The sequence below is a fragment of the Schistocerca nitens genome, chromosome 10 (assembly GCF_023898315.1).
Source record: "Schistocerca nitens isolate TAMUIC-IGC-003100 chromosome 10, iqSchNite1.1, whole genome shotgun sequence".
Lineage (NCBI taxonomy): Eukaryota > Metazoa > Arthropoda > Insecta > Orthoptera > Acrididae > Schistocerca > Schistocerca nitens.
In genome coordinates, this window is record NC_064623.1 from 165547328 (window position 1) to 165669223 (window position 121896).

Genomic DNA, 121896 nt, shown 5'->3' on the forward strand with positions numbered 1-121896 from the left:
GAACGAAGGGTAGAGCCACGGGTCCTAACACATCTGAAATGTAACGTCCATTGTTCAAAGTGCCGTCAGTGTGAACAAGAGGTGGCCGAGACGTGTAACCAATGGCACCCCATACCATCACCTCGGTGATACACGCTTCCAATGTACGTTCACCGCGATGTCGCCAAATACGGATACGACCATCATGATGCTGTAAACAGAATCTGGATTCATGCGAAAAAATGACGTTTTGCCATTCGCGCACCCAGGTTTGTCGTTGAGTACACCATCGCAGGCGCTCCTGTCTGTGATGCAGCGTCAAGGGTAACCGCAGCCATGGTCTCTGAGCTGATAGTCCATGCTGCTGCAAACGTCGCCGAACTGTTCGTGCAGATGGTTGTTGTCTTGCAAACGTCCCCATCTGTTGACTCAGGGATCTAGACGTGGCTGCACGATCCGTTACAGCCATGCGGATAAGATGCCTGTCATCTCGACTGCTAGTGATACGAGGCCGTTGGGATCGAGCACAGCGTTCCGTATTACCCTCCTGAATCCACCGACTCCATATTCTGCTAACAGTCATTGGATCTCAACCAACGCGAGCAGCAATGTCGCGATACGATAAACCGCAATCGCGATGGGCTACAATCCGACCTTTATCAAAGTCGGATTCGTAATGGTACTCATTTGTTCTCCTTACACGAGGCATCACAGCAACGTTTCACCAGGCAGTGCCGGTCAACTGCTGTTTGTGTACGAGAAATCGGTTGGAAACTTTTCTCATGTCAGCACGTTGTAGGTGTCGCTACCGGCGTCAACCTTGTGTGAATGCTCTGAAAAGCTAACCATTTGTATATCACAGCAACTTCTCCCTGTCGGTTAAATTTCGCTTCTGTAGCACGTCATCTTCGTGGTGTAGCAATTTTAATGGCCAGTGGTGTACAGTTACGAACAACTTACATTGGAAAGAACACATAGAAAATGTTGTGGAGAAGGCAAACCAGATACTGCGTTTTATTGGCAATACACTTATAACATGTAACAGATCTACTAAAGAGACTGCCTACACTATGCTTGTCCGTACTCTTTTAGAACACTGCTGTGCGGTGTGGGATCCTTAGCAGATGAGATTAATGGAGTACATCGATGAAGTTCAAAGGACAGCACGTATTGTACTATCATGAAGTAGGAGAGAGAGAGTGTGTAAAGGGACACCCTCCTCTAGTATTACTTTTCCTCAACAGTAGTTGTCGATACAAGTATTAATTTCGAATTTTGGACATGTCAATATTATCTCGGCTGCTTATCTTAAAACTGTCATATAATTTCACATACAATGTGTGACATTCCAAGCTAAAATATATGAAAAGGAATTACTTTATAGAATATTTTGGTTTCGATGTTATAATCGATAAGTACTAGTTCTGAATGTACAGTTAAAATTATTTTTGTAGAAACATTTACCTTTGAAATTACGAATTATTTGCACACCTAATATTTCTATTATTAATTACGCCATCTACTACTATTCACTATGTTCATTTATCGATTCATTTATGAAATAATAATCGATATTAATGAAAATTCATTTGTCAAGAAAACTGTAAACCCTTTGGAATATAATTATTACCGCAGAGTGAGGTAGATAAGATAAGCATGTCTCTGATGTGGTCGGACGCATTTTTGTATTTTGAACGAACAATGTAATTTCGGCTTTGTTAGTACGAAAATTCAAAAGACTCTATAATATACTGAAATGTGACAAGATATATTGGCGTAACAACAAAAATTGTGCAACAGCAGTCTTCAAATTTATTTAGGTCAGTTCGACCATGAGGACCTAAAATGCGAGAATTTCAGCTTCAAGAATCAGACCGCTAGACTAGAAGAACTGGAGTTAAGTCTACACGAAAAGCTACTGTAAGTAAACTAGAAAGTTTATTGTAATTTCCCCTCCTCTCAAACTTCTCGTAAAAGACTTTGCTTTTTGTGGGAAATAGTTGTAATTAGGAAGGAAGGAGGAGTTTACAAGTGTCACTGAAGTGATACAGGATTTGGGGTGGACATCATTAAAACAGAGGCGTTTTTCGTTGCGGCGGAATCTTCTCACGAAATTTCAATCACCAACTGTCTCCTCCGCATGCGAAAATATTTTGTTGACGCCGACCTACATAGGGAGAAACGATCATCATAACCAAATAAGGGAAATCAGAGCTCGCACGGAAAGATAAAGGTATTTGTTTTTTAGAGGTCGTAATAATAGAGAATTATTGTAAAGGTGGTTCGATGAACCCCCTGCCAGGCACTTAAGTGTGATTTGCAGAGTTTCCGTGTGGATGTAGAAGTAGATGTTGCACGAAGAACGGCGGTTTGTAGAGCCCTTCGTGGCCAGCGTTCGATCTGCCGTGACACAAGAGTGTAGCGCCACGTACAACTGTTATCCGGAGTGAATCTGAAACACCTAAGCCATAAAAAAATTGAAAATATTTTGAAACACAGTTTTCGGAAATGTCAGCGGTCACAAGATGCTATGAAAAATTATATAAGAACGGTCTAGATGGCATAAAATATTTCGTTTTAAAAAACGGTAACCTGCTCCGATCGCTGGTCATCTTCAGACTGTAAGATACCCTGTAAATAGAGTAACATGGACGTTATTAGAGGAAACATGAAGATAAACACAACAGCAAAAAGCTATATAACTACAATATAAGTGAAAGAAGAGATACCCTTTGCTGACAATAAATGTTTCGAATAAGAGGCAATTCGTATCGGCAGCTAAGCTGTTGCAATTATAGTTCTTACAAAGGTAGGGTGACCAGACGTCCGGGTTAATCCGGACATGACCCCCTTTTCAGCTCTTTGTCCGGGGTCCGGGCGGATTTTTACAGTGTCTGGCTTTTTCGCAAAGTTGAGCGTAATGCAGTTAAATTTACAATTCGTCCCATTCTATTGCTCTTTTCTTAAATTATTTAAATATTGCCACAGCCTTCGTGATACACACGCACGAAGGCGGTGTTAGAATGTGGCACCAGGATCGTCGATGTTATCGTTGATCGACCTATAAGCGAATGCAAATATCGATTATTTATATCTTCGTTTCGTATCTTCGCTTTGTATTGGGTTGGCTGCCTGTAGTGCATGTATGATTTGTGAGTGTAATATTTGGCTATACCTTAACGAAAGTGTACATTTTCTGATGTCCTTTCCTGCAAATATCCAGCTTTCAAGAAAGGGAGAAATGAATTTGAAGCGGAATGTAAGATATGTGGAGCTGGAACGTACGTATCATTGGCCAATAAAGGTAAGAAATAACTCAACAGATTAACTGTCATGGTTTTGTTTCATTGTTTCATAGTCATTCAATTTATTCGGAAGGTTAAAGTGCAGTTTACATGTCGTCAGCTGCTGCTTGAATTGTAGATGTTGGTAGCGGTGCGTCGAATGACGGGAGGTGAATGGTCTTACGTTTTTCGCTTTGAAAACAATTCCGTGTTGTTGACATAACGAAACAATTGACGCCACACTGTCACCACAATCATTGTTTTTAATTTTTTATTATATTGCTCAGTTAACCACCACCTGCCATCAGTAACAATTAACTAATAGTTTTACCGGTAATTCCCGGCAGTCACGTGACTTGTCCAAATGTGACGAGTGGTACCCTCACCTGCAGTTGACCTATTTGATTGTCCTCTTTTTTCTTCCTTTTTCCTCCTTTTTGAAGCTGTTTGTCCTCCTTTTTACACAATTGCATCTGGTCACCCTATACAAAGGTGGCTAGCAAATGAAAATAAATCAGGGCAGTGTTTGATGTTCCATTACACACGACTTCCATCAAATAGTGACTTTATTTTATTGAAATGAAACGTTTCTTACACATACATCATTTTGCAGCAATTCCTGCAGCACTGTTCTTACGATAATTTTTGAATAATATGTAGCTTAGCAACAATGAAACTTCCGTATTTACACCCCATAGCCGTCACAGTGAAGTGCAGTGTCATTTGAATGACGAAAACAAGGATTTTCCTTACACCACGCACACCTGGCGAAAGAAATATTAATGCTTTCGGGCACGTAACAGTAATTACTAGTATTTTTTTTTTTAGACAGAATTGCTGTTGCAACAGCTTATTGTTCAGCATACCGGGCATAGTTAAAGCAGCGCGTAAATTGAGCTGCTGCAAACCGATAAAGCACGAGCGGCTGAAAATTGGGAATATTGTTCTCCTGATTAATCTCAAATAATACGGAGCTGTCGGAAATTATATTATGCGACAATTTCCCTAAAAATGCTTTCCACAGTCGGAACACTTCTTTATGGTGAGTCACTTTGGTTGTTCCTGGTTGAAACTGAACTATACCTACAGTTTTCTTGTCATCCTCCTGAAAGAGAGAGGTACGTCAATTAATTTCTGCAACTGGTTAGAAACCATTTCGAATGAAATGTTAATTATTCTTTCCTGTTTTTCCAGGTTTTGTTATGTCGATTATACGATTTTTTCCACTAAAAATTCCTTGTTTTATTTTTGGTCCTAATGCGCCTTGACGTCCCTGAAGACAGATATAAAGCTGCAGAAACAGTGATCCACCCGTACAGGGCCATTACAAATGATTGAAGCGATTTCATAAATTCATTGTAGCTCCATTCATTGACATATGGTCACGACACACAACAGATACGTAGAAAAACTCATAAAGTTCAGGTTTCTGCCGCCAGAGCGCTCGAGAGCGCAGTGAGACAAAATGACGACAGGAGCCGAGAAAGCGTATGTCGTGCTTGAAATGCACTCACATCAGTCAGTCATAACAGTGCAACGACACTTCAGGACGAAGTTCAACAAAGATCCACCAACTGCTAACTCCATTCGGCGATGGTATGCGCAGTTTAAAGCTTCTGGATGCCTCTGTAAGGGGAAATCAACGGGTCGGCCTGCAGTGAGCGAAGAAACGGTTGAACGCGTGCGGGCAAGTATCACGCGTAGCCGGCGGAAGTCGACGAATAAAGCAAGCAGGGAGCTAAACGTGCCACAGCCGACGGTTTGGAAAATCTTACGGAAAAGGCTAAAGCAGAAGCCTTACCGTTTACAATTGCTACAAGCCCTGACACCCGATGACAAAGTCAAACGTTTTGAATTTTCGGCGCGGTTGCAACAGCTCATGGAAGAGGATGCGTTCAGTGCGAAACTTGTTTTCAGTGATGAAGCAACATTTTTTCTTAATGGTGAAGTGAACAGACACAATGTGCGAGTCTGGGCGGTAGAGAATCCTCACGCATACGTGCAGCAAATTCGCAATTCACCAAAAGTTAACGTGTTTTGTGCAATCTCACGGTTTAAAGTTTACGGCCCCTTTTTCTGCGAAAAAAACGTTATAGGACACGTGTATCTGGACATGCTGGAAAATTGGCTCAGGCCACAACTGGAGACCGATAGCGCCGACTTCATCGTTCAACAGGATGGTGCTGCACCACACTTCCATCATGATGTTCAGCATTTCTTAAACAGGGGATTGGAAAACCGATGGATCGGTCGTGGTGGAGATCATGATCAGCAATTCATGTCATGGCCTCCACGCTCTCCCGACTTAACCCCATGCGGTTTCTTTCTGCGGGGTTATGTGAAAGATTCAGTGTTTAAACCTCCTCTACCAAGAAACGTGCCAGAACTGCGAGCTCGCATCAACGATGCTTTCGAACTCATTGATGGGGACATGCTGCGCCGAGTGTGGGAGGAACTTGATTATCGGCTTGATGTCTGCCGAATCACTAAAGGGGCACATATCGAACATTTGTGAATGCCTAAAAAAACTTTTTGAGTTCTTGTATGTGTGTCCAAAGCATTGTGAAAATATCTCAAATAATAAAGTTATTGTAGAGCTGTGAAATCGCTTCGATCATTTGTAATAACCCTGTACTTATCACTGGCATTGTTGTATAAGAACGCGTCATAGCATTAAATGATCGCACAAAACTGTCTTCTTTCGCCGTGAAATGATAAAGTGCAGTTTGTTCGCAGTTCTTTCACGAAACCTGACTTTTTTTTGTTTTTTTTGTTTTTTTTTCTTTCTTTTTTTGGGCCTCCTGCCTCCCCTATAGCCCTACTACCTCCCTACCTTTTCCTCTCCAAAAATGCCGCCATCCTCTAGTGTCAACGCAGCACGTAAAGCAGGGTGCTGTGAGTAGCAAGCCTTATTGCCATAAGACGAAAATAAAAACAGAGGCACACTCTGCTATGCCTCAGAGAGCGATGACACACTACTCAGAAATACACCTCACTCTGCAGGTGTGAAGCAAGTGATGGTTTTGAAACGAAAAGAAGTAAAGAAATAAAGACATAAATGAAGGCAAAGTAAAAACAGGGACGGCAGCACACACAAATGAAAAACGGAACTAGCGAGATAATCCCATCGCCCATAGAATTAACGAAATAATAATCTTCTAAGATATATTACGTGTTTCCCATTTTACCAAGAATGTCTCATTTAAAGGTCATTCAATTCCCATGTAACCTATTTTCAAATCATTATAGCACAGAATAGTCTACTCCAGTGATGCCCAGAAGGCCAATGTCAAATTTAGGGTATAGGAAGTCGAGGGTAGGTTGAGAGTCGCAGTGACATAGCTCCAGGGGTGACCCAGGCAATACCTGGACGAGGTGCCTTAGTCAACCCGGAACACCTTTTGGTATCCATGAACCATGGCAACCTTCAAAAACCGAGCAAAGGTATTGGTATATGTCCGGTCAGATTCCATCAGGCGATGCTGGCTCCACAGGTAGTCCATGAAGGTGACAGCATCGGTGAGGGAAAGGTCATAGATCGTGAAAATGGTGTGGCCCAAGAGCCACACCATTGAGTTACGTCGTGTTCGGGGGTTGGACTGAATATCAGGGGTAAGGAACCAGTCGATGGACACATTGTCCGGTGTCGTCCCACCAATCAGCGCTAAGAGCACACGGGCAAGGTCCCACACTTCCGCGACGTGAGGGCAGAGGAAGGTTAGGTTAGATTAGGTTAGGTTAGGTTAGGTTAGGTTAGGTTAGGTTAGGTTAGGTTTGACTGATCAGCGCTAGACACAGCAGATCTGAGGGTAACACGAAGCGTGTCTTCACGTCAGCTACAAATTAATGGCAGCTCCTCGACAGTTTTAATTGTTGTAAAGTTCGTTCAAAATCAGATGTTCAAATGTGTGTGAGTTCCTAAGAGACCAAACTGCTGAGGGCATTGGTCCCTAGACTTACACACTACTTAAACTAAGAACAACACACACACCCATGCCCGAGGGAGGACTCGAACCTCCGGCGGGAGGGTCCGCGCAATCCGTGACATGGCGCCTCAAACCGCACGGCCACTCCGCGCGGCTAAACTTCGTTCTTTTGCGACTTCCTGTACCGTACGATCTCTTGAATCTGCTTAACCAGGTCGAAGAATACTTGAAATCAGCAGTGCTCATCTCGGCTGTGGTTTATAAGGCCCCGTCTTGTAGAGCACCATCGCTAACGGTGCTTTGCCCCTCACAAGCAGCCCTACACGGTTCATATCTCAAGAAAACTCCTCTAACGCACTGTTGTTCATGTTATTTGGTAAAGCTTAGGTGTTGGTTATTAATTTGGGGAGGGGAGGGAGAGGTTCCAGGAATTTGTGGCCACCCTGTACAGTACCGGGTGATCAAAAAGTCGGTATAAATTTGAAAACTGAATAAATCACGGAATAATGTAGATAGAGAGGTACAAATGCTTGGAATGACATGGGGTTTTATTAGAACCAAAAAAATACAAAAGTTCAAAAAATGTCCAATAGATGGCGCTTCATCTGGTCAGAATAGCAACAATTCGCATACCAAAGTAAGACAAAGCAAAGGTGATGTTCTTTACAGGAAATGCTCAATATGTCCACCATTATTCCTCAACAATAGCTGTAGTCGAGGAATAATGTGAACAGCACTGTAAAGCATGTCCGGAGCTATGGTGAGGCATTGGCGTCGTATGTTATCTTTCAGCGTCCCTAGAGATGTCGGTCGATCACGATACACTTGCGACTTCAGGTAACCCCAAAGCCAATAATCGCACGGACTGAGGTCTGGGGACCTGGGAGGCCAAGCATGACGAAACTGGCGGCTGAGCACACCATCATCACCAAACGACGCGCTCAAGAGATCTTTCACGCGTCTAGCAATTTTTTTCATTCTAATAAAACCCCATGCCATTCCAAGCATGTGTGTCAATTTTTGCCTCTCTATCTACATTATTCCGTGGTTTATTAAGTTTTCAAATTTATGCTGACTTTTTGATCACCCGATATGTCTTTCGGATAGCTTTCCTTTCACATTTTCGTTTCAATTTGGCGTTTATTTATCATTAGAGGCGTTCAATAACTGGCGCAACTGTTCATTAAGTAACGGAACTCATTTTTTTCTGAAAGCTTGTTGGTTTAAATCAGGATTCCAATACATCATAATATTCCGCACTCTTTTGGCTAGCAAAACCATATTTGTCAATGTAATCTCTGCTCAATGCGACGGCCCTGCTTCGCTGTACTGGGAGGACCGTTATGTCAGTATGGTACCATTCCACTGGCCGATGTGGAAGCCAACGTCTTGCTGTATCAATAACCTACCCATCTTCCACGTACTGCTTCCCGGGGAGTGCATCATTCATTGGGCCAAACAGATGCAAGTCGGAAGGTGGGAGATCCGGGCTGTAGAGTGGATGAGGAAGAACGGTCCAATGAAGTTTTGTGGCCCTTCTTGGGTGTACTACTTGCGTGAGGCCTTACTTCGTCATGGAGAAGGAGAAGTTCGTTTGCATTTTTGTGGATTCGATCACGCTGAAGTCGAATTTCTGCAAATTTTGTGGTAAGTTCCTATGGGACCAAACTGCTGAGGTCATCGGTCCCTAGGCTAACACACTACTTAATCTAACTTAAACTAACTTATGCTAAGGACAACACACACACCCATTCCCGAGGGAGGACTCGAACCTCCGCCGGGACCAGCCGCACAGTCCATGACTGTAGCGCCTAAGACCGCTCGGCTAATCCTGCGCGGCCGGCCTTCCGTGAACCATTCTGCACATACCCGCTGCACTGCCGAAACACTTCGTTCCACAGAAGCAGCAATTTCCCGCATGGATGTATCACATTCTATCATGCCAATAATGCGCCCTCTTTCAAACTAACTGATTTCACAGTACCGTTCGCGCACCCTGCACGTCTGCTCAAGTCACACTGATCCATTTCCTACGGTTTACAGTGACAACGAGAACCGCAGGCATATCTTATCGGTAGGTGGCGTTGCGCCGCGATGTCGATGTTAACCTTGAACACGCACGCCTACCTCAATTTGCAGTAGTATTTTGGAGCATATACTGTACTCCGACATTATGAATCACCTTGAAGAAAATGATTTATTGATACATAACAAACACGCCAAAGGTGGCAGGGGTAAAATACAGAGAGCGAAAGGCTATTTACAATTTGTACAGAAACCAGATGGCAGTTATAAGAATCGAGGGGCACGAAAGGGAAGCAACGGGTGGGAAGGGAGTGAGACAAGGTTGTAGCCTCTCCCCGATGTTATTCAATCTGTATATTGAGCAAGCAGTTAAGGAAACAAAAGAAAAATTCGGAGTAGGTATTAAAATCCATGGAGAAGAAATAAAAACTTTGAGGTTCGCCGATGACATTGTAATTCTGTCATAGACAGCAAAGGTCTTGGAAGAGCAGTTGAACGGAATGGACAGTGTCTTGAAAGGAGGATATAAGATGAACATCAACAAAGGCAAAACGAGGATAATGCAGTGTAGTCGAATTAATTAGGGTGATGCTGAGGGAATTAGATTAGGAAAAGAGGCACTTAAAGTAGTAAAGGAGTTTTGCTATTTGGGGAGCAAAATAACCGATGATGGTCGAAGTAGAGAGGATGTAAAATGTAGACTGGCAATGGCAAGGAAAGCATTTCTGAAGAAGAAAAATTTGTTAACATCGAGTATAGATTTAAGTGTCAGCAAGTCGTTTCTGAAAGTATTTGTATGGAGTGTAGACATGTATGGAAGTGAAACATGGGCGATAAATAGTTTGGACAAGAAGAGAATAGAAGCTTTCGAAATGTGGTGCTACAGAAGAATGCTGAAGATTAGATGGGTAGATCACATAACTAATGAAGAGGTATTGAATAGAATTGGGGAGAGGAAGAGTTTGTGGCACAACTGCACAACTTGAAAAGAAGAAGGGATCGGTTGGTAGGACATGTTCTGAGGCATCAACGAATCACAAATTTAGCACTTTAGGGCAGCGTGGAGGATAAAAATCGTAAAGGGAGACCAAGAGATGAATACACTAACCAGATTCAGAAGGATGTAGGCTGCAGTAGGTACTGGGAGACCAAGAACCTTGCACAGGATAGAGTAGCATGGAGAGCTGCATCAAACCAGTCTCAGGACTGAAGACCACAAGCCGGCCGAAGTGGCCGTGCGGTTAAAGGCGCTGCAGTCTGGAACCGGAAGACCGGTACGGTCGCAGGTTCGAATCCTGTCTCGGGCATGGATGTTTGTGATGTACTTAGGTTAGTTAGGTTTAACTAGTTCTAAGTTCTAGGGGACTAATGACCTCAGAAGTTGAGTCCCATAGTGCTCAGAACCATTTGAACCATTTGAAGGCCACAACAATAACAACAACCAACACGGATCAGAAAATATCGTTCTTGTGCAACGCAGCTAGCTCTTTTACTCCCACGAAGTAGTGAGTGCTGTCGAGATGGGATCTCAGATCGAGTCCATATTTCTAGATTTCCAGAAGGCTTTTGATACCGTTCCTCACAATCGACCATTAATCAAATTGCGTGCATATGGAGTATCGTCTCAGTTGTGTGACTGGATTCGTGATTTCCTCTCAGAGAGGTCACAGTTCGTAGTTGTAGAAGGTAAATCATCGATTAGAACGGAAGCGACATCTGGCATTCCGCAAGGTACTGTCAAAGGTCCTCTGCTGTTCCTGATTTACATACATGATCTAGGTGATAACCTGAGCAGCCCACTTAGATTGTTTGCAGGTGACGCTGTAGTTTACCGTCTAGTAAAACCATCAGACGATCAATTCCAATTACAAAATGATCTAGAGAGAATTTCTGTATGGTAAGAAAAGTGCGAGGTCATCCACATGGGTACTAAAAAAAAATCCGATAAATTTTGGGTGTACGATAAATCGCACAAATCTAAGAGCTGCCAGTTCGACTAAATACCTAGTAATTACAATTACGATCAACTTAAATAGGAAAGACCACATAGATAATATTGTGGGGAAGGCGAAACAAAGACTGCCCTTTGTTGGCGCAACACTTGGAAGATGCGACAAACCGTCTAAAGAGACAGCCTACATTCCACTTGTCCGTCCTCTGCTGGAATATTGCTGCGCAGAGTGGGATCCTTACCAGGTAGCACATCGAAAAAGTGCAAAGAAGGGCAGCCCGTTTCGTGTTATCGCGCATAATGGGTGAGAGTGTCACTGGTATGATACGCGAGTTGGGGTTGCAGTCACTGAAATATAGGCGGTCTTCTTTGCGGCGAGATCTATTTACGAAATTTCAGTCACTATCTTTCTCTTCTGAATACGAAAATATTTTGTTGACACCCACCTAAGTAGTGAGAAATGATCATCATAATAAAATAAGATAAATCAGAGCTCGAACGGAAAGATTCAGGTGTTCCCTTTTCCCACGCGCCATTCGAGAGTGGAATGGTAGAGAAGTAGTACGAAAATAGTTCGATGAACCCTCTGCCAGGCACTTAAGAGTGAATTTTAGAGTAACCATTTAGATTTAGATGTTGATGTAGGTCAAATGTTAATCGTTGGCTCTGAGCACTATGCGACTTAACTTCTGAGGTCATTAGTCGCCTAGAACTTAGAACTAATTAAACCTAACTAACCTAAGGACATCACACACATCCATGCCCGAGGCAGGATTCGAACCTGCGACCGTAGCGGTCACGCGGGTCCAGACTGAAGCGCCTTTAACCGCACGGCCACACCGGCCGGCAAATGTTAATCATTTCTTCAGTACATTACTAATGTACATGCCCTGTGAGTATGAATGTCCTATCTCTAGTCACTCAAGGTGCTCTGTTTCTTCTGCACATGAATGTATAAATAAATAGACATTATTACTAGTCCATGGAGAACTTTCGGAAATGCTTACAGGCGGCTCTCTGTTTACGTAGCAGTGTGCAGCTACGCTTTGAACAGACCAACATACCCAGTTTTCACACACAGTCTGTAGAATAGTATTATCATCTGTCAGTGTTCATACATTTTCCCGACCATTTGTTAAATGAAATGTCATTTTAAGACCCCCTGCCACTCAGCTTCAAAGAATCGGACATCTACAAAAATTGCTGTCGCCAAATCGCATTGAAGGGAGCTCTACAAACTTGGCAACAAATGGATGATTCAAATGGCTCTGAGCACTATGGGACTTAACATCAGAGGTCATCAGTCCCCTAGAACTTAGAACTACTTAAACCTAACTAACATAAGGACATCACACACATCCATGCACGAGGCAGGAATCGAACCTGCGACCGTAGCAGTCGCGCGGTTCCTGACTGAAGCGCCTAGAACCGCTCGGCCACCGCGGCCGGCACAAATGGATGAAAACATGGAAAAGTTTCACAGTAGAGGCCTATAAAAGAGCAGCGGCGCTGGCACATATTAGACTCTTGTGTCAGTTGTACGCACTGCCCGCAGTAATCAGCCCAGTGAAGATACCTGTCTCAACCTTACACGATCTCAAGCCATATGTTCTCAGCAGGATGACAGCCCGACAAATCGTGCAGTTTCCGAAATGCTCGTGCTAAGTCACCGGGCCATCACATCTGCCCTTGATCAAACTGAGATGGATCATGCGCCTTCCCCGTTCTACACACGGGCAGCATGCTCAGTGATACTATACGCATCGTGCATGTGTCTGACTAGCAGTCATTCCTCGCCAGGAGACGCTGCTATCGCCTGGACGGGTTTATATCAATAGTAGGACGGTGGTCGTAATGCTCTGGCTGTTCAGTGTATAAGCACTGCTTACCTTTGACATCTTCCCCCACTCGTATAACTACATCATGGTATCTGCACAAGCTGTAGATAACCATTAGTTGTCTGTATACACAACTGGCCATTAAAATTGCTACACCACGAAGATGACGTGTTACAGACGCGAAATTTAACCGAAAGGAAGAAGATGCTGTGATATGCAAATGATTAGCTTTTCGGAGCATTCACACAAGGTTGGCGCCGGTGGCGACACCTACAACGTGCTGACATGAGGAAAGTTTCCAACCGATTTCTCATACACAAACAGCAGTTGACCGGCGTTGCAGGTGAAACGCTGTTGTGATGCCTCGTGTAAGGAGGAGCAATGCGTACCATCACGTTTCCGACTTTGATAAAGGTCGGATTGTAGCCTATCGTGTTTGCGATTTATCGTATCGCGACATTGCTGCTCGCGTTGGTCGAGATCCAATGACTGTTAGAGAATATGGAATCGGTGGGTTCAGGAGGGTAATATGGAACGCCGTGCTCGATCCCAACGGCCTCGTATCACTAGCAGTCGAGATGACAGGCATCTTAACCGCATGGCTGTAACGGATCGTGCAGCCACGTCTCGATCCCTGAATCAACAGATGGGGACGTTTGCACGAACAGTTCGACGACGTTTGCAGCAGCATGGACTATCAGCTCGGAGACCATGGCTGCGGTTACCCTTGACGCTGCATCACAGACAGGAGCGTCTTCGATGGTGTACTCAACGACGAACCTGGGTGCACGAATGGGAAAACGTCATTTTTTCGGATGAATCCAGGTTCTGTTTACAGCATCATGATGGTCGCATCCGTGTTTGGCGACATCGCGGTGGACGCACATTGCAAGCGTGTATTCGTCATCGCCATACTGGCGTATCACCTGGCGTGACGGTATGGGGTGCCATTGGTTACACGTCTCGGTCACCTCTTGTTCGCAATGACGGAACTTTGAACAGTGGACGTTACATTTCAGATGTGTTACGACCCGTGGCTCTACATTTGATCCCTGGGAAACCCTACATTTCAGCAGGATAATGCACGACCGCATGTTGCAGGTCCTGTACGGGCCTTTCTGCATACAGAAAATGTTCGACTGCTGGCCTGGCCAGCACATTCTCCACATGTCTCACCAATTGAAAACGTCTGGTCAATGGTGGACGAGCAACTGGATCGTCACAATAAGCCAGTCACTGCTCTCGATGAACTGTGTTATCGTGCCGAAGCTGCATGGGCAGCTGTACTTGTACACGCCATCCAAGCTCTGTTTGACTCAATGCCCAGGCGTATGAAGGCCGTTATTACGGCCAGAGGTGGTTGTTCTGGGTACTGATTTCTCAGGATCTATGCACCCAAATTGCGTGAAAATGTGATCACATGTCAGTTCTAGTATAATATTTTTGTCCAACGAATACTCATTTATCATCTGCATTTCTTCTTGGTGTAGCAATTTTAATGGCCAGTAGTGTATTATCTCAGCTTGAGAGGTTCCATTCCCTCCTTTGCATGTCGCCTCTAATTTTCATCAATTTTATTAATGTTCTATGTCATTGCCCGCTGGTACCAGACCAAGTAAGGTTACTGTAATGACAGTATTTGTACTAGGGCTCAAAAAATACTTTTCACTTGATTCCTATGCATGTTGGGTTACTTCCCTGTGTGGCCTGTGCGAGGCGAGCTTCGGAGGACGCGGCACACTGGATTTCCAGTTGGGGGCTGCACTTCCCCGAATCCTGAGGGGTTCGTACAATGGGCTTAAGCGCCTGGCTGAACGACTGACGTCGGTCGAGTTTCGCCTATTGTATGCAGGGCGAAATGACCTGCGAGACGTCTGAGTGTCGCCGCAGTTTATGTGTTTACCGTTCCGGCGCGTCCGGAACGAAGACTCCTGGCACCGACTGACTGCATTGTCCTCTTGATTCTGAGAATACTTGTGGACCGTGCCCTGCTGGGTGGGACTGGCTGGCGCTGGATGGCCGGTGGTCTAGGCATGTTTTCGTAGCTGGTCAAATGGCTAGTTGAGTGCCCTCAGCCGAATAGCAGAGGCATGATTGGTCAACTTAAACTGAGGGTAGTTGACGTCATAATGCCCTGCTCGAAATTGGAGGGAACAGACGCTGTTGGCGCGAATGATGTTCTGAGACAGTGTGGGGAAATTTTGGAATCAGCACTGAATAGTGATTCGCAGTTTTCAAGGAGAGTAGGGAGTTGAGCAATGTTGGGTTCACTCTTGCGTTGCCCGGACAGTAGGATTCGGGATCTGATCTTCGTCAGAGTCGGACGGTCTTGCGACTTAGTCGCACTTTTTTCGGCAGAGAATTCTCGGACAGCGTTCGATGCCAGAGGTTGAAACAGAGTTGCTGCACACGAGAAGTTGGCGCCTACATCATCAGAAAGCAGCCTACCGACTACCTGCTACAGATTTCAGGATTGGTAAAGTACAGGGTGATTCAAAAAGAATACCACAAATTTAAAAATGTGTATTTAATGAAAGAAACATAATATAACCTTCTGTTATACATCATTACAAAGAGTATTTAAAAAGTTTTTTTTTCACTCAAAAACAAGATCAGAGATGTTCAATATGGCCCCCTCCAGACACACGAGCAATATCAACCCGATACTCCAACTCGTTCCACACTCTCTGTAGCATATCAGGCGTAACAGTTTGGATAGCTGCTGCTATTTCTCGTTTCAAATTATCAATGGTGGCTGGGAGAGGTGGCCGAAACACCATATCCTTAACATACCCCCATAAGAAAAAATCGCAGGGGGTAAGATCAGGGCTTCTTAGAGGCCAGTGATGAAGTGCTCTGTCATGGGCTGCCTGGCGGCCGATCCATCGCCTCGGGTAGTTGACGTTCAGGTTTCATTACTAACCTTTTTCGTAGGACTCTCCATACAGTTGATTGTGGAATTTGGAGCTCTCTGCTAGCTCTGCGAGTCGATTTTCCTGGGCTGCGAACAAATGCTTGCTGGATGCGTGCTACATTTTCATCACTCGTTCTCGGCCGTCCAGAACCTTTCCCTTTGCACAAACACCCATTCTCTGTAAACTGTTTATACCAACGTTTAATACACCACCTATCAGGAGGTTTAACACCATACTTCGTTCGAAATGCACGCTGAACAACTGTCGTCGATTCACTTCTGCCGTACTCAATAACACAAAAAGCTTTCTGTTGAGCGGTCGCCATCTTAGCATCAACTGACGCTGACGCCTAGTCAACAGCGCCTCAAGCGAACAAATGTACAACTAAATGAAACTTTATAGCTCCCTTAATTCGCCGACAGATAGTGCTTAGCTCTGTCTTTTGTCGTTGCAGAGTTTTAAATTCCTAAAGTTGTGGTATTCTTTTTGAATCACCCTGTATTTTGCGGCTCCGGCATTGTAGGACCTATCAGTTTTATGCTGAAGACCTCAGCAGCACGCGCGCTCGCTTTGCCACAAGTCCACTTTGTTTGTTTCTCCATGTGAGCTCTCACTACTAATCGCGATACTGCAATACAGTTGAGAGAGTAATATTTGATTGATTAGGACCTCCAGTCATTATCGTCAAGCTATTGCATTACAGAGAGTAGGAGCCCTTGGTCTCGAGCCAACTCTTATTCGCATAATAGTTCAGAATACCCCATCCATTAGCCTACTGTTTGCGTCGATAATTATGTGACTTTATGTTCTGATGTGTAATAAATCTCATTGTAATATTTAAGCTGCATATCATTGCGTAGATATATGCATAATGCCGTTTCCTGTTGTTTATTATGATAAAGTTCTTTTTTTTATCAGAGTAGATTACGATTTTTATTAAATTATTGTGAGTGCGCTCCTTATTTTACCAACTAACAGGGTCCACCATCATTTCCTTTCGTTACCGTTGTGCGTATAATTAATTAGGTGGTAGATGTGGAGGGGGTCAAGTGCATGTCTCGTTCTCATGCAAAATTCGTCAGAATTAAAGAGGTCCAAACGCTTCTCCACCCCGGCACCTTCAGAATTTCAGAGAGAGTATTCCGCAAAAGCTTTCTTTAACAATACAAATCCTGTAACAGTAGGTTCGCCTTTCTCTGATCTGTCCTCTAAGTCGCAGGCTCAGTTTTGCCTCGCGTGTTCCTACATTTCTCCGGAACCCAAACTGATCCTACCTCATTCTTCTGTGAAAAATTTGTGTGTTTTACAGCCATGACTCATTAAATAGGTAGTTCGGCAATATTCACATGTGTCAACACCTGATTTCGTAGGACTAGAATTATTACATTATTCTTGAAATCTGGAGTATTTCGCCTATCTCATATACCTTGTGCAAGCACTGGAAGACTTTTATCATGGCTAACAATTCCAAAAAAACTGTGTGAGGGTCGTCTACCCCAGGGCCCTTGGTTCGGTTTAGACTTTCAGTGTTCTATTTTATTCCTCACGCAGTATCACATATCCTCCATCTTTTCTTCATCTACCTCCTCATCCTTTTCTATAATACTGTTCTCATGTTCATTTGCCTTACATCTAGCTATTTGCATCAGTTGTCTGATGTCCATCCCCGGTAGCTGAGTGGTCAGTGCGACAGCACGTCAATCCTAAGGGCCTGGGTTCGATTCCCGACTGGGTGGGAGATTTTCTCCGCTCAGGGACTGGATTTTGTCTTAATCATCATTTCATACCCCTCGTCGCGCAAGTCGCCGAAGTGGCTTCAAATCGAAAGACCTGGCGAACGCTCTACCCGACTGGAGCCCTAGCCACACTGCATTTTTAGTTGACAGATTATATCTGTGACACACTGATATTCTAATTACAGAATTTTATTTCTGAGTTTCATTCACCCTGCTTCTACAACTTTTTCATTTGAAGCACAAATGTATGTGAGGAACTGTGCAAGTAATTTATACGGATCAAAGACGCATTGCGACTGCGAGAGAGAGAGAGAGAGAGAGAGAGAGAGAGAGAGAGAGAGAGAGAGAGAGAGAGAATCTCTCACTACTGATAGAAAAAACAGTGGAAATAATATAAACATTACGTGTACTATGAATTTACTTCTGGTTCAAATGGCTCTGAGCACTATGGGACTTAACATCTGAGGTCATCAGTCCCCTAGAACTTAGAACTACTTAAACCTAACTAACCTAAGAACGTCACACACATCTATGCGCAAGACAGGATTTGAACCTGCGACCGTAGCGATCGTGCGGTTCCAAACTGAAGCGCCTAGAACCAATCGGCCACACAGGCCGGCGAATTTACTTCTGATTTAGCAGTTGCGGACGATATGATCGTAGCGGAACTGTGCATAGAGGCATTGTTGGAAGCTGTCATTTTGAATAGAAAATGTAATTTTATTAGTTATGATACCATTTCATCTCATACAAGAGGATTATGTATCCTGAAATGTAGCTATGATGGTTATTTACGGAAAAATATAACTTCAGGAATGAAAAAGGTACGTTTAATTCTTTTGATATTTTAACTTCTTCCTTGTCTGTGGTTCGAAACATTATTTCGTGCGTCGTAACTCGTAGGGAATTTTGTATCCTGGGAAATCAATAAAGCCTGCACAACGGTTGTTTATGCTCTGTTTTGAGAGAGTCATTTGTAGCCTTTATCGAAATTAATGCACAACTTGGGCATTGATTCCCACGCTACAGAGTGTGTACGCCATAGAACCCAAGACGGCTTCCCAAGGGCGTATGAGCGTTCCTCTGACTATTTTAAGAATTTTCAGCGTGGACGATCGCCGGAATTCTGCAGAGCCGTAGAAATATTATTCCAGGTTCTGACTTCGACATCGAGAGACAGACAGAGTATGATTACGAGCTGTAACTGCCTAATCATTTTATTTTATAGACTTTGAAACATCCCCTTAGAAAAATTAATGAATTACAGTGCTGGTAAACCTCTTACATTATTTGATTTTCAAACAGCTGGGCAGAACTGAACGTACTCAGACATTTCGCTCTTTACTTATCCTGATCAACACTAACCTGACACACAATATTTTTAGCGCAACGCAATCTGACTTCCAATAATTCCGACAGAAGAATGACCGTGACTAACAATAACCTATACCTTTCACGAATCACATACCTCACAAAAATCTTCGTTACTCGAACTACTGCAATACAGCGAGCGCCAATACTGCCAGCTAAATAAAAGATTCTTAAATACTGAAGGCACTAACTACTGACAGGCATATTTAGCAAATGAAAGATTTTGATAGAGAACAAAAAATGTATTTCCCTTAATAGTGTTCAAAAGTCATAAAACATATTTATCAGTTTATGACATCCAGTCATACAGATTTACTGTCTCTGATGGACACACGTCCAGATCATCCGCTCCCAAAACTCCGCCATCTCTCTCCCCACATCCAGCACTGCTGGCGGCTCACCTCCAACTGCGCAACGCTACGCGCTGTTCACATCCAACTGCCCAACACTACAATAGCCAATATTCCAACAATGCCAACCAGCCACAGACTGCACACAGCACAGCCAGTGATTTTCATACAGAGCGCTACGTGACGTTACCAACATAAAAACCTAAACAGCCTACTTACAACTTGAGAATTCAAACAGGAATTCAATTTATGCCTGAGATTGTGATAGATTCAAATGGTTCAAATGGCTCTGAGCACTATGCGACTTAACATCTGACGTCATCAGTCTCCGAGAACTTAGAACTACTTAAACCTAACTAATCTAAGGACATCGCACACATCCATTCCCGAGGCAGGATTCGAACCTGCGACCGTAACAGCAGCGCGGTTACGGACGGAAGCGCCTAGAACCGCTCGGCTACACCAGCGGGCACAGTGTGGGAGATATTTGTGGTAAAATACTGGGGGGGGGGGGGGCACTTCTCACGCCCAAAAGTTTCCATTCAAGTAACTGTATGTTACTCAATCATAATAATGTAACTTCAATTTAATGCGCGAAGAAGTTAAAGCACAATATTACACTTTGTACTGTGTAGCACCGTCAAATTTTTGGTAATTTAATGGCAGTAGTTCTCACATTTGTTGCACAGATGTTGATTATTACCTATTGGCTACTGAATATCATTGCCATGGTTTGTGGAAGGGTCGAATCCAACGTCGACCTTCTCTCGAGTCTTCCGTAATTCCTCGATGCCAGTCGCCCTACTTTCGCGTAACGCAACCGTCAGGTTTCGGCTCATTCAAGACGTTTGTGGCCGTAGGTCGCGTCTCGTGAGACGCGGATAGCATCAGGAAACAGCACTGGCCCTCCGGCGTCCGGACATACCTGTTCTGACGAAACTCTGCGGCTCCTTTTACAAACTGGACCGGTTGGTCAAGTGCCCCATTAGCCCGCAGAATGTTATGTCAAGCAGTTATCTGTAGTTCCCAGATTATGCAGGAGTGATGCTTATGTTTCAGGAAAAGACGGTGATGGTAGTTTGAGAAGGAGTGGCTAACCTTTTGTGCAACAGAGCATTGAAAGGCCAAAATCGAAACAAGGCACTGAGAGTAGACAATATTCCGTTAAAACTACTGTGCCTTGGGAGAGCCAGCCATGACAAAACTCTTCCATCTGGTGAGTAAGATGTATGAGACAGGCGAAATACTCTGAGACGGCAAGAAGTATATAATAATTCCAATTCCAAAGTCAGCACGTACTGAACTATCAGTTTCGTAAGTCCCGCTGCAAAATACTCACACGAATTCTATACAGACGGATGGAAACGCTGGTAGAAGCCGACCACGGGGGAAGTTAATTTTGTATTCTGTAGAATAGTAGGAACACGTGGGGCAATACTGACCCTACGACTTATCTCAGAAAAAAGGTTAAGGAAAGACAAGCCTACGTTTCTAACATTTGTAGACTTAGACACATTTTTTGACAAAGCTAACTGGAATATGTTGTTATGGTCTTCAGTCCTGAGACTGGTTTGATGCAGCTCTCCATGCTACTCTATCCCGTGCAAGCTTCTTCATCTCCCAGTATCTACCGCAACCTACATCTTTCTGAATTTGCTTCGTGTATTCATCTCTTGGTCTCCCTCTACCATTTTTACCCTCCACCCTGCCCTCCAATACTAAATTCGTGATCCCTTGATGCCTCAGAATATGTCCTACCAACCGATCCCTTCTTCTGGTCAAGTTGTGCCACAAACTCCTCTTCTCCCCAATCCTATTCAATACTTCCTCATTAGTTATGTGATCTACCCATCTAATCTTCAGCATTTTCTGTAGCACCACATTTCAAAAGCTTCTATTCTCTTCTTGTCCAAACTATTTATTGTCCATGTTTCACTTCCATCCATGGCTACACTCCATACAAATACTTTCAGAAACGACTTCCTGACTCTTAAATCTATACTCGATGTTAACAAATTTCTCTTCTTCAGAAACGCTTTCCTTGCCATTGCCAGTCTACATTTTATATCCTCTCTACTTCGACCATCATCAGTTATTTTGCTCCCCAAATGGCAAAACTCCTTTACTACTTTATGTGTCTCATTTCCTAATCTAATTCCCTCAGCATCACCCCACTTAATTCGACTACATTCCATTATCCTCGTTTTGCTTTTGTTGAATACTGTCTTTCAAATTCTGAAGGTGGGAGGGGTAAAATACAGGGAGCGTAAGGCTATTTCTGTAGAAACCATGTGGCCGTTATAAGAGACGAGTGGCACGAAAGTGAAGCAGTGGCTGAGAAGGGAATGCGACAGGGTGAAACACCCCATTTGAAAAATTATGAATGACTGTGCTGGTAAACATCTACGTTATTTGATTTTCAAACAGCTCACCAAAACTGAACGTACTCAGACATTTCTCTCTTTACTTATTCTGATCATAACTAAACAGGCACACAATATTTTTAGCGCAACGCAATCTGACCTTCAATAATCTCTACAAAAGAATGGCCCTGACTAACAATAACCTATACCTTTCATGAATCATTTACCTCACAAAAATCTTCGTTACTCGATCTACTGCAATACAGCGAGCGCCAATACTGCCAGCTAAATAAAAGATTCTAACTACTGAAGGCACTAACTGCTGATGGGTATAGTTAGCAAATTAAAGATTTTGATAGAGAACAAGCAATATATTTACCTTAACAATGTTATTAAACTGATAGTTCAGCACGTGCTGACTTTGGAATTGGAATTATTATATTCTTCTCGCCGTCTCAGTGTATTTCTCCTGTCTCATACATCTTACTCACCAGATGGAAGAGTTTTGTCACGGCTGGCTCTCTCAAGGCTATCGGTAGTTCTAACGGAATATGTCTATCAATTCATGACATCCATCTTTACAAATTTCCTTTTTCTGGTAGACACACGTCCAGATCGTCCGTTCTCAAAACTCTGACATCTCTCTCCCCACATCCGCCACCGCTGGCAGCTCACCTCCAACTGCCCAACGCTACGCGCTGTTCACATCCAACTGCCCAACATTACACAAGCGAATATTCCAACAATGAGTCTAACCAGCCACAGACTGCACACAGCGCAGTCAGTGATTTTCATACAGAGCGCTACATGGCGTTACCAATATAAAACCCTGAACAGAGTACTTACAAGGGTGGTAGCCTATCCCCAATGTTATTCAATCTGTACATTGCACAAGCAGTAAAAGAAACAAAAGAAAAATTTGGAGTAGGAAATAAAATCCAGGGAGAAGAAATAAAAAAACTTGAGGTTTCCCGATAAGATTCTGTCATAGATAGCGAAGGACTTGGATGTGCAGTTGACAGAATGGACAGCATCTTGAAAGGAGGATATAAGATGAACATCAACAAAACGAGGATAATGAATGCAGTCGAATCAAATCAGGTCATGCTGAGGAAACCGCATTAGCAAATGAGACGCTTAAAGTAGTAGAGTTTTGCTATTTGGGCAGCAAAAGAACAGACGATGGTCGAAGTAGAGAGGATATAAATGGAAATGCCGTGTGGCTAGGGCCTCCCGTGAGAAAGACCGTTCGATTTGACGCCACTGCGGCGACTTGCGTATCGATGGGGATGAAATGATGATGATTAGGACAACACAACACCCAGTCCCCGAGCGGAGAAAATCTCCCACCCAGCCGGGAATCGAAACCGGGCCGTTAGGTATGACACTCCGTCGTGCTGACTACTCAGCTACCAGGGGCGGACAGTAGAGAGGATATAAAATGTAGACTGGCGATGGCAAGGAAAGTGTTTCTGCAGAAGAGAAATTTGCTAATATTGAATGTAGATTTAAGTTTTTATTTTTATTTATTTATTTATTGTTCCGTGGGACCAAATTAAGGAGAAGTCTCCATGGTCATGGAACGAGTCAATACATGAAATTATAACACGATAGTAGAAACAGATAAAATGAAATATAAGACACGTATTCAGGCGACAATTCGTAAGTTCAAATAAAGAAAATCAACAATGTAACACTGGAATTTGCTTAATTTTTCAGCTCTTCCAGGAGCTCCTCGACAGAATAGAAGGAGTGAGCCATGAGGAAACTCTTCAGTTTAGACTTAAAAGCGTTTGGGCTAGTGCTAAGATTTTCGAGTTCTTGTGGTAGCTTATTGAAAATGGATGCAGGAGAATAGTGCATTCCTTTCTGCACAAGAGTCAAGGAAGTGCATTCCACATGCAGATTTGATTTCCGCCTAGTATTAACTGAGTGAAAGCTGCTAACTCTTGAGAATAAGCTAATATTCCTAACAACAAACGACATTAAAGAAAATGTATACTGTGAGGGCAATGCCAGAATTCCCAGACTATTGAACAGGGGTCGACAACAGGTTCTCGAACTTACACCACATACAGCTCGAACAGCCCGTTTTTTAGCCAAAAATACCCTTTTTGAATCAGAAGAATTACCTCAAAAAATAATACCATATGACATAAGCGCATGAAAATATGCGAAGTAGACTACTTTTCGTGTTGAACTGTCACTTATCTCACTATCTATCCGAACGCCTAGGAACTTGAACTGTTCCGTCTCCCTTATAATATGCCCATTCTGTCTGATCAAAATATCAGTTATTGTTCAATTGTGAGTTAGAAACTGTAAAAACTGAGTCTTACTGTGATTTAGCATCAAATTATTTTACACAAGCCACGAACTTATTTCATGAAGTACATTATTTGATAATGTTTCAATATTACACACAAGATACTTCACTACCAAGCTGGTGTCATCAGCGGTATCTGGAAGTCTTTTCGGAAAGTATTTTCGTGTACTGTAGCCATGTATGGAAGTGAAGCATGGACGATAAACAGTTTAGACAAGAAGAGAATAGAAGCTTTCGAAGTGTGATGCTACAGAAGAATGCTGAAAATTAGATGGGCAGGTCACATAACTAATGAGGAGGTGCTGAATACAATTGGGAAGAAGAGGAATTTGTGGCACAACTTGACTGTAAGAAGGAATCGATTGATAGGACATGTTCTGAGGTATCATCGAGGAATCACCAATTTAGTACTGGAGGGAAGCGTGGAGGGTAAAAATGGTAGAGGGAGACCAAGAGATGAGTACACTAAGCAGATTCAGAGAGGTGTAGGTTGCGGTAGTTACGACGAGATGAAGAAGCTTGCACAGGATAGAGTAGCTTGGAGAGCTGCATCAAACCAGTCTTCGGGCTGAAGACCACATTATAACAAACATGTACAACTAACTACAGGGTGAACCAGATCCCCACTGACAAGCTTTCTGAAGTATTTCGGCATAAGGGACTCGTGGTCCCGAATAGTCACTTTGGCGGGAAAATATTGGGTCGGTTTATATGTCCTACATTTTGTTATGGTGTTCAGTTCCTTAGGCGATTCTGTTTTTTATCCCATCAGTGGTGGCAAAAGGACGTCCTTCCATGGTTCTATTCAGCCTCGGGAATAGAAGGAATTCGTTCTGCAGCCAGGTATTCATAGGGAGCCGCATAATATCTGGGGCGACCTGGCAGTGAACAGAAGCACGGTGAGCCACTGGACGAGGCGTCTGACATCGTCGCAAGAAGGTCGTGTAAACGTATCCGACGTTCCGTGTGCTTGGACGGCCGCACACAGCTGTGACTCCTGGAACGTGCGGACACTCTCAGTCGAGGTGATCGGCGGTTCATAATCAACCACCCCGCCGGTGAAATGGATTTCTCTGTTGGTAGTGCTGACATATTCCGTCTCCCTTACTCCACCTCTCACTTTTTTTACCACTGGAGTTAATTTTGTTCGGCTTGTGGTTTTATTTACTTAGATATGATTATATATGTGTAGCAGCAAGTAAGTTGGTACATGGTAACTAGTAACTTTGCTTTACGATATTAAAGTTTGGATTTGCAATGTTCAGACTGATATAAAACTGAAACTGAGAGCTGATGGCAGTGCACAATAATGTTTGTAACAAGCTGCTAAGGTTTTCATTCAATGTTATTACAATGTCTTTACTTAGTAATTCTTTCTTCATAAAAGCAAGTAACTTTGAGTAATGTTGAATAAATATTTCACTTTGGCTGTATGAGTCACACGAGCACACATATGTTAATTTCAGACATGGAGTGGGAGAGGGAATAAACACTTTTATCATAAGTGTGGCACACTGTGGATCAAATTATTGCTTTTCCACATCTGCTCTGGATAATCATGTAGGGAACATTCACTTGCTACTGTAACATAATCAAGAAGGAAAGAAAACTCTATCTGAACTCACTACCTTGCATCGTATTCAGAAAAGTCAGTAATGAAATTCAAATGATCGTTATAGCACTGAATGTTGTTTACGTTATGCAGTGGATTTTTGAATACTGTTAATTAGAATAGGCGCGCGGCTAGCCCGCGTTCTCTTAATCTCAGGGAAAAAATGTAAAATATTGCTTTAGTTTCACAGAGCAGTCCTTGCCACAAAATGTGAAAATGATAAAGTCATAACACTTATTTTTGCGGCCGCATAGAACATGTCGCACAGCACCTTCCAAATCAAACTGAGAAATCCACTGAATAATATGATATAGTCTGCTGGCACTGCTGGAAACTGTAAGAAAATGTTAAATATTATTATGTTACCTCGCTTGACCGGCGAGGCCACTGCGATGCCTGAAATAAATATTTTTTAAATGTGCCGCGTCTGCGGCTGTTGCCCTCGCAGATTGGTACAGCGGCTTCCGCTAAATTAAATGCTGAAAATGTCTAAATTATTTACGGGACGAATGGCTGGCAACTTTACAAATTATTTTAGAAACATATTTGCTCAAACTCTATATATTCAAACAAAAATGCATTAATTTTACACACCTTTTTACAACAACTCGCCTAATGGCGGATCTCAAGCTTCATGAACAAAAGACTCAAACAAAAGACTCACGGCTAGCATATACATTTGCTCAACACGCAGGTGTTACGCGCAACGAAAGCCAAAGAGAACAGAGCGATTATTACAATGCTTTTTACGATTTATACATGTACTGAATTGTCCTTTTTATCTGAGGCACCGGTCATAATCACTAATTCATTTAACAAGATAATAATATGTCATGGATTAAAAGTTAAAAAACGCACAAAACGTCAAATAATTATGAATGCTCTACATACACACATAATACATTCGTGAAATGTTTACACAGTCTCGCTTTATTGTTTCACTTGGTCATGTTTATTCGTGTTTAAATTATTTCTCTTTCGCCATGTGAGTGGCACTATATCGATACATGTTAACTGGTCTTACACACACGGAAAAAATTCTCTCACACGCTTTTTATGACGATTGGCCAGGTGGTGGTGGTTAGTGTTTAACGTCCCGTTGACAACGAGGTCATTAGAGACGGAGCGCAAGCTCGGGTTAGGGAAAGATTGGAAAGGAAATCGGCCGTGCCCTTTCAAAGGAACCATCCCGGCATTTGCCTGAAACGATTTAGGGAAATCACGGAAAACCTAAATCAGGATGGCCGGAGACGGGATTGAACCGTCGTCCTCCCGAATGCGAGTCGACTGGCCAGGAGACGCTACACACACTAGCCCATCGTTTGGGGTACTCAAAAGTGTTCGCTCGCTGCGTACCTCGCCACCTAACAGCAGACCGTAAAGAACAACAAAGGACTATGTGCGGAGCGGATTGAGTGTTACGAGGCTGATCGTGGCAATTTTTTGTCGAACATCGTCACGTGCGATGAAATGTGGGTTGTCTCTCACGTCGTCCAGTAGAGTAGGACCACGTGGGCATTAAGACCCTGCCACTAAGGTGACGTAAGACCGCCGCTCTGAACGATTATTATGTTGAAGAATAGAGTTTTGTAGCGATAACAGTGGGGAATAATATGGTCCTGAATAAAACTAACCTACTTCCGGCAAATATTGTGTTGCGTTACTTACTGAACACCCCTCGTACAAGATCCCGCAATAAAAAAAAAACACACATTTGACGTAGCCGGTGTGCGAGTTGTAGTGAGGATACTGATGTGGAGTGCGTTTTGTTTGAAAGCAGTGTACGTGCCATTTTCAGTGTGTGCCATGCCGTGGCTTGGTTTTTTTTTTTTTTTTTTTTTTTTTTTTTTTGTGGGTTTAGGGCGCACAAATACATTGGTCATTATCGCCCAGACTAAGTTATGAATGCACTGCGAGGCACAAGGTTAAAACAGCAACTAAAAAGGACAACACTATAAAAGGCACATTAACAGGTAAGGGATTAGAGCAGGGCTTCCCAACCTTTTCAGCTGGCGGACCCCTTCTTCAGTCGAAAATCCATGGCGGACCCCCTCGTCAGTCAAGAGCACAGTAACTTTAAATTTCAGAGTGAAACCCATGGGAACTGAAAACTTCTTAATGCACGTGCCATGTTCCCAATTCGTCTAGCATGCAAGAAACAATATCATTAACACACAGCTTTTTGAGATTTTCTGCGATGGTATGAGCTTTGCCTGTTTTTGCCACTCGATAACTAACCAAGGAAGAAGCTTTTAATGAATTTTCATTAATTGTTTTTGCATGAGTTTTCATGCAATGCTGAGAAGCAGCTAGTTCAGCACTCTTCCTTTTGAAAAAATCGATGTCTTTAGCCTGGAAATCCGGGTGAGTACCTTCAAAATGACGGTGCAATTTAACTGGAACCATTGAACTGTTCGAAAGGACTCGCGCACAAATTACACACTGAGCTTTACCCTTCTTTGTCTCCATAAAGCCCATTTCTAAATAGCTTTCGTTGTACTTACGCTTCTTGGTTATTCCACTTCCACACGATATTGAAACCAATGGAGTACTTGCAGCGTTTTCACAAAATAAATCCGACAAAGCTCGCTCCACGCATGCGTAGAAGGTTTCAGCACAAACGATCCCCATATTGTTGCGAAACAGTCGATCAGAGAAGCCGCATTCTAACGGCACTAAACTGTGTATTCGTTCTCGCTAAGGAACCGCAAAGGCTGCTTGGGAATAAGACCTGAAGTAAAAGTACACATGTTTTTCACACGAAAAAACAAAAATAATGATGAAGTTCATTTTCACATTTTTATTCAATAATTTTACTCATTATTTTACACAATTTGGTGAAAGGTGGCCGCGGACCTCCTAGAAAGAGCCGGAGGACCCCTAAGGGGTCCGCGGACCACACGTTGGGAAGCCCTGGATTAGAGAAAACAGGATAATCAAATGTCCTGAGACAGGTTTGTCAAGTGGATAAAACGAAGAATGCGAGCAGCTGCTCCTGGGTCATCCGCTAAAATGTCATCCAGAGTACATGGCAGGCCAAGATCAACGCGCAGTGTATTAAAATTCGGACAGGACGTACCGTCAGCAATTGCCAACATGGGCAGAACGGCGCCGGCGCAGCCGTCAGCAGATGGCGGTGGCTGAACCGGCAGTGTCCAATCCGTAACCGGGCCAAAACGACCTCCTCCCGCCGAGAAGGGCGTGAAGAGGTCGTCCAAGCCATGGGGAGAGGTTTCGAGGCCCGACCAGTCGGCATGCCACAGCGATAAAATGCGCTGACAAATGACCGTGCTAAAATCAGATGAAGGCACACAACAAGAAGCTGTCCGAGGCTGGAGGACCGCAGCCTTGGCCGCGCCATCTGCAGCTTCGTTCCCAGGGATACCGACACGGCCAGGAACCCACATAAAGGTAACCGGAGAAACGTCGTCCGCCAGCTGCTGAATAGAGCGTTGGATCCGGTGCACGAAAGGGTGAACCGGATACGGATCACTGAGGCTTTGGATGGCGCTCAGGGAATCAGAGCAGATGACATAAGCAGAATGTCGGATGTAAAGAACAGCCTGATAGAGGGCAAATAGCTCAGCTGTGAAGACCGAACAATGGTCATGGAGCCGGTATTTGAAACTGTGTGCCCCGACAATAAAAGATCACCCGACACCGTCATTGGTCTTAGAGCCATCTGTATAAATGAAGATCGTATTAATGAACTTCGAACGAAGTTCGACAAACCGGGAGCGGTATACCGAAGCTGGGATAACCTCCTTCGGGAGCGAGCTGAGGTCAAGGTGAACGCGAACCTGAGCCTGGAGCCAAGGTGGCGTTTGGCTCTCGCCCACTCTAAAGGTTGCAGGGAGTGAAAAACCAAGGTGCTGAAGGAGGCGACGAAAGCGAACTCCAGGGGGTAGCGGGGCAGATACATACAACCCGTACTGACGGTCGAGACAGTCGTCAAAAATTTATTCGTTACGGTGTTTCTGTGAGCGTTTCGGAAACGATTCGAACTTGACCGACATGATAATGTCCCGGATAGAAAAACTATTCAACTGTGGTGTCAAACTTTAGAAAGACAGATTCAGCATTGAAAAGAAAACATACTGGCCGTCCTCGGACTGCAACAACGCCAGAAAATGTGGCACGTGTGAGAGTGTCTGTGCAACAATCACCTATGGGTTCAGCGTTTAAACATGCAGCTGCCCTGGGACTATCTGATAGGAGTGTAAGAAGAATTCTTCATAGACAACTTCATATGAAACTGGCAGAGCAGCGTGTGAGGAAATTCTTCAAAACATTTCACCTGGCGCTTTATTTCTTCGCGTGAGGCCCATTTCCACTAATCAGGAGCTCTAAACAATCAGAATTTCCGCTGCTGGGGTTCAGAAAAACCTCGTGAAATTCATAGAGACTAGAGATGGGCAAATTGAAACACGTAACTGTTTCGAAACGAATGAAACAGTACACTGTAATGTTTCGATACGCTGTTTCGAAACAGTGAAACAGTTCGTGTTTTGTAATCTAATAAACCTGCACATTTTATCATCTTGAATGTCTACTGTATAAGTATGTCCATATAAACACAAATGAGGTGCGAGAGCGCTGATCATATCGCAGAAAGTATAAAACTTTGTGATATTCGCTATTTTTGACTTCATTAAAACAGCAAATACGAGTAGTTAATACTTTCAGCCAGAAGGCAAATACTTGTTTATAAATAATGATTAATGTATAATGAGGCGTCGCATGGCGACGGTGGAATTTTCTAAATAATATAATTCGTCGTCTTTGGGCGGCAATATAAACAGAAAAATACGGATAGATATGCGATCCTTCACTATTTTGTTCGCTGGAGAACAAATGAAGCCTTGAGCGCTAAAGACTTGTACTGTTTTCTCTCAAGTAAGACGGACACAGATTTGTGGCGGTCTGATCTAATTTTTTTACTAAATAAATAAAAACAGTTTCGTCTGAGTGAAGTGTAAGCAGAGCTGTTATAACTTATAGTGACGACGCACGGGTGACTCAAAAGGACAATGGCTATATAAAAGAGCGCTCAATGAACATGATACGGACATAAAAATCTACCGTCATTGCAGTACTAAGCTTAAGGTACGATATATGTTTTAGTTATAATAAATATTTGTTCTGGGAATACTGAAACATTTAGCAGTGCTCATTCCTATTATCCCCTCAGTATTATTTTCATTTTAATTATGCATTTTGCTAATATTACAGACACCAAGATCAGCAGTCCAATGTGCGTGTTACATTGATAAAAATAAAACTGTTTTATCGTCTTCTTGCATCAGCTTTAATATTGAATTTCCCTTTTGTGTGATGTTACAGTTGTTTTTACGCCCTTAAGAACTTTCTGGTCCCTTAGGAAATTGTTTTGTCATAACAATAACTTCACAACCGGGTATGATCGTATCTACCATCATGAAGTAATTAGAAAGACGATAACGCAATTTCTTAATCAATAGCACGCTAGTTGTGACTGCCTCAAGCCACGCGAAACTGCAAGTAAAAACTGTTCACATCTCATAATGCAATATTTATGACAATGGTCAACCCATGATTCTTACGCCAATTGTGATTGATAAAACAGTAAGCTAAATCTCAATTTCCAACTTTCCATTGAATAACAACATCACTTTTATTTTGTAACATCACAACTTTCACTTAGGCGTCTTGGCAGTTTCGTATTTCCTGCAGCAAATGCGCTGCTTTCGTGTCGTGTGACTTACATACTTTTCAATTGGCTGAGGACAGCCATAGCTGAAGACAGAAGAACCACCACGAACGGAACTGGAGGTGGGAGCAAACTGCAGAAACAACGGATATGCTACTGGGATTCCCACATTCCGTTAGTATGGGTAATATACCCAGCCTGCTAATTTCCATGCACACAAAGGAAATCATTGTGGATAATAGGCACAGTGACTGTAGACTCACAAATAATGCCAAATAATTCGAATAAATAACAAAATATAACAGAAAAATTTTTTGTCTTTCAAGGTGTTTCGAACCGTTACTATAAATTCACCATGCTTCCCAGCCCTTCCCGCTCACCATTACACTATCAGTGATATGTCAAATAGATTGCTTGCAATTATACCTACATCAAATTTATGTATATGTCTAATAATTGTCACTCTACGCCTTTTTTATTCAAAAAGTTGTAGGCTTGCTTGCGTTTCTTAATATGATTACTGTACATATACAGAGAAGCGTATGTTATAAAAAAAAGTGTAATTTAACTGAATGATTTCCACGTATTTATTATTTTGAATGTTTTATTGTTTGGTTAGTGTTTATAAAGAAGATGTTACTCCATTTCGGAATAGGACAGTCAGCTAGAAACGAAGCTTAATTTTCGGATATCTTAAGCTTCATGCTATTGCTTGTCAAAAAGATTTCGACACTCTTGAAAGTGTTTCACGAAGTGGTACGCTGTGTTTCAGTACCTGTGCCGAGCCCGAATCTCGTCCGACACAGAGCGGAATGAAACGTCACTGTTTTGATACAATTAGTCCGTTCCAAGCACAGGTGGACTGAAACAGCCTTATTTTGAAACAACGATACAGTTTCTGTGTCTGGCTCGAGATCGAATCTGGTCCGGTTATCCGAGACAGGGGCGGAATGAAACACCACTGTTTCGAAACAGTGAACCACAGCCGTTCCGAAACACTAAAACAGTTCCACGTATCGATACACTGTATCGAAACGTGAAAACAGTGGCCAAGTCTAATAGCGACCACTACACAGCCCTCGTGTGACAGTTTGCTGTGCCATTGCTGAACGTTTTGTGTGGGGACCGTATTTTTTCGAAGAACTTGGCCACACGGTAACGGTTAATTCAAACGGTCAAGTGCGTCAAGTGCTAGAGATCTTCCTCCAACCCAAGCTACACCAGTGTATTGCAGATCATGAAGATCAATAAGTGTGGTTCCAGCAAGACCCCACACCTCTCGGCGTTCTATGGAAATGTTGCGCGAGTTGGTTCCTGGTCATCTTGTCTCTCTCTTCGAGGAGACATCGCATGGCCCTCAAGGTCGCCTGATTTATCGTCTTGTGATTTTTTTTCTTTGGGACACTTAAAGGCTCTAGTGTACAAACATCGACCCACAACACTGCAAGCACTTAAAGAAGCCATTATCGAAGAAGTAGCAGCCATTCTAGGACACGATGATGTGTTGTTGTTGTTGTTGTGGTCTTCAGTCCTGAGACTGGTTTGATGCAGCTCTCCATGCTACTCTGTCCTGTGCAAGCTTCTTCATCTCCCAGTACCTACTGCAACTCTCCACGCTGCCCTCCAATGCTAAATTTGTGATCCCTTGATGCCTCAAAACATGTCCTACCAACCGATCCCTTCTTCTAGTCAAGTTGTGCCACAAACCTCTCTTCTCCCCAATCCTATTCAATACCTCCTCATTAGTTACGTGATCTACCCACCTTATCTTCAGCATTCTTCTGTAGCACCACATTTCGAAAGCTTCTATTCTCTTCTTGTCCAAACTGGTTATCGTCCATGTTTCACTTCCATACATGGCTACACTCCATACAAATACTTTCAGAAACGACTTCCTGACACTTAAATCTATACTCGATGTTAACAAATTTCTCTTCTTCAGAAACGATTTCCTTGCCATTGCCAGTCTACATTTTATATCCCCTCTACTTCGACCATCATCAGTTATTTTGCTCCCTAAATAGCAAAACTCCTTTACTACTTTAAGTGTCTCATTTCCTAATCTAATCCCCTCAGCATCACCCGATTTAATTTGACTACATTCCATTATCCTCGTTTTGCTTTTTTTGATGTTCATCTTATATCCTCCTATCAAGACACTGTCCATTCCGTTCAACTGATCTTCCAAGTCCTTTGCTGTCTCTGACAGAATTACAATGTCATCGGCGAACCTCAAAGTTTTTATTTCTTCTCCATGGATTTTTATACCGACTCTGAATTTTTCTTTTGTTTCCTTTACTGCTTGCTCAATATACAGATTGAATAACATCGGGGAGAGGCTACAACCCTGTCTTACTCCCTTCCCAACCATTGCTTCCCTTTCATGCCCCTCGACTCTTATAACTGCCATCTGGTTTCTGTACAAATTGTAAATAGCCTTTCGCTCCCTGTATTTTACCCCTGCCACCTTCAGAATTTGAAAGAGAGTATTCCAGTTAACATTGTCAAAAGCTTTCTCTAAGTCTACAAATGCTAGAAACGTAGGTTTGCCTTTTCTTAATCTTTCTTCTAAGATAAGTCGTAAGTTTAGTATTGCCTCACGTGTTCCAACATTTCAACGGAATCCAAACTGATCTTCCTCGAGGTCCACTTCTACCAGTTTTTCCATTCGTCTGTAAAGAATTCGCGTTAGTATTTTGCAGCTGTGACTTATTAAACTGATAGTTCGGTAATTTTCACATCTGTCAACACCTGCTTTCTTTGGGATTGGAATTATTATATTCTTCTGGAAGTATGTGGGTATTTCGCCTGTCTCATACATCTTGCTCACCAGATGGTAGAGTTTTGTCATGACTGGCTCTCCCAAGGCCATCAGTAGTTCTAATGGAATGTTGTCTACTCCCGGGGCCTTGTTTCGACTCAGGTCTTTCAGTGCTCTGTCAAACTCTTCACGCAGTATCTTATCTCCCATTTCATCTTCATCTACATCCTCTTCAATTTCCATAATATTGTCCTCAAGTACATCGCCCTTGTATAAACCCTCTATATACTCCTTCCACCTTTCTGCCTTCCCTTCTTTGCTTAGAACTGGGTTGCCATCTGAGCTCTTGATATTCATACAAGTGCTTCTCTTCTCTCCAAAGGTCTCTTTGATTTTCCTGAAGGCAGTATCTGTCTTACCCCTAGTGAGACAAGCCTCTACATCCTTACATTTTTCCTCTAGCCATCCCTGCTTAGCCATTTTGCACTTCCTGTCGATCTCATTTTTGAGACGTTTGTATTCCTTTCTGCCTGCTTCATTTACTGCATTTTTATATTTTCTCCTTTCATCAATTAAATTCAATATTTCTTCTGTTACCCAAGGATTTCTATTAGCCCTCGTCTTTTTACCTACTTGATCCTCTGCTGCCTTCACTACTTCATCCCTCAAAGCTACCCATTCTTCTTCTACTGTATTTCTTTCCCCCATTCCTGTCAATTGTTCCCTTATGCTCTCCCTGAAACTCTCTACAACCTCTGGTTCTTTCAGTTTATCCAGGTCCCATCTCCTTAAATTCCCACCTTTTTGCAGTTTCTTCAGTTTCAATCTGCAATTCATAACCAATAGATTGTGGTCAGAGTCCACATCTGCCCCTGGAAATGTCTTGCAATTTAAAACCTGGTTCCTAAATCTCTGTCTTACCATTATATAATCTATCTGATACCTTTTAGTATCTCCAGGATTCTTCCAGGTATACAACCTTCTTTTATGATTCTTGAACCAAGTGTTAGCTATGATTAAGTTATGCTCTGTGCAAAATTCTACAAGGCGGCTTCCTCTTTCATTTCTTCCCCCCAATCCATATTCACCTACTATGTTTCCTTCTCTCCCTTTTCCTACTGACGAATTCCAGTCACACATGACTATTAAATTTTCGTCTCCCTTCACTTAAATCTATACTCGATGTTAACAAATTTCTCTTCTTCAGAAACGCTTTCCTTGCCATTGCCGGTCTACATTTTATATCCTCTCTACTTCGACCATCATCAGTTATTTTGCTCCGCAAATAGCAAAACTCATTTACTACTTTAAGTGTCTCATTTCCTAATCTAATTCCCTCAGCATCACCCGACTTCATTCGACTACATTCCATTTCCTCGTTTTGCTTTTGTTGATGTTTATCTTATATCCTCATTTCAAGACACTGTCCATTCCGTTCAACTGCTCTTCCAAGTCCTTTGCTGTTTGTGACACAATTACAATGTCATCGGCGAACCTCAAAGTTTTTTATTTCTTCTCCATGGATTTTAATACCTACTCCGAACTTTTCTTTTGTTTCCTTTACCGCTTGCTCGATATACAGATTAACTGTCATGATATTCCTTCTTAGAACAGTTTTTGGCGGCAAGCCCCTGCAGCATTTTCGATTGGAAGTGTTTCGTCACCCACCATACAGCCTGGACTTGGCTCCCTCTGTGATGCTCATCTCAGGTCAGGTGAACAGCTGGCTATGAAGACAGCATTCTAGCACAGACAACGAGATGCAGCTCAGCGTAGAAAATTGTCGGGAATCACAGGAGGCTGTCTTCTATGGCGAAGGTAGTGGAAAGTTGGCACAACGCTACGACAGATGTTTAAGTCGCAGCGGCGACTATGCAGATAAGTAGTTGGAAGACTGTAACGTACCCTCTCTCTGATATTGTTTCTTGTTTTTTTATTGTTTTTTGTTATTGTAGTTGCAGAGATATGAAATTATTGCAGCGGTTTGCTTAGTCAGCCGTACTTCGGAATTTTTTGACATTAAATGGAGCCTGAAACTTGCGTAATAAATACTTCGCGTGAAGTGCGATTTGCGGCATAAACAAAAATTAATTGCCGAGATGCGATCCACAGAATATTAACAGAAAAGCTTTAGAACAATGCGCACGACTGACTAGACACATTCAGAGGGTACGTACATTCGCGTACGAGTGGTTGCGATCTGATGAGAAAGATCTATCTTAATTTTTTTTGTGTAAAATAATTACGTCGTAACACACTCGGAGATTGCGAACGTACAATCAGGGTAGAGGCATGTACTGTGTATCAATCCCCGTGGCCTGGGTAAAAGAATTGCAATTATTTAAATTTAAGAATATTTCTTTTCCAATCGGACTCCTATTTTTATACGAAAAGGAAGATTGCAGGTTCTGAATGTCTCGGCAAAATCTCATCGAAATTAATCTTAGCGGCCACCAAAGGAAAGTAGTGAGCAGAATCACGTACCTCTATTGTTGAGCAGCGCCGTCGTAGAGATCGTCGACTCCATCTAAAATTCGCCTTCTCAAATTAACAGAATAATTTGTCCTCCATTGGTATGGGATTTAGGCTTGATCTTGACAGAAATTATAAAACACATTTTTCATCATTTAACGCCTTCATTTAACACACACATAGACCTGAAACTATACAATACGTCTTTACGCCATCAGAACAAAAAAGGTAGTTAATACTAGAAATAATAAAAGAATCTCGAAATTAGTCCTTTCTCTCACAATGATAAAAAAGTTTTTTAGAGTATCCCTCTGGTATGACAGTCGAACAAATTTTCTTCTTATATCTTTGAGATTAAATTACAACATTTTTTAGTTCCTTTTCAAGACGTAGCTAAATATTGCAAATAAAACATTTTTTATTTTCACAGGGATTTCCATTTCGCAACCGATCCTTCCTTACTTTCCGAGTAGCCCTTGTTTGTATATATGTATTTATGTACGTTCTACATCGCCTCCTAAGCTCAACTTGGTACACTTATCATTGTGTGGAAAGAATGGCTGTGAGGGTAAGAACCACACACCTACAAAAGGTATTGGGATGGCGGCGAAAAAGCGGGGTGGCTCATGATGCGCGAATAACCATACTCTCGTCATTCAGTATTTGAGAAAGAGAACACTTAAGAGACTCCTAGCAACCTTTACACATAATGTCAAACGTTTACGAACCTTTTTCTCGCTGACGACCTCCAAAAAATAATGAACTGAAGAAAGTTTCTAGCTTATTACACTACTGGCCATTAAAATTGCTACACCAAGAAGAAATGCAGATGATAAACGGGTATTTATTGGACAAATATATTATACTAGAACTGACATGTGATTACATTTTCACGCAATTTGGGTGCATAGATCCTGAGAAATCAGTACCCAGAACAACCATCTCTGGGCGTAATAACGGCCTTGATAGGCCTGGGCATTGAGTCAAACAGAGCTTGGATGGCGTGTACAGGTACAGCTGCCGATACAGCTTCAACACGATACCACAGTTCATCAAGAGGAGTGACTGGACTATTGTGACGAGCCAGTTGCTCGGCCACCATTGACTAGACGTTTTCAGTTGGTGAGAGATCTGGAGAATGTGCTGGCCAGGGCAGCAGTCGAACATCTGTATACAGAAAGGCCCGTACAGGACCTGCAACATGCTGTCGTGCATTATCCTGCTGAAATGTAGGGTTTCGCAGGGATCGAATGAAGGGTAGACCCACGGGTCGTAACACGTCGGAAATGTAACGTCCACTGTTCAAAGTGCCGTCAATGCGAACAAGAGGTGACCGAGACGTGTAACCAGTGGCACCCCATACCATCAAGCCGGGTGATACGCCAGTATGGCGATGACGAATACACGCTTCCAATGTCCGTTCACCGCGATGTCGCCAAACACGGATGCGACCATCATGATGCAATAAACAGAACCTGGATTCATCCGAAAAAGTTACGATTTGCCGTTCGTGCACCCAGGTTCGTCGTTGAGTACACCATCGCAGGCTTTCCAGTCTGTGATGCAGCGTCAAGGGTAACCGCAGCCATGGGCTCCGAGCTGATAGTCCATGCTGCAGCAAACGTCGTCGAACTCTTCGTGCAGATGGTTGTTGTCTTACAAACGTCCCCATCTGTTGACTCAGGGATCGAGACGTGGCTGCAAGATCCGTTACAGCCATGCGGATAAGATGCCTGTCATCTCGACTGCTAGTGATACGAGGCCGTTGGGTTCCAGCACGGCGTTCCGTATTACCTTCCTGACTCCACCGATTCCATATTCTGCTGACAGTCATTGGATCTCGACCAACGCGAGCAGCAATGTCGCGATTCGATAAACCGCAATCGCGATGGGCTACAATCCGACATTTGTCAAAGTCGGAAACGTGATGGTACGCATTTCTCCTCCTTACACGAGGCATCACAACAACGTTTCACCAGGCAACGCCGGTCAACTGCTGTTTGTGTATGAGAAATCGGTTGGAAACTTTCCTCATGTCAGCATGTTGTAGGTGTTGCTACCGACGCCAACCATGTGGGAATGCTCTGAAAAGCTAATCATTTGCATATCACCGCATCTTCTTCCTGCCGGTTCAATTTCGCGTCTGTAGCACGTCATCTTCGTGGTGTAGCAATTTTAATGGCCAGTAGTGTACATTTTCGCTGTTCACGCAGTAAAATCGCCGTGTGAAGCATGACATTTTAATACTTCTTTACAACTAACTGTATTCCAGACACGTTTTGCAGACAGTTCAAATGGTTCAAATGGCTCTGAGCACTATGGGACTTAACTTCTGAGGTTATCAGTCCCCTAGAACTTAGAACTACTTAAACCTAACTAACCTAAGGACATCACACACATACATGCCCGAGGCAGGATTCGAACCTGTGACCGTAGCGGTCACGCGGTTCCAGACTTAGCGCCTAGAACCGCACGGCCACTCCAAAAATGGTTCAAATGGCTCTGAGCACTATGGGACTCAACTGCTGAGGTCATTAGTCCCCTAGAACTTAGAACTAGTTAAACCTAACTAACCTAAGGACATCACTCACATCCATGCCCGAGGCAGGATTCGAACCTGCGACCGTAGCGGTCTCGCGGTTCCAGACGGCCACTCCGGCCGGCTTTGCAGACAGTATTATTCACACATATCACTGAATGTGCTGAGAAAAACGTATTATCGTACGACACATTGTTCAGGAGTGTGGCATGAACTCGAAGCCTATCTAATGTGTGACGCAATTTACTGAAGCGATATGAAGGTAATGCAAAATAAGAAAGTAATATCTCTAACATTATAAGTCGTTTCGTTGAGTATGATAATCATTTGTGACAAATGTTGTAACTACTTTCCATTATAAAATACTACATTTCAATACGTTCCATGAAAGCATGTAACTTCAAGTGTAATATATATACACAAGAGCTACATTGCTCGGCCCTGTTTGCTCTCTATTTTTCGCCTGTTTGTTCCTTCTCGCCTGTGGGTCCATGTATAATTCGCTTTCTGTACTTTAAGGTTACAATATATTCTTATTTGAAAGTTTCTTATGTTTCCTTTCAAAAATACCTCTCCCTCCACGTGAAATTTATTTAAAGATATTAATAATATTCCTGTCGACTGTCTTCGACTGTTTCTGTGGTGTCACCGCCAGACACCACACTTGCTAGGTGGTAGCTTAAATCGGCCGCGGTCCATTAGTACATGTCGGACCCGCGTGTCGCCACTGTCAGGATCGCAGACCGAGCGCCACCACAAGGCAGGTCTCGAGAGACGTACTAGCACTCGCCCCAGTTGTACGACGACGTTGCTAGCGACTACACTGATGAAGCCTTTGTCTCATTTGCCGAGAGACAGTTAGAATAGCCTTCAGCTAAGTTAATGGCTACGACCTAGCAAGGCGCCATTTGTACCATTGCATGTATCTCAAGATAGTCTCACTTGTATCATCAAGAATGCTGTATACCAAATGACGATATAAAAGTTAAGTGTTCTAGTAGCTACGTTCTTTTCTTTATCACATTCATCGCGTATCCTGTTCCAGACTTCGCGCCAGTCGGCGTGTGTGTACGTGTGCCCTCTCGGCTACCCGTCACTGTGGACTGGCTGCCTTGTCAGTACACTACAGTTTCGGTGGCGCTGAGTCCGCCATAACGTTTACTAAAAAATACTTCAGTGTTTGCGAGCTTCACTCGCGAAGGAAAATAATTCTAAGCGCTTTTGTGAACTTGTACAGTCAGTTTTGAGTATTAAAGTTTGTTAATATTGTTGATTACGAAACTTATTCAGAAATTTAACACGCAAGGCTTAGGTAAGGTTTCACTTCCGATTTAAAATATTTTCAGTTAATTCAAAGGATTAAGAGTTAATTCATCTCTTAAAGAGATCATTGCAAAGAAATTCTTTGTAATTATCTTAATAATACGCAGCTGTTCGTACTATTCTTCCTTTCTGTCTAAAATTAGATTAATTTGCTGGGAAAAGAAATCATTTCATGCTCTGTATTATCGCTACGTTAGTTGCAGGTTACGTTACGTTGTCATTCATTGAAAGACAGCGTAACATTTCCGTTAATAATAAATAACTTTTTGCCTGCGTATTGAGATTAAGTCACGCTACATACATTTAAGACGAGTTTACTCGCGCTCAAAATATAAGTGGCGTTCCCAAAAACAATACGCATAATTTGAACTGCTACGTTACATCTACATCTACGTACATACGCCGCAATCCACCATACGGTGCGTGGCGGAGGGTATCTCGTACCACAACTAACATCTTTGTGGGCTTTCCGCGAAATATAAGTTGGCGCCAGTAAAACTGTACTGCAGTCAGCCTCAAATGCTGGTTCTCTAAATTTCCTCAGTAGCGATTCACGAAAAGAACTCCTCCTTTCCTCCAGAGACTCCCATCCGAGTTCCTGAAGCATTTCCGTAACACTCGCGTGATGATCAAACCTACCAGTAACAAATCTAGCAGCCCGCCTCTGAATTGCTTCTATGTCCTCCCTCAATCCGACCTGATAGGGATCCCAAATGCTCTAGCAGTACTCAAGAATAGGTCGTATTAGTGCTTTATAAGCCGTCTCCTTTACAGATGAACCACATCTTCCCAAAATTCTACCAATGAACCGAAGACGACTATCCGCCTTCCCCACAACTACCATTACGTGCTTGTCCCACTTCATATCGCTCTGCAATGTTACGCCCAAATGTTTAATCGACGTGACTGTGTCAAGCGCTACACTACTAATGCAGTATTCAAACATTACGGGATTCTTTTTCCTATTCAACTGCATTAATTTACATTTATCTATGTGTAGACTTAGCTGCCTAATTTACATTTATCTATGTGTAGACTTAGCTGCCATTCTTTACACCAATCACAAACCCTGTCCAAGTCATCTTGTATCCTCCTACAGTTACTCAACGATGACACCTTCCCGTACACCACAGCATCATCAGCAAACAGCCGCACATTGCTATCCACCATATCCAAAAGATCATTTATGTAGATAGAAAACAACAGTGGACCTACCACACTTCCATGGGGCACTCCAGATGATACCCTCACCTCTAATGAACACTCACCATCGAGGACAACGTACTGGGTTCTATCACTTAAGAAGTCTTCGAGCCACTCACATACTTGGGAACCAATCCCATATGCTCGTACCTTAGTTAGGAGTCTGCAGTGGGGCACCGAGTCAAACGCTTTCCGGAAGTCAAGGAATATGGCATCCGTCTGATACCCTTCATCCTCGGTTCGCAAGATATCATGTGAAAAAAGGGCGAGTAGCCTTTCGCAGGAGCGATGCTTTCTAAAGCCGTGCTGATGCATGGACAACAACTTCTCTGTCTCAAGGAAATTCATTATATTCGAACTGAGAATATGTTCGAGAATCCTGCAACAAACCGTTGTTGAGAATATTGGTCTGTAATTTTGAGGATCCGTCCTTCTACTCTTCTTATATACATTATCATCGCTGTAGTTTGCGACTGTCGCCTGCGCCCGTATTTCAAATCGCACGTAGCAATCTGCTCTGACTTACACGGAATAACTAAATTAATTCAACACCACAACAATTACGCAGAAAGGAGGTAATGGTACAGGAGACAGGACGTCATAAACATTGAGCTGCGTCAAAACGTAAGTTCAGGGCGAAATTCGGTAGAAATATGAGTGAAATAGGTACAAATACGTATGAAATATGTTAAATAATTCTCAAATATGTTTGACATATGCATATGCGGGTGGGCAAAGCTACCGGTATAAAAGCTCGTCCTAAGACGCTGGAACAGTTTCAACCAAATTTAGTACATACAGGGTGAAAAGTATTTAAACCGACAAACTCTGGGAGGTTGTAGGGGAAATCAAAACAAATATTTTCCCCCGATGTCATTTTTTCCTATGAGGAGTATTTAAACCGGTAGAGGGAGATTTCTATGGGGACAAATTAACTAAACCAAGAAACACTTTTCCATTTTTTTTATGACGAAGAGACAACACATTAACACAACCCAATTTCAATTACAGTAGATCTTCAAAAATGCCTCCATTGACACGTAAACAAAAGTTGCACCGTCGGATCATGTTCTTTCTGACACGGGCAAAAACCCCAGAAGTATCCTGAATTGTTCCCGCTGCTGCTACTATCCGAGCAACCAGATCCTCTTCTAATGCAATAGGAGTTGCGTAAACAAGGTTGTGCATCTCTCCCCACACAAAAAAGTCCAGAGGGGACATATCTGGGAATCGAGCTGGCCATGGTACAGGACCACCTCTGCCAATCCACGTTTCTGGGAACCTTCGGTCCAGGAATCGACGCACACGACGGCGCCCCGTCACGTAGGAACCACATGCGTTGTCTTGTAGGGAGCGGGACGTTTTCCAGCAATTCTGGCAATTCTCTGACGAGAAAATTGTAATGGTGCCTACCATTTAATGGCCTAGGTAGCAGATACGGCCCAGTTAAACAGTCCCCAACAACACCGACCCACACATTAAAGAAGAACAGCACTTGATGAGTGCTAGTAACTGTGGCATGTGGGTTATCCTCACTCCAAACATGCGAACTGTGCATGTTGAAGACTCCATCACGACCGAATGTTGCTTCATCGGTAAATAACACAGAGGATGAAAATGTAGGATGCATTTCAAAGTGTCCGGGGTACCACTCCGAAAACTGTGCTCTGGGTGGATAATCAACTGCTTGCAGGTTGTGGACACGCTGTAATCGAAATGGACGTAAAAATTGCTCTCGAACGACTGTTCTTACATTCGTCTGATTCGTCCCCATGTTACGTGCAATTGCACGAGTGCTGATTGAAGGATCCCGCTCCATATGCTGCAAGACAGCTTCCTCAAATTGCTACGATCTTGCCGTGCGATGGCGTCCCTGTCCAGGCAATCTGCTAAATGACCCGGTCTCACGCAGACGTTGGTACACAGCAGCAAAGGTCGCATGATGCGGGATACGGCGATTAGGATATTGTTGTTGATAAACCCGCTGTGCAGCTCGCCCGTTGTGGTGCGCTACGTATCACGCACCAAGCATGTCAATGTACTCACTCCAGGTGTATCGCTCCATTAGTAAACAGAGATAATGGACTACTACACTGGTGGACAGCAGTTGCCTACAACTGAAGAGCGTAATACGCCCTCTAACAACTGAAGAGCGTAATACGGCCTTCACCGGTTTAAATACTCCCCATGGGAAAAAATGACATTAGGGAAAAGTATTTGTTTTGATGTCCCCTACAACCTCCCAGAGTTTGTCGGTTTAAATACTTTTCACCCTGTGTAATAGTTTAATAGTTACAAACGGGAAAGAAATACTGGGGGGGGGTTAAGAACATCAACCTCCTATTGCGGCGATCGTGAGAGTGTGGCGTTAGAAAGGGGAGGGGGGAGGAGATGGACAGAGAGCGAGAGGGAAGGTACTCAGCTAGTCAAATAATTGAATAACACGTAATCATATAGAAAAAATGTATTATGCGCAAAACATACATAAATATGAGGACTGCTTGTATATGAACTAGACACTGGGGTACAGATTTTGGTCACAGCACAACACCTTCTGATTACTGTTGCCAAAAAAATAACTAAAGTTTACAGCTGTTGAATCTATCTTCTCCTGAGCACCACCCCACACGTTCAAATTCGTCGTTAAATTTGGCGTCATTAGCTGGATTCTCACCATGAAGAACTTGTTTTGGTTCGTCTTCTTCTCACTTCGACTGTAGCTGTTCTTCGTGTCTTGCTGTAGAGGCCAAACACAGTCTGTAAGTGGGCCAGGGATGCCCGTCAACGAAGGTGGAGGCCGATGCAAAAACCCAGGCTTAAGGATCCAGGTTCGGATTTCGCACAGGTAGACGCCCACTGCGTTCGCCACGCCTCTGGGACAGGCCACGTTGATGGAGACCTACATGCATAAGAATGTGTAAATGCAAAAGAGTAAAAGTTTAGCTAAAGTCCGAAAGCTGTTACCAGACGCAGATATTCATTAAATACATATACATTGACAAAAAAAAAAAATGAGAAGAACCTACAAGAGCAGGGGGAAATGAAACTTCGTGGGTTGAGAGGTTGTTTTAGTGATTACGAAATCGAGTCAGATTTACAAAGTACTTGACAAAAATGGTTGAAATGGCTCTGAGCACCATGGGACTTAACTTCTGAGGTCATCAGTACACTAGAACTTAGAACTACTTAAGCCTAACTAACCTAAGGACATCACACACATCCATGCCCGAGGCAGGATTCGAACCTGCGACCGTAGCGGTCGCGCGGTTCCAGACTGCGGCGCCTAGAACCGCTCGGCCACTTTGGCCGGCCAAAGTACTTGACAGCATGAGCCCATACGTTAGTATGATGTTGCATACCCTCTTACCTAGATGCAAGCACCTATTCGGTTGGGAAGAGTGTCATTAAATTGTTGTATCATCTCATGAGGAAAACTGGCCCACAATTGTTGTAGCTGGTCCTTGATGTCTGAGATATCGGGCATTATGATGGAGATGACGTCTGAGCTGACCTCACATATATTCTATTGGCAACAGACCTACAGTGCTGACCCCTGCAGTATCTCAGCATTACCCTCCCATAAATATGAAGGTGTGAAGTGAAGTTTGTGTCAGGGATGGAACTGGACTAGGGTAGGCCCTTGAGCTATGTTAGTTATAGTGCTTTGGTTTGTTTTGTTTTGGTTTAGGGCGTAAAAACGCCTAGCGTCACTCGCGGCCAAGTCAGAACCGGAGAATACGAAGAGAAAAATTTAGTTGAAAACGTCTACTCGTTAAGGAAGGAAGGAAAGACAGCTAAAAATAGGGACCATAAAATACGCCATAGAGAAATGGAAGTTGGTTGGTTTGTGGGATTAAAGGGACCAGACTGCTATGGTCATCGGTCCCTTGTTCCAAAATTTCAAACACCCACACAGAATAAAAAGGAACAATGGAAAAGACGACAGACGACACAGGACAAGAAAGACTTAGACAGACCAGACAAAAGGAATTAAAATCACACAGAGCGTGACAGCGGTTGGCGGACCTTAGAGACAAAAAGGAAAAGTCAACCACCGGGAAACACATTAAAAACTCAGTTTAAAATCGTAGGCCAAAGGCGAGACTCAACACAAAAAAAGAAGAACTCTTAGATTAAGTGATAAAAGCCCGCTTCCCGAATAAAACGCAAAACTAAGCCTGCCATGGCAGTGTCATCTTTTAAAAGGGCAGGGAGCGTATCAGGCAGCGCAAACGTCTGCCTGAGCACAGTTAAAATGGGACAGGCCAACAAAATGTGGACCACTGTCAAAGCCGACCCGCAGCGACATAGAGGCGGGTCCTCATAGTGCAGTAAATGGCTGAGTGTCAAGTGGGTGTGGCCAATGTAGAGCCGACAAACGACTACTGAGTTCCTGCGAGTGGCTCACATGGATGACCGCTACACAGCCATCGTCTCCTTGAAAGGACGGAGTTTGTTTATCATGGTCAGGTTGCGCCATTCAGTGTCCCAAAGTTCGAAAACTTTGCGGCGTAAGAGCGCTCGCAGATCAGTCTCCAGGAGGCCAATGTCCAGAGATGGTTTACTGGTGGCCTGTTTGGCCAGGCTGTCAAGATGTTCCCTGCCCGGTATCCCAACATGGCCTGGGGTCCACACAAAGACCACAGAGCGGCCGCAACGGGCAAGAGTATGGAGGGACTCCTGGACAGTCATCACCAGACGAGAGCGAGGGAAGCACTGGTCGATAGCTCGTAAACTGCTCAGGGAGTTGCTACAGATAACGAAGGACTCACCTGAGCAGGAGCGGATATATTCTAGAGCACGAAAAATGGCGACCAGCTCAGCAGTCTTGAACTAAAGATTAAACGTCCTTCGCCATATTGATGCGACGGATAAAAAGTAAAACGCGGTTGACAACCCATGCATCGTTCGCTTAAACGGCCAGTAACTCAGACGGCAAACATAAATGAGAACATAAGTGGTTAAGAAAAGGGCACTCCGTCAGGAAATGGCGAATCGTCAGATGTTGAGGGCAATGAGCACATAGTGGTGGGGGAGCATCACTTAACAAATAGCTATGGTTAAAAATAAAATGCCCAGCACGCAGTTTAGTTAAAATGCTCATGGCGAGAGGGTTGAGAGGAGGTCGTCCAAGCCGATGGGAGAGGCTTAATTCCCCGGAGCTTGTTTCCATGAAGGGAGGACCAGCGGTGATGCCAAAGTGACACCACCTGCTGGCAGCCTACAACAAAGAGAACACTGGAGGGGGTGGAAGAACTAGCAGCCTTTGCAGCAGCAGCAGCGGCCTCGTTTCCTGTCACACCGACGTCACCAGGAATCCACATAAACGTAACAGTGGCTCCCTCAAGAGTGAGCAAGTGGTAGCTTTCCTGGACTCTTTGCACTAAGGGTTGGACAGCGTAGAGTACAGGTCCAAAGGGCACTGAGAGAGTCGCAGCAGATGACGCAATTGAAAAGCCTTTGCAGCCGATGTACTGCGTGGCTTGATAGAGGGTGAAGAGCTCTGCTGTAAATACTGAGCAGTGTTCCATAAGCCGATACCGAAAAACGTCGGTGCCAATGACGAAGGCACACCGTACTACCGCGAATTTCCATGCAAAGGTCGTGAAACTTACGGTGACAGAGGAAGGCTGTAATATTTTCTTTAGGAAGCGAATTGTAACGTCTCTTAGCAAAAGACATATTATGTGATAAAGAGAAAACATTGTGTATCATGTTTTGTTATTGTATAAAATTATGTGTTTTTTTATTATTTATTTTAGATAATATCTGTGTCGGCGAGTACTGAAACCGCCACAGACGATAAATATCAAACAAAGATGAGAATGTGTGACTAGTATAAATAATACAGAACGAACATCAATTTCTCTGTCATCTTCTTGGAGTTACGTGAGTAGGATAGCCTGTGACGTGATATTGTATGCTAGCGTAGCATTCTTTTGTCAAGTTTGTAAGAGGGACGCCATTAAGCAAGATTTTAAAAAGGTGTGTAATTAATCAAATTGTTTAAATGTTTTGAATAGAGTTACTTAGTGAAACCTTGCATTATGATTTATGTCAAGCTTGCCTGGTATTTTATCCCATCCCTTTAAGACATTTTCAGTTGTTTAAATATTATTCGTGGTGCAGAGCGGCGCTACGAACGAACCAGCCGCTGCCGCGGCTCATTTAAATTGCAGTAAATGAAATCTATCATACCGCAAAGAAGCGGTCAGGTAATAGTGAAGTAAAATTATTTCTTTCAGCCTTCGGAATTGCAGAGCAGAGCAGCAGATTTTATGATGTGTTTTACAGGTTGACACGGGCTGCTGATAATATAGTACTAATAGTGAAAAGAGATAATTTATTTTCATCACATAAAAGAAATCTTGCTGTGCGCAGTTCTGGTCTGGCAACCTTATAGTAAAAACATCTTTTTCTCCGATAATAGTCTCATGTTCTCGTGTTAGCCGTGGTACTTATTGTTGTTTTGCTGTTAACAAAAATCCACTGCAGAATTATGATGTTGAACAATCATTGCGTACTGTAACATCAGTATTGATAACGACGAAATTTTCATTAACCTATTCAATAACTATAAAGTAAGGACGATATGTTGAACCTTAGGGCGAGTTACAGTAACGATAAAATGTTCCTTTAATAGAAAGCCAGATCCAGAACAATAGGAACATAATACATTTCGTTTTGTTGAAAAGTAATGATCCAAAGAAAGGCATAGCACAGCATCACTAAAAGGTATTTCGGGTCTCTTTTCATAGTAACATATTTCATTTAATATACGAGTTGTTACGCGAATAATAATGATAATAATAATAAAAAACAAATAAACAAAAAAGAGACACGAAGTGAAAGAATGAAGGCCGAGGTGAACACAGGCCGCTCCATGAAGGCAAGGTGGTGAAGGGTTTACACCAACCGGGAAAGTGGCAGGGAGCGAGAAGTTAAGCTGTCGGAGCAAGAGCCGAAAGCGAACTCCAGGAGGCAACAGAAGACGGACGCGCCCTACACTGGCTATCAAGGAAGTCATCAAAGAAGGAGGCATAGGATGGGTGACCAGGCATGGCAGACAAACGGCATGCGTATCTGCCGAGACTTGTGCATATGGGCTCTCAACCGGCTTGTGTAAAACGTGCCAATGGCTAAATAGATGCCACGATGGTGGATAGTATTGAAACGGCTGCATAAACGAAACGCCCATAGTCTAGTTTCGAACAGACAAGGGATCGATACAAACGGAGGAGGGTGTCCGATCCGCTCCCCAGGAAGTATTGCTTAGCAGTGCCGTAGCGTGAGGGGAGACTTTGGTGAGACTTAGTCTCCCCTGTATTCGAGCTTAAAAATATTCAATAGTAATTCATAACAAAAATATAAATAACTTTCTGCTAAGAGCTCTAAATGTGCGAAGACATCAGTCTTTTAGCCCGCGCCGCACCCTGAGTATTGCTGTATCTGCCTGCGTGAGACTCGACTGCTCCCAGCCTCTGCCTCCCTTCCCTTACCTGGCTGTATGCGCCTGCGCCCCCTCCACTTCCCCTCTTCCACAAAGGCCGGTGCGCTGCACTTGCTAGCAGGTATCGAGACTAGTCTCTGGCGCTTCTATGCAGGATTTTAACACGGAAGTGAACAGTCGCGCGGTTTGTGTTCATTGTCATTCTTGTGAGATTTTAGTGCATATTTTCGTTGTGTCGCCAACATGAGTGAGCGAGCAACTGAACACCTTATAGAATTTTTGAATAAAAATGCCTTTTTCTACATTAACATACCGTACGAAAAAAGTGCGAATTGAAGGACAAACGACCCACTCCTTACTCAGTGTAGCTTTAAGTGAAGCCAAACAAAAACTCACTTTTCAGACAGCGTGCTACGAAAAGTATATTTGGCTGACTGCGAATGAAGTTAATAACAGATTATATTGCTATATATGTCTTCTGTTTGGTGGTGAAAAGGAATGGTGCAATGAGGGCATTTGTACAATAAAGATCTTTGACCGGAAAGCAACAAAGCACCAGATATCAAAACATCACCTGCAGAACAAAGAATCATTTCAGTTATTGGGCAAAAGTAGAACTGAGCACGCCCTTTCTGATGCCGCTCGTCTGACAGCAATAAAACACAACGGACAAGTTGTATCCAACGGGAGAGTATTGGCTTGTAATATTCAGACAATTGTAATTCTTTGTAAACTAGAACTAACTTTTCGCGGCCATCGAGAGAATGAATCCTCCAGCTACAAAGATAAGTATCTGGAATTGTTGGATTTACTAGCTCAAGGAGAGCAGTTAACCGAAGACCATCTGTCATCATCTTCAACCTTTAAAAGAACTTCTCCAGATACACAAAATGATGTAATAGAAATGATAACTCCCGCAGTTAATGAGAAAATAAGATCTGAAATTCAGAACTGCAATTTCATTTCGATTGAAGCTGATGAAATGAGTATAATATTCAGATACTGTATTGCAGACAAAATTGAGGAAAGATTCGTTGGATTTTACGATGTTTCTGGAGATAAAACTGCTGAAGGTTTGTCAAACATTATTCATGCAGTATTGAAAGAATGGAATGTGGAAAGAAGAGTGGTTAGTCAAACATATGATGGCGCTTCAGTGATGGCGGGCAGAGAAAAAGAGGATTACAACAATTGGTGAAGCAGTTCTGTCCCTATGCGCTGTTTATTCATTGTTACGCACACCAACTGAATTTGGTACTGTTACATGCCTCCAAAATCATACGACAAGTACGCATGTTTGTAAGTGATTTTACTGCATTCCATTCGTTTTTCAGCAAATCATCAAAACTAACTGCATTGCTAAGAGAAAGGATTTAAACTGCCACATGCAAGCAACACTCGCTGGAACTTTCATTCCAGGACAGTTTGAACAATATCTAGTCATTTCTCAGTGCTATATAGTGTTTTTAATTATATATTTGATGGCACAAAGTCTCAGTGGGACCCAGAATCTTTGAGCTGTGCTGTGAGAATGAAACGACGATTGGATGATCCTATGTTTGTCTTCTTGCTTTGTTTCTCCCGAGGTTGCTTTGTTTATGTTGTTCAGTTCTTTAATGTTCTTCAGTCAAAATCTGTCAGTATAATTGCTTGCCACGACGAAATAAGTACTGTTTTGAGAAACTTACGACAATTAAGAACGGAAACATTCGTTGATGAATGCATTAAATGCAGTTTGTGTTTGAATGGCAACTTATCATTCCGTAACAGTCAAAAGACATCTCTCAGGGCACTAACTTACGAGATACTGGATTTGCAAATTGTTCAGATGGAAAGAAGATTTCAAGAGTTTCCCCAAATTCAGTTTGTGAACGTTTGAACGAAAAGTGTTTCCCGAACTATCAAAAAGAATTCCCAAAGTTGAAACTGCTTCAGTTAGTAGAATAGTACCCTTTTTTCAAACAAGAGCCGGCCGAAGTGGCCGCGCGGTTAAAGGCGCTGCAGTCTGGAACCGCAAGACCGCTACGGTCGCAGGTTCGAATCCTGCCTCGGGCATGGATGTTTGTGATGTCCTTAGGTTAGTTAGGTTTAACTAGTTCTAAGTTCTAGGGGACTAATGACCTCAGCAGTTGAGTCCCATAGTACTCAGAGCCATTTGAACCATTCAAACAAGAACAACTTGAAAATGCACTGTGTAACATATACGCTGATATGAAAAAACACTTATCTCCAAGAATCCTCTTAAAGTACATTGTCAACAATGATTTAGACTCTGTTTATGAAGAAACAACGAAGTTCCTGCGTTTGGCTAAAAAATGGTTCAAATGGCTCTGAGCACTATGGGACTCAACTGCTGAGGTCATTAGTCCCCTAGAACTTAGAACTAGTTAAACCTAACTAACCTAAGGACATCACAAACATCCATGCCCGAGGCAGGATTCGAACCTGCGACCGTAGCGGTCTTGCGGTTCCAGACTGCAGCGCCTTTAACCGCACGGCCACTTCGGCCGGCCCTGCGTTTGGTTTTGACCCTACCTGCAACTACAGCAAGTAGTAAGCGAAGCATGAGTACTCTTAAACGAGTGAAGAATTATTTAAGGAATTCAATGTCCAACACCCGGCTGTCGTGTTTGAGCACTTTAGCAATAGAAAAGACACTACTTGGAGAGCTATCCCGTGATCAGATCTTTGTAGACCGAGTTATAGACTCATTCGTGGTAAGAAAAGACAGGCGCATTGCACTTGTATACAAGAAAATATAAGTGCTTCTTCTCTTGCTGCTGGAGTTCTACAAATTTGTCATCGTTTCTTGAACAAGTTAGTTATTATTATTATTATTAATGGCGGCGGTAGTGGTAGTAGTAGTAGTTGTTGTTTTATTTGATGCATTTTGTTTCATTTGTTTAAATTATTGTTTATTGTACTATTTTGTCTACCTATAATAAATATAGAGTCTCCCCAACCTTTACAACCACGCTACGCCACTGCTGCTTAGGATAAATGAAAGGACGAATAAAGTTTCCTACCGAGGATAGATCCCAGGACTTCGTAGTTTTAACGAACGGAAGAGCAACAGGCCCAAGATGTAAAGACGGTGGAAGAAAACAGTTGCACAGCCGGAAATCCATATAAAAGCGAAAGTCTTTGTCAATATTCCGTTTGTAAAGACGATCGAGACATCGCTGATGACGCCGCTCAATGACACGAGTCGACGGAGAACTGCGATAGATGGAAAAATCGTCAACGAAGAGGGAGTACAAATTTTAATTGATTTATTCAGCTTCCATCATTATCGTAGATTACCCTCCCAGTTCGCGGAGTCACGTGCCGTAAGTGGACGACCATTGTCCTGTTGAAAAATATCACTATTATACCGCCACACACGAGGAAACAGAATGTCCATGATGTACTGTTGCGGTATCACATTTCCCTCAGCCTCTACTAGCCGTGATGTGCAGTCATAACTGATGGATCCCCACACCACTGTGCTTCTCCGAAACTTTGAAAGATTGGGACCTCCGCCAGCTCGCCACCATCCTCGCCGGCGATGGTCAGCCGGGACAGTGCAGAACAATAATTCATCATTGAATGCATTGTTAGGCTATTCGTGAGCAGTACATGGTTCCGGTCAGGGCACCTCTCCAAATGCAGCCGTTAGTGTCTTGGAGTTAACAGCAGCCTACGCATAGGACGGCCCTAGTCTCCCCCCAATTTTGTAAGATGGTACAGAATGTTGCAGAGAGTCCGTTACTTGTTCAGAGAGGGCAGGCGCAGCCGTGTAGGGGTTACAGTGTCCTCGGTGCACAATACAGCGTCCTTCTTTTGTGGTGGCCAGGTGGGGTCCAATGGGACTTTGACGTCAGGTTGCCGGCCTTCACGTTCCCGTGCAGTCCAACAACAGGCTACCGTCACATGCGAACGCTCCACAAATCTGGTTACTGCGCGATTCGACCAGTCAGCCAAATGGAGATCCACAATGAGGCCCCATCCAAACTCTGTCTAATGCTGATAACGCTGCCTCATAAGAGTGCTCATCATCTCCCTGTTATTTACAAGGATCACTCGACATCTGACGCTGTTTACCTCCCCATGCAGTCCAACATAGGGCTACCGACACATCTGAATGTCCCACAAATTCGGATACTGCACGATCCGACCAACTGGCCAAATACAGACCACTGAGCGAGGTGCAGCAGTAGCTAGCACACTGGGCACGCATTTGGGAGGACCACGGTTCAGACCCGCGTCCGGCCATCCTGATTTAGGTTTTCCGTGACTGCTCTATATCGCTTACGGCAAATGCTGGGATGATCCCTTCGAAATGGCACGGACGATTTTCTTCTCCATCCTTCCCTAATACGAGCTGGTGCTCCGACTCTAATGACCTCGTTGTCGACGGAACGTTAAATACGAGGGCAAGCCAATTATTATTGGCAATTTAGTTATATTTTTGTTTATTTTGCTAGTACTGTCGTTTACGTTGTTGACGCATGCTTTGGTTATTTGTTGTTATATCGTTGCAATTTTCAAGCTGCTAGGTTAGTTTCGTTATCGCTGCCGTGCTGTTAATCATGGCTGCCCCGCTGTCTATTTGCACCAAAGAAGAGAAACGATCAGTGGTCCGTTTCTTGTGTTCGGAAGGCGTATCAGGGGCCGAAATTCATAGAAGACTTTCGGTGCAGTACGGGAACAGTGTTTTGCCACAACGGAGTGTCGACGAATGGACTGAAAAATTCCGAAATGGTTGCACAAGTGTTACGCACGGCAAAGGAGCCGGACGACCGTTTACCGCCACAAATGAAGAAACCATTGAGCGTTCGCGTGAAATGATTCTCTTAGACAGACGGTTAAAAATTGACGAAGTGACACAACGTTTTCAAATTAAGTCATGGTTCTCCCTATGAAAGCATCCACAACAGACTTGGGTTTCATAAAGTTTGTTCCAGATGGGTCCCAAAACAGCTCACACAGTTGCATAAACAAACGCGCATGGACATCTGAAAAAAAAAAAAATTTGGATCGCTATGCTAACGAAGGGGACAACTTCTTACAAGGGAACCTCCCCATCGCACCCCCTCAGATTTAGTTATAAGTTGGCACAGTGGATAGGCCTCTAAAAACTGAACACAGATCAATCGAGAAAACAGGAAGAAGTTGTCTGGAAGTATGAGAAAAATAAGCAAAATATACAACCTGAGTAGTCCATGCGCAAGATGGGCAACCTCAAGGATAGTGTAAGTTCAGGAGCGCCGTGGTCCCGTGGTTAGCATGAGCAGCTGCGGAGCGTGAGGTTCTTGGTTCTAGTCTTCCCTCGAGTGAAAAGCTTAATTTTTAATTTTCAGACAGTTATTATCTGTCCGTTCGTTCATTGACGACTCTGTTCACTGTAATGAGTTTAGTGTCTGTGTTTTGCGACCGCACCGCAAAACCGTGCCATTAGTAGACGAAAGGACGTGCCTCTGCAATGGGAAACGAATACATTTGATCGCAAGGTCATAGGTCAACCGATTCCTCCACAGGAAAACACGTCTGATATACTCTATACGACACTGGTGACGGCAAGTGCGTCACATGACGGGAATATGTTGTCGACCCACCTAACTTGTACACTTCGTGAATGGGTAAAAAGATTCTTCTACCTTGCCCGATTTAGGTTTTGTTGTGGATGTGATAATCACTCCCAAAAAAGTGATTGCATCGAATGGACGGACGGACAGATAATAATTGTCTGAAAATAAAAAATTAAACTTTTCACTCGAGGGAAGACTTGAAGCAAGGGCCTCACGTCCTGCAGCTGCTCACGCTAACCACGGGACCATGGCGCTCCTGAGTTTACATTATCCTTGATGTTGCCTGTCTTGCACATGGACTACTCAGTTTGTATATTTTGCTTATTTTTTTCATACTACCACACAACTTCTTCCTGTTTTCTCGATTGATCTGTGTTCAGTTTTTCAAGGCCGATCCACTGCGCCAACTTATAACTAAATCTGAGGGGGGTGCGTTGGGGAGGTTCCCTTGTTAGACAGGATAATTACTGGTGACGAAACATGGATCCATGCAAATTCGCCGTGCAAGAAAAAGTTCAAGACCCAACTGTCCGAAGGACAGGTATTTAGGGACGCACAAGGTCCAGTACTGGAACATCATGGGGAAAGGGGCACAACAATAAACAGTGTACGTCGCAGTGACATGCTTACTGCCAGGCTAAAGCCTGCAATTCGAAGCAAACGTCGAGGATTGTTGTCAAAAGGTGTTGTGTTGTCCCACGACAATGCCCGTCCGAGTACTGCTGCCCACACTGCTGAAACACTCCCGAAACTCAAATCTGAAGTACTGGATCATTCTCCATATAGTCCTCATCTTGCCCCTTCTGACTATCACTAGTTTGGTCCACTCAAACTGGCATTAACGGGCCGTCGATTTGCCTCGGACGAAGCAGTGAAAGAAGCGGTGCATTCTTGGCTCGCAACTCAACCGAGAACCTTCTCTTATGAGGGCATCAGGAAGCTTGTACAACGATGGACCAAGTGCGTTGAAACGCAATGAGACTATGTCGAAAAATGATGTTCTTGTAAGTTTCCTATTCGATTACAATAAAATTTTATAACTACTTTGCGGATAATAATTGACTTACCCTCGTAGAAATGTTGGAACACGTGAGGCAATACTGACCTTACGACTTATCTTAGAAGAAAGATTAAGGAAAAGCAAACCTACGTTTCTAGCATTTACAGACTTAGAGAAAGCTTTTGACAATGTTGACTGGAATACTCTCTTTCAAATTCTCAAGGTGGCAGGGGTAAAATACAGGGAGCGAAAGGCTATTTACAATTTGTACAGAAAGCAGATGGCTGTTATAAGAGTCGAGGGACATGAAAGGGAAGCAGTGGTTAGGAAGGGAGTGAAACAGGGTTGTAGCCTATCCTCGATGTTATTCAATCTGCATATTGAGCAAGAAGTAAAGGATACAAAAGAAAAGTTCGGAGTAGGTATTAAAATCCATGGAGACGAAATAAAAGCTTTGAGGTTCACCGATGGCATTGTAATTCTATCAGAGACAGCAAAGGACTTGGAAGAAAAAATGGTTCAAATGGCTCTGAGCACTATGGGACTTAACATCTGTGGTCACCAGTCCCCTAGAACTTAGAACTACTTAAACCTAACTAACCTAAGGACATCACACATATACATGCCCGAGGCAGGATTCGAACCTGCGACTGTAGCAGTCACACGGTTCCGGACTGAGCGCCTACAACCGCGAGACCACCGCGGGGACTTGGAAGAGCAGTTGAACGGAATGGACAGTGTCTTGAAAGGACGATGTAAGATGAACATCAACAAAAGCAAAACGAGGATAATGGAATGTAGTCGAATTAAGTCGGGTGATGCTGAGGGAATTAGATTAGGAAATGAGACACTTAAAGTAGTAAAGGAGTTTTGCTATTTGGGGAGAAAAATAACTGATGAAGGTCGAAGTAGAGTAGATATAAAATGTAGACTGGCAATGGCAAGGAAGGCGTTTATGAAGAAGATAAACTAGTTAACATCGAGTATAGATTTAAATGTCAGGAAGTCGTTTCTGAAAGTATTTGTATGGAGGTGAAACGTGGACGGTAAATAGTTTAGACAAGAAGAGAACAGAAGCTTTCGAAATGTGTTGCTACAGAAGAATACTGAAGATTAGATGGGTAGATCACATAACTAATGAGGGAAATACAGAAGCGTCCGATCTTACCCGTCGGCTTTGACCCATGACGTCACAAATACCGCGGAAACGACCATAAACAACAATTCCAATATGGCGGATATAAAAACATCGACTACGTATTGTAAACACTGAAATACACAAGTTTCACAAAAAGCCTAATGAGTGTAACGGGACAAGCGTGGGAAATTGGGGGTTTTTGGGTGGGGAGAAACTAAATATGTCGTTATGCGGTGGGGGGAGTCTGCAGTGCCCCCCCATCCCCCCACAGGCTTCATTAGTGTCAAATCAATATTTTCGAATCATAGACGGCCGCTGCCGCGGCCGCATTCCAAAAAAAAAAAACTCCCAACCTAACCTCAAGTGGGCTACGCTACAGATCAATATGTTCATCAAATTGCTTCATATTACGTATACATGTTCTTTAAACAAGAGTACATCAAACCATGTATTAGGTTTTCCGCGCCGTAATGACGTCACACACCACAACACGCTTACGTCACGGGTCAAAGCCGACGAGTAAGATCGGACCTTTCTGTTGACCCCTAATGAGGAGGTATCGAATAGAATTGGGGAGAAGAGGAGCTTGTGACACAACTTGACTAGAAGAAGGGATCGGTTGGTAGGACATGTTCTGAGACATCGAGGGATCACCAATTTAGTATTGGAGGGCAGCGTGGAGGGTAAAAATCGTAGAGGGAGGCCAAGAGGTGAATACACTAAGCAGATTCAGAAGGATGTAGGCTGCAGTAGGTACTGAGAGATGAAGAAGATTAAACAGGATAGAGTAGCATGGAGAGCTGCATCAAACCAGTCTCAAGACTGAAGACCACAACAACAACAACCCTTGTACTAATCACCTCCTCCTCCAAACAGAACGCCACAATGAGTTCCCATTTAAGCTCAGCCTAGTGCTGATAAAACTACCTGACAAGAGTACGTGTCATCTCCCTGTTCTTTACAATGATTTCAAAACATCCTACGCTTCTCACGCCCCTTATATGGCCTACCAGGCCTGGTAACAACACTAAATACAAAGAACGCTAATGCAACCTGGTACCTGTCACGGAGAATTGGTTAGCAAATCGTTTACACACCTGCTGATGGCGCTTATATGTACGAAGTTATATTCACACACTGCATTTTTCGTGAGTAATTGAAATAGGAAGTGACACTTGACACAAGAAATACTCCACATGTTTGCTTCTGTTTGCCATAATTTTTGAAGTGGTGTACACACTGTGAAATATTATGATCATTCACACTCCGTAATCGTACTTAATTACTGAGAGTTATCGAACTAAGTCTGTTAGAGGTCATGTACGCATTTCTTTTATTTAATGATGGACAAGGAACCAAAATGTATCTTATAATTTATAATGAGTAGAAAATTTGGGTCAGATGGATTACACAGAGGTTGTGTGAATTGAAGTTGCACTAGGATTTTGTCTGTACTTGTTCGAGGAGACTGACTAGAGGAAAGAGTTGTTATGGAAGTGAAATGATATTGGTGCTGAGGTTTATATATATCGACGTAGTGAAGAGGTATTATTGAAGTATTAAGATTAAGTGATGATGATTGGAGTTTTCGTGGACAAGAGGTAAGGTAAATGATATTGATGATAAGGTTTATATGTATCGACGTATTGAAGAGGTATTAGTGAAGTATTGAGATTATGTGATGCTGATGATTATTGGAGTTTTGGTGGATAAGAGGTGAAGTAAGTGAGGAGCATATTTTTTTTTGTTGGTCTATATGGAACAAGGAGGATGAAGATGGCAAACTAGAACACTCAAGTAGAAAGAAGATTGTCTACACACACACTTTGTTAAATCACTAAGCAATATATACTTTTTTTTTGGAGAGAGGAAGTATTTGCATATCTTGGCTCACTGACAGTTGTTCAGCAACCGTACATTTTGATCTGGCTTGGCAAACATTGGTCTTGACATGATGACTATGACGTTGACTAACTATTATTGACTGTTATACATTGCTGCCACTACTACTTGATACACATGATGAACATAAAATTTTGACAGAATTCCATTTACACAGTTAACACTATTCAATTACACAGTAGCACTAATGTGGATGAAAGATGAGTGAGTGTGTTTTGTGTGTTTTCCTTTTATAATCCCAGAGAAGTGATCCCAACCTATCTCCTAAATATTATTTTACTTGTTTGTTGTGGCTTGCACTGACACCCATAAATATTATAGGTTTACTGTTATTTGTGTACTGTAATAGTTAATATGACAACTACCTGATATCATTTGTGTGTTTGTTATGATTTGTATGTTTAGTATAAAAGCATTGTATGTGTATTCAAACTATTGTTCATGCCTGAACTGTCTGATTAGTGATGGTGCTGCACTTTTCAACATGATGTGTGACATTTAGTCATGTTTAATTTCTGCTGATGAACAGTGTGATTAGTGAAAGTGAATATTATGGACTGCGGTCTGCACCTGTTCAACATTGCTGGTGCCACTAATGGAACTGCTTATACTGAAATGGTGTTACTTGTTGACGTCTGCACCTGCTCAACATTGCTGGGTGCCACTGACGGACTGCTTCTACCGAAATGATGTCACTTGTTGGTGTTGGCACCTGCTCAACATTGCTGGGTGCCACTTGGGGACTGCTTCTACTGAAAAGATGTCACCTGTTGCTGTGTGCACCTGCTCAACATTGCTGGTGCAACTAATGGAACTGCTTATACTGAAATGGTGTTACTTGTTGGTGTCTGCACCTATTCAACATTACTGGGTGCCACTGATGGACTGTTTCCACTGAAAAAATGTCACTTGTTGGTTTTTGCACCTGTTGACCATTGCTGGGTGCTACTGCTGGAACTGTCAACTGCTTATTCTTGAGCTATGGAAAGCGTTTATGTGAATATTTGTATAAACTGATTTTTTTGTGTATTACTGTTTGTGAAAAGTTATGAGACTCTTACCTGCACATATTCGTCATTGCTGACGCTATTGATTGAACTGTTTAACCACATAATACTTGTGTAAACTGTTATGTAAAGTCACATGTATGAAGGAATTTGTATTGCTTACTGTATTTTATATATTAGGTTATTGAAAGGACAGTGCAAAGCCAAAATTTTATCTAGTTATATGATATTTACGCATTAATATTATCTTTTATTTTTGTCTGTATTTTTTTGACGAATTTGGTGGTATTTTCACCACCAATGCTGGCAAAAATACCATCAAATTCTAGCCTGTGGAGGAAGAGCATATGAAAGGTGGCTACACTGAGCCACAGCGCCAGAGATCGCGCTAGAGAGTATTGTTCTGCCGCCTCCACTGGCAGTGATTATTGAGAACTCGTAGTGGGCAGTGCTTGTCGAGGACTCGTAGTAGTCAGTTCCTGTCGAGAGGTCGTGGTGGAGTGTGCTTGTCGAGATGTTGTAGTAAGGAGTGCTTGTTCCATGTTTTATGCAGTTGTTTGATGGGCTAGACAGCAGATGTTGTTCGAATGGAAATACTGTAATAATCAGAGGGCTTTCCGTCAATATATATGAAGGTAAAATGTGTTGTTTTTCATTATTTCAGTGTCTTAAATAATGCGTCATTACAGGTTCAGTCAACAAAGCATCTGGCTTGTGTTCTTGTATTAGAGTGTAATTCTGGTTTTCTTGAGTAATTATGGTATTTCTATTTCCTTTAATTAATTCAGTATAAATGATATTTAAAATTTCTTATGTTATTGAAGAAGAACCGTGCCAGATGCGTACGTTGAATCACACTTCCACACACAGAACAGTTATACTTGTGCTTTGGTTTCGTAGGTTTTATAGTTGCTGGGGACTTAATTAATTAATTGTGTTAATGAAAATTTCCATTTCATTCTTTGTTGTTGTTCTATGCAGTCAGATAGCGTAATAATACTAGTCAGGGCCAACCGTTTACGAGACTTCGTAATCGAACAGACAGCTACTAAAGCAAAAAATTAAAAAAGTATTTGCATTTTATTTTAATTAAGCCCCCATGCAAGACCATGGAATTGGTCCGCCTCTACCAATCCATCGGTCACCGAATCTGTTGTTGAGAAGCGTACGAACACTTCGACTGAAATGTGCAGGAGCTCCATCGTGCATGAACCACATGTTGTGTCGTACTTGTAAAGGCACATGTTCTAGCAGCACAGGTAGAGTATCCCGTATGAAATCATGATAACGTGCTCCATTGAGCGTAGGTGGAAGAACATGGGGCCCAATCAAGACATCATCAACAATGCCTGCCCAAACGTTCACAGAAAATCTGTGTTGATGACGTGATTGCACAATTGCGTGCGGATTCTCGTCAGCCCACACATGTTGATTGTGAAAATTTACAATTTGATCACGTTGGAATGAAGCCCCATCCGCAAAGAGAACATTTGCATTGAAATGAGGATTGACACATTGCTGGATGAACCATTCGCAGAAGTGTACACGTGGATGCCAATCAGCAGCTGATAATGCCTACACACGCTGTACATGGTACGGAAACAACTGGTTCTCCCGTAGCACTCTCCATACAGTAACGTCGTCAACGTTACCTTGTACAGCAGCAATTTCTCTGACGCTGACATTAGGGTTATCGTCAACTGCACGAAGAATTGCCTCGCCCATTGCAGGTGTCCTCGTCGTTCTAGGTCTTCCCCAGTCGCGAGTCATAGGCTGGAATGTTCCGTGCTCCCTAAGAGGCCGATCAATTGCTTCGAACTTCCTGTCGGGACACCTTCGTTCTGGAAATCTGTCTCGATACAAACGTACCGCGCCACGGTTATTGCCCCGTGCTAATCCATACATCAAATGGGCATCTGCCAACTCCGGATCTGTAAACATTGCACTGACTGCAAAACCACGTTCGTGATGAACACTAACCTGTTGATGCTACGTACTGATGTGCTTGATGCTAGTACTGTAGAGCAATGAGTCGCATGTCAACACAAGCACCGAAGCCAACATTACCTTCCTTCAATTGGGCCAACTGGTGGTGAATCGAGGAAGTACAGTACATACTGACGAAACTAAAATGAGCTCTAACATGGAAATTAAGCGCTTCCGGACACATGTCCACATAACATACTTTCTTTCTTTGTGTGTGAGGAATGTTTCCTGAAAGTTTGGCCGTACCTTTTTGTAACACCCTGTATACCGGGTGGTTATAATTAAACTTTCCCTATTTAACACGTTATAACACAGAAACTAATTACTGTACAAGTGCCAGACTTGGTAGCATTAATCTCCAGGGTATGGGGTGCATGATTTCCATGCGTCACAGCGCCACAGTCCAGTTCCAACTATGGTCAGCAGGTGCAGTGATCCGTCATCGTGCTTCACAGTCTCACACATCTGACGAGTCCCAGTGCATTTGCTGACGTGTCAACATGAGCCCGGACAAAAGGAGAAGGGCATTATTAGTAAAGCTCTATTATCAAAACAACAATAATGCTGCAGCTGCTCTTCGAGAATATTGCCGGCTGAAAGTATTACGGGAGTGTCCGCTTTCTTCACTTGCCGAGCGATGCATGATGAAGAAGGTCGAATCAACTGGAGAACTGGCCGTCGCTCCGCGAAGAGGCCGACGGCTGGTTGCACCATACTATGGCAGACAACGCTGCACGCAATTTGATGAGTGCGCGTGCTGTGTCACGACAGTTGAACATCCCGCGGTCCACTGTACAGAACGTGCTTAGAACCATTCTCAAATGTGAGAATTTTGGAACATGTTTTTTTCTCGCGTATCATGTCGTTTCTGGAAACCCAGAATCTACTCTGTAGGAATCAACGTGGATTCCGGAAACAGTGATCGTGTGAGACCCAACTCGCTTTATTTGTTCATGAGACCCAGAAAATATTAGATACAGGCTGCCAGGTAGATGCCATTTTGCTCGACTTCCGGGAGGCGTTCGATACAGTTCCGCACTGTCGCCTGATAAACAAAGTAAGAGCCTACGAAATATCATACCAGCTGTGTGGCTGGATTGAAGAGCTTTTAGCAAACAAAACACAGCATGTTGTTATCAATGGAGAGACGTCCACAGACGTTAAAGTAACCTCTGGCGTGCCACAGGGGAGTGTTATGGGACCATTGCTTTTCACAATATATATAAATGACCTACTAGATAGTGTCGGAAGTTCCATTGCGGCTTTTCAAGGATGATGCTGTAGTATACAGAGAGGTTGCAGCATTAGAAAATTGTAGCGAAATGCAGGAAGACCTGCAGCGGATAGGCACTTGGTGCAGGGGGTGGCAACTGACCCTTAACATAAACAAATGTAATGTATTGCGAATACATAGAAAGAAGGATCCTTTATTGTATGATTATATGATAGCGGAACAAACACTGGTAGCAGTTACTTCTGTAAAATATCTGATAGTATGCGTGCGGAACGATTTGAAGTGGAATGATCATATAAAATTAATTGTTGGTAAGGCGGGTACCGGGCTGAGATTCATTGGAAGAGTCCATCAACAAAGGAGGTGGCTTACAAAACACTCGTTTGACCTATACTTGAGTATTGCTCATCAGTGTGGGATCCGTACCAGATCGGGTTGACGGAGGAGATAGAGAAGATCCAAAGAAGAGCGGCGCGTTTCGTCACAGGATTATTTGGTAAGCGTGATAGCGTTACGGAGGTGTTTAGCAAATTCAAGTGGCAGACTCTGCAAGAGAGGCGCTCTGCATCGCGGTGTAGCTTGCTGTCCAGGTTTCGAGCGGTTGTGTTTCTGGATGAGGTATCGAATATATTGCTTCCCCCTACTTATACCTCCCGAGGAGATCATGAATGTAAAATTAGAGAGATTCGAGCGCGCACTGAGGCTTTCCGGCAGTCGTTCTTCCCGCGAACCATACGCGACTGGAACAGAAAAGGGAGGTAATGACAGTGGCACGTAAAGTGCCCTCCGCCACACACCGTTGGGTGGCTTGCGGAGTATAAATGTAGATGTAGGTATCCGTACAAGATCCATATCGAACAGCAGCTTGCACCACAGAACGCACAACGTGTTTGTTGACCTCACTCTCCACTTCCTCGTAAGGACTGAAGTTGACGGCGGCTCGCCCTGGACCATACTATGGACAAACCAAGCTCATTTTTCTCTGATGTGTGAGGTAAACACACAGAATTGCCGCATGTGGGGCCCTTCACCTCCGGTCTGTGTATGAAGTTCCTCTGTGTGATGTACGTGACGCCGTTTGCTGTGGCTTCATGGCTAGGTTCATCATTGGCCCATTCTTTTTTTAACACGTTGAGCTCAAAGATGATGATGATGATAATGATGATCATGATCATGTTTGGTTTGTGGGGCGCCCATCTGCGCGGTTATCAGCGCCTGTAGAATGTCCCAACCAGTGCTCAGTCCAATCTCGCCACTTTCGTGAATGATGATGAAATGATGAGGACAACACAAACACCCAGTCATCTCGAGACAGGTGAAAATCACTGATTCGCCAGGAATCGAACCCGGGACTCCGTGCTCGGGAAGCGAGAACGCGACCGCGACACCACGAGCTGCGGACATGAGGGCAAGGACCAAAGATGTGAAGTGTGACTGGCCAGCGTTACTGCAATATGCTTCGGCAGCATATCATACCCGCCCTACAGGAGAGAGACGCATTGATCTCTGTAAGTAGGCTGCTTAGGTTTTTATGTTGGTAATGCCACGTAGCGCTCTATATGAAAATCACTGCTGTGTGCAGTCTGTGGCTGGTTGCATTGTTGGAACATTCGCTATTGTAGTGTTGGGCGGTTGGATGTGAACAGCGCGTAGCGTTGCGCAGTTGGAGGTGAACCGCCAGCAGTGTATGTAGGGAGAGAGACGTGTGTCCATCAGAGATAGTAAGTTTGTAAGACTGGATGTCATGAACTGATATGTTATGACTCTTGGCCACTATTGAGGTAAATACATTGTTTGTTCTCTATCAAAATCTTTCACTTGCTGACTATGCCTATCAGTAGTTCGTGCCTTCAGTAGTTAGAATCTTTTATTCAGCTGGCAGTATTGGCGCACGCTGTATTGCAGCAGTTCGAGTAACGAAGATTTTTGTGAGGTAAGTGATTCATGAGAGGTATAGGTTATTGTTAGTCAGGGCCGTTCTTTTCTAGGGATTATTGAAAGTCAGATTGCGTCGCGCTCAAAATATTGTGTGACAGTTTAGTGATGATTAGAATAAGTAAAGAGAGAAATGTCTGAGTACGTTCAGTTTTGCTCAGCTGTTTGAAAACCAAATAACGTAAGGGGTTTACTAGCATAGTAATTCATAAATTTTTCCAAGGGGACGTTTCAACTCAACAGTTTTCATGCAAGATGGGCCCCCATCGCACGTTGCTCGTGAAGTTCACCTCATTCTCTGAAACACATTTGGAAACTATCGAATTGTCAGTCGATCATTTCCAAAGGCTTGGCCGGCGCTACCATCTGATCTCATTCCCTGTGATTTCTGGTTGGGGGGCTATCTGAATGACAGTGTTTACCAGGGGAACATTCAAACATGTGGTGATTTGAAGCGCAGCATATCAAGAGAGGTAGTCAGCATACCTACGGACATGCTTCGTTCCGCTGTGCAGAATGCAATCCTGCGCTTACAGACTCTTCTGGACCCTGATGGGCGCCATATTGAGTCCCTTCTGTAGCAGTAATGGTACCGGTATGTAATGGTATGATGCACCGTTGTTGTTGTTGTGGTCTTCAGTCCTGAGACTGGTTTGATGCAGATCTCCATGCTACTCCATCCTGTGCAAGCTTCTTCATCAACCAGTACTTACTGCAACCTACATCCTTCTGAATCAGCTTAGTGTATTCATCTCTTGGTCTCACTCTACGATTTTTACCCTCCACGCTGCCCACCAATGCTAAATTTGTGATCCCTTGATGCCTCAGAACATGCCCTACCAGCCGATCCCTTCTTCTTGTCAAGTTGTGCCACAAACTCCTCTTCTCCCCAATTCTATTCAATACCTCCTCATTAGTTATGTGATCTACCCATCTAATCTTCAGCATTCTTCTGTAGCACCACATTTCGAAAGCTTCTATTCTCTTCTTGTCCAAACTATTTATCGTCCATGTTTCACTTCCATACATGGCTATACTCCATACAAATACTTTCAGAAACGACTTCCTGACACTCAAATCTATACTCGATGTTAACAAATTCCTCTTCTTCAGAAACGCTTTCCTTGCCATTGCCAGTCTACATTTTATATCCTCTCTACTTCGACGTTCATCAGTTATTTTGCTCCCCAAATAGCAAAACTCTTTTACTACTTTAGGTGTCTCATTTCCTAATCTAATTCCCTCAGCATCACCCGACTTAATTCGACTACATTCCACAATCTTATATCCTCTTTTCAAGACACTGTCCATCCCGTTCAATTGCTCTCCCAAGTCCTTTGCTGTCTCTGACAGAATTACAATGTCATCGGCGAACCTCAAAAGTTTTTATTTCGTCTCCATGGATTTTAATACCTACTCCGAATTTTCTTTTGTTTCCTTTACTGCTTGCTCAATATACAGATATCGAGGATATGCTACAACCCTGTCTCACTCCCTTCCCAACCACTGCTTCCCTTTCATGCCCCTCTACTCTTATAACTGCCATCTGGTTTCTGTACAAATTGTAAATAGCCTTTCGCTCCCTGTATTTTACCCCTACCACCTTTAGAATTTGAAAGAGAGTATTCCAGTCTACATTGTCAAAAGCTTTCTCTAACTCCACAAATGCTAGAAACGTAGGTTTGCCTTTCCTTAATCTTTCTTCTAAGATAAGGCATAAGTTCAGTATTGCCTCACGTGTTCCAACATTTCTACAGAATCCAAACTGACCTTCCCTGAGGTCGGCTTCTATCAGTTTTTCCATTCGTCTGTAAAGAATTCGCGTTAGTATTTTGCAGCTGTGACTTATTAAACTGATAGTTCGGTAATTTTCACATCTGTCAACACCTGCTTTTTTCGGGATTGGAATTATTATATTCTGCATTGTAGCAGCTCATTAAAAGTGCTTCGATGGATTTGATTCTGAATTATTTCTCTTCCCCATGTCCTTGACATTAATGCTACCAACTTTCGTACTCATGCGGTAATTAGTGTCCGCGTTATAATGTGTTAAATTGGGAAAGGTTACTTATAATCACCCAGTATTTGAAACTATAAAACTTGCTATACCACAAGCTAAAATTTACTGTCTTACGAAGAACAAGCGAAATACGCGATAGATGTTGCCGTCGGATGACGCCGACCGATGAAGAAATGTGGTCGAACCAATGAGCGACTGGCATTGTATTAATGATATCACGACGTTAATAGTATGAAAATACACGGTGGCATAACGAAATATAATCTTCTTGAACATTTTATTGAGCAGAATGTGCAGTTAAATTTTAGTTGTGCTATGAGGTTTCATCCCTACCAAGTCGAAAACATATCCCACAAGAACCGACTCACGTTTTTAATTAACATTCGAATGATCGATACATGTGCTATTACGTTCCAACCTAACCATAACGTCGGAAATTGCGAAGTATTCGAAAATAGACATCATTGCGAATATCAACAAACTGACAGAAAAAGTATTATTTCAATTACTCTCTACAGCGAAAACAAAGATTATGAATTCGTTTCTTGCGCGGAAACAAAACATTATATTCAACGATTATTAATGTACGACACAGCCGGATAGCATCATCCGGCTGACTACGGGCCAAGAATTACCATGAGCTGTACACAGCTTTCATAAGTGCACTTTATCAGATACTCGTGTACGAGGGTTGTCCAGGAAGTAAGTTCCGATCGGTCGCGAAATGTAAACCACAGTGAAAACCAGAAACGTTTTATTTGCAACAGTTAGGTACACCCTCCACCTACTTCTCTACATAGTCGCCGCTCCAACTTCGAGTGTTGTCGTAGTGTTGTATGCACTCTCCAATATCCTCGTCATAGAAAGCAGCCGCCTGTGCTTTCGGCCAGTTACCTGCACTGGTCTGCAGTTCGTTGTCAGTGGAAAAAATTTGTCTTCATAGCCAATTACCGGACTGTATTGTGGGTGATCAAACACCTCTCATCGGAACCGCTGCAGGAGCGTCTTCATTGCCCCTGCAGTGTGCGGCTGAGAATTGGCATGAAGAAGGAACTGCTCGACAGTTGTGTTATGTGGGCTGCATGACACAGGCGAAATCTCTAACCAAGCCCCGCTACATGGCGGGAGACGCTATTCCCAACGCATCTTTAGGTGCTCACTGTTGTCAAAACTGAAAATAGCGACGCGACACGATCCACGGGCGTACTATAGACGCTGCCCAACACATTTGTGCAAAGCTTTACCGGATTTTCCGAGTGCTTTCCATTTACCGACCGATCGGAACTTACTTTCTCGACAACCCTCGTATACCAGTCAGTCCAAAAAGTTTCGAAACTGGGTTAATACGAGGGCTGTTTTCTTTTCAACCTCCGATCGTCCATCTAAGCAAGTAAGAGATAGGGAGGGGCCGGACCAACGTCCGTGTAAACATGGCCGCTACGCTCGATTCTCCGGCCAAATGTGAGTTACGAAGTGTAATCCGTTTTCTGCAAGCAGAAGGATGTAGTGCTGCGGAAATCCATCGCAGAATGACCAACGTGTACGGTAACAACGTTATGAGTGATGGTAGTGCTCGAGAATGGTGTCGAAAATTTAAAGAAGGACAAACTGACGTCCTTGGTGAAGGTGGATAAGGTCGCAAGTCTGTCGCCACTGTAGGTAGGCCTCGTTGAGCGTGTTGATCAGGCGGTGAGATGCAAACGAAGGTTTACAATTAGCGAACTGTCTGATGAATTTCCAGACATTTCAAGGTCTGCTTTGTACACAATTGTGACTCAAGACCTAGGCTATCGGATATTGTGTGCACGTTGGATCCCAAAAATGCTGAGTACCGACCACAAAAGGCAAAGGACGGCGTCAGAATTATCGTTTCTCACACGTTATGCCAATGAGGGAAACGTTTTTTGAAAGTCGATTGTTACTGGCGATGAAACGTGGGTCCTCTATGACAATCCTGAAACAAAGGAACAATCAAAGCAGTGGATGCACACAGCCTCCCCAAGCAAGCCAAAAAAGTTTAAACATTCACTGACAAAAAGAAAAACAATGGCCACTGTGTTTTGGGACCATAAAGGAGTGCTGCTGGTGGACTTTATGTAGCAAGCTACGATCATAACCTAGGAAGTTTATTGTGAAACTTTACGTCGTCTCCGCAGAGCCATTCAAAACAAACGCAGAAGAATGCTTTCGACTGGCGTTGTTTTGATGCGTGACAACGCCCGACCACACAGTGCCAACATGACAAAAGATCTCCTCAAAAAGTTTAAATGGGAAGTTTTCGAACATCCACCGTACAGCCCGGACGTAGCACCAAGTGATTATCACCTGTTCCGAGAACTGAAGTCACGGTTAGGTGTGCAGCGCTTCTCTACTAACGAAGAACTTCAGGACGCCGTCAAGACTTCCTGCCCTCACTGGCAGCAACATTCTTCGAGGAAGCAATCGAAAAGCTTGTGTCACGGTATGACAAGTGCCTCAATCGTTTTGGCGATTATGTAGGAAAATAAGTTAAGACTTTACTGTACTTTTGGGAATAAAATTATTGTTTTCTGTACATTTTTCTATTATTTACAGCCAATCGGAGGTTGAAAAAAAAAAAAAAACAGCCCTCATAAAAGAAATAGAGCAAAGTCAAGATGGTGACGCGAAAGTTGGTAGCCATGTTTCTATATCTCAAAGGTGATGTTTATTCAAATTTCGAGCCAGTCGCATAAGTGTGGCGCTAGTAGCGCCTCAATGAGGATGCAAACAGGTTTGCTTTAAATACGCTAACCATCGTCAGCGTTAGTTACTTTTGAGATTGGACGTGGTAAGATGACGTTAGTCAAGAATGCGCTTAAGATGACGAAAATGCCATTATCACCACCTCACTAAGTCTGAACGAGGTCGTCTAATAGGGCTACAAGGAACCGGAAATTCCTTCTGCGATACTGCAGACAGACTTGGCAGGAATGTAGCAACTGTACATATCTACATCTACATCTACATACATACTCCGCAATCCACCATACGCTGCGTGGCGGAGGGTACCTCGTACCACAACTAGAATCTTCTCTCCCTGTTCCACTCTCAAACAGAACGAAGGAAAAATGACTGCCTATATGCCTCTGTACGAGCCTTAATCTCTCTTATCTTATCTTTGTGGCCTTTCCGCGAAATGTAAGTTGGCGGCACTAAAATTGTACTGCAGTCAGCCTCAAATGCTGGTTCTCTAAATTTCCTCAGTAGCGATTCACGAAAAGAACGCCTTCTTTCCTCTAGAGACTCCCACCCGAGTCCCTGAAGCATTTCCTTAACACTCCCGTGATGATCAAACCTACCAGTAACAAATCTAGCACCCCGCCTCTGAATTGCTTCTACGGCCTCCCTCAATCCGACCTGATAGGGATCCCAAAAGCTCGAGCAGTACTCAAGAATAGGTCGTATTAGTGTTTTATAAGCGGTCTCATTTACAGATGAACCACATCTTCCCAAAATTCTACCAATGAACCGAAGACGACTATCCGCCTTCCCCACAACTACCATTACATGCTTGTCCCACTTCATATCGCTCTACAATGTTACGCCCAAATATTTAATCGACATGACTGTGTCAAGCGCTACACTACTAATGGAGTATTCAAACATTATGGGATTCTTTTTCCTATTCATCTGCATTAATTTACATTTATCTATATTTAGAGTTAGCTGCCATTCTTTACACCAATCACAAACCCTGTCCAAGTCATCTTGTATCCTCCTACAGTCACTCAACGACTACACCTTCCCGTACACCACAGCATCATCAGCAAAGAACCGCACATTGCTATCCACCCTGTCCAAAAGATCATTTATATAGATAGAAAACAACAGCGGACCTACCACACTTCCCTGGGGCACTCCAGATGATACTCTCACCTTCTATGAACACTTACCACCGAGGACAACGTACTGGGTTCTATTACTTAACCCTTAACTACTATGGACCATCTCTCAGACCGTTAATAATTTTTGTGTTGAGATATTTCTCACACCCCCGCAAAGCCAAATGGACACTTCCATGTACCCTCCTATTGGCTGTCAAGCTACACGTGCAAGCATTCTTGCTGCTCTTTGTTTTGTAATTATTAGCCTAGAGAGGTCTCACAGACGTACCATAGTGTTTGCGTGCCGCGTTTTTATTGCATGCTACTGTTTCTCCATGGCGGGGAAAGCTGGGTCTTCTGTGCAACGTGTGTTATGTGAGGCAGACGTCTTCACTTGCAATATGAACCTCAGACACCGAAAGAAGAATTCGAAAATCGAAATACGTGCACCTTTTGCCCTCCTCGTCTGAAGAGGAAAACAGGGTATCCATGTCAACAGCGTGGTGTTCCAATTTGTTCGGAGTGTTCCAGGAAGGTCTGCGTGAAGTGTTTGCAGGTGGAAATTGACTAAAGTATGATTCAGTGGCGCATGAGAACAAGTATTTAGTTTTTACTTGTAATTTTAGAAGTAAAATGGTGGCAAAGTTTCTCCATTCATAGACTTATGGACTGAAATATTCGCTCTACATTGCAAAGTGAGTCGTAAACTGAAAGCTGACTTCGCACACAATTTATCGTAAGTCATGTCGGATTTTTCCACCTAGTTATATTGCCAATTTGTAATATAATGCCTCTGATGAAAATCTATGTGTGAGTAGAGACCTAACTATTTGCTGTTATTCTCGTAACTCATAAAATAAAAATATACTCCAGATTTCGCTTTGTTTTAATTGTCGAAGTGTTTAAAATACCGCAGTGTTAAAAAAAATCAAATTTCTACAAAAGCCACCTCTAAGAAGTGTTATGAATGACTGGAAGTCAAGAAACTATATATATTCAGCAAAATTCTGGTTTGATATATAAAATAGAAACATGCGGTCTGTGAGACCCCTCCATAGTAATTGTGTTCCTGTGAATGACCATAGTAGTTAAGGGTTAAGAAGTCTTCGAGCCACTCACATACTTGGGAACCAATCCCATATGCTCGTACCTTAGTTAGGAGTCTGCAGTGGGGCACCGAGTCAAACGCTTTCCGGAAGTCAAGGAATATGGCATCCGTCTGATACCCTTCATCCATGGTTCGCAAGATATCATGTGAAAAAAGGGCGAGTTGCCTTTCGCAGGAGCGATGGTTTCTAAAGCCGTGCTGATGCATGGACAACAACTTCTCTGTCTCAAGGAAATTCATTATATTCGAACTGAGAATATGTTTGAGAATCCTGCAACAAACCGATGTTAAGGATATTGGTCTGTAATTTTGAGGATCCGTCCTTCTACCCTTCTTATATACATAATTGTTGGCAGTGGTGGGAACGAGAACGTAGGGTCGTAAGAAGACCAGGCTCCGGATAGCCATGTGGCACTGCCGAGTGGGAAGACCACAGTGTTTGGCGTATGGCTATTTGTGCCTCGTACTGCGTCTGCAGCAGCAATGAGCTCCACAGTAACACAACGAACTGCTACAAATCTGTTACTACAAGGACAGCTCCGAGTCAGGCGCCCTGTAACGTGCATTTCACTGACCCCAAATTACCCCCGTTCGCGAATTCAGTGGTGTCACGCGAGAGCTCATTACAGGACCGAGTGGGAGTCTTTGCGTTTTCTGATGAACGCCGATTGTGCCTCGGTGCAGAGATGGCTGTGTGTTGGTTGGAAGGAGGCCGGCCAACTGAGCGCCTGCAACCAACCGGTCTGCGTTCTAGGCACACTGGACCAACACCTGGACTTAAGGACTTGGATACAATTTCGCATGACTTTGACTTTCACGGTTTAGCACGCATCCTGACTGCAAATTTGTACGTCAACCTGGTGATCCGAGCTTTTGTGCTGCCATTCATGAACAGCATTTCAAGGAGTGAGCCGTGTATCAACTCGTGGTACACCTCGTGTTTACATTCCGTTGGTTTTCCTTTTCTTCCCCTGACATGTTTGTTTGATATGTTGTCTGTCATTAAGTGGCTGCTTGGTTGTCTTTTCCATCTGCTATCGATATCTGCGTTTTTGCTTCCGGGAAACTGCTATGGAGAAAGTGAGATCTTTTACTGGTGGTAACCTCGTGTGGTGGCGCGGAAGTAGGGGCGTTGCGCGCACAGAGAGTGTGGTGGACACGGGAGGACAGTGTGGCTCTCCAGCGCGAAGCAGGCGTGGTCGGTTGTACCGAGTCGCCACGTGATGTATGTCGCTGGTGTGTAACGAGTGGCTCGAGCTGACGGAAGAGCTCCCCGCGTGTTGGTGGTATACAGAATCGCCCCACGAGTAGGTTGGTTGGTTGGTTTGGGGGATTAAAGGGACCAGACTGCGACGGTCATCGGTCCCTTTTTCCAAAAAAATTAAAACCACCCAAAGAGAAGAAAAACGAACAGCAGGAAAAACGTCAGACGACACAGGACAAGAAATACTCCTACAGAGATCAGACAAGACAAATTAAAATCACACAGAAAGTGACGGTGGTTGGCCGACCATAGAGATAAAATGGAAAAGCCAACCACCGAGAACACATTAAAAACTCAGCGTAAAATCGTAGGCCAATGGCCAGAATCAACACTAAAGAACAGAACAAACACTCAGAGTAAACGATAAAAACCCCCTGCCCGAATAAAACGTAAAACTAAGCCAGCCATAACAGGGTCATCAGATAAAAGGGCAGGGAGCGTATCAGGCAGCGCAAATGTCTGCCTGACCACAGCTAAAAGGGGGCAGGCCAACAAAATGTGGGCCACTGTCAAAGCCGCCCCGCAGCGACATACAGGAGGGTCCTCCCGGCGCAGTAAATAACTGTGTGTCAGCCGGGAGTGGCCAATGCGGAGCCGACAAAGGACGACTGAGTCCCTGCGGTTGGCTCGCATGGATGACCGCCACACAGTCGTCGTCTCCTTAATGGCACAGAGTTTATTGGGCGTGATCCGATCGCGCCATTCAGCGTCCCAAATCGCAAAAACTTTTCGGCGGAGGACTGCCCGCAAATCAGTCTCTGGGAGGCCAACAGCCAGAGATGGTTGTCTCGTGGCCTCCTTCGCCAGGTGGTCAGCATGTTCATTGCCCGGGATACCAACATGACGGGGGCTCCACACAAAGACCACAGAGCAGCCGCAACGCGCAAGAGTATGCAGGGACTCATGGATAGCCATCACCAGACGAGAACGAGGAAAACACTGGTAGAGAGCTCGTAAACCGCTCAGGGAATCGCTACAGATAACGAAGGACTCACCTGAGCAGGAGCGGATATACTCTAGGGCACGAAAGATGGCGACCAGCTCAGCAGTGTAAACGCTGCAGCCATCCGGCAAGGAACGTTGTTCGGAATGGTCCCCTAGAGTTAGCGCATACCCGACACGACCAGCAACCATCGAACCGTCGGTGTAAACAATTCCAGAGCCCTGATACGTGGCCAGGATGGAATAAAAGCGGCGGCGGAAGGCCTCTGGAGGGACTGAGTCCTTCAGGCCCTGTGCCAAGTCGAGCCGAAGGCAAGGGCGAGGAACACACCACGGGGGTGTACGCAGAGGCGCCCGGAAAGGAGGTGGAACAGGGAAAAACCCAAGCCTGTAGAGAAGCTCCTTGACGCGTACGGCGATCGGACAACCCGACCGGGGCCGACGGCCTGGCAGATGGACGACTGACTGCGGGAACAGGACATGGTAATTTGGATGCCCAGGCAAGCTAAAAACATGGGCAGCATAAGCAGCCAGTAATTGTTGGCGTCGTAACCGCAGTGGAGGGACACCTGCCTCAACAAGGATGCTGTCCACAGGGCTGGTGCGGAAGGCACCAGTGGCAAGGCGTATCCTGCTGTGGAGGATTGGGTCCAACACCCGTAACGCAGATGGGGATGCTGAGCCATAAGCCAGGCTCCCATAATCCAGACGGGACTGGAGTAAAGCCTGGTAGAGCCGTAACAGGGTAGATCGGTCGGCGCCCCAGCTGGTGTGACTCAAGCATCGCAGAGCATTTAGATGCCTCCAATACGCCTGTTTAAGCTGCCGGATATGAGGCAGCCAAGTCAACCGAGCATCAAAAACGACCCCCAAAAACCTGTGGGTCTCAACCACTGCAAGGAGTTCATCGGCAAGATAAAGCTGCGGCTCAGGATGGACTGTTCGGCGCCGGCAGAAATGCATAACACGGGTCTTGGCAGCCGAAAACTGAAAGCCATGCGCTACAGCCCAAGACTGCGCCTTGCGGATAGCGCCCTGTAGCTGACGTTCAACAGCTGCAATGCCAGTAGAGCTGTAGTAAAGGCAGAAGTCGTCAGCATACAGGGAAGCGGAGACAGAACTTCCCACGGACGCAGCGAGCCCGTTAATGGCTATTAAAAACAGGCAGACACTTAAGACAGAACCCTGCGGCACGCCGTTCTCCTGGACTTGGGAGGAACTATATGAGGCTGCGACTTGCACGCGGAAGGTACGAAGCGACAGGAAATTGCGGATAAAAATCGGCAGAGGGCCCCGAAGACCCCATCCATGAAGCGTAGAAAGGATGTGATGACGCCATGTCGTATCGTACGCCTTCCGCATGTCGAAAAAGACAGCGACCAGGTGCTGACGGCGGGCAAAGGCAGTACGGATGGCCGACTCCAGGCTCACCAGATTGTCGGCGGCGGAGCGGCCTTTACGGAACCCACCCTGAGACAGAGCCAGAAGGCCCCGAGACTCCAGTACCCAATTCAAGCGCCGGCTCACCATCCATTCGAGAAGCTTGCAAAGAACGTTGGTGAGGCTAATGGGGCGATAGCTGTCCACCTCCAAAGGGCTCTTGCCCGGTTTCAAAACGGGGATGACAATGCTTGCCCGCCATTGCAACGGAAACTCACCCTCGACCCAGAGACGGTTGTAAAGGTCGAAGAGGCGTCGCTTGCAGTCCACTGAAAGGTGTTTCAGCATCTGACAGTGGATGCCATCTGGCCCAGGAGCGGTATCAGGGCAAGCAGCTAGGGCACTGCGAAATTCCCACTCACTAAATGGAGCATTGTATGATTCTGGGTGGTTGGTGCGAAACGAAAGGCTCCGACGTTCCATCCGCTCTTTAATGGAGCGGAAGGCCTGGGGGTAATTCGCAGAAGCGGAACCCATAGCAAAATGCTCTGCTAAGCGATTTGCAATGACGTCAGAGTCAGTACAAACTGCTCCATTCAGTGAGAGTGCAGGGACGCTGGCAGGGGTCCGATAGCCGTAGACGCGTCGAATCTTGGCCCAGACCTGCGATGGAGTGACATGGAGGCCAATGGTGGACACATACCGCTCCCAGCACTCCTTCTTGCCTTGGCGGATAAGGAGGCGGGCCCGCGCACGCAGCCGTTTGAAGGCGATAAGGTGGTCTATGGAGGGATGTCGCTTGTGACGCTGGAGCGCCCGCCGGCGATCTTTAATCGCTTCAGCGATCTCAGGCGAGCACCAAGGCACAGCCTTCCGCCGAGGGGACCCAGAAGAACGGGGAATGGGAGATTCGGCGGCAGTAACGATGCCGGTGGTGACCGATTGAACCACCGCATCAATGTCATCAGTAGAGAGAGGCTCAAAAGCGGCAGTGGAGGAGAACAAGTCCCAGTCAGCCTTATTCATAGCCCATCTGCTAGGGCGCCCAGAAGAGTGACGCTGTGGTAGTGACAAAAAGAGCGGAAAGTGGTCACTACCACACAGGTCGTCATGCACACTCCATTGGACAGACGGTAAGAGGCTATGGCTACAGATTGAAAGGTCAATGGCGGAGTAGGTGCCATGCGCCACACTGAAGTGTGTGAAGGCACCATCATTTAACAGCGAGAGATCGAGCTGCGACAATAAATGCTCAACGATGGCGCCTCGACCTGTTGCCACTGACCCACCCCACAGAGGGTTATGGGCGTTGAAGTCGCCCAATAGCAAGAAAGGTGGCGGCAATTGGGCGACCAGTGCAGCCAGGACATGCTGCGAGACAACACCATCCGGTGGAATGTAAAGACTGCAGACGGTAACAGCCTGTGGCGTCCACACGCGTACAGCGACAGCCTCTAAAGGCGTCTGGAGAGGGACAGACTCGCTGTGCAGAGTGTGAAGGACATATATGCAGACGCCACCAGACACCCTTTCATAAGCTGCTCGGTTCTTATAATAACCCCGATAGCCACGGAGGGCGGGGGTTCGCATTGCTGGAAACCAAGTTTCCTGGAGAGCAATGCAGAAGAAAGGGTGAAGGCTGATAAGTTGGCGGAGCTCAGCTAGATGGTGGAAGAAACCGCTGCAGTTCCACTGGAGGATGGTATTGGCCATGGCTGGGAAAGGCGTGACAGGACGGGGAAGGCAGATTACGCCGCTGGGTCACCTGCTGCCTCCAAGTGAGCACCTGTGCCAGTGCTTTCCATGGCGTCGGAGGGACTGGCGAGATCGAGGTCCTCAGCGGACGCCAGGATCTCCACCTCGTCCTCAGACGCAGAGTTTGAAGGTTGCGGTGGGACAGGTGCCACCGCAATGTCAGGATGCTTGGGAGCCTTTTTCTTCAACTGCTTCGCACGCTGTGCCTTTGGAGGGTCTGGCTGGGAGGGCCCCACTGGGTCAGTCTCAGGGACGGACGACGACTGTGAAGCCCTATGACCAGCGACCGGTTGTTGTTTCAAAACTTTGCGGGTGTCCGCTTTGACACTGGGCAAAGCCTGGGAAGGGAGGGCCCCAAGGGACCCCTTCCTGGCTAGAGTAACCGAAGAAGCCCCACGCTTCTCCGGCTGGGAAGGGGGGACGAATGTCCCCGATGGTTGGGGTGGTGTTGCACCCTCAAAGGCCAAGATGAAGGCACCGGTGGCTACCTGATTATCCCTCGGACCCCGATGGACGCGCCGGACGAAGTGAACACCTCGTCGTTCGAGGTTGGCGCGTAATTCATCGTCGGACTGCAGAAGAAGATCCCTGTGGAATATAATACCCTGGACCATGTTGAGACTCTTATGTGGCGTGATGCTAACTGAAATATCCCCCAACTTGTCACAACTGAGCAACCTCCGTGACTGGACAGAGGATGCCGTTTGGATGTGCACAGAACCAGAGCGCATCTTGGACAAGCCCTCCACCTCCCCGAACTTGTCCTCTAAATGCTCCACAAAAAACTGGGGCTTGGTTGACATAAACGATTCCCCATCAACTCGCGTACACACAAGGAACCGGGGTGAATATTCTCCACTGCCTTCTTTTGCCATACGTTCCTCCCATGGAGTGGCCAGGGAGGGAAATGATCGTGGTTCGTATTTCCTGCCGTTGAGGTTAGACCTCGATCGCTTAGAGACTGCTGGTGGAGGCCCACCAGCGAGAGATGATGTACCACGCTTCATTGCGGGTCATCCGCCCTGATGCCACCTACTCCGTCCAAGGGCCCTCCCCACGGGCGCCACCCAGCCGCAGCAATAGCCACCTGGCAGGACGGCCATTGCCGGGAGTCCTGATGCCCCAAGGAGATGGGCATCTACTCCTTGGCATACGTGGGGAGTTAACGGCGCAGGCATCAGTAGAGCGATACCTGTGTTGTCAGGGGGCTACAACCAAGAGGGTACATGGCGGCCCCACCACAACGGGCTGGCTACCGCGCTGGATCTTAGGTGCAAAACTGTCCAAGGTCGTCGTCGCAGTTAAAAGAAACACTGCAGAGTGCAGCTTGGTAATCGCCCAAGAGATCGAAAACGAGCGGGACACCAGTGCAACGACGAGAAAGCCGGCTAAAGGTCTAATTGCACGACGGATACAGTGCACCATGTAAGGCGCCCTTCCCCAATTGGCTCGCTCTTCGGAATAATTTAGAAAGATGGAGGTCAAACCCGAGAGGGGACCATCACATAAGCCCGAAACATTTGAGACTCCTTTTAGTCGCCTCTTACGACAGGCAGGAATACCGCGGGCCTATTCTAACCCCCGAACCCGCAGGGGGCACCCCACGAGTAGTTGCAGTGCATTTCGCGTTCGTGGGACGGTAACAAGCTCCTTTAAATCCTCCGTTTCACCACTGGTGTTTAAAAGTGAAACGACCCCTTAGAAAAATTATAAATGACTGTGCTTAAACTGACACACGATATTTTTAGCGCAACGCAATCTGACTTTCAAAAATCCCTACAAAAGAATGGCCCTGACTAACAATAACCTATACCTTTCATGAATCACTTACCTCACAAAAATCTTCGTTACTCAAACTACTGCAATACAGCGAGCGCCACTACTGCCAGCTAAATAAAAGATTCTAACTACAGAAGGCACTAACTACCGACAGACATAGTTACCAAATGAAAGTTTTTTATAGAGAACAAACAATGTATTTACCTTAATAGTGTTCAAAAGTCATTATATATGTTCATGATATCCAGTATTACAAATTTACTCTTTCTGGCGCATACACGTCCAGATCGTCCGCTCTTAAAATTCTGCCATCTTTTAATCTCCCCATATCCACCACTGCTGGCGGCTCACCTCCAACTGCGCAACGCTACGCGCTGTTAACAGCCAACTGCCCAACACTACAATAGCATGTACCCCAATAATGCAAAGCAACCACAGCCTTCACACACCACAGTCAGTGATTTTCATATAGAGCGCTACGTGGCGTTACCAACATAAAAACCTAAACAGCCTACTTACAAAAGGAGACACCTAACATGAAGGAGTGGTCACTACCCGTCAACGTTGCAGAGAAGACGTGAACTCCCGTGACAGAGCGTCTTGTCGCGTGACCGTGGCGTGTTGGGTACGCTGGCGACGCGTGCGCGTTCGGATGTGTGGATCCTTGCCATCGGAGGTCGTGTACTGCCTGTTCGAGCATAATTGTAAGTTAAGTTCGTGGAAGGTTTAATCATCAAGTAATGATTTTGTGTAACCAGCGACTCCTGTCCCTGGCACCGGTGTAATTGAAGACAGTGATCTTTCCTCCTCCTCTCGTTACTGCCCGATGGGAGGTGTAGTTTTGGCAGTTTAATTGTTTCGCAATTCTGACGTGTGTTATGAGTAAATTCATGCTTCTTGTTGGTTGATCATGTGGTCGCTCATTCAGGACTGTGTGGTGTAAGGTTTCCTTGCACGAGGTTAGCTCTAATTCTATCAGCAAGTTTAGCCATCTTATAACAAATTTTCGCTGCCTAAAAGTCGGTGCAGTGACCAGCCTGAGAGTGGCAATTGTGTTTACGGCCGTATTTAAATTGGTCAGTATTCTGTACCCCAATAATGCAAAGCAACCACAGCCTTCACACACCACAGTCAGTGATTTTCATATAGAGCGCTACGTGGCGTTACCAACATAAAAACCTAAACAGCCTACTTACAAAAGGAGACACCTAACATGAAGGAGTGGTCACTACCCGTCAACGTTGCAGAGAAGACGTGAACTCCCGTGACAGAGCGTCTTGTCGCGTGACCGTGGCGTGTTGGGTACGCTGGCGACGCGTGCGCGGTCGGATGTGTGGATCCTTGCCATCGGAGGTCGTGTACTGCCTGTTCGAGCATAATTGTAAGTTAAGTTCGTGGAAGGTTTAATCATCAAGTAATGATTTTGTGTAACCAGCGACTCCTGTCCCTGGCACCGGTGTAATTGAAGACAGTGATCTTTCCTCCTCCTCTCGTTACTGCCCGATGGGAGGTGTAGTTTTGGCAGTTTAATTGTTTCGCAATTCTGACGTGTGTTATGAGTAAATTCATGCTTCTTGTTGGTTGATCATGTGGTCGCTCATTCAGGACTGTGTGGTGTAAGGTTTCCTTGCACGAGGTTAGCTCTAATTCTATCAGCAAGTTTAGCCATCTTATAACAAATTTTCGCTGCCTAAAAGTCGGTGCAGTGACCAGCCTGAGAGTGGCAATTGTGTTTACGGCCGTATTTAAATTGGTCAGTATTCTGTACCCCAATAATGCAAAGCAACCACAGCCTTCACACACCACAGTCAGTGATTTTCATATAGAGCGCTACGTGGCGTTACCAACATAAAAACCTAAACAGCCTACTTACAAAAGGAGACACCTAACATGAAGGAGTGGTCACTACCCGTCAACGTTGCAGAGAAGACGTGAACTCCCGTGACAGAGCGTCTTGTCGCGTGACCGTGGCGTGTTGGGTACGCTGGCGACGCGTGCGCGTTCGGATGTGTGGATCCTTGCCATCGGAGGTCGTGTACTGCCTGTTCGAGCATAATTGTAAGTTAAGTTCGTGGAAGGTTTAATCATCAAGTAATGATTTTGTGTAACCAGCGACTCCTGTCCCTGGCACCGGTGTAATTGAAGACAGTGATCTTTCCTCCTCCTCTCGTTACTGCCCGATGGGAGGTGTAGTTTTGGCAGTTTAATTGTTTCGCAATTCTGACGTGTGTTATGAGTAAATTCATGCTTCTTGTTGGTTGATCATGTGGTCGCTCATTCAGGACTGTGTGGTGTAAGGTTTCCTTGCACGAGGTTAGCTCTAATTCTATCAGCAAGTTTAGCCATCTTATAACAAATTTTCGCTGCCTAAAAGTCGGTGCAGTGACCAGCCTGAGAGTGGCAATTGTGTTTACGGCCGTATTTAAATTGGTCAGTATTCTGTACCCCAATAATGCAAAGCAACCACAGCCTTCACACACCACAGTCAGTGATTTTCATATAGAGCGCTACGTGGCGTTACCAACATAAAAACCTAAACAGCCTACTTACAAAAGGAGACACCTAACATGAAGGAGTGGTCACTACCCGTCAACGTTGCAGAGAAGACGTGAACTCCCGTGACAGAGCGTCTTGTCGCGTGACCGTGGCGTGTTGGGTACGCTGGCGACGCGTGCGCGTTCGGATGTGTGGATCCTTGCCATCGGAGGTCGTGTACTGCCTGTTCGAGCATAATTGTAAGTTAAGTTCGTGGAAGGTTTAATCATCAAGTAATGATTTTGTGTAACCAGCGACTCCTGTCCCTGGCACCGGTGTAATTGAAGACAGTGATCTTTCCTCCTCCTCTCGTTACTGCCCGATGGGAGGTGTAGTTTTGGCAGTTTAATTGTTTCGCAATTCTGACGTGTGTTATGAGTAAATTCATGCTTCTTGTTGGTTGATCATGTGGTCGCTCATTCAGGACTGTGTGGTGTAAGGTTTCCTTGCACGAGGTTAGCTCTAATTCTATCAGCAAGTTTAGCCATCTTATAACAAATTTTCGCTGCCTAAAAGTCGGTGCAGTGACCAGCCTGAGAGTGGCAATTGTGTTTACGGCCGTATTTAAATTGGTCAGTATTCTGTCTAGCCTGAGCATCCATGAGTGGGTGATTTGTGGCCGCCTTACACGGGTCCGTCATATCTGTTATGTTCTAATGATATTCCAGGACACTTTTGCTTAAATTTTTTTTAAACTCCTCCAATTTTGTAAATTCCTTTTATTGCCATTAATCGTGTGTTTGCTGAGACCTGTTTAATTTTTTTTTTTAATGGCGGTGTTGGTAGCTTCACTACCTCACCGTACTTTATTAACAAAGTTCTGTATTTACTTTAGTAGCCTGTTTACTAATGTTCTTTAAATTTTTTTAAAGTGGTGTATTGCTATAAATTACTTGACTGCCGTTAGCGGCGTTGTTTAAAAGGCTGTTTATTGCCGTACTGCTAGTTTCTGTAAGATACGAATAAAACATTTGTGAAAATGTCAACTCGGCAGTAAACTACTAGAAATTTGGCCCCGTTTCCCAACTTGTGGTGTGGCTTGTAGTAACCGTAACCACTGTGTGTGTCAAGGAGTATTTTCCAACAGGATAACGCTCGCCCACATACCGCTGTTGTATCCCAACATGCTCCACAGAGTGTCGATAAGTTACCTTGGACTGCTTGATTACCAGCTTTGACATCTTCAGTGTCATTCAAAATCAGTATTAACTATTCCTGTATTGACCGACCAAGTACAACAGTCATGAAACTCCATCCCACAAACTGACATCCGGCACCCGTACAACACAATACACGCACGTTTGCATGTTTGTATTCAACATTATGACGGTTGTACCAACACTTCACATTTGCAATGGTTTACCTCCCGCGTACGTTGACTTGTGATCTTGCAATATATTGCCGGCCGCTGTGGCCGAACGGTTCTAGGCGCTTCAGTCCGGACCCGCGCTGCTGCCATGGTTAGAATCCTGAATCGGGCATGGATGTGTGTGATGTCCTTAGGTTAGTTAGCTTTAAGTAGTTCTAAGTCTAGGGGACTGATGACCTCAAATGTTAAGTCCCATAGTGCTCAGGGCCATTTGAACCATTTTGCAATGTTGTTGTTGTTGTGGTCTTCAGTCATAAGACTTGGTTTGATGCAGCTCTCCATGCTAATCTATCCTGTGCAAGCTTCTTCATCTCCCAGTACCTACTGCAGCCTACATCCTTCTGAATCTGCTTAGTGTATTCATCTCTTGGTCTCCCTCTACGATTTTTACCCTCCACGCTGCCCTCCAGTACTAAATTTGTGATCCCTTGGTGCCTCAGAACGTGTCCTACCAAACGATCCCTTCTTCTAGTCAAGTTGTGCCACAAACTTCTCTTCTCCCCAGTCCTATTCAGTACCTCCTCATTAGTTATGGGATACACCCAACTAATCTTCAGCATTCTTCTGTAGCACCACATCTCAAAAGCTTCTATTCTCTTCTTGTCCAAACTATTTGTCATCCATGTTTCACTTCCATACATGGCTACACTCCATACAAATACTTTCAGAAACGACTTCCTGACATTTAAATCTATAATCGATGTTAACAAATTTCTCTTCTTCAGGAATGCCCTCCTTGCCATTGCCAGTCTACATTTTATATCCTCTCTACTTCGACCATCATCAGTTATTTTGCTCCCCAAATAGCAAAACTCCTTTACTACTTTAAGTGTCTCATTTCCTGATCTAATTCCCTCAGCATCACCCGACTTAATTCGACTACATTCCATTATCCTCGTTTTGCTTTTGTTGATGTTTATCTTATACCCTCCTTTCAAGGCACTGTCCATTCCGTTCAACTAAGCAGGGATGGCTAGAGGACAAATGTAAGGATGTAGAGGCCGTGGAGCGGTGGGTGGAATAATGGAATATATGTTTAGTATTTATGCTGTTTGCCGTTCTCAACACTGGCTCTCTAACTACAATATTGGCAACCAGAAAGTGATGCCTGTAATTAGAATTCCCAGTGCCCACTTCATCTGAGAAATACATTTATAGCTGCAGCTTATAGCCCTGAGGAATTAGGAGATTGTCTGGGATTCATAATCAAAAACCATTCTCTCTAAAATGTTCACTATATCCTGAAAGTCACAGCCCAAAAAGAATCCACACAATCCAACTACCAGAGCAGTTCAGAGTCTAATGCGCTGATGCAACTATAACTGTTCAACTTAAATGTTTAAGTGAATGCTCGCCATAATTTGATGATAATGTTCATCAAACGCCACGCTAAATAATGGTAGAATGTCTGTCCTGCGGCGGCACGTGAAAATACGACGTACGCAAACTAAAGATAGATCATTAACGTTATCCCAAAATTAACACTTCATTCGAAAACGATTTCATGGTTACGCGTATCCCGAGTAACTTATTACTGCATCCGAGGCTGTTTATATCAACGATACCGATGCGACGCGACTCCCGACACAGATGGCGTGCTGTTCAGCGTCTGGAGAGAACTGGGGCCTTCCTTTTCTCGCGCAGCGTTCTTACATATAAAGCCACGGTGCGGACGGCTAAGGGAACGCCTGATCAAATCTGCTCTTCCGACTAGCCGCTGGGCTAGTAATGCACCACTTTAAGTTATCGAATAAATCATATCTTCCTTTGCTGACGGCCAATGAAGCTCTCAATTTAAATGTGCAATCAGCACACAGATAAGTAATCATAATAAAAGTCTGACGTGGCTAAGTCAAATACTTTGGGCGAGATAATTAATTTAATTACACTACACGCAGTAGACGATCTCTGAACTTGCCCTTTGGAGATACGCTATCGCTATAGTTTTATAGTTATTGAGTTGAAACTTCTCACATATTTATGATTATAGCGGATCTCCCTTCTACTTAAATTTAAACATCATAGCTTTATTTATTCGCCTACTTAATCTATATGGCTTCCTTAATTTTTAAGATAAAAACCAGAAAATCATGAATTTCAACTAAAATTTTAATTTGTGAGATCCAGAATACTGTTTCTGCTAAATTATTATGCGAAAGGAATTTAAATATAAATTTTTAAGTTTCTAGCTCATTTCTGTTGCGCCAATGATTTTTACAGAAAAACGTCCAAATTTCGAAAATGGTTAAAGTTATTGAACTGATATTCAGCACATATTGATTTAGTATTACTCCTGACATGCTAGAAACGTTTCAGGTTATTTACTTCATTTTAAAGTATTGCGCAATATTTATGACGTCAGAGCTAGTTACAGCGGACTAGGCTGGCAAACGATCGAAAGACTGATGTGAATTTTATAAGGCGTGAGTATGCTGCTTCCCCACAAGGCTTATCTAAAAAATGGTTCAAATGGCTCTGAGCACTGTGGGACTTAACATCTGAGGCCATCAGTCCCCTAGAACGTAGAACTACTTAAACATAACTAACCTAAGGACATCACACACATCCATGCCCGAGGCAGGATTCGAACCTGCGCCCGTAGCAGTCGTGCGGTTCCAGACTGGAGCGCCTAGAACCGCTCGGCCACAACGAGGCTTGTCTCACGAGGGGTAAGATAGATACTGCCTACAGGAAAATTAAGGAGACCTTTGGAGAAAAGAGAACCACTTGCATGAATATCAAGAGCTTATATGGAAACCTAGTTCTAAGCAAGTTCTAAGCAAAGAAGGGAAAGCAGAAAGGTAGAAGGAGTATATAGAGGGTCTATACAGGGGCGATGTTCTTGAGAACAATATTATGGAAATGGAAGAGGAGGTAGATGAAGATGAAATGGGAGATATGATACTGCGTGAAGAGTTTGACAGAGCACTGAATGACCTGAGTCAAAACAAGGCCCCGGGAGTAGACAACATTCCATTAGAACTACTGACAGCCTTGGGAAAGCCAGCCCTGACAAAACTCTACCATATGATGAGCAAGATGTATGAGACAGGCGAAATACCCTCAGACTTCAAGAAGAATATAATAATTCCCATCTATCTTAAATATGTCACCTAGAAGAATGTGTTCCTGGAATCTTGTGACTCTACATTGTTTATTTCTTGGCGTTCGGATTTTTTCTGTCCGTGTATATAGGCTCCCTCAACTTGAGTACAGCCCACGGAGTGTTCGTACAACCATGTAAAACTGTCAGATAACAAAAAGTCCTTCTTTGGCATGTTGTTTAAGTCGCGCGTCTCATTGACTTGGATGTCGGTTGTGTCGCCAAAGCGTTGACCCTTCAAGTGAATTTGTGCACTTTGTCGTTGTGTGGTAGTTTCGTGTTGATAACATCAAGTCTTGTCACACGAATTTTCCGTGTTTTTCATCTCAATCAAGTAGCGGCAGGCCGACATGCCACGTTGTATTTGTTCGTGAGTCAAGGTGTGCGGAACAAAGTTTGCACACATTTTTGTCTTTTCAGAACATTCTGGAGGATCTCTTCAACATTTTTTTCCAGAATACTGGTTTTTATCGTATTTCTGATTTTAATATTTCTCTTTAAACGTTGTCTTTGCAAGAGCAATTCGAATAATCCTTTCGGTCTTATATTCTAAGCACCGTCGAATTGTATGACGACATTTAAATACGTTTTTTGCATACTTACTCTATTCTATTTTAGATATCAGACGGTTGTAAAAGTACATGTTTTGTATTCAGTGGGAAGTTGTTGCTGTTGTTGTTGTTGTTGTTGTGGTCTTCAGTCCTGAGACTGGTTTGATGCAGCTCTCCATGCTACTCTATCCTGTGCAAGCTGCTTCATCTCCCAGTACCTACTGCAGCCTACATCCTTCTGAATCTGCTTAGTGTATTCTTCTCTTGGTCTCCCTCTACGATTTTTACCCTCCACGCGGCCCTCCAGTACTAAATTTGTGATCGCTTGGTGCCTCAAAACGTGTCCTACCAAACGATACCTTCTTGTAGTCAAGTTGTGCCACAAACTTCTCTTCTCCCCAGTCCTATTCAGTACCTCCTCATTAGTTATGTGAACTACCCAACTAATCTTCAGCATTCTTCTGTAGCACCACATCTCAAAAGCTTCTATTCTCTTCTTGTCCATACTATTTGTCGTCCATGTTTCACTTCCATACATGGCTACACTCCATACAAATACTTTCAGAAACGACTTCCTGACACTTAAATCTATAATCGATGTTAACAAATTTCTCTTCTTCAGAAATGCCCTCCTTGCCATTGCCAGTCTACATTTTATATCCTCTCTACTTCGACCATCATCAGTTATTTTGCTCCCCAAATAGCAAAACTCCTTTACTACTTAAAGTGTCTCATTTCCTAATCTAATTCCCTGAGCATCGCCCGACTTAATTAGACTACATTCCATTATCCTCGTTTTGCTTTTGTTGATGTTCATCATATATCCTCCTTTCAAGACACTATCCATTCTGTTCAACTGCTCTTCCAAGTCCTTTGCTGTCTCTGACAGAATTACAATGTCATCGGCGAACCTCAAAGTTTTTATTTCTTCTCCATGGATTTTAATACCTACTCCAAATTTTTCTTTTGTTTCCTTCACTGCTTGGTCAATATACAGATTGAATAACATCGGGGAGAGGCTACAACCCTGTATCACTCCCTTCCCAACCACTGCTTCCCTTTCGTGTCTCTCGACTCTTATAACTGCCATCTGGTTCCTGTACAAATTGTAAATAGCCTTTCGCTCCCTGTATTTTACCCCAGTCACCTTCAGAATTTGAAAGAGAGTATTCCAGTCAACATTGTCAAAAGCTTTCTCTAAGTCTACAAATGCTAGAAACGTAGGTTTGCCTTTACTTAATCTAGCATCTAAGGTAAGTCGTAGGTTCAGTATTGCCTCACGTGTTCCAATATTTCTACGGAATCCAAACTGATCTTCCCCGAGGTCGGTTTCAGTGGGAAGTATCTCATCGCATTTTTATATCATTGTTGCACTGCGCTCTTAGTTGTTTTCATTGAACCAGTCTGCGTGCGAACATCGTTGTTAATGGGATTTGTGGCTTTCGTGATGTTTATCTGTTAGAATGTAAAGTGATACGTAAGATTCTTACTACCATGTATTAATGAGCGTCCAAGCCACTGTAAGTCTTTTGGGACAGATAACACACGTACATTTGGGCCAGTCTGTTATAAGTAAATTTCCTGAAACTTCCTGACAGATTAAAATTGTGTGCCGGACCGAGACTCGAACTCGCGACCTTTGCTTTTCGCGGGCAAGTGCTCTACCATCTGAGCTATTCAAGTGGTTGGCAAGGTCCCGAGTTCGAGTCTCGATCCGGCACACAATTTTATCTGCCAGGAAGTTTCACATCAGCGCACACTCCGCTGCAGAGTGAAAATCTCATTCCAATAAATTTCCTATCTCGTCCTTTTGTAGCATATGACTCTATGATTATTCAGAATGCTGTATCCTGTGAGTGAATGTTAAATGATACTATGAGCATGATTATGAGACTATATTTACAATTGGTTTGTTGCGAATGTACGGTTTCTGACCAGAGCAAAGAAAATATGACCTATGAATTTATTTTCGAGTCAACTACGTGACTTCTCATGTAAACAGTGTACAGGAAGAGTAGTTTGTTGGGACTTACGTTAAAGATGGCAACGCTGGTAAGAGTGTATGCAATTTATACCATTTTATGGAAAAACTGGTAGAAGCCGATCTCGGGGAAGATCAGTTTGGATTCCGTAGAAATGTTGGAACACGTGAGGCAATACTGACCCTACGACTTACCTTAGAAGCTAGATTAAGGAAAGGCAAACCTACGTTTCTAGCATTTGTAGACTTAGAGAAAGCTTTTGACAATGTTGACTGGAATACTCTCTTTCAAATTCTGAAGGTGGCAGGGGTAAAATACAGGGAGCGAAAGGCTATTTACAATTTGTACAGAAACCAGATGGCAGTTATAAGAGTCGAGGGACATGAAAGGGAAGCAGTGGTTGGGAAGGGAGTGAGACAGGGTTGTAGCCTCTCCCCGATGTTATTCAATCTGTATATTGACCAAGCAGTAAAGGAAGCAAAAGAAAAATTCGGAGTAGGTATTAAAATCCATGGAGAAGAAATAAAAACTTTGAGGTTCGCCGATGACATTATAATTCTGTCAGAGACAGCAAAGGACTTGGAAGAGCAGTTGAACGGAATGGACAGTGTCTTGAAAGGAGGATATAAGATGAACATGAAGGGAGGATATAAGATGAACATCAACAAAAGGAAAACGAGGATAATGGAATGTAGTCTAATTAAGTCGGGCGATGCTCAGGGAATTAGATTAGGAAATGAGACACTGTAAGTAGTAAAGGAGTTTTGCTATTTGGGGAGCAAAATAACTGATGATGGTCGAAGTAGAGAGGATATAAAATGTAGACTGGCAATGGCAAGGAAGGCATTTCTGAAGAAGAGAAATTTGTTAACATCGAGTATAGATTTAAGTGTCAGGAAGTCGTTTCTGAAAATATTTGTATGGAGTGTAGCCATGTATGGAAGTGAAACGGACCATAAATAGTTTAGACAAGAAGAGAATAGAAGCTTTCGAAATGTGGTGCTACAGAAGAATGCTGAAGATTAGATGGGTAGATCACATAACTAATGAGGAGGTACTGAATAGAATTGGGGAGGAGCTTGTGGCACAACTTGACCAGAAGAAGGGATCGGTGGTAGGACATGTTCTGAGGCATCAAGGAATCACAAATTTAGTACTGGAGGGGAGTGTGGAGGGTGAAAATCGTAGAGGGAGACCAAGAGATGGATACACCAAGCAGATTCAGAAGGATGTAGGCTGCAGTAGGTACTGGGAGATGAAGAAGCTTGCGCAGGATAGAGTAGAATGGAGAGCTGCATCAAACCAGTCTCAGGACTGAAGACCACAACAACAACAACAACAACAACAATTTTCATGATGTGCGTAAACTCGTGCACGTTTAATGTTGCCTAATTTTTACAATTAAAAGGCTCAGATAACGCGACGACGTGCGTGCATGAAAGAATATTTTCAAAGTTTGACATGTACTACAGTACAGTCTACGTGATATGTATTTTCTGTCATTTTTTTCAACGTACTACCTACCGTAAGCACGGCATGTTAGTGGCGTTCTGTATGTACACACTGTTTCCTTACTTTTTTAGCTTTTGCAGTATGCCACTTGATGAAGTTCTTAAGGGCTAAATTGCAACAGTGAAGATACATAATTTCTACAATCAGGGGCGAGATTGAAGTCTTTTACAAAGTCTTGCATGACTGTGGACCGCAGTCATGAGAAGTTAATCGATTGATTTAGAGATGTGACTGCATTGCGATTTGTAACGAAACAACGCCGATACACTACGACAGCACACACACTACTTAACACTGCCTGATCGAGCGAGATGGCGCAGTGGTTAGCGCATGGACTCGCATGCAGGAGGACAACGGTTCAAACCCGCGTTCGGCCATCCTAATTTAAGTTTTCCGTGATTTCCCCAAATCGCTTCAGGCAAATACTGGTATGGTTCCTTTGAAGGGCACAGCCGACTTCCTTCCTCATCCTTCTCTAATCCGACGGCACCGATGACCTCGCTGTTTGGTCCTCACCCCCAAATCAACCAACCAACCAGTGCTGCCTGCAAACAACTGACTGTCGAACACACACCTGTTGTTTACAGTTGTTTGTTCAAACCTCCACGGTAGTCACTGCGCTGCTGACATGCTATAGTAACTCGTTGGTACAATAGTTTCCTCCTAGACTGCAGAGGAACTTCTTCTATCATTCGTGGAAGGTGGTCTCTTAGGCAGCTGCGATACTTGTGTGCGTTCAGTGTTCCGTCTATGAAACACAGACCTACGAGCTGATGGTTCACTATCACACACTGCACGTTTTCACTACATAGACGCTGACGTTCCACCTGATGAAGCCAACGGGGGTTGTCAACAGACCATGTTTTGACTGTTTACCTGGCCATGATTGGTAATTGTGGCTTCAGCATTAAACAAGATATATCTGGATTATCCTGTTTTATGCCTGTGTACAGAACTTTCCATGCAGGTCTTGATGGAGAGAGGTGTGATTGCGATGGAACCCATATCGATGGAGAGTGTGTAGCACACTTGCTTGACTCATACCAAAAAGGGTTCAAATGGCTCTGAGCACTATGGGACTTAACTTCTGAGGTCATCAGTCCCCTAGACTTAGAACTACTTTAACCTAACAAACCTAAGGACATCACACACATCCATGCCCGAGGCAGGATTCTACATCTACATCTACATTTATACTCCGCAAGCCACCCAACGGTGTGTGGCGGAGGGCACTTTACGTGCCACTGTCATTACCTCCCTTTCCTGTTCCACTCGCGTATGGTTCGCGGGAAGAACGACTGCCGGAAAGCCTCCGTGTGCGCTCGAATCTCCCTAATTTTACATTCGTGATCTCCTCGGGAGGTATAAGGAGGGGGAAGCAATATATTCGATACCTCATCCAGCAACGCACATTCTCGAAACCTGGACAGCAAGCTACACCGCGATGCAGAGCGCCTCTCTTGCAGAGTCTGACACCTGAGTTTGCTAAACACCTCCGTAACGCTATCACGCTTACCAAATAACCCTGTGACTAAATGCGCCGCTCTTCTTTGGATCTTCTCTATCTCCTCTGTCAACCCGACCTGGTTCGGATCCCACACTGATGAGCAATACTCAAGTTTAGGCCGAACGAGTGTTTTGTAAGCCACCTCCTTTGCCGATGGCCTACATTTTCTTAGGACTCACCCAATGAATCTCAACCTGGCATCCGCCTTACCAACAATTAATTTTATATGATCATTCCACTTCAATTCGTTCCGTACGCATACTCCCAGGTATTTTATAGAAGTAACTGCTACTATTGTTTGTTCCGCTATCATATAGTCGTACAATAAAGGATCCTTCTTTCTATGTATTCGCAATACATTACATCTGTCTATGTTGAGGGTCAGTTGCCAGTCCCTGCACCAAGTGCCTATCCGCTGCAGATCTTCCTGCATTTCGCTGCAATTTTCTAATGCTGCAACTTCTCTGTATACTACAGCATCATCCGCGAAAAGTCGCATGGAACTTCCGACACTATCTACTAGGTCATTTATATATATATTGTGAAAATCAATGGTCCCATAACACTTCCCTGTGGTACGCCAGAGGTTACTTTACCGTCTATAGACGTCTCTCCATTGAGAACAACATGCTGTGTTCTGTTTGTTAAAAACTCTTCAATCCAGCCACACAGCTGGTCTGATATTCCGTAGGCTCTTACTTTGTTATCAGGCGACAGTGCGGAACTGTATCGAACGGCTTCCGGAAGTCAAGGAAAATGGCATATATATAGTATTTTCTGGGTCTCATGAACAAATAAAGCGAGTTGGGTCTCACACGATCGCTGTTTCCGGAATCCATATTGATTGTTACAGACTAGATTCTGAGTTTCCAGAAATGATATGATACGCGAGCAAAAAACATGTTCTAAAATTCTACAACAGATAGACGTCAGAGATATAGGTCTATAGTTTTGCGCATCTGCTCGACGACCCTTCTTGAAGACTGGGACTACCTGTGCTCTTTTCCAATCATTTGGAACCTTCCGTTCCTCTAGAGACTTGCAGTAGAACCGAACCGTAGCGGTCGCGCGGTTCCGGAGTGAAGCGCCTAGAACCGCTCGGCCACTCCGTCCGGCTGACTCATACCGCTTCCTCATGCGATTGCGCGGGAGCTAACGTGCAGATCAGCTGCAACAGCAGCAAGAACATTAATTTCCCCCTCTTCTGCTATCATTTGTTTCCTTGTGTTACGTTGTGTACGTGTTACATTACAAATTTCACGTAAATGGATGAAGAGGTTGCTAAATAACTGCCGAGATGGTTGACGTCTATTGGGATATATTGCAGCACACACTGTACAAGAATGAACTACATTATTCCTATACTTTGCATACATCAAGAGCATGTCAGCTTTTTCTGGGCTGCTAAATCCCGCCGTCCATTCACGATCTTTCGCTTGGACCACACACTAACTGACTAGCAAATCACAATGAATTCAAGGAACACACAAGTACAATGTAAGAAAACACGGTAACACAGTACTTACAAGGGAACCTCCCCATCGCACCCCCGTCAGATTTAGTTATACGTTGGCACAGTGGATAGGCCTTGAAAAACTGAACACAGAGCAATCGAGAAAACAGGAAGAAGTTGTGTGGAACTATGAAAAAATAAGCAAAATATACAAACTGAGTAGTCCATGTGCAAGATAGGCAACATCAAGGACAATGTGAGCTCAGTAGCGCAGTGGCCCCGTGGTTAGCGTGAGCAGCTGTGGAACGAGAGGTCCTTGGTTCAAGTCTTCCCTCAAGTGAAAACTTTAATTTTTTATTTTCAGTTTATGTGACAAAACTCTTATGTTTTCATCACTTTTTTGGGAGTGATATCACATCCACAAGAAAACCTAAATCGGGCAAGGTAGAAGAATCTTTTTACCCATTCGCCAAGTGTACAAGTTAGGTGGGTCGACAACACATTCCTCTCATGTGACGCACATGCCGTCACCAGTGTCGTATAGAAAATATCAGACGTGTTTTCCCGTGGAGGAATCGGTTGACCTATGACCTTGCGATCAAATGTTTTCGGTTCCCATTGGAGAGGCACGTCCTTTCGTCTACTAATCGCACGGTTTTGCGGTGCGGTCGCAAAACACAGACACTAAACTTATTGCAGTGAACAGAGACGTCAATGAACGAACGGACAGAACCTCTCGTTCTGTAGTTACTCACGCTAACCACGGGACCACGGCGCTCCTGAGGTCAGTTCGTCCTTGATGTTGCCTATCTTGCGCATGGACTACTCAGTTTGTATATTTTACTAATTTTTTTCACGGTTCCACACAACTTCTTCCTGTTTTCTCGATTGATCTGTGTTCGGTTTTTCAAGGCCTATCCACTGTGCCAACTTATAACGAAATCTGAGGGGGGTGCGATGGGGAGGTTCCCTTGTAAGCAACTACGCTGGTTGAATTGCACAAATAAGTGTCGGTGTGTAAAATTTTCAGAATACGATATCTCCGTAAGCGGCTCGCACTAGAATCTTGTAACAAAAATCACTGATACAGGGTGGCGCATGGAAACGGGAAATTTCGAAATAACGTCATTTCCATGAATAAATTCATAAAACTAGTAATTTATGAACGAAAGTGGATGTATTCAGTATGCCATTATTCTGTATGTCTTTACAATCAAAATGTCCAAAAGTGTCTCTTTACTTTTTAAAGATGACATCGGAAAGATGTGCTCCCATTCGGCGTTCACACTCTAACAGCCTGTTATGAAAACTCTGGAATGCGCGGTGTAGCAAATCTTGGGGAATGGCAGTGATTTCGTTTTCAATGTTCTCCTTCAGTTCATGGATTGTTGCAGGGCGTGTACGGTACACCTTGCCTTTAAGATATCCCCACAGGAAGAAGTCGCACACGCTAAGATCAGGGGATCTCGCAGGCCATGCAATGTCACCGTTACGTGAAATAATGCGTCTTCCAAACAATTGACGAACTGCTGCCGTCGATTGTCGAGCAGTGTGTGGCGTGGCTCCGTCCTGCTGAAGCCACATGTTTTCGACGTTAAGATTAAGCTCGTACAGTCTCGGTGTAAAGAATGTTTGAAGCATTTCAACATATCGAGCGGATGTTACTGTCACTTCACTACCATCCTCACGTTCAAAAAAATAAAGGCCGATAACACCATGACATGATACAGCACACCATATTGTGACCTTGGCGCTATGTAGTGGTCGCTGATGAAACTCACAAGGATGACCTGTGCCCAATAATGAAAATTCTGTTTGTTCACGAATCCATTCAGATGGAAATGGGCTTCGTCTGATATCCATAAGTTACCAAGGAAATTCGCGTCCTCGTTGATTTTACCCAATATCTGGCTACTAAACTCCATACGTGACGCTGGGTCTCGTTCATGTAAGTGTTGCACAATCTGCAACTTATAGGGATGGAAGTCTAATTCGTGCAGTATTCTTTGTAAGCATCGTCGCTTAATCCCTAGCGAAGATGCATGCTGTCGAACGGAGCGGCGAGGACTTCTCTCGATTGCAGCTCTAGCAGCTGCAATGTTCTCTGGGGTACGTACCGTTGGAATGCTACCTGGACGTTTCTTTTTCAAGGCAGATTCTGTTTCTTCAAAATTACGCAATCACGTTGTAATCGCATGCGCACATGGGACACGTCCGTGACGTCCAAGCTGGTAATGCTGTCGAAATGCTCTCTGCGCGGCAGTCGCACTATCAACATTTTTGTAAAACGCTCTCACAGCATCTGCACGTTCCGCACCAGTCCAATTCTCCATGATTACTAAATGGCAATGCGTTCACATCAATTGTGCAAAGTTTCGAACATCTCCCGGCGCTACAGTGCTGCCAACTGTAACGTTCAAAATTTCCCGTTCCCCTGCGCCACCCTGTATGAATGCGTGTCCGAAAGAACAGAACCACGCGGAATCCGCAGCTATGATCCATATTCTGTAAATTGTAGGTAAATGGGGAGAAAGGAAGGGGAGGAATTATTGATGTCAGTTACGAGGTGCATTCAAGTTCTAAGGCCTCCGATTTTTTTTCTAGTTAACTACTCACCCGAAATCGATGGAACTGGCGTTACTTCTCGACGTAATCGCCCTGCAGACGTACACATTTTTCACAACGCTGACGCCATGATTCCATGGCAGCGGCGAAGGCTTCTTTAGGAGTCTGTTTTGACCATTGGAAAATCGCTGAGGCAATAGCAGCACGGCTGGTGAATGTGCGGCCACGGAGAGTGTCTTTCATTGTTGGAAAAAGCCAAAAATCACTAGGAGCCAGGTCAGGTGAGTGGGGAGCATGAGGAATCACTTCAAAGTTGTTATCACAAAGAAACTGTTGCGTAACGTTAGCTCGATGTGCGGGTGCATTGTCTTGGTGAAACAGCACACGCGCAGCCCTTCCCGGACGTTTTTGTTGCAGTGCAGGAAGGAATTTGTTCTTCAAAACATTTTCGTAGGATGCACCTGTTACCGTAGTGCCCTTTGGAACGCAATGGGTAACGATTACGCCCTCGCTGTCCCAGAACATGGACACCATCATTTTTTCAGCACTGGCGGTTACCCGAAATTTTTTTGGTGGCGGTGAATCTGTGTACTTCCATTGAGCTGACTGGCGCTTTGTTTCTGGATTGAAAAATGGCATCCACGTCTCATCCATTGTCACAACTGACGAAAAGAAAGTCCCATTCATACTGTCATTGCGCGTCTACATTGCTTGGCAACATGCCAAGCCGTCTGGTCGTCCGTCAGCATTCGTGGCACCCACCTGGATGACACTTTTCGCATTTTCAGGTCGTCATGCAGGATTGTGTGCACAGAACCCACAGAAATGCTAACTCTGGAGGTGATCTGTTCAACAGTCATTCGGCGATCCCCCAAAATAATTCTCTCCACTTTCTCGATGGTGTCGTCAGACCGGCTTGTGCGAGCCCGAGGTTGTTTCGGTTTGTTGTCACACGATGTTCTGCCTTCATTAAACTGTCGCACCCACGAACGCACTTTCGACACATCCATAACTCCATCGCCACATGTCTCCTTCAACTGTCGATGAATTTCAATTGGTTTCACACCACGCAAATTCAGAAAACGAATGATTGCACGCTGTTCAAGTAAGGAAAACGTCGCCATCTTAAGTATTTAAAACAGTTATCATTCTCGCCGCTGGCGGTAAAATTCCATCTGCCGTACGGTGCTGCCATCTCTCGGACGTATTGACAATGAACACGGCCTCATTTTAAAATAATGCGCATGTTTCTCTCTCTTTCCAGTCTGGAGAAAAAAAATCGGAGGCCTTAGAACTTGAATGCACCTCGTACATCGGAATGTTATGCGTAACCAACAGCGATTAACAGTGTGTCCGGATAGCGCAGTGGTTAACGCAACTACCTAATGAGCGAGTGTTTCCGGGTTCGAAGCCTGGTCTGACACACATTTTCACTCGTTGCCACTGCTTCTGCATGAAGTACCAATGCAGCTGACATCAATAATTCGTCCCCTTAATTACCTTTCTCCTCGTCTTCCAACAATTTTCATAAAACACCACTGGCATTATAGTTTACTCTACTTTTAGCTTGTTAATATCAACAGGCATTGTTTCATTTAAAAAAGTGAATGTTTGCACAAAAATATTCTTTCTGATTGTTATTACACTCTGTTGATTGGCTGACAACACGTGGTCCTGACATACCAATCCATTTTGTGAAAACCGCACAACCACAACATTTTCTATTTCTGTGTTTGTGGTGATTGTCTTAACATAAATATGACGTAGCAAATGTTCAAACTGACCACCGTTTTCACGCTGGCATAGTGCTGAAACTGTTAAACTGCGACCTCTAGTTAGTTCCAACACTCAAATTGCTTTGTCTGATGCTTTCTTTTTGCCCTACAGTTTTCTTCAGATTGTTTTCCTGAATCCAATATATATATATATGTGTATATATTCAGTCCAAGAGGTTCTTAGACCGACATAATATGAGGAGCGTTTGAAAAGTCCGTGCAAAAATAAAATCTACTTATGTGTTTGGGGTGAACCTTTTTTATTTTTCGACATAGTCTCCTTTTAGACTTGAACACTTCGTCCAACGTTGTTCTAATTTGTTGATCCCTTCTGAATAATAGGAATTGTCCAAGTCTGCAAAATAGCTGTTAGTTGCTGCAATCACCTCCTTGTTCGAAGAAAATCTTTGTCCCACCAGCCATTTCTTCAAATTGGGGAACAAATAGTAGTCTGAAGGAGCCAAGTCTGGAGAATAGGGGGGACGTGAAACGAGTTGGAATACTATTTCCACTAATTTTGCGACCACAACTGCTGAGGCGTGTGCTGGTGCAGTGTCGTGATGGAAAAGGACTTTTCTGCGGTCCAATAGAAGGCATTTTTCTTGCAACTCGGTTTTCAAACGGTCCAGTAACGATGAATGATATGCACCTGTAATAGTTTTACCCTTTTCCAGATAGTCGATGAGGATTATCCCTTGCGAATCCCAAAAGACAGTCGCCATAACCTTTCCGGCCGAAGGAATGGTCTTCGCCATTTTTGATGCAGATTCTCCCTTGGTAACCCATTGTTTAGATTATTGTTTGTTCTCAGGAGTATATTAATGTATCCATGTTTCATCCACAGTGACGAAACGACGCTTAAAGTCCTGTGGATTCTTCCTGAACAGCTGCAAACCATCCTTGCAACACTTCATACGATTCCGTTTTTGGTCAAGCATGAGCAATCGCGGAACCTATATTGCGGATAGCTTTGTCATATCCAAATGTTTATGCAAAATACTATGTACCCGTTAATTCGAGATGCCCACAGGACTAGCAATCTGAAGCACCTTAACTCCTCTGTCATCTATCACCATATCATGGATTTTATCAATGACTTCTAGAGTCGTAACCTCCACAGGTCGTCCAGAATGTTCAGCATCGCTTGTGGCCATATGGCCACTCCGAAAATTTTGAAACCACTTATAAACTGTTCTAATCGAAGGGGCAGAGTCACCGTGATGTTTATCGAGCTTCTCTTTAGTCTCCTGAGGCATTTTGCCTTTCATAAAGTAATGTACTGTATAATCACCACACGAAATTCTTTTTCATCCATTTTTTGACAGTCACTCGACTTCATTGATTCACACGAATGCCAAATACAAAGAAACAGACCAATGTGGCTGAAACTTGGTGTGCATTCTTTCCAAAGATGCTACTAACTAAACGTGACCTCGATACGCGCCGGTGGTGCCATCTATCGGACTTTGCACGGACTTCTCAAACGCCCCTCGTATATATGTATGTATCCCAAAAAAACACCGACAACTTTAGCAACACGTTCCTTATATAGAAATAAGTTAAGAAGTCTAGTAACCATGAGCTCTAAAATGCATGCCTAAAGAGGTATGAGCACTTGTGCATCTTCGTATCTATGAAACGCACCTCTTCTAAAGCAAGGTCTTTGCTTTCCATATTTTGGGAAGAGGAAGTATTGACCAAAACAAGAAAAAAATGGTTGACTGGTGAAGGACGCAATCAGCCAGAATTTGTGACTGGTTGCGTCTTTCACCATCATTTATGGCCGCGGAGTTCACAAGACGTAACGTAGATAAAATAACAAAGGAGAAAACGTCTAGTAAACATGGGGTCTACAGTGCGTACTTTAAGAGCTATGAGTACTTGTCCATCTTCGTTGGCGTGAAACACATCTCTTCTACAGAACAAGTACTCACATCACTTAAGGTATGCGCTTTAGAACCCTTGTTTACCAGACATTTTTTTCTTGTTTTGGTTTAAAGAACCTGTCCCTCACGTTTGTCGGTGTTTTTTGGGACACCCTGAACATATAAACCCTTCTTTATCGGTGCCAGCTTTCCTCCCATTCTAATTCAGAAGCTTAGTCAGATACATACAAGGTGTTTCCGTAAGAGTGTGCAAAAATGTAACAGCACACAGAGAATGCTGCACTGAACAATTTGAGGTAGGGAATCGGGGGTGGGAGAAGCCAGTTCAAGGAGAAATGGAAGTAAACTTGTCTGCCGCTTTGTCTAGCATTACTGTTTTCCAGCTTATTTACAACTAACATGCGTACAAGTTTACACGTGCTATGCTGCTTATTTACATGCATGTACGAGGGATGACTCAAAAGTAATGCCTCCACCTTCGTAATTCTTTAACAGTTGGCAGCATTGGTATGCGGCAGGAACTGGCTTGTTCCGTAGCCTCTTCTCTACAGCTCCAGTTGGCGGGAAGCCTTATCACTGAACAGTTGCGCTGTTACAGTGTCAAATATGGAACCCTGCGCAGACGGTCAGTCAATGCGATTTAAGCAACGTGCAGTCATTGAATTCTTGACAGCAGCAGGTTGTAAGATGTCGTGGTCTCCTGACAGTCATTGCTTACATATTCTGCCCTCACAATCATATTCTGCACATCTTCATTCGAACCCAAACTCGATAAGATAAAGTCAATGTTGTATGAATTTATGTAAACGATATGCAAATAACTAGTAAATCGCCAATGCGCACCGAGACTGAAATACTCGAGGCTGGCGTACACACATACAATCCAGACACGACGGTCACAGGAGCTTTTAGTTCCGGAGAGAAACTGCACAACGGGATGCTGGTCCCTTCAGAGGATGACCCCTATCCATGTCGGCCGGTGACCACCCGTGAAGTGGACAGCGTGGGCCCGAGTGAAATGGTGAACGACCCCGTGATCAGCTTAAAAGCAAATTCCGCTACATTGCGTGGGAGCGGCCAGCCTACGCATTCTTTACACATAGCATGCAGTTTCAGAGATTTTCACAGGGAGACAGAAAACGTCAAATGCCAAAGCTACGGATTTCTGGATTGGTCGCCTTAAACGAAACGTCATTCTCCTGTTTTAGAAGAGCAATGCTGATTGTCAGACGATATTTCTGATGCCTTGAGCTGAAGGAGTAATGGAAGAGACCGAAAGATATACCCCTTCACATCTGGTGTGGAGAGGGACCGTTCCATTGTCGATCTTGGAGCGAGAACATGTAACGAGAGCGTGCGCGCTCGTATGTGTACTCAAAGAGCGAGGAACAAGTGTCTCCTCAGTACTTCACTGGGAGAGCACCTCTGTTGAGAGCAAATCGGATTATGACTCTATATTGAGTCCTTGCGATTAAGCATTGTTCACTGCGTTGGCCAACACACTTATTGTGCGGTGTGGACGGACAGAGTTATAGTTAAATGCCTGCGAGCAAATTTTTGAGTGGCATCGCAGTGGACTGGTTATCTGACCGGTGTACCATGCCAATAGTTAGACTAGGGGCGAATAGGAGTCCTTGACTTCATCAAGGCGTAGGGAGAGTTTGATTGGCGAAGGTCAATCCAGATAGAACGAGAGTTATCTTATTTGTCAGCTGCGAGCGGCGCAGACGGCAGTCATCGCAGCTTACGGTATTGTGCGCTACAGCTATTGCGAGCCCCATATTTCCTCCATAACAGTACACTTCACTGCATTTCACACGCGACAGCCTCGACCGTACCTAGCAACATTCTAACGGATAATTATTCAAGTTGAGTAGGCGCGGCTCTCAGCCATTCTTCCAAGTCAATAACATTCTTAAACTTTGTATAGAAATTTCATTAGCGAATCCTATCCTTGAGAGGTAACTTCACATTTCGAAAAGAACCAGGATGTAACTTTTTCATTTCATAAACATTTTGCTTGTGAAACTCGGTGGTTGCTGTCACATGACGTTCAACTCTTTGTTTGTGACGCGGGTCATATATTCCCGCCTCAACATCTTTAACCCTTTCGTGAGCCGTGGGAAACATACTTCCCACTACAATGAACTCGCTCCTAGTCCCGTGGGATTCACAGTTCCCACCCCCGGTACGGTGCTACCACCTAGTGAACAGTATAGGGTACTGCTTCCAATCGGAAGTTCCCGCCGTGTTTGCTGTACCTTCATGCAGAGGCATTGTATAGCTGAGTGTTGCTCTGTAGAGGAGCCTTTCAGTGCTGTTTGCTTAACATTTTGTGATTTTTTCCTCAAAGCTATAGTATAAGGTAAATACTTTTGATATATCCAAATTCATGAAGGAAAACGTAAAATTGTGACGAGGAGAATTCCAGTTTGAAACAAAAGGAGCCCTTTCTGCAGTAAAATGGATCGATAACCGTCCAGTCACTTTCCTGTCCTCATTTCATGACCCATGAGAAACAGCAACAGTAAAAGGAAAAACAAGGATGGTACTAGTAGAGAGATTTCTTGTCCTGAAGTTGTGGCAGAATACAACAAAATAATGGGTGGTGTCGATAAGTTTGATCAATTACGAGAAAGGTATGCTGATGGCAGACGTTCTGTAAAATAGTGGCACAGAATATTTTATTTCCTGGTGGACGTTGCTGCAGTGAACAGTTTTATCCTGTGGAAAATAAGTAAAAGAGAAAGTGGACAGCATGATCAGCTCACATACAGGATCCATCTAGCCAGATAATTGATCGCTGGCTTCTCATCCCAAAAAAGGCGTGGACAAAAACCTGTCTTTCTGGCAAAAAGGGGTAAAGTACCTGAATATTTTGGTCATGTGGCTGTAGGGGAGCATCAACCCATTTTAGAAGAAACCTACTAGACGTGCCGTCATTGTAGTACCAATGCTGTGGAAAAGAGCACTCGCTGGGTTTGTACATATTGTCAAATACCTCTTTGCATAGACCCATGTTTCAGAAAATTTAATGGCAAGTAATTGTGAACATTTATCAAATAAATATGACATTTATTGAAAAAGTTGTTTTTGTCATTTAACTCCAAGGAAGGGCAGTGGGAAGAATACTTCCCACCTTGTTGTGTGACCTCACTTTCACAGTTGGAGCAAATTTGTTATTCTGTATGATAAATATACCTATCTGTTAACTACTATCTGCTCTCCATTCATTAAAAAAACTGCTCAATAATTTTGCCCACGAAAGGGTTAAACTTACTCGCCCGACGACGCACAGTACTCAGATCAACACACTCACCATAAACTGCTTTCATTCTGTGATGGATCACCTTTGGGGTGACACCTTCTGCTGTCAAGAATTCAATGACTGCACGTTGCTTAAATGTCACTAACCGACCGTCTGCGCAGGGTTCCATACTTTACACTGTAACAACACAACCGTTTAATGTTAACGTTTCCCGCCAACTGGAGCTGTAGAGAAGAGGCTACGGAACAAACCAGTACCTGTCGCATACCAATTCTGCCAACTGTTGACGAGTTACGAAGGTGGAGGCATTTTCAGTCAACCTTCGTATTTCCTGCAAGGAAACAAGGAGGACACGCCTGATTACTAGGAAGTCATGATGCAGATTTTGTTCACTCTACTTGCCAATACGATGGCTCTATTGTATCGTATTTACATTGTCCCATGACAGCACGTGCTATGAATCAACGACAGAACCATTCATTACTCAGTGCTATTCAAAGACGTGCAGTACAACACGATGGAGCAGTACTGGTACAGTTTCACATAACTCACTGGCATGCACCTTGTGTATGGGCAAGTACGTTGCAATGTTTTCGCTGCCGAAAGGCTGTTCAGGGACAGGCATCGTCCATCAGGGCGAGTGTTTACTTCTCTCGATCGACGAATGAGGGAGACTGGTTCATTGGAAAGAAGAAACGAGGGACCTGGCAACATGAGGACCACTCGCATACCCGATTTTGAAGAGGAGGTGCCGGAACGTATTGCAGTGGACCCCACTACAACCACTCGTAAAATTGCACGTGAAATGGGCGCTGCACATACTAGCGTGTAGCATTCTCCACGAACAACAATTACACACATATCACCACAACGAGTCCATGCAATGTTTGTGACTGACTTTGCACCAAGGGTCGCATTGAGTCTATGGTTGCTCGAAAAGTGGATTGATCGACCAGATTTCCTCCAAATCGTGCTGTTTGCTGACGAGGCCTCATTTGATCGTGATGGTGTTTCGAACAGCAAGAATAGCCATGTGTGAGGTGAGGAAAACCCTCACGCTGTAGTAGAATCACACCACGGAGTGCGTTTTGCTGTGAATATCTGGGCCGGCACTGTACACGACACTCTCATTGGGCCGTATCTTGTGTTCCGGCGTAACGACAAGCTCCGGCGTACCCAGCGAGGTGGCGCAGTGGCTAGCACACTGGACTCACATTCGGGAGGATGACGGTTCAATCCCGCGTCCGGCTATCCTGATTTACATTTTTTCTTATTTCCCTGAATCGCTCCAGGCAAATGCCGGGATGGTTCCTTTGAAAGGGCACGGCCGACTTCCTTCCCCGTCTTTCCCTAACCCGATGAGACCGATGACCTCGCTGTCTGGTCTCCTTCCCCAAACAACCCAACCCAAGCACTGTCACGAAGATCAAGAACGATACAATAGAGGGCTGTGAGGTGACGTCAGCCAATAGCAGGCTGACTGTGACTGCACCACGACAGGAGCGGCCTCCACATGAAGAGAATAAAAGCGCCGCTCCTGCCAGCCTCGGCCGGACAGTAGAAGACGCACACTAGTAGACCCGGACTGGAAGAGAGCACTAGAAGAGCTGTAACTTGTGATCCATATGAACTTGTGTGATCAGTTTGCATGGACACTGTATATAGCGAAGAACATTGATTATTTGCATGTCACCAATTGCTTGCGACAACTCGATGTACATACGAAGTTAAATATTCTCAATTTTATTACTGTAATAAACTCAATTAATATGATTTGCTTGTATGTTGTCTTCTCCTCCCAGATGATGAACTTCGCCGTGACATCTACCCTTCCTTCCAACTATAACCTGGCCTTGTTCCCCCCCCTCCCCAGGGCCCCCTTTTTCCTCTCCCCTCCTTCTCCCAGAGCGGATTTTCCTCCTTCCCCTCCCTCCCCTGAGACCCTGTAACCCATCCTTGCCTCATTCCTTCCCACATCCCTCCCTACCTGGCCCTCTTCAGAGCGCCCCCCGCCCACCTCACCCCTCTCTTCCCCTCCCTCCCTCCCTTCTTCCGGCCTCCCTCATCTCCTTGCGCCTGGCAGATCCTCTGTATTGATCATCGTCAGTGTGCCACATCAGTGTTGTGTTTAGTGCTGTTTCTCCTGTGTGTCAAGAGGTGTATTTTATTTGTGTGCTACCTTGAGGTTCACTGTCAGTGTTTGTTATGTGCTACGCCATCCGTCGATACTTTTATGCTCTGGTCATACTGTGCCTTGTGTTCTTTTAATTGTCCCAGTGTGTGGTTTTTTGTGTGCACTACTTTTTTACGGTTTTTATCTCCATTTTACAGTCGCCCCTTTTTTTGTCTATTGCCTTCCATGATATTCCCCCTTTTTTATATCTACGTTCACCATATTTTCTCCTTTGTATATTTTTAAATGTCTTCTATTGTTTGTTCTATGTCTTTCGGCTGAAGAGCAGCGCATATTCTGCTGCCAGCTCGCCCCGATGGGGAATTGAAATTCAATAAAGGAAAAAAAAGAAAAAAAAAAGTTGTCTATATATCCGAGGAAACAGCCACCTAGGCAACCTAAACACACAAAGACACAGGTGGGCAGTATCCCACATCTTCTACCTGGCCGTCTGATGTTCGTGCAGAGAGTTCTACTTGTGTTGGGGACCGTACCCATGGCTGTTCGTGAGAGGATGTGGATACAACACGACGATGCAACGCTTCACTTCAGTGTGGAGGTCCGTAATCTGAGTGCTGTATTTCCTGGTCGCTGGATTGGAAGGGCGGGTCCTATTCCATGGGCTGTGAGATCAAATGGTTCAAATGGCTCTGAGCACTATGGGACTTAACATCTGTGGTCATCAGTCCCCTAGAACTTAGAACTACTTAAACCTAACTAACCTAAGGACATCACACACATCCATGCCCGAGGCAGGATTCGAACCTGCGACCGTAGCGGTCACGCGATTCCAGACTGAAGCGCCTTTAACCGCACGGCCACACCGGCCGGCGGCTGTGAGATCACCTGACCTAAATTTCCTTGACTGTTTCCTATGGGGATATCTGAAGTCACCTGTGTGCGAAACCCCAATGGATACGCAGATGGAATTAGGTGCCAGAATTGTAGCTGTCTGTGACATAATTCAAAACACACCAGGGATATTTGTCAGGGTGCGTCAGAATCTTGTTCGCCGATGTCATGCTTGCATTGAGGTTCATGGCAATCAGTTTCAGCACATTTTGTAGGATGGTACTTTCACTCAGCTGTAACTAATGTAAATACACTGAAGCGCCAAAGCAACTGATATAGACACGCGTTTCAAACACACAGATATGTAAAGAGACAGAATACGGCGCTGTGGTCGGCAACGCCTATAAAAGGCAACAAGTTGTTAGATCGGTTAATGCTGCTACAATGGCAGGTTATCAAGGATTAAGGGGGTAGGACGTCAAACGGGCCGACTTGAAGCAGGAGAGGCACCATAGGACGTTTTATTTTCTACTGTCTATACTTTTACAAATAAATTCATAAAACTTTGTCATCATGACCAGGAAGGATTCAGGATTCACGCTCATAGCAGTGGAAGTGCAAAAACATAATAAAATAATTTTTTTTAGAAATGAATCTTCATCATCTTTTCACTTACTGTTGGCTGCATTTATTGCTATAGGTACATTTTTCTTCACAAGTAAGAGAGAGTTCTTTGAGGAATTTTGCACAGCATACAAACCATACTTACAGATGTATGAAACTCTAGAATTTTCCAAATCTATTAAAAACTGTGGTAAAAATTGAGGTAATTAACTACAAAATTTGATTTTTTTTCTAAAGATAAAGTTTAAAACGTAACAGCTCATTCATTTTTTCATAAATTAAATAGATTCTAGAGTTTCAGACACCTGTAAGCATGGTTTGTATGCTGTGCAAAATTCATCGAACAGTCTCTCTTACTTATGAAGAAAAGTACCTATAGCAACAAATGCAGCCAATAGTAAGTGAAAAAATGATGAACTTTCACATGTAAAAAAAATTATTTTGTTATGTTTTTGAACCTCCGCTGCTACAAGTGTAAATCCTGAATCCTTCCTCGTCAAGCTGACAAAGTTTTATGAATTTACTTGTAAAAGTATAGACAGTGGAAATTAAAATGCCTTTGGTGCCTCTCCTGCTCCAAGTCGGCCCGTTTGACGTCCTACCCCCCTTGAGTGAGTTTGAACGTGGTGTTACAGTCGGCGCGCGAGCAATGGGACACAGCATCTCCGAAGTAGCAATGAAGTTGGAATCTTCCCGTACGAGCACTTCACGAGTGAACCATTTACATCAGGAATCTGGTAAAACATCGAATCTTCCATATCGCTGCGGCCGGAAAACCTGAAAGAACGATGACTGAAGAGAATCGTTTAACGTGACAGAAGTGCAACCCTTCCGCAAACTGCTGCAGATTTCAACGCTGGGCCATCAGCAAATGTTAGGGTGCGAACCATTCAACGAAACATCGTCGATACGGGCTTTCGGAGCCGGAAGGCCCACTCGTGTACCCTTGACGACTGCACGGCAGTAAGCTTTACACCTAGTCTGGGCCCGCCAACACGGACACTGGGCTATTGATGACTGGAAACATGTTGCCTGGTCAGACGAGTCTCGTTTCAAATTGTATCGAGGGGATGGATGTGTACGGGTATGGAGACAAGCTCATGAATCCATGGACCCAGCATGTCAGCAGGGGACGGTCCAAGCTGGTGGAGGTTCTGTAATGGTGTGGGGCGTGTGCAGTTGGAGTGAAATGGGACCTCTGATACGTCTAGATACGACTCTGACAGGTGACACGTATGTAAGTATCCTGTCTGATCACCTTGTAAGAGGTCCACGATTAAGGAATTTGTTGTTAGCACACTCGAGCAGATGTAATTTTGATGGATTCCTCACGCGCTGCCTGTGATGTGTAGGCTGTAAGAGAATCTCATACCAGAGAGCAATGTTGTATGGAGTAGGAACTGTGTAGCAGTAGGAGTAAGGAGTAGCGAGCAGTCGTGTGTATGGAGTTGGCTGGGCCAGTCGTGGGGGAGCGATGGCGGTGCCTGACCGATGTAGTATAAGGTAAAAGCGGCCTCACGCATATATACAGGGCTATTACAAATGATTGAAGCGATTTCATAAATTCACTGTAGCTCCATTCATTGACATATGGTCACGACACACTACAGATACGTAGAAAAACTCATAAAGTTTTGTTCGGCTGAAGCCGCACTTCAGGTTTCTGCCGCCAGAGCGATCGAGAGCGCAGTGAGACAAAATGGCGACAGGAGCCGAGAAAGCGTATGTCGTGATTGAAATGCACTCACATCAGTCAGTCATAACAGTGCAACGACACTTCAGGACGAAGTTCAACAAAGATCCACCAACTGCTAACTCCATACGGCGATGGTATGCGCAATTTAAAGCTTCTGGATGCTTCTGTAAGGGGAAATCAACGGGTCGGCCTGCAGTGTGCGAAGAAACGGTTGAACGCGTGCGGGCAAGTTTCACGCGTAGCCCGCGGAAGTCGACGAATAAAGCAAGCAGGGAGCTAAACGTACCACAGCCGACGGTTTGGAAAATCTTACGGAAAAGGCTAAAGCAGAAGCCTTACCGTTTACAATTGCTACAAGCTCTGACACCCGATGACAAAGTCAAACGCTTTGAATTTTCGGCGCGGTTGCAACAGCTCATGGAAGAGGATGCGTTCAGTACGAAACTTGTTTTCAGTGATGAAGCAACATTTTTTCTTAATGGTGAAGTGAACAGACACAATGTGCGAATCTGGGCGGTAGAGAATCCTCACGCATTCGTGCAGCAAATTCGCAATTCATCAAAAGTTAACGTGTTTTGTGCAATCTCACAGTTTAAAGCTTACAGCCCCTTTTTCTTCTGCGAAAAAAACGTTACAGGACACGTGTATCTGGGCATGCTGGAAAATTGGCTCATGCCACAACTGGAGACCGACTTCATCTTTCAACAGGATGGTGCTCCACCGCACTTCGATCATGATGTTCGGCATTTCTTAAACAGGAGATTGGAAAACCGATGGATCGGTCGTGGTGGAGATAATGATCAGCAATTCATGTCATGGCCTCCACGCTCTCCCGACTTAACCCCATGCGATTTCTTTCCGTGGGGTTATGTGAAAGATTCAGTGTTTAAACCTCCTCTACCAAGAAACGTGCCAGAACTGCGAGCTCGCATCAACGATGCTTTCGAACTCATTGATGGGGACATGCTGCGCCGAGTGTGGGAGGAACTTGATTATCGGCTTGATGTCTGCCGAATCACTAAAGGGGCACATATCGAACATTTGTGAATGCCTAAAAAAACTTTTTGAGTTTTTGTATGTGTGTGAAAAGCATTGTGAAAATATCTCAAATAATAAAGTTATTGTAGAGCTGTGAAATCGCTTCAATCATTTGTAATAACCCTGTAGTATCGTTATATCAAGTCCCATGTAAATGTTATAAAAAAAATCTCGCTCAATAATAATCTTTCTTATAAAAATTAAGTTTTGACAATCATTCATCTCAATTTAAAGAATTTACTAATTTCTCCAATCCATGGTCATCCCGATTATTGTAAAGAAAAATCAGTTGTTTCCTTTTAAAAATGAAAAATCTATCGGCCAGATTTGCACTGGGCTGTGCCAGAAAATTTCTTATAGGAGCAGATATATACATGCGTTATCCGGCGACTTCATTGAGGTAAGAATTTTCAATTTATTCAGTATGATCTTTCAGGGCCATGGCGTAGCACTGCTGACGTCCAAAATTTACCAGTTTAAATTCACATTTAATTATTGAAAGGTGCCACAATTTTATTGAGAGATTAGTCACATTTTTATTATTGGTAGGTTACGGAATTTATCTGTTGGTAGGTTACGCTGAATGTGAATGAATGTTATAATACATAATTATATTTTTTTTTTTTTTTTTTTTTTTTTTTTTTTTTACTGTTGGGAGGTATTTTATTTTACTGTTGGGAAGTTACAACCTGCATCCATTCTTGTCCATTGTGCATTCCAGAACACTCTTCTCACTCTTCTGAGTTTCGACACTTCCGCTCTCCACCAAACTCCCCAGACATGAACGTTATTGAGCATATCTGGGATGTCTTGCAACGCGTTGTTCACAAGAGATATCCACCCCACCGTAATCTTACGGATTTATGGACAGCCCTACTAGATTCATGGTGTCGGTTCCCTCCAGCACTACTTCAAACATTAGTCGAGTCGGTAGTTTCCAAGAATGATTGCCTATCGAAATTGGAGGGCTCCAAACGATACATATAGAAGATGTGATAGTAAATCGATTATGGAAGTCTCGTGGCGCGCGTTACGGGTATGTTTGAAGGTGTTACTGCAGAACGACAAAAGGAAAGCGTTGGAGAAGCACTTGCAAATTGAAAGGAGACGACTTACCTTAGTCGTCATCGGTGTTATCGTCTTGTGACTGTCCCCGTGATGTGTAAGCTGCAGGGACAATTCCTTTTTTCCCGTACCCAAGGTAAACTCTGCCAATATCGCGCAGGAATATCGGCAGAGTGTCGCATGCGTCGACTGTCCCCTGCAAACGCAAGTTGTGAAAGTATAGGTACTGGAACAAATACAGTTCGTCCCTCTGTCCTGGACGCCCTTCTCTTTTCATCGTGCACTTGACAGACTTCCACAGCCGTTCTACGAGGGCAGTTCAATAAGTAATGCAACACATTTTTTTTCTGAAACAGGGGTTGTTTTATTCAGCATTGAAATACACCAGGTTATTCCCCAATCTTTTAGCTACACAACACTATTTTTCAACGTAATCTCCATTCAATGCTACGGCCTTACGCCACCTTGAAATGAGGGTCTGTATGCCTGCACGGTACCATTCCACTGGTCGATGTCGGAGCCAACGTCGTACTGCATCAATAACTTCTTCATCATCCGCGTAGTGCGTCCCACGGATTGCGTCCTTCATTGGGCCAAACATATGGAAATCCGACGGTGCGAGATCGGGGCTGTAGGGTGCATGAGGAAGAACAGTCCACTGAAGTTTTGTGAGCTCCGGTCTTGCGTTGTCATGAAGAAGGAGAAGTTCGTTCTGAGTTTTGTGCCTACGAACACGCTGAAGTCGTTTCTTCAATTTCTGAAGAGTAGCACAATACACTTCAGAGTTGATCGTTTGACCATGGGGAAGGACATCGAACAGAATAACCCCTTCAGCGTCCCAGAAGACTGTAACCATGACTTTACCGGCTGAGGGTATGGCTTTAAACTTTTTCTTGGTAGGGGAGTGGGTGTGGCGCCACTCCATTGATTGCCGTTTTGTTTCAGATTCGAAGTGATGAACCCATGTTTCATCGCCTGTAACAATCTTTGACAAGAAATTGTCACCCTCAGCCACATGACGAGCAAGCAATTCCGCACAGATGGTTCTCCTTTGCTCTTTATGGTGTTCGGTTAGACAACGAGGGACCCAGCGGGAACAAACCTTTGAATATCCCAACTGGTGAACAATTGTGACAGCACTACCAACAGAGATGTCAAGTTGAGCACTGAGTTGTTTGATGGTGATCCGTCGATCATCTCGAACGAGTGTGTTCGCATGCTCCGCCATTGCAGGAGTCACAGCTGTGCACGGCCGGCCCGCACGCGGGAGATCAGACAGTCTTGCTTGACCTTGCGGCGATGATGACACACGCTTTGCCCAACGACTCACCGTGCTTTTGTCCACTGCCAGATCACCGTAGACATTCTGCAAGCGCCTATGAATATCTGAGATGCCCTGGTTTTCCGCCAAAAGAAACTCGATCACTGCCCGTTGTTTGCAACGCACATCCGTTACAGACGCAATTTTAACAGCTCTGTACAGGGCTGCCACCTGTCGGAAGTCAATGAAACTATACGAGACGAAGCGGGAATGGTTGAAAATATTCCACAAGATTCCAGTTTTTTCAACCAAAAGTGGCCTAGAAAAAAAATGTGTTGCATTACTTATTGAACTGCCCTCGTATATTCTGCGTATGGACACTGGTGTCATCTGAAGAAACAAACTCCACAGAGTGGTTCACGAATTCGTGCTTGAACCCTTCAGCTTTGAGAGTCTGGTACGACTGAAACCCGTCTGTGGTCTCGGGACAATACCCTCACAACGAAACACTTGCGTGATTCCCTTTCTACCCCACAAAAAACCCAAATATGATCTACTTCACTTTTAGAAGGTCGTCCTATCTGATTCTTTCGTCTAGCAATATGAGAGTCATCTACATCTACTGTTTTATTCGGTCCACCAATTGGCACACTGTCATTTGTCACTATCACGTAGCACACTTCTCGGCAAAACCCGAAGTAGTCACACAAGGTATTTGGCGATAACTCAGTTTATGATGCTGTGGCTTGCAACGTGTAATCTCGAATCCAGCAAGACACAAGAATTACACTTGTCTGAATCGATAATTTGGAGGACTCAAACCACGTATTTTTCCTGACGCTGGTTCGCTTTCCGCAAAGTCCGGAATGAAATTGAAACGGAATCTCAGTGTCCACACGGAGTTTCACAGGCATCGCATCGCAGCACCACAGTCAACACAGTCCCTGCTTTCCTCGTCCGGCAGGAGTCCATATTTCCGGCAAAAATTCAAACATTTGTCTGTGCTGGACATGCATGCAATTAGAGTTTTCCATGTGAGGCAATCCGCAGAAGAAACTTGAGAAGCAGTACACATTACACTCGCTACGAAGAGAAACTGTGCCTATTTCCAATGGAATCACATCAGTTACGGCGGGAACGTAATGTGCTCGAACTGAAGAAACAACGCAGAACTGATAAAAATGACTATCACAAATAATTGATCATAACGCGCGGCACGAGACTTCCATAATCGATTTACTATCGCATCTTCGATATGTATCGTTTGGAGCCCTCCAACTTCGATAGGCAATCATTCTTGGAAATTACCGTCGACTCCATGCCACGTCGTGTTGCGGCACTTCTACGTGCTCGCGGGGGCTCTGCACGATATTCGGCACGTGTACCAGTTTCTTTGGCTCTCCAGTGCAAAAAAGTACAAAGCAATGTGATTTTTTTCCTATTAACCCCTTAAGCTGGCTTCTCCGACTCCAGGTACCCTAACTCAAATTGTCCAGTGGAGCATTCTGTACGTCCTGTTAAATGTTTTCACGCTCTTACGGAAAAATCATGTAGGTAGATCGAGATGTACCGGGTGATCAAAAAGTCAGTATAAATTTGAAAACTGAATAAATCACAGAATACGAGAGGTACAAATTTACACAAATGCTTGGAATGACATGGGGTTTTATTAGAACCAAAAAAAAAAAAAATACAAACGTTCAAAAAATGTCCGAAAGATGGCGCTTCATCTGATCAGAAGAGCAATAATTAGCATAACAAAGTAAGACAAAGCAAAGACGATATTCTTTACAGGAAATGCTCAATATGTCCACCATCATTCCTCAACAATAGCTGTAGTCGAGGAATAATGTTGTGAACAGCACTGTAAAGCATGTCCGGAGTTATGGTGAGGCATTGGCGTCGGATGTTGTCTTTCAGCATCTCTAGAGATGTCTGTCGATCACGATACACTTGCGACTTCAGGTAACCCCCAAAGCCAATAATCGCACCGACTGAGGTCTGGGGACCTGGGAGGCCAAGCATGACGAATGTGGCGGCTGAGCACACGATCATCACCAAACGACGCGCGCAACAGATCTTTCACGCGTCTAGCAATATGGGGTGGAGCGCCATCCTAATAAAACCTCACGTCATGCCAAGCATGTGTGTCAATTTTTACCTCTCTATCTACATTATTGCGTGATTTATTAAGTTTTCAAATTTTTACTGACTTTTTGATCACCCGGTATATTTGTAGAAGCATATGCAGGGTGTTACAAAAAGGTACGGCCAAACTTTCAGGAAACATTCCTCACACACAAATAAAGAAAATATGTTATGTGGACATGTGTCCGGAAACGCTTAATTTTCATGTTTGAGCTCATTTTAGTTTCGTCAGTATGTACTGTACGTCCTCGATTCACCGCCAGTTGGCCCAATTGAAGGAAGGTAATGTTGACTTCGGTGCTTGTGTTGACATGCGACTCATTGCTCTACAGTACTAGCATCAAGCACATCAGTACGTAGCATCAACAGGTTAGTGTTCATCACGAACGTGGTTTTGCAGTCAGTGCAATGTTTACAAATGCGGAGTTGGCAGATGCCCATCTGATGTATGAATTAGCACGGGGCAATAGCCGTGGCGCGGTACGTTTGTATCGAGACAGATTTCCAGAACGTAGGTGTCTCGACAGGAAGACGTTCGAAGCAATTGATCGGCGTCTTAGGGAGCACGGAACATTCCAGCCTATGACTCGCGAATGGTGAAGACCTAGAACGATGAGGACACCTGCAATGGACGAGGCAATTCTTCGTGCAGTTGACGATAATCCTAATGTCAGCGTCAGAGAAGTTGCTGCTGTACAAGGTAACGTTGACCACGTCACTGTATGGAGAGTGCTACGGGAGAACCAGTTGTTTCCGTACCATGTACAGCGTGTGTAGGCATTACCAGCTGCTGATTGGCATCCACGTGTACACTTCTGCGAATGGTTCATCCAACAATGTGTCAATCCTCATTTCAGTGCAAATGTTCTCTTTGTGGATGAGGCTTCATTCCAACGTGATCAAATTGTAAATTTTCACAATCAACACGTGTGGGCTGACGAGAATCGGCACGCAATTGTGAAATCACGTCATCAACACAGATTTTCTGTGAACGTTTGGGCAGGCATTGTTGATGATGTCCTGATTGGGCCCCATGTTCTTCCACCTACGCTCAATGGAGCACGTTATCATGATTTCATACGGGATACTCTATCTGTGCTGCTAGAACATGTGCCTTTACAAGTACGACACAACATGTGGTTCATGCACGATGGAGCTCCTGCACGTTTCAGTCGAAGTGTTCGTACGCTTCTCAACAACAGATTCGGTGACCGACGGATTGGTAGAGGCGGACCAATTCCATGGCCTCCACGCTCTCCTGACCTCAACCCTCTTGACTTTCATTTATGGGGGCATTTGAAAGCTCTTGTCTACGCAACCCCGGTACCAAATGCAGAGACTCTTCGTGCTCGTATTGTGGACGGCTGTGATACAATGCGCCATTCTCCAGGGCTGCATCAGCGCATCAGGGATTCCATGCGACGGAGGGTGGATACATGTATCCTCGCTAACGGAGGACATTTTGAACATTTCCTGTAACAAAGTGTTTGGAGTCACGCTGGTACGTTTTGTTGCTGTGTGTTTCCATTCCATGATTAATGTGATTTGAAGAGAAGTCAAAAGAATGGCTCAAATGGCTCTGAGCACTATGGGACTCAACTGCTGTGGTTATCAGTCCCCTAGAACCTAGAACTACTTAAACCTAACTAACCTAAGGACATCACACACATCCGTGCCCGAGGCAGGATTCGAACCTGCGACCGTAGCAGTCGCACGGTTCCGGACTGCGCGCCAGAACCGCGAGACCACCGCGGCCGGCCTGAAGAGAAGTAATACAATGAGCTCTAACATGGAAAGTAAGCGTTTCCGGACACATGTCCACATAACATATTTTCTTTGTTTGTGTGTGAGGAATGTTTCCTGAAAGTTTGGCCGTACCTTTTTGTAACACCCTGTATAGATGGCCAGCCCAGCACGTACCTGAAGCTTTGAATCCACAGCGCAAGGCGCCCGGTTGGCCAGCCTCTCACGTCGGGCGATGGTCGTGGTGACAGGGGTGATGCAGCTGGGCAGTGGTGAGCTCCGCTGGAGGCGCCGCGTCGCGGCTCCAGCCCGCTCTACGGGGCGTACTTCTTGAGCGCGGCGTTGGCGGGGGAACCCGGGCGCACGAACTCCTCTTCGGGAATCACGAAGCCGTGCAGGATCTTGAAAGGGACGGCCGCAGCGCGCGCTAGGACCGGCGACGAGATTTGGCTGCGTACGGTCGCCGCTACCGCAGGCGGAGGCGGAGGCGAGGCCGGGTAAGTGGGCGGGGCGCTCCAGCGTTCGCGTGGGAGTGTCCTGGGGCGGTGCCGCTCGTCCGAGCGCAGATAGTTCTCCAGCAGGCAGCGCACGCGCGAGAACGCGATCGGCGCCATAGCGCGTGGTCTACAGGCACTCGTCACTGTAGCAACGCCCTCCATTGTTGACCGCCGCCGAGGAAAATGAACTCGAGGCAGGCAAAGTACAGGCTCAATGTTACCTGGGATGGGACATTACTAGAACACACAGATACTCCCACCTACCTTGGCGTCGTGCTGGAAAGAACCACAGTCTAATATACAGGGTGTCCCAGCTATCTTGTCCACCCAAAATATCTATGGAACAATAACAGCTATTGGAAAACGACTTTCACCGGTATCAATGTAGGGCTGGGGCCCATGAATGTACATATTTGGAAACATTCTAAAACGAAAGCGTATGTGTTTTTTTAACACAAACTTATGTTTTTTTAAATAGACCTATATTTTTTCTTCAGCAATCCATAGCATGATAAAGCACATACACAATGGCGTTGATTGCATCGCAATATTCCCATTACATCCCGAGATATTGAGACGCGAAGTTGACGCTTCAAACACCCGACATGTGCTGCTAGCGCACGTCCTGAGGCTCAGGCGTGAACCCCATGCTGCCCGTAATCGCGATGTGATTGGCATGTGTAATCACACCTCCATACTTATCAAGAGGTCCGAAACGAATAATACGGTCTGCTGCCATCAACTCTCATAAGCACATAATGGTGAGCCTCAGGACGTGCGCTAGCAGCGCATGTCGGGTGTTTCAAGCGTCAACTTCGCGTCTCAATATCTCGGTATGTAATGGGAATATTGCGATGCAATCAACGCCATTGTGTATGTGCTTTGTCATGCTATGGATTGCTGAAGAAAAAATACAGAAGGTCCATTTAAAAAAACATAAGTTTGTGTTAAAAAACACATATGCTTTCGTTTTAATATGTTTCCAAATATGTACATTCATGGGCCCCAGCCCTACATTGATCCTGGTGAAAGTCGTTTTCCAATAGCTGTTATTGTTCCAGAGATATTTTGGGTGGACAAGATAGCTGGGACGCCCTTATACAGTCGCGCCACTCACTGCTGTGAAGGTTGTTACCATTTGACAGTTCAAGTGCCCCTAGCGGCCAGAAAGCTCGCCTTCCTCTGATGGCAGATGCGACATAAAAATAATGTTTTTCTTTATTTCGTTTTGTACGTAATTTACAAAGTAGTTAGTATATTTTTGCATCACAAGTGTTAGGAGAACAGCGAGAGACATAAATAATCGTGAAATATAAGTAAACAGAGCCCGAACTATTGAATGAAGTGACATAATCTGCAGCATATTCTTGAAGAAATAATTAAGAAGTAGCATACAATCGCACTCATTCCACTGAAAGTGGATGCCGTTAATCATTATAACTAATGCAGTATTAGCAACCACAGATGTACGTATGAAACCCATGTCTTCAAATCCAATAACACGATCCCTAGAGCTGTCATATATCAAATTTTCCATTAGTGACCTCTCATCCAGAGACAAATTAACAATTATATCACTTTCTGGTAACTGCTGCACTTTCTGCTTCAAAAGATGAAATATGTTATCATTTATACTACAATTTAATAGTATATCTTCCACATACCTTTGTAAGGTACGTACTGATGGAAGGTTAAAACAGTGTGATAAAGAACTGTATGCCTAGTGCAAATAATTTAGTTTTATCTTTCCATCTCGCATCACGTTTTCCATTCAATGGTATACTGATTTGGCTTATCAATAAATCGAGAGCATCTTTTTTCAAGTACTTGGAACCAATAATTTTTAAAATGAGCTAGTCCTTTTGTTCTTGTGTCCTGTGACGTTGTGGTTGCAGTTTATTCTTACGATGGGCACTTTCCTTGTCACGTAGTAATTTTGTACGAAGCCTAATGATTTGCACGTTTTTACATTTTACACGATGTTCCAACACGCGAATAATTTCACGTAATCTAAGCATTTCATCTTCAAAAGATGTCTGTGTTGCATATTCCGTTGTTAGTGATTTTATATATGTCTCTCGTGTAGGAAGACTTGTGGTAGCTGTTTCTTCTGTGTCAGGAGACAGCATTATTGTTTTTGCAGTAACACTTTCACATTTGTATGGCAATTTTCTCTTCATCGTCACTAGTTGTGGCTTATTCGGCACGTCAAATAAGGTAGGAACTGCATTCCATACCAATGTCTTCTTTTCCGCGCTCATGAACTGGTTTGACTCGAAATGTAACGTACAAAACTTGACGTTATTGTGCGAATAAAGGACACCTTTCTGTTGCAGGTCCTCTCTTCTACTATTTATTAACCATTTCTTGCTCCCAAAAAAGAAAAGCAAATTCAGTAATTCAATGCAGTTTAGAAAAAAATCGTAAATAAAGAGCGCTCTAATGTGATGTTTTATATCTCTCAGGGTTTTTAGGAAACCTGAAGAATGACAAATGTGGTGTTTTCTTCCTATTATTACTGCAATTGATTGCGCTACATACGCTGCCTTTCGTAAAAACCATGTTAAAAATGAATATAAACGATACTGTCTACATTTACTGAATACCGTATTCAGCAGCGTAAATTCTCCACCGCTTGGGGCGCTGTTGTCGCGGTGTATAACAAAAATCAGCGAGTGTCGCGACTGTATATATTAGACTGAGACAGAACATTGACATACAAATATCATTGCGAAAAACATTCAAAAAATTAGAAGCACGAAATTCCCTAATAAGAAAGCTGTCCAATAGCAAATGGGGTGCCAAACCTACCGTGGTCAGAACTTCAGCCCAAGCTTTGTGCTTCTCAACTGCCGAATATGCCTGCCCGGTATGGTGCAGATCCGCCCACGCAAAAAAGGTAGATATTAGCTTGAATGAAACATGCAGGATAGTGACAGGCTGCATGAAACCAACACCCATATAAAATCTTCACAGGGCCGCAGGTTTCACAAACCCTGACTCACGTAGGAAAGCCCATGAACATACCGAGAAGCTAAAGCAAACCTTTGATGCCCGTCACTCAATATTTGGCCTAGAGTGTGGCCCCAGCAGACTCAAATCCAGACGCCGTTTCCTAAGTTGCGCCTTAGAGGAGCCCCCCGTCTACTATCCACTAAGAGAGGACCCACCAAGCGGCGTTTCTGGTGATTGGAAAACCTGGAGAATGCTTAACCGCATCAGAATTGGGGTGGCTCCTGTGAAATCTAATCTGATCAAATGGGGTTTGTTGGAGGAATATGACGACAAATGCGACTGCGGTACTCGACAGGACACGGAACATCTCCTACAATGCCCTGCCTGCCCCCACAGATGCACCCTCGACGATCTATGGCTGGCTAAAGAAGAAGCATTGGACATTGCCCAATACTGGACAAACAAATTGTAGTTTCCGGACACGAAAAAGTAAAGTAAGTTCTTTTTCCTTTTTTTTAATCATCAGTTTTTTGACTGGTTCGAAGTAGCCCGCCACGAATTCCTCTCCTGTGCCAACCTCTTCATCTCAGACTAGCACTTACAACTGACGTCCTCAATTATTAGCTGGATGTATTCCAATCTGTCTTCCTCTACAGTGTTTGCCTTCTGCAGCTCCCTCTAGTACCATGAAAGTGATGTCTCAACAGGTGTCCTTTCATCCTGTCGCTTCTTCTTGTCAGTGTTTTCCATACGTTCAAATGGCTCTGAGCACTATGGGACTTAACTGCTGAGGTCATCAGTTCCCTAGAACTTAGAACTACTTAAACCTAACTAACCTAAGGACATCACACACATCCATGCCCGAGGCAGGATTCGAACCTGCGACCGTAGCGGTCGCGCGGTTCCACACTGAAGCGCCTAGAACCACTCGGCAACACCGGCCGGCGAATTTACTTCTGATTTAGCAGTTGCGGACGATATGATCGTAGCGGAACTGTGCATACAGGCATTGTTGGAAGTTCTCATTTTGAATAGAAAATGTCATTTTATTACTTATGAAACCATTTCATCTCATACAAGAGGATTATGTATCCTGAAATGTAACTATGATGGTTATTTACGGAAAAATATAACTTCAGAAATGGAAAAGGTACGTTTAATTCTTTGGTTATTTTAACTTCTCCCTTGTCTGTGGTTCGAAACATTATTTCTTGCGTCGTAACTCGTAGGGAACTTTGTATCCTGGGAAATCAATAAAGCCTGCACAGCGGTTGTTTATGCTCTGTTTTGAGAGAGTCACTTCTAGTCTTTTATCGAAATTGATGCACAACTTGGGCATTGATTCCCATGCTACAGTGTGTGTACGTCATAGAACCCAAGACGGCTTCCCAATGGCGTATGAGCGTTCCTCTGAGTATTTTAAGAATTTTCAGAGTTGACGATCGCCGGAATTCTGCAGAGCCACAGAAATTTCATTCCAGGTTCTGACTTCGACATCGATAGACAGACAGAGTATGATTACGAACTGTAACTGCCTAATCATTTTGTTTTATAGAATCGAGAATTTAAACAGGAATTCAATTTATGCCTGAGAGTGTGAGAGATTCAAATGGCTCTGATCACTATGGGACTTAACATCTGTGGTCATCAGTCCCCTAGAACTTAGAACTACTTAAACCTAACTAACCTAAGGACATCACACACATCCATGCCCGAGGCAGGATTCGAACCTGCGAACGTAGCGGTCACGAGGTTCCAGACTGAAGCGCCAAGAACCGCACGGCCACACCGGCCGGCTCAAATGGCTCTGAGCACTATGAGACTTAACATCTGAGGTCATCAGTCTCCTAGAACTTAGAACTACTTAAACCTACCTAACCTAAGGACATCACACACATCCATACCTGAGGCAGGATTCGAACCTGCGACCGTAGCGGTCACGCGTTTCCAGACTGTAGCGCCTGGAACCCCTCTGGCACTCCGGCCAGCTTTCCATACATTCCTGTCCTCTCAGATTCTGCAGAGAACCTCCTCATTCCTTACCTTATCAGTTCAGCATTCTTATGTAGCACCAAATCTCAAATGCTTCTACTCTCTTTCCTTCCGGTTTTCCCACAGTCCCATGTTTCAGTGCCATATAATTCTGTGCTCCAAACGTACGTTCTCAGAAATTTCTCCCTCAAATTAAGGCCTAAGTTTAATACTAGCAGACTTCTCTTGGCCACGAATGCACTTTTTGGCCAGTGCTAGTCGGCTTTTGATATCCTCCTTGCTCCGTCCGTCATTGGTTATTTTACTGTATATTTACTAGAGTTCTTTAACATCATCTACTTCGTGCCCATCAAACCTGATGTTAAGTTTCTCGCTGTTCTCATTTCTAGTACTGTTCATTATTTTCGGCAACGGCCTTGCCACAGTGGATACACCGGTTCCCCTCAGATCACCGAAGTTAAGCGCTGTCGGGCGTGGCCAGCAGCTGGATGGGTGACCATCCTGCTGCCATTTTTCGGGGTGCACTCAGCCTCGTGATGCCAATTGAGGAGCTACTCGACCGAATAGTAGCGGCTCCGGTCAAAGAAAACCATCGTAACGACCGGGAGAGCGGTGTGCTGACCACACGCCCCTCCTATCCGCATCCTTAGCTGGGGAGGACGCGGCGGTCGGATGGTCCCGATTGGCCACTTGTGGCCTGAAAAGAGTGCTTTTTTTTTTTTTTTTACCAAGGGAGCACAGATTGAGGTTTACTAATTCTTGGTCGTCCACTCTTATTATTTCCTTCTGGTTCTTGTACGTATTGTATATAGCCTGTCTCTCCCTGTAACTTACCCCTACTTTTCTCAGAATTCCGAACATCTTGCACCATTTTAGACTGCCAAACGCTTTTTCCACGTCGACAAATCCTATGAACGTGTCTTCATTTTTCTTTAGTCTTGCTTCCATTTTCAACTGCATCGTCAGAATGCCTCCCTGGTGCCTTTACCTTTCCTAAAGCCAAACTGATCGTCTCTGAATATTATTCTTGTCAGCAACTCGGATGCATGAGCTGTTAAGCTGATTGTGCGATAATTCTCGCACTTGTCGCTCTCGCAGTCTGCGAAATTCAGTGGATGAAATTTTTCCTAAAGTGAGATAGCATGACTCCAGATTCATACAGGGTGTTTCAAAAATGACCGGTATATTTGAAACGGCAATAAAAACTAAACGAGCAGCGATAGAAATACACCGTTTGTTGCAATATGCTTGGGACAACAGTACATTTTCAGGCGGACAAACTTTCGAAATTACAGTAGTTACAATTTTCAACAACAGATGGCGCTGCAAGTGATGTGAAAGATATAGAAGACAACGCAGTCTGTGGGTGCGCCATTCTGTACGTCGTCTTTCTGCTGTAAGCGTGTGCTGTTCACAACGTGCAAGTGT

General features: G+C 44.1%; 1 protein-coding gene across 1 annotated transcript; it reads right to left on the reverse strand.

Moving 5' to 3' along the window:
* Nucleotides 1-44175: 44175 nt before the first annotated feature.
* On the reverse strand, nt 44176-115638 carry LOC126209963 (uncharacterized). Its single transcript, XM_049939076.1, has 3 exons — nt 115502-115638; nt 115202-115397; nt 44176-44562 (listed from the first exon to the last, which is right to left on the reverse strand). The coding sequence occupies exons 1-3, from the start codon at nt 115636-115638 to the stop codon at nt 44176-44178; spliced, it is 720 nt and encodes a 239-aa protein (XP_049795033.1).
* Between the last annotated feature and the right edge of the window lie 6258 nt (nt 115639-121896).

Bases quoted from the DNA above. Each gene is read 5' to 3' on its own strand.
- LOC126209963 (XM_049939076.1), bottom strand. From the start codon at position 115,638: ATGGCGCCGATCGCGTTCTCGCGCGTGCGCTGCCTGCTGGAGAACTAT. The intron at 115,398-115,501 runs GCCTGCGGTAGC...TGATTCCCGAAG, and splicing joins CCGGCCTCGCCTCCGCCTCC to AGGAGTTCGTGCGCCCGGGT. The intron at 44,563-115,201 runs GTACGTGCTGGG...TTATGCATGTAG, and splicing joins CTGTGGATTCAAAGCTTCAG to GTCTCCATCAACGTGGCCTG.